We start from the raw sequence: 144,179 nt of genomic DNA, 5'->3' as shown, positions 1-144,179 counted from the left end.
AAAAGACAATACAACACTGCCAAAACCAAAAGAGTGTGTCAGGAGTGGTCAAATTAATTTTTGAAAGCTATTCTTTCATTGGAAATTTCGTGTTGAACGGAGTGCTGAATGAATGTACGTTTAGGCTGAAGTGGCCTAAAAGTCCGAAACAACTAATACATTTTGGCTTTATCTGTTAATTTGCCTGTGATTTCAAAGCCCATGGCAAGATTTTAAAAGTTAACTCAGGTTCTTTCAATTTTTTGCTTGTTGGGCAGTTCAGCCACCATTCCTTTTTGGGGCAAAGCACTGTATACAGCCATATAGGTCAGAAAAAAATGTTTAGAAAACATTGAAAGAACTATATTCCTAAGTATCCTTTCAGCCCTGAAACACAGCCATGCCATCAAAAATTGTCTACATTGTATGGGAATGAAACCCTAACCCTAGCTTCGGGTTTTGCTAGCTAGGGTTAGGGTTCAAATATTTCTCAAAGACAATTTTCTCAACATTCCACTCGTTTGACTGGAAAATTTGCTTTTCTGAATCAAAATATGAGTCTGAGAAGACAATACAACACAGCCAAAACCAAAAGAGTGTGTCAGGAGTGGTCAAATTAATTTTTGAAAGCTATTCTTTCGTTGGAAATGTCGTGTTGAACGGAGTGCTGAATGAATGTACGTTTAGGCTGAAGTGGCCTAAAAGTCCGAAACAACTAATACATTTTGGCTTTATCTGTTAATTTGCCTGTGATTTCAAAGCCCATGGCAAGATTTTAAAAGTTAAATCAGGTTCTTTCGAACTATTGCTTATTGGGCAGTTCAGCCACCATTCCTTTTTGGGGGAAAGCACTGTATACAGCCATATAGGTCAGAAAAAAATGTTTAGAAAACATTGAAAGAACTATATTCCTAAGTATCCTTTCAGCCCTAAAACACAGCCATGCCATCAAAAACTGTCTACATTGTATGGGAATAAAACCCTAACCCTAGCTTCGGGTTTTGCTAGTTAGGGTTAGGGTTCAAATATTTCTCAAAGACAATTTTCTCAACATTCCACTCATTTGACTGGAAAATTTGCTTCTCTGAATCAAAATACGAGTCTGAAAAGACAATACAACACTGCCAAAACCAAAAGAGTGTGTCAGGAGTGGTCAAATTAATTTTTGAAAGCTATTCTTTCATTGGAAATTTCGTGTTGAACGGAGTGCTGAATGAATGTACTTTGAGGCTAAAGTGGCCTAAAAGTCCAAAACAACTAATACATTTTGGCTTTATCTGTTAATTTGCCTGTGATTTCAAAGCCTATGGCAAGATTTTAAAAGTTAAATCAGGTTCTTTCGAACTCTTGCTTGTTGGGCAGTTCAGACCCCATTGCTTTTTGGGGCAAAGCACTGTATACAGCCATATAGGTCAGAAAAAAATGTTTAGAAAACATTGAAAGAACTATATTCCTAAGTATCCTTTCAGCCCTAAAACACAGCCATGCCATCAAAAACTGTCTACATTGTATGGGAATGAAACCCTAACCCTAGCTTCGGGTTTTGCTAGTTAGGGTTCGGTTTCAAATATTTCTCAAAGACAATTATCTCAACATTCCACTCATTTGACTGGAAAATTTGCTTCCCTGAATCAAAATATGAGTCTGAAAAGACAATACAACACTGCCAAAACCAAAAGAGTGTGTCAGGAGTGGTAAAATTAATTTTTGAAAGCTAGTCTTTCATTGGAAATTTCGTGTTGAACGGAGTGCTGAATGAATGTACGTTTAGGCTGAAATGGCCTAAAAGTCCGAAACAACTAATACATTTTGGCTTTATCTGTTAATTTGCCTGTGATTTCAAAGCCTATGGCAGGAGTTTAAAAGTTAAATCAGGTTCTTTCAATTTTTTGCTTGTTGGGCAGTTCAGCCACCATTCCTTTTTGGGGCAAAGCACTGTATACAGCCATATAGGTCAGAAAAAAATGTTTAGAAAACATTGAATGAACTATATTCCTAAGTATCCTTTCAGCCCTAAAACACAGCCATGCCATCAAAAACTGTCTATATTGTATGGGAATAAAACCCTAACCCTAGCTTCGGGTTTTGCTAGTTAGGGTTAGGGTTCAAATATTTCTCAAAGACAATTTTCTCAACATTCCACTTATTTGACAGGAAAATCTGCTTCTCTGAATGAAAATATTAGTTTGAAAAGACAATACAACACTGCCAAAACCAAAAGAGTGTGTCAGGAGTGGTCAAATTAATTTTTGAAAGCTATTCTTTCATTGGAAATTTCGTGTTTAACGGAGTGCTGCATGAATGTACGTTTAGGCTGAAGTGGCCTAAAAGTCCGAAACAACTAATACATTTTGGCTTTATCTGTTAATTTGCCTGTGATTTCAAAGCCCATGGCAAGAGTTTAAAAGTTAAATCAGGTTATTTCAATTTTTTGCTTGTTGGGCACTTCAGCCACCATTCCTTTTTGGGGCAAAGCACTGTATACAGCCATATAGGTCAGAAAAAAATGTTTAGAAAACATTGAAAGAACTATATTCCTAAGTATCCTTTCAGCCCTAAAACACAGCCATGCCATCAAAAACTGTCTACATTGTATGGGAATAAAACCCTAACCCTAGCTTCGGGTTTTGCTAGTTAGGGTTAGGGTTCAAATATTTCTCAAAGACAATTTTCTCAACATTCCACTCATTTGACTGGAAAATTTGCTTCTCTGAATCAAAATATGAGTCTGAAAAGACAATACAACACTGCCAAAACCAAAAGAGTGTGTCAGGAGTGGTCAAATTAATTTTCAAAAGCTATTCTTTCATTGGAAATTTCGTGTTGAACGGAGTGCTGAATGAATGTACGTTTAGGCTGAAGTGGCCTAAAAGTCCGAAACAACTAATACATTTTGGCTTTATCTGTTAATTTGCCTGTGATTTCAGAGCCCATGGCAAGATTTTAAAAGTTAACTCAGGTTCTTTCAATTTTTTGCTTGTTGGGCAGTTCAGCCACCATTCCTTTTTGGGGCAAAGCACTGTATACAGCCATATAGGTCAGAAAAAAATGTTTAGAAAACATTGAAAGAACTATATTCCTAAGTATCCTTTCAGCCCTAAAACACAGCCATGCCATCAAAAACTGTCTACATTGTATGGGAATAAAACCCTAACCCTAGCTTCGGGTTTTGCTAGTTAGGGTTAGGGTTCAAATATTTCTCAAAGACAATTTTCTCAACATTCCACTTATTTGACAGGAAAATCTGCTTCTCTGAATGAAAATATGAGTCTGAAAAGACAACACAACACTGCCAAAACCAAAAGAGTGTGTCAGGAGTGGTCAAATTAATTTTTGAAAGCTATTCTTTCATTGGAAATTTCGTGTTGAACGGAGTGCTGAATGAATGGACGTTTAGGCTGAAGTGGCCTAAAAGTCCGAAACAACTAATACATTTTGGCTTTATCTCTTAATTTGCCTGTGATTTCAAAGCCCATGGCAAGAGTTTAAAAGTTAAATCAGGTTCTTTCAATTTTTTGCTTGTTGGGCACTTCAGCCACCATTCCTTTTTGGGGCAAAGCACTGTATACAGCCATATAGGTCAGAAAAAAATGTTTAGAAAACATTGAAAGAACTATATTCCTAAGTATCCTTTCAGCCCTAAAACACAGCCATGCCATCAAAAACTGTCTACATTGTATGGGAATAAAACCCTAACCCTAGCTTCGGGTTTTGCTAGTTAGGGTTAGGGTTCAAATATTTCTCAAAGACAATTTTCTCAACATTCCACTTATTTGACAGGAAAATCTGCTTCTCTGAATCAAAATATGAGTCTGAAACGACAACACAACACTGCCAAAACCAAAAGAGTGTGTCAGGAGTGGTCAAATTAATTTTTGAAAGCTATTCTTTCATTGGAAATTTCGTGTTGAACGGAGTGCTGAATGAATGGACGTTTAGGCTGAAGTGGCCTAAAAGTCCGAAACAACTAATACATTTTGGCTTTATCTGTTAATTTGCCTGTGATTTCAAAGCCCATGGCAAGATTTTAAAAGTTAAATCAGGTTCTTTCGAACTCTTGCTTGTTGGGCAGTTCAGACACCATTCCTTTTTGGGGCAAAGCACTGTATACAGCCATATAGGTCAGAAAAAAATGTTTAGAAAATATTGAAAGAACTATATTCCTAAGAATCCTTTCAGCCCTAAAACACAGCCATGCCATCAAAAACTGTCTACATTGTATGGGAATAAAACCCTAACCCTAGCTTCGGGTTTTGCTAGTTAGGGTTAGGGTTCAAATATTTCTCAAAGACAATTTTCTCAACATTCCACTTATTTGACAGGAAAATCTGCTTCTCTGAATGAAAATATTAGTTTGAAAAGACAATACAACACTGCCAAAACCAAAAGAGTGTGTCAGGAGTGGTCAAATTAATTTTTGAAAGCTATTCTTTCATTGGAAATTTCGTGTTGAACGGAGTGCTGAATGAATGGACGTTTAGGCTGAAGTGGCCTAAAAGTCCGAAACAACTAATACATTTTGGCTTTATCTGTTAATTTGCCTGTGATTTCAAAGCCCATGGCAAGATTTTAAAAGTTAAATCAGGTTCTTTCGAACTCTTGCTTGTTGGGCAGTTCAGACACCATTCCTTTTTGGGGCAAAGCACTGTATACAGCCATATAGGTCAGAAAAAAATGTTTAGAAAATATTGAAAGAACTATATTCCTAAGAATCCTTTCAGCCCTAAAACACAGCCATGCCATCAAAAACTGTCTACATTGTATGGGAATAAAACCCTAACCCTAGCTTCGGGTTTTGCTAGTTAGGGTTAGGGTTCAAATATTTCTCAAAGACAATTTTCTCAACATTCCACTTATTTGACAGGAAAATCTGCTTCTCTGAATGAAAATATTAGTTTGAAAAGACAATACAACACTACCAAAACCAAAAGAGTGTGTCAGGAGTGGTCAAATTAATTTTTGAAAGCTATTCTTTCATTGGAAATTTCGTGTTGAACGGAGTGCTGAATGAATGGACGTTTAGGCTGAAGTGGCCTAAAAGTCCGAAACAACTAATACATTTTGGCTTTATCTGTTAATTTGCCTGTGATTTCAAAGCCCATGGCAAGATTTTAAAAGTTAAATCAGGTTCTTTCGAACTCTTGCTTGTTGGGCAGTTCAGCCACCATTCCTTTTTGGGGCAAAGCACTGTATACAGCCATATAGGTCAGAAAAAAATGTTTAGAAAACATTGAAAGAACTATATACCTAAGAATCCTTTCAGCCCTAAAACACAGCCATGCCATCAAAAACTGTCTACATTGTATGGGAATAAAACCCTAACCCTAGCTTCGGGTTTTGCTAGTTAGGGTTAGGGTTCAAATATTTCTCAAAGACAATTTTCTCAACATTCCACTTATTTGACAGGAAAATCTGCTTCTCTGAATTAAAATATGAGTCTGAAAAGACAATACAACACTGCCAAAACCAAAAGAGTGTGTCAGGAGTGGTCAAATTAATTTTTGAAAGCTATTCTTTCATTGGAAATTTCGTGTTGAACGGAGTGCTGAATGAATGTACGTTTAGGCTGAAGTGGCCTAAAAGTCCGAAACAACTAATACATTTTGGCTTCATCTGTTAATTTGCCTGTGATTTCAAAGCCCATGGCAAGAGTTTAAAAGTTAAATCAGGTTCTTTCAATTTTTTGCTTGTTGGGCACTTCAGCCACCATTCATTTTTGGGGCAAAGCACTGTATACAGCCATATAGGTCAGAAAAAAATGTTTAGAAAACATTGAAAGAACTATATTCCTAAGTATCCTTTCAGCCCTAAAACACAGCCATGCCATCAAAAACTGTCTACATTGTATGGGAATAAAACCCTAACCCTAGCTTTGGGTTTTGCTAGTTAGGGTTAGGGTTCAAATATTTCTCAAAGACAATTTTCTCAACATTCCACTCATTTGACTGGAAAATTTGCTTCTGTGAATCAAAATATGAGTCTGAAAAGACAATACAACACTGCCAAAACCAAAAGAGTGTGTCAGGAGTGGTCAAATTAATTTTTGAAAGCTATTCTTTCATTGGAAATGTCGTGTTGAACGGAGTGCTGAATGAATGTACGTTTAGGCTGAAGTGGCCTAAAAGTCCGAAACAACTAATACATTTTGGCTTTATCTGTTAATTTGCCTGTGATTTCAAAGCCCATGGCAAGATTTTAAAAGTTAAATCAGGTTCTTTCGAACTCTTGCTTGTTGGGCAGTTCAGACACCATTCCTTTTTGGGGCAAAGCACTGTATACAGCCATATAGGTCAGAAAAAAATGTTTAGAAAACATTGAAAGAACTATATTCCTAAGTATCCTTTCAGCCCTAAAACACAGCCATGCCATCAAAAATTGTCTACATTGTATGGGAATGAAACCCTAACCCTAGCTTCGGGTTTTGCTAGCTAGGGTTAAGGTTCAAATATTTCTCAAAGACAATTTTCTCAACATTCCACTCGTTTGACTGGAAAATTTGCTTTTCTGAATCAAAATATGAGTCTGAGAAGACAATACAACACAGCCAAAACCAAAAGAGTGTGTCAGGAGTGGTCAAATTAATTTTTGAAAGCTATTCTTTCGTTGGAAATTTCGTGTTGAATGGAGTGCTGAATGAATGTACGTTTAGGCTGAAGTGGCCTAAAAGTCCGAAACAACTAATACATTTTGGCTTTATCTGTTAATTTGCCTGTGATTTCAAAGCCCATGGCAAGAGTTTAAAAGTTAAATCAGGTTCTTTCGAACTCTTGTTTGTTGGGCAGTTCAGACACCATTCCTTTTTGGGGCAAAGCACTGTATACAGCCATATAGGTCAGAAAAAAATGTTTAGAAAACATTGAAAGAACTATATTCCTAAGTATCCTTTCAGCCCTAAAACACAGCTATGCCATCAAAAACTGTCTACATTGTATGGGAATAAAACCCTAACCCTAGCTTCGGGTTTTGCTAGTTAGGGTTAGGGTTCAAATATTTCTCAAAGACAATTATCTCAACATTCCACTCATTTGACAGGAAAATCTGCTTCTGTGAATCAAAATATGAGTCTGAAAAGACAATACTACACTGCCAAAACCAAAGGAGTGTGTCAGGAGTGGTCAAATTTATTTTTGAAAGCTATTCTTTCATTGGAAATTTCGTGTTGACCGGAGAGCTGAATGAATGTACATATAGGCTGAAGTGGCCTAAAAGTCCGAAACAACTAATACATTTTGGCTTTATCTGTTAATTTGCCTGTGATTTCAAAGCCTATGGCAAGATTTTAAAAGTTAAATCAGGTTCTTTCGAACTCTTGCTTGTTGGGCAGTTCAGACCCCATTGCTTTTTGGGGCAAAGCACTGTATACAGCCATATAGGTCAGAAAAAAATGTTTAGAAAACATTGAAAGAACTATATTCCTAAGTATCCTTTCAGCCCTAAAACACAGCCATGCCATCAAAAACTGTCTACATTGTATGGGAATGAAACCCTAACCCTAGCTTCGGGTTTTGCTAGTTAGGGTTAGGGTTCAAATATTTCTCAAAGACAATTTTCTCAACATTCCACTCATTTGACTGGAAAATTTGCTTCCCTGAATCAAAATATGAGTCTGAAAAGACAATACAACACTGCCAAAACCAAAAGAGTGTGTCAGGAGTGGTAAAATTAATTTTTGAAAGCTAGTCTTTCATTGGAAATTTCGTGTTGAACGGAGTGCTGAATGACTGTACGTTTAGGCTGAAATGGCCTAAAAGTCCGAAACAACTAATACATTTTGGCTTTATCTGTTAATTTGCCTGTGATTTCAAAGCCTATGGCAGGAGTTTAAAAGTTAAATCAGGTTCTTTCAATTTTTTGCTTGTTGGGCAGTTCAGCCACCATTCCTTTTTGGGGCAAAGCACTGTATACAGCCATATAGGTCAGAAAAAAATGTTTAGAAAACATTGAAAGAACTATATTCCTAAGTATCCTTTCAGCCCTAAAACACAGCCATGCCATCAAAAACTGTCTACATTGTATGGGAATAAAACCCTAACCCTAGCTTCGGGTTTTGCTAGTTAGGGTTAGGGTTCAAATATCTCTCAAAGACAATTTTCTCAACATTCCACTTATTTGACAGGAAAATCTGCTTCTCTGAATGAAAATATTAGTTTGAAAAGACAATACAACACTGCCAAAACCAAAAGAGTGTGTCAGGAGTGGTCAAATTAATTTTTGAAAGCTATTCTTTCATTGGGAATTTCGTGTTGAACGGAGTGCTGAATGAATGTACGTTTAGGCTGAAGTGGCCTAAAAGTCCGAAACAACTAATACATTTTGGCTTTATCTCTTAATTTGCCTGTGATTTCAAAGCCCATGGCAAGAGTTTAAAAGTTAAATCAGGTTCTTTCAATTTTTTGCTTGTTGGGCACTTCAGCCACCATTCCTTTTTGGGGCAAAGCACTGTATACAGCCATATAGGTCAGAAAAAAATGTTTAGAAAACATTGAAAGAACTATATTCCTAAGTATCCTTTCAGCCCTAAAACACAGCTATGCCATCAAAAACTGTCTACATTGTATGGGAATAAAACCCTAACCCTAGCTTCGGGTTTTGCTAGTTAGGGTTAGGGTTCAAATATTTCTCAAAGACAATTTTCTCAACATTCCACTCATTTGACTGGAAAATTTGCTTCTCTGAATCAAAATATGAGTCTGAAAAGACAATACAACACTGCCAAAACCAAAAGAGTGTGTCAGGAAAGGTCAAAATTAATTTTTGAAAGCTATTCTTTCATTGGAACTTTCGTGTTGAACGGAGTGCTGAATGTATGTACGTTTAGGCTGAAGTGGCCTAAAAGTCCGAAACAACTAATACATTTTGGCTTTATCTGTTAATTTGCCTGTGATTTCAAAGCCCATGGCAAGAGTTTAAAAGTGAAATCAGGTTCTTTCAATTTTTTGCTTGTTGGGCACTTCAGCCACCATTCCTTTTTGGGGCAAAGCACTCTATACAGCCATATAGGTCAGAAAAAAATGTTTAGAAAACATTGAAAGAACTATATTCCTAAGAATCCTTTCAGCCCTAAAACACAGCCATGCCATCAAAAACTGTCTACATTGTATGGGAATAAAACCCTAACCCTAGTTTCGGGTTTTGCTAGTTAGGGTTAGGGTTCAAATATTTCTCAAAGACAATTTTCTCAACATTCCACTTATTTGACAGGAAAATCTGCTTCTCTGAATGAAAATATGAGTCTGAAAAGACAATACAACACTTCCAAAACCAAAAGAGTGTGTCAGGAGTGGTCAAATTAATTTTTGAAAGCTATTCTTTCATTGGAAATTTCGTGTTGAACGGAGTGCTGATTGAATGTACGTTTAGGCTGAAGTGGCCTAAAAGTCCGAAACAACTAATACATTTTGGCTTCATCTGTTAATTTGCCTGTGATTTCAAAGCCCATGGCAAGAGTTTAAAAGTGAAATCAGGTTCTTTCAATTTTTTGCTTGTTGGGCACTTCAGCCACCATTCCTTTTTGGGGCAAAGCACTGTATACAGCCATATAGGTCAGAAAAAAATGTTTAGAAAACATTGAAAGAACTATATTCCTAAGTATCCTTTCAGACCTAAAACACAGCCATGCCATCAAAAACTGTCTACATTGTATGGGAATAAAACCCTAACCCTAGCTTCGGGTTTTGCTAGTTAGGGTTAGGGTTCAAATATTTCTCAAAGACAATTTTCTCAACATTCCACTTATTTGACAGGAAAATCTTCTTCTCTGAATGAAAATATGAGTCTGAAAAGACAATACAACACTGCCAAAACCAAAAGAGTGTGTCAGGAGTGGTCAAATTAATTTTTGAAAGTCATTCTTTCATTGGAAATTTCGTGTTGAACGGAGTGCTGAATGAATGTACGTTTAGGCTGAAGTGGCCTAAAAGTCCGAAACAACTAATACATTTTGGCTTCATCTGTTAATTTGCCTGTGATTTCAAAGCCCATGGCAAGAGTTTAAAAGTGAAATCAGGTTCTTTCAATTTTTTGCTTGTTGGGCACTTCAGCCACCATTCCTTTTTGGGGCAAAGCACTGTATACAGCCATATAGGTCAGAAAAAAATGTTTAGAAAACATTGAAAGAACTATATTCCTAAGTATCCTTTCAGCCCTAAAACACAGCTATGCCATCAAAAACTGTCTACATTGTATGGGAATAAAACCCTAACCCTAGCTTCGGGTTTTGCTACAGATGCAGCCATTCAAAATGCGTGCGTTATTTTGCGGCATACCCCGGTGGGCGTGGCGCGGCATCTCGCAGTGTCACGCAGTGTGACGTGTTAATCGCGCGTCATTTGACGCTCTGCCGGAAACTATCCGGCGTCACCTTGTAAAACCGCCAGGGGGAGCTTAACCTCTCATGTACAGCATTTGAGCCTTTAATTTTGAACAGTGTATTACAGCATGTTAATCTTCAGTCATTAAAATGTTGGTATATTTTATGAAAGCAAGATTGCTCAGTTGGACAAAAGTACACAACCTACCTTTATCAGAAATATTTATGCATCAAAGCCTTTACCGGAGATATTACTAATAGTATTAATAATGGATGACTTTGGACAAGCTGTATACTCAAAGTATAATTTCTTTAGCACATTTGTACAAGCACTTGGAATCTGTCCAAGCCATACTTTGTCAGGCATTTTGTTTTACTTCAACGGGCATAAAAACTTCCTTGCTTTTAACAGGGCGTTTCATAATTTCTAACTACGAAAATGATTTAAAATGCGACACCTATCATTCAACTAGAGCTTAAAATATCACAAGGAAAAATACACACCGGTATTCCATTTCTCCCTAAACATTGTAAGCTTCGAAGTCTTTAACTAACGTGATACCGGAGTCAACAAGCATACTTTTAGAATTTGATTAAAAGGGAATATAATATGGAATCGCGTATCTCAAGAATTTAATAACGGTATGATTATATCCATGTACTGCGGCAGGGCTGTGTAGGGCTGTTTCGCCTGCCTGCTCATGCGAGCTGACTGTAGCCGACTGGTCTAGGTGCGTGCCTGCCAACGGGCAGGGTGTGTGCTCGAATCCAGCTGGTGCTGAACCTTCCAGTTTTATTTATTTATTTTTTAATCGCGTAACATATTACCGTATGCAAACTGTACTGTATACAGTATGTATATGTATATTTAATGTCTTAATTGTGCCCGTTTAATTGAATTTTAAAAAATTATTTAACACGAACATTAAGCTGTTTACATCTTCCGCCTGAGAACAGTCACCCGTTGCTACCCAACGCAGAATGGTGATTGGCTGACACCATCTGACACCCCTCTGATTGGAGAAAAAAGACGTGCTAGTTTGCTATACATACTGTAACAGGAAGAGGATTTCTTTCTATTCAAAACGTGTACTTTAAAAGTTTAAGAAGTAAAAACCTTACAGCGTACACAGATTTCTAAACTGATCAGGATCGTTATCTTTGTCTTATGCATAACAATATTCACCGCTCTGTGCAGCAAATTAATAATAAACTTTATTTTATATAGCGTTTTAAACGAATAAGTAATTAGATTGCTCATAAACCTAATCACTTGCTTTTTCTTTTTATTTAGGCTCAGATTTCAACTATAGATCGTATTATTAATACCCTTGGTGATACCCCTTGGTGTTTCTCTCGCTCTCTCTCGGGTCACCTGATCATTAGCTCGAAAGATTTGAGTGCTTTGTGTATATTCTAATGGTAGTGGGGGCAGGGTGTGTGGGAACAGGTTTGGTTGAAATTGCATTGGAGATCTATGTTCTTCACACCTGAAACATTTTCTCTGAAAGCATTTTCTTCGCTGTTTAACCGATCTTGTTACAGCATGTTACAGTTTACTATTATTAACCATATTAATTTTAAGTGCTTAATGTAAAATCTTGTAAAAATATATTTTCATTGTTCAAATATACATTAAGTCTGACTATCATATAATAAGTTAAATACAAAACTAAAGAAAAAATAGGGTTAAATATAATTCAAAATATTTTGCTAACAATGTTAACTGTTTATGAATAATAAAATGTATTAGCTAAGGCGTAGGATGGCACAGTTGTTAGTATGTTTTTTGTTTTGTTTCTTTTTCATAAATACAACAGTAGTACCTGATGTCTCAGTGGCTTTCAAAATTAAATTATGCATGCAAACCTGTGAACTAGAAAGATAACTAAGATATCCATCCATTTATAATGGTGGCAAAGTGGTTAGCATTGCTATCTTGCAGCACTGGGGTCCTAGGTTCAATTCCTGCCATCCTGTGTGTGTGGGGTTTACATGTTCTCTCTGGGTTACATGGTTTTTCTCCATATGTGTGATATGACTCCCTCTCGCACTCCAAAACATACTGGTAAGTTAATTAGTTTATGGGAAACCTGGCCCTGGTCTGTGTGTGTTTGTGTCTGTCTGTCCTGTGATGGACTGGCGCTATGTCCAGGGTGTATTCTGCCTTGTGTCCGTTGCTTACTGGGATAGGCTCCAAATCCTCTGTACTGGATAAAGAGATTAGAAATGGAAGTAAAGGCACTGTGTGGATGGAACTATACACAGTGTTAGAAACCCACTATGAAATGGCAGCATCTCACTGAGAATAAAATATTTTTTACTGCTGGCTTAAGGAAACAGCCTTTCCACCTCTCTTGCACATCAGTATCCATACCTAGTTATTTAAACAAATTGCCTCTAATTATAAACATCTTAATATGCTGGCTCTGTGGATCCGCATCAGCTATGTTTGCCCATTCCTTCAATTCATGTGCATCCAACACACAGTTCAATGCCAGCAACTACACATAATCTAAAATACAATCCTTATTTCAGTATCTATGTAAACATATAGTCTGTTAACTTCATCATCTTCATCAAAAGTATGCCTAACCCCATTAGGAAGTGTTCTTGTTATAAGTGTATTCCTCAGCTTTCCCCAAACTATCTTCTTCTTGCCAACATCTCTAGTCTTTTATCCTGCAATAACTCAGCCAACACTTAAATCTCCAAAAGCTGCTTGTGTTAATTTCTTTAAATCACAAATATCATGTGTAAATACTGGCCATGTAATACTCTGCATTGTGGAATAATAGTTTATTTTAAAGGGAACTAGAGAAACTAAGAACTAGAGAAATCAAGAAAGGCTTTTTTTCTAGAATTAATAAATGCACATCCTGTTCACTGGGGAAATTAAATCCACACTGAGCAATCTTCAATATGTTCAGAATATGACAGCAAGAATCCTATCAGGGATGCATTACACCTGTTTTCAAGTCCTTGCACTGGTTACCTATCAGATTTCGAGTCAACTTCAAAATCCTTATCCTCCTTATATACTGTCCTACAACTGGTATTATTGTTCTCCGAATTATTGTACTTGACATGACTTCATTCAGCCTTTCCTGAACGTCTATGACAGGCAGAGTGAGTGCTGTTTCTGGTGCGATCTTTTACAGCTGACATTTCACTGTTTTAAACGAACAAGAAATTAGATTGCTCATAAATCACTTATTCTATATAAACACAGCGTAATTGCCCTCCGAAAATCTTCTTTTTCTTGTTCGTTTTAGAGACCTTGATCGAAACTGATTTTAGATGTCAGAAAGAATTTATTTTCTCTGTATTTCCTACATTGCTTTGTCAAGATTTTAACTTTATATCTAACTTTATATCTAGGCTCAGATTTCAACTATAAATCGTACAGTAATTAATAGCAGTAAATACTGATGTTTATACATAAAAAAGTCATGCCTTGGAGTCATGCAAAAAGTCATGCCTCAAGAGCACAGCAAAGAGTGTATTAAAAGACACTTGTATTTATCAACGCTTTCTTTTCCGTATACCAGATTTTATGGAACCACTTCAGAGGGGTGTCAGCCAGTCAGATTCCAGGATTCGGCACTTTAAAGGAAAAATACACACCGGTATTCCATTTCTCCCTAACGATTTTAAGCATCGAAGTATTTAACTAGCATGTGAAATAGCGTGTGAAAAAGTGGTAGTTTTAAGCTTTTCTGCTAATATAATATGGAATCGATATTGATTTAAATCGTGTTCTGATTTAAATCGCAAACGCGTGTTTAATTATATGTGTTTTTTAATCATAATCAGGCTAATGCAACATAAATTGATACAGTATCTTTGTCTTCTAAGCATCTTAATAAACTTTCAGCATAGCTTTCTACCCGTCAAGATTTATATTTCTTGGGATTTTGGGATCAAACGTGGAAGGATTAGATTATAATCGTTTTTATTTGTCAAATACGTGATTGTATTTCTGAATGTTATGTGACACCTACAGTAGTTCACTGCTTTAAATACATCGAATTAAGAAAGTTATGTGTAGCACTTTAGATCTTTTTTCTGAACCAGGGAAAATCTGATCATGTTTCTCTATAACAATAATAAAAAAAACTTTATTTTACATATCGCCTTTAAAAGTGGCATCTCAAAGCAATACAGTAGATCGAAAAACAGTTAAAAGGGACCAGATTAAATACCAGACAATCGCAAACGCATTTTCAATAAAATTATTTTATTCATTCAGCAGTTTGTGAGAGGAACATCCAGCAGGGAGAGACACACACACCGGTTTTCATTGACAAAATTGGTTTTTTTCAATTCCTTTTGTCTAACAGGAATGTTTTGTTTGTGGACAAACTGTTAGACAAGAGGAAAAGACCGCCTCCTCCTACGAAGCATTAATCGCGTATCTAAGGAAAATTGCAGTATACCTTTGTTCATGCACATCATTATACAGTACAGTATCTCAATTTGTATTTCGATAAAAAAAATCGTTTGCCCAGCCACTACTGTTGTTATTGTTTTTATCCTGTAAAGCGTTTTCTTTTTCTGCGTTTTCCATTTCCTTTTTCTGATCACTCGCTTTCTGGATACACATCTCACCTGTCCTGTTCTTTGTTTTCCTGGTTTGCTGATTATGCCTGCTGCGGTCCACTCCTACCCTCACACCTAAAGAATACTATTTTAAATTTCTTGGCGCAGTTCATTAACCCTTGTATGTGCTGTCCGCGCCCAAAATGCAATTAAAAAAAAGTAAAAAACCGCGCTCAAAATGCAATTTAGAGCTTAATAAGATACACTCCACAGGCAAAATTAAAGACAAAATTAAAGACGATTAAAATCTGTAATCTTTCCACTTGTACTGTGAGTCATCGGACAGTTTCTGCTTTGTGTAAGGATGGTGAGAAAGCTGTGTTCAATGTATTTAAGGGACTCAGAAGTAAAAGAAGATGCTTCATATTGCGTGACTAATTTTAAAAACCAAGTTATAAATGCAGACGCTCCCTCGGTGCCGCGCCGGGTGTAAATATCAAAGTATACATTCCCAACAAGAATTGTACCCATCTGTCATGCAAATAAAACACCTTGAATTGAATTGAGGGAGAGATGGGGGTAGTGGGACAGAGATACTGTAGACAGACTCAAGGCAAATAAGATACTTATGGGTACGCAGACATTCACGACAGCAACATACGAAACGTTTGCACGTACTGTATAGTTAAGTTATTACTTGGTTTTCAAAGTGCAACGAAATACAATATTGTTGTTGCTGCTGTTCTGGTTGTTTTTATCCCGTAAAGCGTTTTGAGAAGCCACCTTTAAAGGCGATATATACTGTAAAACCACTGATTCTTATGGAATGTGTTCCGCGGGAGATTCAAATTTTTATTTATTTATTTTTTAATCGCGTATCTTAGGAAATCTCAGTATAACTTTGTTCATGAACAGTGGCATGTTACATTATCATTCGTTTTTTTAACAAGGCTCGCCAGCTAATGTGAATCGAAACCTGTCTTGCTAGCTTTTAAAGTCGTGCATGTGTAAACTGTACTAGAGGGCATGCAAGTTACTCTGCCCCTTTCAGCGGCAGGGAGTCCCTCTGCTGCAACACACAGCAGACAGAACGGGAGACTATTGCCTTTCATATCTGACACCAGTGAAGTAAAAGGGGTGTCTAAAGGGGTGATTTTAGACCACATTTTAGTTACTTTATTTTGTTTACTTTTAACATTTCTGTAATTTACAGTAGATGTCACAATAGAAGCCCGAAGCCTATTATACTCAGTCTAGCCTTGGATCCTCTGAGTCCCTTGACTCAGTTATTGCATATTAATTTCTTGAGATACGCGATTCCATATTATATTCCCTTTTAATCAAATTCTAAAAGTATGCTTGTTGACTCCGGTATCGCGTTACTTAAAGACTTCGATGCTTAAAATGTTTAGGGAGAAATGGAATACTGGTGTGTATGTTTTCTTTAAAGTACCGAGACCAGCCATATACTGAACGTTTAAGTTCCAAAATTAATATCGTTTATGGACTTCACACGCGTTGCAGTATGCTCCTATTCTTTTTATGCTCAGGCACTAAAATCTCCCTTCTGCTTTGTGTAAGGATGGTATCAAGAGCAATCTTAAGTGGTGAGAAAGCTGTGTTCAATGTATTTAAGGGACTCAAAAGTAAAAGAAGATGCTTCATATTGCTTGACTAATTTTAAAAACCAAGTTATAAATGCAGACGCTCCCTCGGTGCGCTGCTCTGGTGCGCCGGCTGTTACACAGTGCCTGTCTGCCGTAAGCGTTACAATATACATACCCAACACTGCTTGTACCCATCTGTCATGCAAATAAAACACCTTGAATTGAATTGAATTGAGGGGAGAGGGGGGGAATACTAAAGCCAATACTGGCTCAATACCCTCAATGGGCTTTGACGTGCTAATGCGTTGGTTTAACAGTCCGGGTGTGGCAGGCTTCCAATGTCAACTCGACTCGATTGGAAGACAATGAACGTATTTTAGCCCTAAATGAATTAATAGCAAACATGGTTTACATAAAATACATTTTTCCAAGAAAGTTTATAATAATACGATCTATAGTTGAAATCTGAGCCTACTTTAAAAATAAAGGAAAAGCATTTTCAGAGAGTAATCATGCTGTGTTTATGTAGAAAAAGCGATTAGGTTTACGAGCAATCTAATTACCTATTCGCTTAAAACGCTATTAAAAATTTACTCTGTTGCACACACACACACAATAGAAGCAGGCACCGCTGTCAGAAGGGAAGATATGTTCAAAATATCGCAAATATCGATCATGTTGCGATATTTTGAAATATAAAAGTCAATTGATTGTCCATAATATCGCTATTCTATTTTTTCGAAGAAATGTTTCTTAAAAGAAAAGACCAGCACCAGCTGGATTCGAAAACACAACCTGTCAGCTGGTAGTCACGTCTACAAGACAGCTCACATGAACAGGCAGGCGAAACAGCCCTACACAGCCCTGTCGCAGCACACGAATACCATTATTAAATTCTTTAGATACGCGATTCCATATTATATTCCCTTTTAATCAAATTCTAAAAGTATGCTTGTTGACTCCGGTATCGCGTTAGTTAAAGACTTCGAAGCTTAAAATGTTTAGGGAGAAATGGAATACTGGTGTGTATTTTTTTCTTTAAAGTACCAAGACCAGCTATACACTGTATGTTTATGTTCCAAAATTAATATCGTTTATGACCTTCACACGCGTTACAGTATGCTCCTATTCTTTTTATGCTCAGCTACTAAGATTTCCCTTCAGTGGTAAAATTCAATACCTACAACGGGCACAGCAAAGACGTTTACTGTCTTTCTACGACAGACCAACGGACCACGAGTGCCCCTGTCGGTCAACCAATCACGTACTGCGGTGCCCCGCGTCATCTTGCGTCATACTGAGCGACGTCACCTGCGGTACGTGTCTGTAACGCGCACTTTGAATGGCTGCATCTGTAGTTAGGGTTAGGGTTCAAATATTTCTCAAAGACAATAATCTCAACATTCCACTCATTTGACTGGAAAATTTGCTTCTCTGAATCAAAATATGAGTCTGAAAAGACAATACAACAGTGCCAAAACCAAAAGAGTGTGTCAGGAAAGGTCAAAATTAATTTTTGAAAGCTATTCTTTCATTGGAACTTTCGTGTTGAACGGAGTGCTGAATGAATGTACGTTTAGGCTGAAGTATCCTAAAAGTCCGAAACAACTAATACATTTTGGCTTTATCTGTTAATTTGCCTGTGATTTCAAAGCCCATGGCAAGATTTTAAAAGTTAACTCAGGTTCTTTCAATTTTTTGCTTGTTGGGCAGTTCAGCCACCATTCCTTTTTGGGGCAAAGCACTGTATACAGCCATATAGGTCAGAAAAAAATGTTTAGAAAACATTGAAAGAACTATATTCCTAAGTATCCTTTCAGCCCTAAAACACAGCCATGCCATCAAAAACTGTCTACATTGTATGGGAATAAAACCCTAACCCTAGCTTCGGGTTTTGCTAGTTAGGGTTAGGGTTCAAATATTTCTCAAAGACAATTTTCTCAACATTCCACTTATTTGACAGGAAAATCTGCTTCTCTGAATCAAAATATGAGTCTGAAAAGACAATACAACACTGCCAAAACCAAAAGAGTGTGTCAGGAATGGTCAAAATTAATTTTTGAAAGCTATTCTTTCATTGGAACTTTCGTGTTGAACGGAGTGCTGAATGTATGTACGTTTAGGCTGAAGTGGCCTAAAAGTCCGAAACAACTAATACATTTTGGCTTTATCTGTTAATTTGCCTGTGATTTCAAAGCCCATGGCAAGAGTTTAAAAGTGAAATCAGGTTCTTTCAATTTTTTGCTTGTTGGGCACGTCAGCCACCATTCCTTTTTGGGGCAAAGCACTGTATACAGCCATATAGGTCAGAAAAAAATGTTTAGAAAACATTGAAAGAACTATATTCCTAAGTATCCTTTCAGCCCTAAAACACAGCTATGCCATCAAAAACTGTCTACATTGTATGGGAATAAAACCCTAACCCTAGCTTCGGGTTTTGCTAGTTAGGGTTAGGGTTCAAATATTTCTCAAAGACAATTATCTCAACATTCCACTCATTTGACTGGAAAATTTGCTTCTCTGAATCAAAATATGAGTCTGAAAAGACAATACAACACTGCCAAAACCAAAAGAGTGTGTCAGGAGTGGTCAAATTAATTTTTGAAAGCTATTCTTTCATTGGAAATTTCGTGTTGAACGGAGTGCTGCATGAATGTACGTTTAGGCTGAAGTGGCCTAAAAGTCCGAAACAACTAATACATTTTGGCGTTATCTGTTAATTTGCCTGTGATTTCAAAGCCCATGGCAAGATTTTAAAAGTTAAATCAGGTTCTTTCGAACTCTTGCTTGTTGGGCAGTTCAGACACCATTCCTTTTTGGGGCAAAGCACTGTATACAGCCATATAGGTCAGAAAAAAATGTTTAGAAAACATTGAAAGAACTATATTCCGAAGTATCCTTTCAGCCCTAAAACACAGCCATGCCATCAAAAACTGTCTACATTGTATGGGAATAAAACCCTAACCCTAGCTTCGGGTTTTGCTCGTTAGGGTTAGGGTTCAAATATTTCTCAAAGACAATTTTCTCAACATTCCACTTATTTGACAGGAAAATCTGCTTCTCTGAATGAAAATATGAGTCTGAAAAGACAACACAACACTGCCAAAACCAAAAGAGTGTGTCAGGAGTGGTCAAATTAATTTTTGAAAGCTATTCTTTCATTGGAAATTTCGTGTTGAACGGAGTGCTGAATGAATGGACGTTTAGGCTGAAGTGGCCTAAAAGTCCGAAACAACTAATACATTTTGGCTTTATCTCTTAATTTGCCTGTGATTTCAAAGCCCATGGCAAGAGTTTAAAAGTTAAATCAGGTTCTTTCAATTTTTTGCTTGTTGGGCACTTCAGCCACCATTCCTTTTTGGGGCAAAGCACTGTATACAGCCATATAGGTCAGAAAAAAATGTTTAGAAAACATTGAAAGAACTATATTCCTAAGTATCCTTTCAGCCCTAAAACACAGCCATGCCATCAAAAACTGTCTACATTGTATGGGAATAAAACCCTAACCCTAGCTTCGGGTTTTGCTCGTTAGGGTTAGGGTTCAAATATTTCTCAAAGACAATTTTCTCAACATTCCACTTATTTGACAGGAAAATCTGCTTCTCTGAATGAAAATATGAGTCTGAAAAGACAATACAACACTGCCAAAACCAAAAGAGTGTGTCAGGAGTGGTCAAATTAATTTTTGAAAGCTATTCTTTCATTGGAAATTTCGTGTTGAACGGAGTGCTGAATGAATGTACGTTTAGGCTGAAGTGGCCTAAAAGTCGGAAACAACTAATACATTTTGGCTTTATCTGTTAATTTGCCTGTGATTTCAAAGCCCATGGCAAGATTTTAAAAGTTAACTCAGGTTCTTTCAATTTTTTGCTTGTTGGGCAGTTCAGCCACCATTCCTTTTTGGGGCAAAGCACTGTATACAGCCATATAGGTCAGAAAAAAATGTTTAGAAAACATTGAAAGAACTATATTCCTAAGTATCCTTTCAGCCCTAAAACACAGCCATGCCATCAAAAACTGTCTACATTGTATGGGAATGAAACCCTAACCCTAGCTTCGGGTTTTGCTAGTTAGGGTTAGGGTTCAAATATTTCTCAAAGACAATTTTCTCAACATTCCACTTATTTGACAGGAAAATCTGCTTCTCTGAATCAAAATATGAGTCTGAAACGACAACACAACACTGCCAAAACCAAAAGAGTGTGTCAGGAGTGGTCAAATTAATTTTTGAAAGCTATTCTTTCATTGGAAATTTCGTGTTGAACGGAGTGCTGAATGAATGGACGTTTAGGCTGAAGTGGCCTAAAAGTCCGAAACAACTAATACATTTTGGCTTTATCTGTTAATTTGCCTGTGATTTCAAAGCCCATGGCAAGATTTTAAAAGTTAAATCAGGTTCTTTCGAACTCTTGCTTGTTGGGCAGTTCAGACACCATTCCTTTTTGGGGCAAAGCACTGTATACAGCCATATAGGTCAGAAAAAAATGTTTAGAAAATATTGAAAGAACTATATTCCTAAGAATCCTTTCAGCCCTAAAACACAGTCATGCCATCAAAAACTGTCTACATTGTATGGGAATAAAACCCTAACCCTAGCTTCGGGTTTTGCTAGTTAGGGTTAGGGTTCAAATATTTCTCAAAGACAATTTTCTCAACATTCCACTTATTTGACAGGAAAATCTGCTTCTCTGAATGAAAATATTAGTTTGAAAAGACAATACAACACTGCCAAAACCAAAAGAGTGTGTCAGGAGTGGTCAAATTAATTTTTGAAAGCTATTCTTTCATTGGAAATTTCGTGTTGAACGGAGTGCTGAATGAATGTACGTTTAGGCTGAAGTGGCCTAAAAGTCCGAAACAACTAATACATTTTGGGTTTATCTCTTAATTTGCCTGTGATTTCAAAGCCCATGGTAAGAGTTTAAAAGTTAAATCAGACTCTTTCAATTTTTTGCTTGTTGGGCACTTCAGCCACCATTCCTTTTTGGGGCAAAGCACTGTATACAGCCATATAGGTCAGAAAAAAATGTTTAGAAAACATTGAAAGAACTATATTCCTAAGAATCCTTTCAGCCCTAAAACACAGCCATGCCATCAAAAACTGTCTACATTGTATGGGAATAAAACCCTAACCCTAGCTTCGGGTTTTGCTAGTTAGGGTTAGGGTTCAAATATTTCTCAAAGACAATTTTCTCAACATTCCACTTATTTGACAGGAAAATCTGCTTCTCTGAATGAAAATATGAGTCTGAAAAGACAATACAACACAGCCAAAACCAAAAGAGTTTGTCAGGAGTGGTCAAATTAATTTTTGAAAGCTATTCTTTCATTGGAAATTTCGTGTTGAACGGAGTGCTGAATGAATGTACGTTTAGGCTGAAGTGGCCTAAAAGTCCGAAACAACTAATACATTTTGGCTTCATCTGTTAATTTGCCTGTGATTTCAAAGCCCATGGCAAGAGTTTAAAAGTTAAATCAGGTTCTTTCAATTTTTTGCTTGTTGGGCACTTCAGCCACCATTCCTTTTTGGGGCAAAGCACTGTATACAGCCATATAGGTCAGAAAAAAATGTTTAGAAAACATTGAAAGAACTATATTCCTAAGTATCCTTTCAGCCCTAAAACACAGCTATGCCATCAAAAACTGTCTACATTGTATGGGAATAAAACCCTAACCCTAGCTTCGGGTTTTGCTAGTTAGGGTTAGGGTTCAAATATTTCTCAAAGACAATTATCTCAACATTCCACTCATTTGACTGGAAATTTTCTTCTCTGAATCAAAATATGAGTCTGAAAAGACAATACAACACTGCCAAAACCAAAAGAGTGTGTCAGGAAAGGTCAAAATTAATTTTTGAAAGCTATTCTTTCATTGGAACTTTCGTGTTGAACGGAGTGCTGAATGAATGTACGTTTAGGCTGAAGTGGCCTAAAAGTCCGAAACAACTAATACATTTTGGCTTTATCTGTTAATTTGCCTGTGATTTCAAAGCCCGTGGCAAGATTTTAAAAGTTAACTCAGGTTCTTTCAATTTTTTGCTTGTTGGGCAGTTCAGCCACCATTCCTTTTTGGGGCAAAGCACTGTATACAGCCATATAGGTCAGAAAAAAATGTTTAGAAAACATTGAAAGAACTATATTCCTAAGTATCCTTTCAGCCCTAAAACACAGCCATGCCATCAAAAACTGTCTACATTGTATGGGAATAAAACCCTAACCCTAGCTTCGGGTTTTGCTAGTTAGGGTTAGGGTTCAAATATTTCTCAAAGACAATTTTCTCAACATTCCACTTATTTGACAGGAAAATCTGCTTCTCTGAATCAAAATATGAGTCTGAAAAGACAATACAACACTGCCAAAACCAAAAGAGTGTGTCAGGAATGGTCAAAATTAATTTTTGAAAGCTATTCTTTCATTGGAACTTTCGTGTTGAACGGAGTGCTGAATGTATGTACGTTTAGGCTGAAGTGGCCTAAAAGTCCGAAACAACTAATACATTTTGGCTTTATCTGTTAATTTGCCTGTGATTTCAAAGCCCATGGCAAGAGTTTAAAAGTGAAATCAGGTTCTTTCAATTTTTTGCTTGTTGGGCACTTCAGCCACCATTCCTTTTTGGGGCAAAGCACTGTATACAGCCATATAGGTCAGAAAAAAATGTTTAGAAAACATTGAAAGAACTATATTCCTAAGTATCCTTTCAGCCCTAAAACACAGCTATGCCATCAAAAACTGTCTACATTGTATGGGAATAAAACCCTAACCCTAGCTTCGGGTTTTGCTAGTTAGGGTTAGGGTTCAAATATTTCTCAAAGACAATTATCTCAACATTCCACTCATTTGACTGGAAAATTTGCTTCTCTGAATCAAAATATGAGTCTGAAAAGACAATACAACACTGCCAAAACCAAAAGAGTGTGTCAGGAGTGGTCAAATTAATTTTTGAAAGCAATTCTTTCATTAGAAATTTCGTGTTGAACGGAGTGCTGAATGAATGTACGTTTAGGCTGAAGTGGCCTAAAAGTCCGAAACAACTAATACATTTTGGCGTTATCTGTTAATTTGCCTGTGATTTCAAAGCCCATGGCAAGATTTTAAAAGTTAACTCAGGTTCTTTCAATTTTTTGCTTGTTGGGCAGTTCAGCCACCATTCCTTTTTGGGGCAAAGCACTGTATACAGACATATAGGTCAGAAAAAAATGTTTAGAAAACATTGAAAGAACTATATTCCTAAGTATCCTTTCAGCCCTAAAACACAGCTATGCCATCAAAAACTGTCTACATTGTATGGGAATAAAACCCTAACCCTAGCTTCGGGTTTTGCTAGTTAGGGTTAGGGTTCAAATATTTCTCAAAGACAATTTTCTCAACATTCCACTTATTTGACAGGAAAATCTGCTTCTCTGAATGAAAATATTAGTTTGAAAAGACAATACAACACTGCCAAAACCAAAAGAGTGTGTCAGGAGTGGTCAAATTAATTTTTGAAAGCTATTCTTTCATTGGAAATTTCGTGTTGAACGGAGTGCTGAATGTATGTACGTTTAGGCTGAAGTGGCCTAAAAGTCCGAAACAACTAATACATTTTGGCTTTATCTGTTAATTTGCCTGTGAATTCAAAGCCCATGGCAAGAGTTTAAAAGTGAAATCAGGTTCTTTCAATTTTTTGCTTGTTGGGCACTTCAGCCACCATTCCTTTTTGGGGCAAAGCACTGTATACAGCCATATAGGTCAGAAAAAAATGTTTAGAAAACATTGAAAGAACTATATTCCTAAGTATCCTTTCAGCCCTAAAATGCAGCCATGCCATCAAAAACTGTCTACATTGTATGGGAATAAAACCCTAACCCTAGCTTCGGGTTTTGCTAGTTAGGGTTAGGGTTCAAAGATTTCTCAAAGACAATTTTCTCAACATTCCACTCATTTGACTGGAAAATTTGCTTCTCTGAATCAAAATATGAGTCTGAAAAGACAATACAACACTGCCAAAACCAAAAGAGTGTGTCAGGAGTGGTCAAATTAATTTTTGAAAGCTATTCTTTCATTGGAAATTTCGTGTTGAACGGAGTGCTGCATGAATGTACGTTTAGGCTGAAGTGGCCTAAAAGTCCGAAACAACTAATACATTTTGGCTTTATCTGTTAATTTGCCTGTGATTTCAAAGCCCATGGCAAGAGTTTAAAAGTTAAATCAGGTTCTTTCAATTTTTTGCTTGTTGGGCAGTTCAGCCACCATTCCTTTTTGGGGCAAAGCACTGTATACAGCCATATAGGTCAGAAAAAAATGTTTAGAAAACATTGAAAGAACTATATTCCTAAGTATCCTTTCAGCCCTAAAACACAGCCATGCCATCAAAAACTGTCTACATTGTATGGGAATAAAACCCTAACCCTAGCTTCGGGTTTTGCTAGTTAGGGTTAGGGTTCAAATATTTCTCAAAGACAATTTTCTCAACATTCCACTTATTTGACAGGAAAATCTGCTTCTCTGAATGAAAATATGAGTCTGAAAAGACAATACAACACTGCCAAAACCAAAAGAGTGTGTCAGGAGTGGTCAAATTAATTTTTGAAAGCTATTCTTTCATTGGAAATTTCGTGTTGAACGGAGTGCTGAATGAATGTACGTTTAGGCTGAAGTGGCCTAAAAGTCCGAAACAACTAATACATTTTGGCTTTATCTGTTAATTTGCCTGTGATTTCAAAGCCCATGGCAAGATTTTAAAAGTTAAATCAGGTTCTTTCGAACTCTTGCTTGTTGGGCAGTTCAGACACCATTCCTTTTTGGGGCAAAGCACTGTATACAGCCATATAGGTCAGAAAAAAATGTTTAGAAAACATTGAAAGAACTATATTCCTAAGAATCATTTCAGCCCTAAAACACAGCCATGCCATCAAAAACTGTCTACATTGTATGGGAATAAAACCCTAACCCTAGCTTCGGGTTTTGCTAGTTAGGGTTAGGGTTCAAATATTTCTCAAAGACAATTTTCTCAACATTCCACTTATTTGACAGGAAAATCTGCTTCTCTGAATGAAAATATTAGTTTGAAAAGACAATACAACACTGCCAAAACCAAAAGAGTGTGTCAGGAGTGGTCAAATTAATTTTTGAAAGCTATTCTTTCATTGGAAATTTCGTGTTGAACGGAGTGCTGAATGAATGTACGTTTAGGCTGAAGTGGCCTAAAAGTCCGAAACAACTAATACATTTTGGCGTTATCTGTTAATTTGCCTGTGATTTCAAAGCCCATGGCAAAATTTTAAAAGTTAACTCAGGTTCTTTCAATTTTTTGCTTGTTGGGCAGTTCAGCCACCATTCCTTTTTGGGGCAAAGCACTGTATACAGACATATAGGTCAGAAAAAAATGTTTAGAAAACATTGAAAGAACTATATTCCTAAGTATCCTTTCAGCCCTAAAACACAGCCATGCCATCAAAAACTGTCTACATTGTATGGGAATAAAACCCTAACCCTAGCTTCGGGTTTTGCTAGTTAGGGTTAGGGTTCAAATATATCTCAAAGACAATTTTCTCAACATTCCACTCATTTGACAGGAAAATCTGCTTCTCTGAATGAAAATATTAGTTTGAAAAGACAATACAACACTGCCAAAACCAAAAGAGTGTGTCAGGAGTGGTCAAATTAATTTTTGAAAGCTATTCTTTCATTGGAAATATCGTGTTGAACGGAGTGCTGCATGAATGTACGTTTAGGCTGAAGTGGCCTAAAAGTCCGAAACAACTAATACATTTTGGCTTTATCTGTTAATTTGCCTGTGATTTCAAAGCCCATGGCAAGAGTTTAAAAGTTAAATCAGGTTCTTTCAATTTTTTGCTTGTTGGGCAGTTCAGCCACCATTCCTTTTTGGGGCAAAGCACTGTATACAGCCATATAGGTCAGGAAAAAATGTTTAGAAAACATTGAAAGAACTATATTCCTAAGTATCCTTTCAGCCCTAAAACACAGCCATGCCATCAAAAACTGTCTACATTGTATGGGAATAAAACCCTAACCCTAGCTTCGGGTTTTGCTAGTTAGGGTTAGGGTTCAAATATTTCTCAAAGACAATTTTCTCAACATTCCACTTATTTGACAGGAAAATCTGCTTCTCTGAATGAAAATATGAGTCTGAAAAGACAATACAACACTGCCAAAACCAAAAGAGTGTGTCAGGAGTGGTCAAATTAATTTTTGAAAGTCATTCTTTCATTGGAAATTTCGTGTTGAACGGAGTGCTGAATGAATGTACGTTTAGGCTGAAGTGGCCTAAAAGTCCGAAACAACTAATACATTTTGGCTTTATCTGTTAATTTGCCTGTGATTTCAAAGCCCATGGCAAGAGTTTAAAAGTGAAATCAGGTTCTTTCAATTTTTTGCTTGTTGGGCAGTTCAGCCACCATTCCTTTTTGGGGCAAAGCACTGTATACAGCCATATAGGTCAGAAAAAAATGTTTAGAAAACATTGAAAGAACTATATTCCTAAGTATCCTTTCAGCCCTAAAACACAGCCATGCCATCAAAAACTGTCTACATTGTATGGGAATAAGACCCTAACCCTAGCTTCGGGTTTTGCTAGTTAGGGTTAGGGTTCAAATATTTCTCAAAGACAATTTTCTCAACATTCCACTTATTTGACAGGAAAATCTGCTTCTCTGAATCAAAATATGAGTCTGAAAAGACAATACAACACTGCCAAAACCAAATGAGTGTGTCAGGAGTGGTCAAATTAATTTTTGAAAGCTATTCTTTCATTGGAACTTTCGTGTTGAACGGAGTGCTGAATGAATGTACGTTTAGGCTGAAGTGGCCTAAAAGTCCGAAACAACTAATACATTTTGGCTTTATCTGTTAATTTGCCTGTGATTTCAAAGCCCATGGCAAGAGTTTAAAAGTTAAATCAGGTTCTTTCAATTTTTTGCTTGTTGGGCAGTTCAGCCACCATTCCTTTTTGGGGCAAAGCACTGTATACAGCCATATAGGTCAGAAAAAAATGTTTAGAAAACATTGAAAGAACTATATTCCTAAGTATCCTTTCAGCCCTAAAACACAGCCATGCCATCAAAAACTGTCTACATTGTATGGGAATAAAACCCTAACCCTAGCTTCGGGTTTTGCTAGTTAGGGTTAGGGTTCAAATATTTCTCAAAGACAATTTTCTCAACATTCCACTCATTTGACTGGAAAATTTGCTTCTCTGAATCAAAATATGAGTCTGAAAAGACAATACAACACTGCCAAAACCAAAAGAGTGTGTCAGGAGTGGTCAAATTAATTTTCGAAAGCTATTCTTTCATTGGAAATTTCGTGTTGAACGGAGAGCTGAATGAATGGACGTTTAGGCTGAAGTGGCCTAAAAGTCCGAAACAACTAATACATTTTGGCTTTATCTGTTAATTTGACTGTGATTTCAAAGCCCATGGCAAGAGTTTAAAAGTTAAATCAGGTTCTTTCAATTTTTTGCTTGTTGGGCACTTCAGCCACCATTCCTTTTTGGGGCAAAGCACTGTATACAGCCATATAGGTCAGAAAAAAATGTTTAGAAAACATTGAATTAACTATATTCCTAAGTATCCTTTCAGCCCTAAAACACAGCCATGCCATCAAAAACTGTCTACATTGTATGGGAATAAAACCCTAACCCTAGCTTCGGGTTTTGCTAGTTAGGGTTAGGGTTCAAATATTTCTCAAAGACAATTTTCTCAACATTCCACTTATTTGACAGGAAAATCTGCTTCTCTGAATGAAAATATGAGTCTGAAAAGACAATACAACACTGCCAAAACCAAAAGAGTGTGTCAGGAGTGGTCAAATTAATTTTTGAAAGTCATTCTTTCATTGGAAATTTCGTGTTGAACGGAGTGCTGAATGAATGTACGTTTAGGCTGAAGTGGCCTAAAAGTCCGAAACAACTAATACATTTTGGCTTTATCTGTTAATTTGCCTGTGATTTCAAAGCCCATGGCAAGAGTTTAAAAGTGAAATCAGGTTCTTTCAATTTTTTGCTTGTTGGGCAGTTCAGCCACCATTCCTTTTTGGGGCAAAGCACTGTATACAGCCATATAGGTCAGAAAAAAATGTTTAGAAAACATTGAAAGAACTATATTCCTAAGTATCCTTTCAGCCCTAAAACACAGCCATGCCATCAAAAACTGTCTACATTGTATGGGAATAAGACCCTAACCCTAGCTTCGGGTTTTGCTAGTTAGGGTTAGGGTTCAAATATTTCTCAAAGACAATTTTCTCAACATTCCACTTATTTGACAGGAAAATCTGCTTCTCTGAATCAAAATATGAGTCTGAAAAGACAATACAACACTGCCAAAACCAAATGAGTGTGTCAGGAGTGGTCAAATTAATTTTTGAAAGCTATTCTTTCATTGGAAATTTCGTGTTGAACGGAGTGCTGAATGAATGTACGTTTAGGCTGAAGTGGCCTAAAAGTCCGAAACAACTAATACATTTTGGCTTTATCTGTTAATTTGCCTGTGATTTCAAAGCCCATGGCAAGAGTTTAAAAGTTAAATCAGGTTCTTTCAATTTTTTGCTTGTTGGGCAGTTCAGCCACCATTCCTTTTTGGGGCAAAGCACTGTATACAGCCATATAGGTCAGAAAAAAATGTTTAGAAAACATTGAAAGAACTATATTCCTAAGTATCCTTTCAGCCCTAAAACACAGCCATGCCATCAAAAACTGTCTACATTGTATGGGAATAAAACCCTAACCCTAGCTTCGGGTTTTGCTAGTTAGGGTTAGGGTTCAAATATTTCTCAAAGACAATTTTCTCAACATTCCACTCATTTGACTGGAAAATTTGCTTTTCTGAATCAAAATATGAGTCTGAAAAGACAATACAACACTGCCAAAACCAAAAGAGTGTGTCAGGAGTGGTCAAATTAATTTTCGAAAGCTATTCTTTCATTGGAAATTTCGTGTTGAACGGAGAGCTGAATGAATGGACGTTTAGGCTGAAGTGGCCTAAAAGTCCGAAACAACTAATACATTTTGGCTTTATCTGTTAATTTGACTGTGATTTCAAAGCCCATGGCAAGAGTTTAAAAGTTAAATCAGGTTCTTTCAATTTTTTGCTTGTTGGGCACTTCAGCCACCATTCCTTTTTGGGGCAAAGCACTGTATACAGCCATATAGGTCAGAAAAAAATGTTTAGAAAACATTGAATTAACTATATTCCTAAGTATCCTTTCAGCCCTAAAACACAGCCATGCCATCAAAAACTGTCTACATTGTATGGGAATAAAACCCTAACCCTAGCTTCGGGTTTTGCTAGTTAGGGTTAGGGTTCAAATATTTCTCAAAGACAATTTTCTCAACATTCCACTTATTTGACAGGAAAATCTGCTTCTCTGAATGAAAATATGAGTCTGAAAAGACAATACAACACTGCCAAAACCAAAAGAGTGTGTCAGGAGTGGTCAAATTAATTTTTGAAAGCTATTCTTTCATTGGAAATTTCGTGTTGAACGGAGTGCTGAATGAATGTACGTTTAGGCTGAAGTGGCCTAAAAGTCCGAAACAACTAATACATTTTGGCTTTATCTGTTAATTTGCCTGTGATTTCAAAGCCCATGGCAAGAGTTTAAAAGTTAAATCAGGTTCTTTCAATTTTTTGCTTGTTGGGCAGTTCAGCCACCATTCCTTTTTGGGGCAAAGCACTGTATACAGCCATATAGGTAAAAAAAATGTTTAGAAAACATTGAAAGAACTATATTCCTAAGTATCCTTTCAGCCCTAAAACACAGCCATGCCATCAAAAACTGTCTACATTGTATGGGAATAAAACCCTAACCCTAGCTTCGGGTTTTGCTAGTTAGGGTTAGGGTTCAAATATTTCTCAAAGACAATTTTCTCAACATTCCACTTATTTAACAGGAAAATCTGCTTCTCTGAATCAAAATATGAGTCTGAAAAGACAATACAACACTGCCAAAACCAAAAGAGTGTGTCAGGAGTGGTCAAATTAAGTTTTGAAAGCTATTCTTTCATTGGAAATTTCGTGTTGAACGGAGTGCTGAATGAATGTACGTTTAGGCTGAAGTGGCCTAAAAGTCCGAAACAGCTAATACATTTTAGCTTTATCTGTTAATTTGCCTGTGATTTCAAAGCCCATGGCAAGAGTTTAAAAGTTAAATCAGGTTCTTTCAATTTTTTGCTTGTTGGGCAGTTCAGCCACCATTCCTTTTTGGGGCAAAGCACTGTATACAGCCATATAGGTCAGAAAAAAATGTTTAGAAAACATTGAAAGAACTATATTCCTAAGTATCCTTTCAGCCCTAAAACACAGCTATGCCATCAAAAACTGTCTACATTGTATGGGAATAAAACCCTAACCCTAGCTTCGGGTTGTGCTAGTTAGGGTTAGGGTTCAAATATTTCTCAAAGACAATTATCTCAACATTCCACTCATTTGACTGGAAAATTTGCTTCTCTGAATCAAAATATGAGTCTGAAAAGACAATACAACACTGCCAAAACCAAAAGAGTGTGTCAGGAGTGGTCAAATTAATTTTTGAAAGCTATTCTTTCATTGGAACTTTCGTGTTGAACGGAGTGCTGAATGAATGTACGTTTAGGCTGAAGTGGCCTAAAAGTCCGAAACAACCAATACATTTTGGCTTTATCTGTTAATTTGCCTGTGATTTCAAAGCCCATGGCAAGAGATTAAAAGTGAAATCAGGTTCTTTCAATTTTTTGCTTGTTGGGCAGTTCAGCCACCATTCCTTTTTGGGGCAAAGCACTGTATACAGCCATATAGGTCAGAAAAAAATGTTTAGAAAACATTGAAAGAACTATATTCCTAAGTATCCTTTCAGCCCTAAAACACAGCCATGCCATCAAAAACTGTCTACATTGTATGGGAATAAAACCCTAACCCTAGTTTCGGGTTTTGCTAGTTAGGGTTAGGGTTCAAATATTTCTCAAAGACAATTTTCTCAACATTCCACTTATTTGACAGGAAAATCTGCTTCTCTGAATGAAAATATGAGTCTGAAAAGACAATACAACACTGCCAAAACCAAAAGAGTGTGTCAGGAGTGGTCAAATTAATTTTTGAAAGCTATTCTTTCATTGGAAATTTCGTGTTGAACGGAGTGCTGAATGAATGTACGTTTAGGCTGAAGTGGCCTAAAAGTCCGAAACAACTAATACATTTTGGCTTTATCTGTTAATTTGCCTGTGATTTCAAAGCCCATGGCAAGATTTTAAAAGTTAAATCAGGTTCTTTCGAACTCTTGCTTGTTGGGCAGTTCAGACACCATTCCTTTTTGGGGCAAAGCACTGTATACAGCCATATAGGTCAGAAAAAAATGTTTAGAAAACATTGAAAGAACTATATTCCTAAGAATCCTTTCAGCCCTAAAACACAGCCATGCCATCAAAAACTGTCTACATTGTATGGGAATAAAACCCTAACCCTAGCTTCGGGTTTTGCTAGTTAGGGTTAGGGTTCAAATATTTCTCAAAGACAATTTTCTCAACATTCCACTTATTTGACAGGAAAATCTGCTTCTCTGAATGAAAATATTAGTTTGAAAAGACAATACAACACTGCCAAAACCAAAAGAGTGTGTCAGGAGTGGTCAAATTAATTTTTGAAAGTCATTCTTTCATTGGAAATTTCATGTTGAACGGAGTGCTGAATGTATGTACGTTTAGGCTGAAGTGGCCTAAAAGTCCGAAACAACTAATACATTTTGGCTTTATCTGTTAATTTGCCTGTGATTTCAAAGCCCATGGTAAGAATTTAAAAGTGAAATCAGGTTCTTTCAATTTTTTGCTTGTTGGGCACTTCAGCCACCATTCCTTTTTGGGGCAAAGCACTGTATACAGCCATATAGGTCAGAAAAAAATGTTTAGAAAACATTGAAAGAACTATATTCCTAAGTATCCTTTCAGCCCTAAAACGCAGCCATGCCATCAAAAACTGTCTACATTGTATGGGAATAAAACCTTAACCCTAGCTTCGGGTTTTGCTAGTTAGGGTTAGGGTTCAAAGAATTCTCAAAGACAATTTTCTCAACATTCCACTCATTTGACTGGAAAATTTGCTTCTCTGAATCAAAATATGAGTCTGAAAAGACAATACAACACTGCCAAAACCAAAAGAGTGTGTCAGGAGTGGTCAAATTAATTTTTGAAAGCTATTCTTTCATTGGAAATTTCGTGTTGAACGGAGTGCTGCATGAATGTACGTTTAGGCTGAAGTGGCCTAAAAGTCCGAAACAACTAATACATTTTGGCTTTATCTGTTAATTTGCCTGTGATTTCAAAGCCCATGGCAAGAGTTTAAAAGTTAAATCAGGTTCTTTCAATTTTTTGCTTGTTGGGCAGTTCAGCCACCATTCCTTTTTGGGGCAAAGCACTGTATACAGCCATATAGGTCAGAAAAAAATGTTTAGAAAACATTGAAAGAACTATATTCCTAAGTATCCTTTCAGCCCTAAAACACAGCCATGCCATCAAAAACTGTCTACATTGTATGGGAATAAAACCCTAACCCTAGCTTTGGGTTTTGCTAGTTAGGGTTAGGGTTCAAATATTTCTCAAAGACAATTTTCTCAACATTCCACTTATTTGACAGGAAAATCTGCTTCTCTGAATGAAAATATGAGTCTGAAAAGAGAATACAACACTGCCAAAACCAAAAGAGTGTGTCAGGAGTGGTCAAATTAATTTTTGAAAGCTATTCTTTCATTGGAAATTTCGTGTTGAACAGAGTGCTGAATGAATGTACGTTTAGGCTGAAGTGGCCTAAAAGTCCGAAACAACTAATACATTTTGGCTTTATCTGTTAATTTGCCTGTGATTTCAAAGCCCATGGCAAGATTTTAAAAGTTAAATCAGGTTCTTTCGAACTCTTGCTTGTTGGGCAGTTCAGACACCATTCATTTTTGGGGCAAAGCACTGTATACAGCCATATAGGTCAGAAAAAAATGTTTAGAAAACATTGAAAGAACTATATTCCTAAGAATCCTTTCAGCCCTAAAACACAGCCATGCCATCAAAAACTGTCTACATTGTATGGGAATAAAACCCTAACCCTAGCTTCGGGTTTTGCTAGTTAGGGTTAGGGTTCAAATATTTCTCAAAGACAATTTTCTCAACATTCCACTTATTTGACAGGAAAATCTGCTTCTCTGAATGAAAATATTAGTTTGAAAAGACAATACAACACTGCCAAAACCAAAAGAGTGTGTCAGGAATGGTCAAATTAATTTTTGAAAGCTATTCTTTCATTGGAAATTTCGTGTTGAACGGAGTGCTGAATGAATGTACGTTTAGGCTGAAGTGGCCTAAAAGTCCGAAACAACTAATACATTTTGGCTTTATCTCTTAATTTGCCTGTGATTTCAAAGCCCATGGCAAGTGTTTAAAAGTTAAATCAGGTTCTTTCAATTTTTTGCTTGTTGGGCACTTCAACCACCATTCATTTTTGGGGCAAAGCACTGTATACAGCCATATAGGTCAGAAAAAAATGTTTAGAAAACATTGAAAGAACTATATTCCTAAGTATTCTTTCAGCCCTAAAACACAGCCATGCCATCAAAAACTGTCTACATTGTATGGGAATAAAACCCTAACCCTAGCTTCGGGTTTTGCTAGTTAGGGTTAGGGTTCAAATATTTCTCAAAGACAATTTTCTCAACATTCCACTTATTTGACTGGAAAATCTGCTTCTCTGAATCAAAATATGAGTCTGAAAAGACAATACAACACTGCCAAAACCAAAAGAGTGTGTCAGGAGTGGTCAAATTAATTTTTGAAAGCAATTCTTTCATTGGAAATTTCGTGTTGAACGGAGTGCTGAATGAATGTACGTTTAGGCTGAAGTGGCCTAAAAGTCCGAAACAACTAATACATTTTGGCTTTATCTGTTAATTTGCCTGTGATTTCAAAGCCCATGGCAAGATTTTAAAAGTTAACTCGGGTTCTTTCAATTTTTTGCTTGTTGGGCAGTTCAGCCACCATTCCTTTTTGGGGCAAAGCACTGTATACAGACATATAGGTCAGAAAAAAATGTTTAGAAAACATTGAAAGAACTATATTCCTAAGTATCCTTTCAGCCCTAAAACACAGCTATGCCATCAAAAACTGTCTACATTGTATGGGAATAAAACCCTAACCCTAGCTTCGGGTTTTGCTAGTTAGGGTTAGGGTTCAAATATTTCTCAAAGACAATTTTCTCAACATTCCACTTATTTGACAGGAAAATCTGCTTCTCTGAATGAAAATATTAGTTTGAAAAGACAATACAACACTGCCAAAACCAAAAGAGTGTGTCAGGAGTGGTCAAATTAATTTTTGAAAGCTATTCTTTCATTGGAAATTTCGTGTTGAACGGAGTGCTGAATGTATGTACGTTTAGGCTGAAGTGGCCTAAAAGTCCGAAACAACTAATACATTTTGGCTTTATCTGTTAATTTGCCTGTGATTTCAAAGCCCATGGCAAGAGTTTAAAAGTGAAATCAGGTTCTTTCAATTTTTTGCTTGTTGGGCACTTCAGCCACCATTCCTTTTTGGGGCAAAGCACTGTATACAGCCATATAGGTCAGAAAAAAATGTTTAGAAAACATTGAAAGAACTATATTCCTAAGTATCCTTTCAGCCCTAAAATGCAGCCATGCCATCAAAAACTGTCTACATTGTATGGGAATAAAACCCTAACCCTAGCTTCGGGTTTTGCTAGTTAGGGTTAGGGTTCAAAGATTTCTCAAAGACAATTTTCTCAACATTCCACTCATTTGACTGGAAAATTTGCTTCTCTGAATCAAAATATGAGTCTGAAAAGACAATACAACACTGCCAAAACCAAAAGAGTGTGTCAGGAGTGGTCAAATTAATTTTTGAAAGCTATTCTTTCATTGGAAATTTCGTGTTGAACGGAGTGCTGCATGAATGTACGTTTAGGCTGAAGTGGCCTAAAAGTCCGAAACAACTAATACATTTTGGCTTTATCTGTTAATTTGCCTGTGATTTCAAAGCCCATGGCAAGAGTTTAAAAGTTAAATCAGGTTCTTTCAATTTTTTGCTTGTTGGGCAGTTCAGCCACCATTCCTTTTTGGGGCAAAGCACTGTATACAGCCATATAGGTCAGAAAAAAATGTTTAGAAAACATTGAAAGAACTATATTCCTAAGTATCCTTTCAGCCCTAAAACACAGCCATGCCATCAAAAACTGTCTACATTGTATGGGAATAAAACCCTAACCCTAGCTTCGGGTTTTGCTAGTTAGGGTTAGGGTTCAAATATTTCTCAAAGACAATTTTCTCAACATTCCACTTATTTGACAGGAAAATCTGCTTCTCTGAATGAAAATATGAGTCTGAAAAGACAATACAACACTGCCAAAACCAAAAGAGTGTGTCAGGAGTGGTCAAATTAATTTTTGAAAGCTATTCTTTCATTGGAAATTTCGTGTTGAACGGAGTGCTGAATGAATGTACGTTTAGGCTGAAGTGGCCTAAAAGTCCGAAACAACTAATACATTTTGGCTTTATCTGTTAATTTGCCTGTGATTTCAAAGCCCATGGCAAGATTTTAAAAGTTAAATCAGGTTCTTTCGAACCCTTGCTTGTTGGGCAGTTCAGCCACCATTCCTTTTTGGGGCAAAGCACTGTATACAGCCATATAGGTCAGAAAAAAATGTTTAGAAAACATTGAAAGAACTATATTCCTAAGAATCCTTTCAGCCCTAAAACACAGCCATGCCATCAAAAACTGTCTACATTGTATGGGAATAAAACCCTAACCCTAGCTTCGGGTTTTGCTAGTTAGGGTTAGGGTTCAAATATTTCTCAAAGACAATTTTCTCAACATTCCACTTATTTGACTGGAAAATCTGCTTCTCTGAATCAAAATATGAGTCTGAAAAGACAATACAACACTGCCAAAACCAAAAGAGTGTGTCAGGAGTGGTCAAATTAATTTTTGAAAGCAATTCTTTCATTAGAAATTTCGTGTTTAACGGAGTGCTGAATGAATGTACGTTTAGGCTGAAGTGGCCTAAAAGTCCGAAACAACTAATACATTTTGGCGTTATCTGTTAATTTGCCTGTGATTTCAAAGCCCATGGCAAGATTTTAAAAGTTAACTCAGGTTCTTTCAATTTTTTGCTTGTTGGGCAGTTCAGCCACCATTCCTTTTTGGGGCAAAGCACTGTATACAGACATATAGGTCAGAAAAAAATGTTTAGAAAACATTGAAAGAACTATATTCCTAAGTATCCTTTCAGCCCTAAAACACAGCTATGCCATCAAAAACTGTCTACATTGTATGGGAATAAAACCCTAACCCTAGCTTCGGGTTTTGCTAGTTAGGGTTAGGGTTCAAATATTTCTCAAAGACAATTTTCTCAACATTCCACTTATTTGACAGGAAAATCTGCTTCTCTGAATGAAAATATTATTTTGAAAAGACAATACAACACTGCCAAAACCAAAAGAGTGTGTCAGGAGTGGTCAAATTAATTTTTGAAAGCTATTCTTTCATTGGAAATTTCGTGTTGAACGGAGTGCTGAATGTATGTACGTTTAGGCTGAAGTGGCCTAAAAGTCCGAAACAACTAATACATTTTGGCTTTATCTGTTAATTTGCCTGTGAATTCAAAGCCCATGGCAAGAGTTTAAAAGTGAAATCAGGTTCTTTCAATTTTTTGCTTGTTGGGCACTTCAGCCACCATTCCTTTTTGGGGCAAAGCACTGTATACAGCCATATAGGTCAGAAAAAAATGTTTAGAAAACATTGAAAGAACTATATTCCTAAGTATCCTTTCAGCCCTAAAATGCAGCCATGCCATCAAAAACTGTCTACATTGTATGGGAATAAAACCCTAACCCTAGCTTTGGGTTTTGCTAGTTAGGGTTAGGGTTCAAAGATTTCTCAAAGACAATTTTCTCAACATTCCACTCATTTGACTGGAAAATTTGCTTCTCTGAATCAAAATATGAGTCTGAAAAGACAATACAACACTGCCAAAACCAAAAGAGTGTGTCAGGAGTGGTCAAATTAATTTTTGAAAGCTATTCTTTCATTGGAAATTTCGTGTTGAACGGAGTGCTGCATGAATGTACGTTTAGGCTGAAGTGGCCTAAAAGTCCGAAACAACTAATACATTTTGGCTTTATCTGTTAATTTGCCTGTGATTTCAAAGCCCATGGCAAGAGTTTAAAAGTTAAATCAGGTTCTTTCAATTTTTTGCTTGTTGGGCAGTTCAGCCACCATTCCTTTTTGGGGCAAAGCACTGTATACAGCCATATAGGTCAGAAAAAAATGTTTAGAAAACATTGAAAGAACTATATTCCTAAGTATCCTTTCAGCCCTAAAACACAGCCATGCCATCAAAAACTGTCTACATTGTATGGGAATAAAACCCTAACCCTAGCTTCGGGTTTTGCTAGTTAGGGTTAGGGTTCAAATATTTCTCAAAGACAATTTTCTCAACATTCCACTTATTTGACAGGAAAATCTGCTTCTCTGAATGAAAATATGAGTCTGAAAAGACAATACAACACTGCCAAAACCAAAAGAGTGTGTCAGGAGTGGTCAAATTAATTTTTGAAAGCTATTCTTTCATTGGAAATTTCGTGTTGAACGGAGTGCTGAATGAATGTACGTTTAGGCTGAAGTGGCCTAAAAGTCCGAAACAACTAATACATTTTGGCTTTATCTGTTAATTTGCCTGTGATTTCAAAGCCCATGGCAAGATTTTAAAAGTTAAATCAGGTTCTTTCGAACTCTTGCTTGTTGGGCAGTTCAGACACCATTCCTTTTTGGGGCAAAGCACTGTATACAGCCATATAGGTCAGAAAAAAATGTTTAGAAAACATTGAAAGAACTATATTCCTAAGAATCCTTTCAGCCCTAAAACACAGCCATGCCATCAAAAACTGTCTACATTGTATGGGAATAAAACCCTAACCCTAGCTTCGGGTTTTGCTAGTTAGGGTTAGGGTTCAAATATTTCTCAAAGACAATTTTCTCAACATTCCACTTATTTGACAGGAAAATCTGCTTCTCTGAATGAAAATATTAGTTTGAAAAGACAATACAACACTGCCAAAACCAAAAGAGTGTGTCAGGAGTGGTCAAATTAATTTTTGAAAGCTATTCTTTCATTGGAAATTTCGTGTTGAACGGAGTGCTGAATGAATGTACGTTTAGGCTGAAGTGGCCTAAAAGTCCGAAACAACTAATACATTTTGGCTTTATCTGTTAATTTGCCTGTGATTTCAAAGCCCATGGCAAGAGTTTAAAAGTTAAATCAGGTTCTTTCAATTTTTTGCTTGTTGGGCAGTTCAGCCACCATTCCTTTTTGGGGCAAAGCACTGTATACAGCCATATAGGTCAGGAAAAAATGTTTAGAAAACATTGAAAGAACTATATTCCTAAGTATCCTTTCAGCCCTAAAACACAGCCATGCCATCAAAAACTGTCTACATTGTATGGGAATAAAACCCTAACCCTAGCTTCGGGTTTTGCTAGTTAGGGTTAGGGTTCAAATATTTCTCAAAGACAATTTTCTCAACATTCCACTTATTTGACAGGAAAATCTGCTTCTCTGAATGAAAATATGAGTCTGAAAAGACAATACAACACTGCCAAAACCAAAAGAGTGTGTCAGGAGTGGTCAAATTAATTTTTGAAAGTCATTCTTTCATTGGAAATTTCGTGTTGAACGGAGTGCTGAATGAATGTACGTTTAGGCTGAAGTGGCCTAAAAGTCCGAAACAACTAATACATTTTGGCTTTATCTGTTAATTTGCCTGTGATTTCAAAGCCCATGGCAAGAGTTTAAAAGTGAAATCAGGTTCTTTCAATTTTTTGCTTGTTGGGCAGTTCAGCCACCATTCCTTTTTGGGGCAAAGCACTGTATACAGCCATATAGGTCAGAAAAAAATGTTTAGAAAACATTGAAAGAACTATATTCCTAAGTATCCTTTCAGCCCTAAAACACAGCCATGCCATCAAAAACTGTCTACATTGTATGGGAATAAGACCCTAACCCTAGCTTCGGGTTTTGCTAGTTAGGGTTAGGGTTCAAATATTTCTCAAAGACAATTTTCTCAACATTCCACTTATTTGACAGGAAAATCTGCTTCTCTGAATCAAAATATGAGTCTGAAAAGACAATACAACACTGCCAAAACCAAATGAGTGTGTCAGGAGTGGTCAAATTAATTTTTGAAAGCTATTCTTTCATTGGAAATTTCGTGTTGAACGGAGTGCTGAATGAATGTACCTTTAGGCTGAAGTGGCCTAAAAGTCCGAAACAACTAATACATTTTGGCTTTATCTGTTAATTTGCCTGTGATTTCAAAGCCCATGGCAAGAGTTTAAAAGTTAAATCAGGTTCTTTCAATTTTTTGCTTGTTGGGCAGTTCAGCCACCATTCCTTTTTGGGGCAAAGCACTGTATACAGCCATATAGGTCAGAAAAAAATGTTTAGAAAACATTGAAAGAACTATATTCCTAAGTATCCTTTCAGCCCTAAAACACAGCCATGCCATCAAAAACTGTCTACATTGTATGGGAATAAAACCCTAACCCTAGCTTCGGGTTTTGCTAGTTAGGGTTAGGGTTCAAATATTTCTCAAAGACAATTTTCTCAACATTCCACTCATTTGACTGGAAAATTTGCTTCTCTGAATCAAAATATGAGTCTGAAAAGACAATACAACACTGCCAAAACCAAAAGAGTGTGTCAGGAGTGGTCAAATTAATTTTCGAAAGCTATTCTTTCATTGGAAATTTCGTGTTGAACGGAGAGCTGAATGAATGGACGTTTAGGCTGAAGTGGCCTAAAAGTCCGAAACAACTAATACATTTTGGCTTTATCTGTTAATTTGACTGTGATTTCAAAGCCCATGGCAAGAGTTTAAAAGTTAAATCAGGTTCTTTCAATTTTTTGCTTGTTGGGCACTTCAGCCACCATTCCTTTTTGGGGCAAAGCACTGTATACAGCCATATAGGTCAGAAAAAAATGTTTAGAAAACATTGAATTAACTATATTCCTAAGTATCCTTTCAGCCCTAAAACACAGCCATGCCATCAAAAACTGTCTACATTGTATGGGAATAAAACCCTAACCCTAGCTTCGGGTTTTGCTAGTTAGGGTTAGGGTTCAAATATTTCTCAAAGACAATTTTCTCAACATTCCACTTATTTGACAGGAAAATCTGCTTCTCTGAATGAAAATATGAGTCTGAAAAGACAATACAACACTGCCAAAACCAAAAGAGTGTGTCAGGAGTGGTCAAATTAATTTTTGAAAGCTATTCTTTCATTGGAAATTTCGTGTTGAACGGAGTGCTGAATGAATGTACGTTTAGGCTGAAGTGGCCTAAAAGTCCGAAACAACTAATACATTTTGGCTTTATCTGTTAATTTGCCTGTGATTTCAAAGCCCATGGCAAGAGTTTAAAAGTTAAATCAGGTTCTTTCAATTTTTTGCTTGTTGGGCAGTTCAGCCACCATTCCTTTTTGGGGCAAAGCACTGTATACAGCCATATAGGTCAGAAAAAAATGTTTAGAAAACATTGAAAGAACTATATTCCTAAGTATCCTTTCAGCCCTAAAACACAGCCATGCCATCAAAAACTGTCTACATTGTATGGGAATAAAACCCTAACCCTAGCTTCGGGTTTTGCTAGTTAGGGTTAGGGTTCAAATATTTCTCAAAGACAATTTTCTCAACATTCCACTCATTTGACTGGAAAATTTGCTTCTCTGAATCAAAATATGAGTCTGAAAAGACAATACAACACTGCCAAAACCAAAAGAGTGTGTCAGGAGTGGTCAAATTAATTTTCGAAAGCTATTCTTTCATTGGAAATTTCGTGTTGAACGGAGAGCTGAATGAATGGACGTTTAGGCTGAAGTGGCCTAAAAGTCCGAAACAACTAATACATTTTGGCTTTATCTGTTAATTTGACTGTGATTTCAAAGCCCATGGCAAGAGTTTAAAAGTTAAATCAGGTTCTTTCAATTTTTTGCTTGTTGGGCACTTCAGCCACCATTCCTTTTTGGGGCAAAGCACTGTATACAGCCATATAGGTCAGAAAAAAATGTTTAGAAAACATTGAATTAACTATATTCCTAAGTATCCTTTCAGCCCTAAAACACAGCCATGCCATCAAAAACTGTCTACATTGTATGGGAATAAAACCCTAACCCTAGCTTCGGGTTTTGCTAGTTAGGGTTAGGGTTCAAATATTTCTCAAAGACAATTTTCTCAACATTCCACTTATTTGACAGGAAAATCTGCTTCTCTGAATGAAAATATGAGTCTGAAAAGACAATACAACACTGCCAAAACCAAAAGAGTGTGTCAGGAGTGGTCAAATTAATTTTTGAAAGCTATTCTTTCATTGGAAATTTCGTGTTGAACGGAGTGCTGAATGAATGTACGTTTAGGCTGAAGTGGCCTAAAAGTCCGAAACAACTAATACATTTTGGCTTTATCTGTTAATTTGCCTGTGATTTCAAAGCCCATGGCAAGAGTTTAAAAGTTAAATCAGGTTCTTTCAATTTTTTGCTTGTTGGGCAGTTCAGCCACCATTCCTTTTTGGGGCAAAGCACTGTATACAGCCATATAGGTAAAAAAAATGTTTAGAAAACATTGAAAGAACTATATTCCTAAGTATCCTTTCAGCCCTAAAACACAGCCATGCCATCAAAAACTGTCTACATTGTATGGGAATAAAACCCTAACCCTAGCTTCGGGTTTTGCTAGTTAGGGTTAGGGTTCAAATATTTCTCAAAGACAATTTTCTCAACATTCCACTTATTTAACAGGAAAATCTGCTTCTCTGAATCAAAATATGAGTCTGAAAAGACAATACAACACTGCCAAAACCAAAAGAGTGTGTCAGGAGTGGTCAAATTAATTTTTGAAAGCTATTCTTTCATTGGAAATTTCGTGTTGAACGGAGTGCTGAATGAATGTACGTTTAGGCTGAAGTGGCCTAAAAGTCCGAAACAGCTAATACATTTTAGCTTTATCTGTTAATTTGCCTGTGATTTCAAAGCCCATGGCAAGATTTTAAAAGTTAAATCAGGTTCTTTCGAACTCTTGCTTGTTGGGCAGTTCAGCCACCATTCCTTTTTGGGGCAAAGCACTGTATACAGCCATATAGGTCAGAAAAAAATGTTTAGAAAACATTGAAAGAACTATATTCCTAAGTATCCTTTCAGCCCTAAAACACAGCCATGCCATCAAAAACTGTCTACATTGTATGGGAATAAAACCCTAACCCTAGCTTCGGGTTTTGCTAGTTAGGGTTAGGGTTCAAATATTTCTCAAAGACAATTTTCTCAACATTCCACTCATTTGACTGGAAAATTTGCTTCTCTGAATCAAAATATGAGTCTGAAAAGACAATACAACACTGCCAAAACCAAAAGAGTGTGTCAGGAGTGGTCAAATTAATTTTCGAAAGCTATTCTTTCATTGGAAATTTCGTGTTTAACGGAGTGCTGAATGAATGTACGTTTAGGCTGAAGTGGCCTAAAAGTCCGAAACAGCTAATACATTTTAGCTTTATCTGTTAATTTGCCTGTGATTTCAAAGCCCATGGCAAGATTTTAAAAGTTAAATCAGGTTCTTTCGAACTCTTGCTTGTTGGGCAGTTCAGCCACCATTCCTTTTTGGGGCAAAGCACTGTATACAGCCATATAGGTCAGAAAAAAATGTTTAGAAAACATTGAAAGAACTATATTCCTAAGTATCCTTTCAGCCCTAAAACACAGCCATGCCATCAAAAACTGTCTATATTGTATGGGAATAAAACCCTAACCCTAGCTTCGGGTTTTGCTAGTTAGGGTTAGGGTTCAAATATTTCTCAAAGACAATTTTCTCAACATTCCACTCATTTGACTGGAAAATTTGCTTCTCTGAATCAAAATATGAGTCTGAAAAGACAATACAACACTGCCAAAACCAAAAGAGTGTGTCAGGAGTGGTCAAATTAATTTTTGAAAGCAATTCTTTCATTGGAAATTTCGTGTTTAACGGAGTGCTGAATGAATGTACGTTTAGGCTGAAGTGGCCTAAAAGTCCGAAACAACTATTACATTTTGGCGTTATCTGTTAATTTGCCTGTGATTTCAAAGCCCATGGCAAGATTTTAAAAGTTAACTCAGGTTCTTTCAATTTTTTGCTTGTTGGGCAGTTCAGCCACCATTCCTTTTTGGGGCAAAGCACTGTATACAGACATATAGGTCAGAAAAAAATGTTTAGAAAACATTGAAAGAACTATATTCCTAAGTATCCTTTCAGCCCTAAAACACAGCTATGCCATCAAAAACTGTCTACATTGTATGGGAATAAAACCCTAACCCTAGCTTCGGGTTTTGCTAGTTAGGGTTAGGGTTCAAATATTTCTCAAAGACAATTTTCTCAACATTCCACTTATTTGACAGGAAAATCTGCTTCTCTGAATGAAAATATTAGTTTGAAAAGACAATACAACACTGCCAAAACCAAAAGAGTGTGTCAGGAGTGGTCAAATTAATTTTTGAAAGCTATTCTTTCATTGGAAATTTCGTGTTGAACGGAGTGCTGAATGTATGTACGTTTAGGCTGAAGTGGCCTAAAAGTCCGAAACAACTAATACATTTTGGCTTTATCTGTTAATTTGCCTGTGATTTCAAAGCCCATGGCAAGAGTTTAAAAGTGAAATCAGGTTCTTTCAATTTTTTGCTTGTTGGGCACTTCAGCCACCATTCCTTTTTGGGGCAAAGCACTGTATACAGCCATATAGGTCAGAAAAAAATGTTTAGAAAACATTGAAAGAACTATATTCCTAAGTATCCTTTCAGCCCTAAAATGCAGCCATGCCATCAAAAACTGTCTACATTGTATGGGAATAAAACCCTAACCCTAGCTTCGGGTTTTGCTAGTTAGGGTTAGGGTTCAAAGATTTCTCAAAGACAATTTTCTCAACATTCCACTCATTTGACTGGAAAATTTGCTTCTCTGAATCAAAATATGAGTCTGAAAAGACAATACAACACTGCCAAAACCAAAAGAGTGTGTCAGGAGTGGTCAAATTAATTTTTGAAAGCTATTCTTTCATTGGAAATTTCGTGTTGAACGGAGTGCTGCATGAATGTACGTTTAGGCTGAAGTGGCCTAAAAGTCCAAAACAACTAATACATTTTGGCTTTATCTGTTAATTTGCCTGTGATTTCAAAGCCCATGGCAAGAGTTTAAAAGTTAAATCAGGTTCTTTCAATTTTTTGCTTGTTGGGCAGTTCAGCCAACATTCCTTTTTGGGGCAAAGCACTGTATACAGCCATATAGGTCAGAAAAAAATGTTTAGAAAACATTGAAAGAACTATATTCCTAAGTATCCTTTCAGCCCTAAAACACAGCCATGCCATCAAAAACTGTCTACATTGTATGGGAATAAAACCCTAACCCTAGCTTCGGGTTTTGCTACTTAGGGTTAGGGTTCAAATATTTCTCAAAGACAATTTTCTCAACATTCCACTTATTTGACAGGAAAATCTGCTTCTCTGAATGAAAATATGAGTCTGAAAAGACAATACAACACTGCCAAAACCAAAAGAGTGTGTCAGGAGTGGTCAAATTAATTTTTGAAAGCTATTCTTTCATTGGAAATTTCGTGTTGAACGGAGTGCTGAATGAATGTACGTTTAGGCTGAAGTGGCCTAAAAGTCCGAAACAACTAATACATTTTGGCTTTATCTGTTAATTTGCCTGTGATTTCAAAGCCCATGGCAAGATTTTAAAAGTTAAATCAGGTTCTTTCGAACTCTTGCTTGTTGGGAAGTTCAGACACCATTCCTTTTTGGGGCAAAGCACTGTATACAGCCATATAGGTCAGAAAAAAATGTTTAGAAAACATTGAAAGAACTATATTCCTAAGAATCCTTTCAGCCCTAAAACACAGCCATGCCATCAAAAACTGTCTACATTGTATGGGAATAAAACCCTAACCCTAGCTTCGGGTTTTGCTAGTTAGGGTTAGGGTTCAAATATTTCTCAAAGACAATTTTCTCAACATTCCACTTATTTGACAGGAAAATCTGCTTCTCTGAATGAAAATATTAGTTTGAAAAGACAATACAACACTGCCAAAACCAAAAGAGTGTGTCAGGAGTGGTCAAATTAATTTTTGAAAGCTATTCTTTCATTGGAAATTTCGTGTTGAACGGAGTGCTGAATGAATGTACGTTTAGGCTGAAGTGGCCTAAAAGTCCGAAACAACTAATACATTTTGGCGTTATCTGTTAATTTGCCTGTGATTTCAAAGCCCATGGCAAAATTTTAAAAGTTAACTCAGGTTCTTTCAATTTTTTGCTTGTTGGGCAGTTCAGCCACCATTCCTTTTTGGGGCAAAGCACTGTATACAGACATATAGGTCAGAAAAAAATGTTTAGAAAACATTGAAAGAACTATATTCCTAAGTATCCTTTCAGCCCTAAAACACAGCCATGCCATCAAAAACTGTCTACATTGTATGGGAATAAAACCCTAACCCTAGCTTCGGGTTTTGCTAGTTAGGGTTAGGGTTCAAATATTTCTCAAAGACAATTTTCTCAACATTCCACTCATTTGACAGGAAAATCTGCTTCTCTGAATGAAAATATTAGTTTGAAAAGACAATACAACACTGCCAAAACCAAAAGAGTGTGTCAGGAGTGGTCAAATTAAGTTTTGAAAGCTATTCTTTCATTGGAAATTTCGTGTTGAACGGAGTGCTGAATGTATGTACGTTTAGGCTGAAGTGGCCTAAAAGTCCGAAACAACTAATACATTTTGGCTTTATCTGTTAATTTGCCTGTGAATTCAAAGCCCATGGCAAGAGTTTAAAAGTGAAATCAGGTTCTTTCAATTTTTTGCTTGTTGGGCACTTCAGCCACCATTCCTTTTTGGGGCAAAGCACTGTATACAGCCATATAGGTCAGAAAAAAATGTTTAGAAAACATTGAAAGAACTATATTCCTAAGTATCCTTTCAGCCCTAAAATGCAGCCATGCCATCAAAAACTGTCTACATTGTATGGGAATAAAACCCTAACCCTAGCTTCGGGTTTTGCTAGTTAGGGTTAGGGTTCAAAGATTTCTCAAAGACAATTTTCTCAACATTCCACTCATTTGACTGGAAAATTTGCTTCTCTGAATCAAAATATGAGTCTGAAAAGACAATACAACACTGCCAAAACCAAAAGAGTGTGTCAGGAGTGGTCAAATTAATTTTTGAAAGCTATTCTTTCATTGGAAATATCGTGTTGAACGGAGTGCTGCATGAATGTACGTTTAGGCTGAAGTGGCCTAAAAGTCCGAAACAACTAATACATTTTGGCTTTATCTGTTAATTTGCCTGTGATTTCAAAGCCCATGGCAAGAGTTTAAAAGTTAAATCAGGTTCTTTCAATTTTTTGCTTGTTGGGCAGTTCAGCCACCATTCCTTTTTGGGGCAAAGCACTGTATACAGCCATATAGGTCAGAAAAAAATGTTTAGAAAACATTGATAGAACTATATTCCTAAGTATCCTTTCAGCCCTAAAACACAGCCATGCCATCAAAAACTGTCTACATTGTATGGGAATAAAACCCTAACCCTAGCTTCGGGTTTTGCTAGTTAGGGTTAGGGTTCAAATATTTCTCAAAGACAATTTTCTCAACATTCCACTTATTTGACAGGAAAATCTGCTTCTCTGAATGAAAATATGAGTCTGAAAAGACAATACAACACTGCCAAAACCAAAAGAGTGTGTCAGGAGTGGTCAAATTAATTTTTGAAAGTCATTCTTTCATTGGAAATTTCGTGTTGAACGGAGTGCTGAATGAATGTACGTTTAGGCTGAAGTGGCCTAAAAGTCCGAAACAACTAATACATTTTGGCTTTATCTCTTAATTTGCCTGTGATTTCAAAGCCCATGGCAAGAGTTTAAAAGTTAACTCAGGTTCTTTCAATTTTTTGCTTGTTGGGCAGTTCAGCCACCATTCCTTTTTGGGGCAAAGCACTGTATACAGACATATAGGTCAGAAAAAAATGTTTAGAAAACATTGAAAGAACTATATTCCTAAGTATCCTTTCAGCCCTAAAACACAGCCATGCCATCAAAAACTGTCTACATTGTATGGGAATAAAACCCTAACCCTAGCTTCGGGTTTTGCTAGTTAGGGTTAGGGTTCAAATATTTCTCAAAGACAATTTTCTCAACATTCCACTTATTTGACAGGAAAATCTGCTTCTCTGAATGAAAATATTAGTTTGAAAAGACAATACAACACTGCCAAAACCAAAAGAGTGTGTCAGGAGTGGTCAAATTAATTTTTGAAAGCTATTCTTTCATTGGAAATTTCGTGTTGAACGGAGTGCTGAATGTATGTACGTTTAGGCTGAAGTGGCCTAAAAGTCCGAAACAACTAATACATTTTGGCTTTATCTGTTAATTTGCCTGTGATTTCAAAGCCCATGGCAAGAGTTTAAAAGTGAAATCAGGTTCTTTCAATTTTTTGCTTGTTGGGCACTTCAGCCACCATTCCTTTTTGGGGCAAAGCACTGTATACAGCCATATAGGTCAGAAAAAAATGTTTAGAAAACATTGAAAGAACTATATTCGTAAGTATCCTTTCAGCCCTAAAATGCAGCCATGCCATCAAAAACTGACTACATTGTATGGGAATAAAACCCTAACCCTAGCTTCGGGTTTTGCTAGTTAGGGTAAGGGTTCAAAGATTTCTCAAAGACAATTTTCTCAACATTCCACTCATTTGACTGGAAAATTTGCTTCTCTGAATCAAAATATGAGTCTGAAAAGACAATACAACACTGCCAAAACCAAAAGAGTGTGTCAGGAGTGGCCAAATTAATTTTTGAAAGCTATTCTTTCATTGGAAATTTCGTGTTGAACGGAGTGCTGCATGAATGTACGTTTAGGCTGAAGTGGCCTAAAAGTCCGAAACAACTAATACATTTTGGCTTTATCTGTTAATTTGCCTGTGATTTCAAAGCCCATGGCAAGAGTTTAAAAGTTAAATCAGGTTCTTTCAATTTTTTGCTTGTTGGGAAGTTCAGCCACCATTCCTTTTTGGGGCAAAGCACTGTATACAGCCATATAGGTCAGAAAAAAATGTTTAGAAAACATTGAAAGAACTATATTCCTAAGTATCCTTTCAGCCCTAAAACGCAGCCATGCCATCAAAAACTGTCTACATTGTATGGGAATAAAACCCTAACCCTAGCTTCGGGTTTTGCTAGTTAGGGTTAGGGTTCAAATATTTCTCAAAGACAATTTTCTCAACATTCCACTTATTTGACAGGAAAATCTGCTTCTCTGAATGAAAATATGAGTCTGAAAAGACAATACAACACTGCCAAAACCAAAAGAGTGTGTCAGGAGTGGTCAAATTAATTTTTGAAAGCTATTCTTTCATTGGAAATTTCGTGTTGAACGGAGTGCTGAATGAATGTACGTTTAGGCTGAAGTGGCCTAAAAGTCCGAAACAACTAATACATTTCGGCTTTATCTGTTAATTTGCCTGTGATTTCAAAGCCCATGGCAAGATTTTAAAAGTTAAATCAGGTTCTTTCGAACTCTTGCTTGTTGGGCAGTTCAGACACCATTCCTTTTTGGGGCAAAGCAGTGTATACAGCCATATAGGTCAGAAAAAAATGTTTAGAAAACATTGAAAGAACTATATTCCTAAGAATCCTTTCAGCCCTAAAACACAGCCATGCCATCAAAAACTGTCTACATTGTATGGGAATAAAACCCTAACCCTAGCTTCGGGTTTTGCTAGTTAGGGTTAGGGTCAAATATTTCTCAAAGACAATTTTCTCAACATTCCACTTATTTGACAGGAAAATCTGCTTCTCTGAATGAAAATATGAGTCTGAAAAGACAATACAACACTGCCAAAACCAAAAGAGTGTGTCAGGAGTGGTCAAATTAATTTTTGAAAGCTATTCTTTCATTGGAAATTTCGTGTTGAACGGAGTGCTGAATGAATGTACGTTTAGGCTGAAGTGGCCTAAAAGTCCGAAACAACTAATACATTTTGGCTTTATCTCTTAATTTGCCTGTGATTTCAAAGCCCATGGCAAGAGTTTAAAAGTTAACTCAGGTTCTTTCAATTTTTTGCTTGTTGGGCAGTTCAGCCACCATTCCTTTTTGGGGCAAAGCACTGTATACAGACATATAGGTCAGAAAAAAATGTTTAGAAAACATTGAAAGAACTATATTCCTAAGTATCCTTTCAGCCCTAAAACACAGCCATGCCATCAAAAACTGTCTACATTGTATGGGAATAAAACCCTAACCCTAGCTTCGGGTTTTGCTAGTTAGGGTTAGGGTTCAAATATTTCTCAAAGACAATTTTCTCAACATTCCACTTATTTGACAGGAAAATCTGCTTCTCTGAATGAAAATATGAGTCTGAAAAGACAATACAACACTGCCAAAACCAAAAGAGTGTGTCAGGAGTGGTCAAATTAATTTTTGAAAGCTATTCTTTCATTGGAAATTTCGTGTTGAACGGAGTGCTGAATGAATGTACGTTTAGGCTGAAGTGGCCTAAAAGTCCGAAACAACTAATACATTTTGGCTTTATCTGTTAATTTGCCTGTGATTTCAAAGCCCATGGCAAGATTTTAAAAGTTAAATCAGGTTCTTTCGAACTCTTGCTTGTTGGGAAGTTCAGACACCATTCCTTTTTGGGGCAAAGCACTGTATACAGCCATATAGGTCAGAAAAAAATGTTTAGAAAACATTGAAAGAACTATATTCCTAAGTATCCTTTCAGCCCTAAAACACAGCCATGCCATCAAAAACTGTCTACATTGTATGGGAATAAAACCCTAACCCTAGCTTCGGGTTTTGCTAGTTAGGGTTAGGGTTCAAATATTTCTCAAAGACAATTTTCTCAACATTCCACTTATTTGACAGGAAAATCTGCTTCTCTGAATGAAAATATGAGTCTGAAAAGACAATACAACACTGCCAAAACCAAAAGAGTGTGTCAGGAGTGGTCAAATTAATTTTTGAAAGTCATTCTTTCATTGGAAATTTCGTGTTGAACGGAGTGCTGAATGAATGTACGTTTAGGCTGAAGTGGCCTAAAAGTCCGAAACAACTAATACATTTTGGCTTTATCTGTTAATTTGCCTGTGATTTCAAAGCCCATGGCAAGATTTTAAAAGTTAACTCAGGTTCTTTCAATTTTTTGCTTGTTGGGCAGTTCAGCCACCATTCCTTTTTGGGGCAAAGCACTGTATACAGACATATAGGTCAGAAAAAAATGTTTAGAAAACATTGAAAGAACTATATTCCTAAGTATCCTTTCAGCCCTAAAACACAGCCATGCCATCAAAAACTGTCTACATTGTATGGGAATAAAACCCTAACCCTAGCTTCGGGTTTTGCTAGTTAGGGTTAGGGTTCAAATATTTCTCAAAGACAATTTTCTCAACATTCCACTTATTTGACAGGAAAATCTGCTTCTCTGAATGAAAATATTAGTTTGAAAAGACAATACAACACTGCCAAAACCAAAAGAGTGTGTCAGGAGTGGTCAAATTAATTTTTGAAAGCTATTCTTTCATTGGAAATTTCGTGTTGAACGGAGTGCTGAATGTATGTACGTTTAGGCTGAAGTGGCCTAAAAGTCCGAAACAACTAATACATTTTGGCTTTATCTGTTAATTTGCCTGTGATTTCAAAGCCCATGGCAAGAGTTTAAAAGTGAAATCAGGTTCTTTCAATTTTTTGCTTGTTGGGCACTTCAGCCACCATTCCTTTTTGGGGCAAAGCACTGTATACAGCCATATAGGTCAGAAAAAAATGTTTAGAAAACATTGAAAGAACTATATTCCTAAGTATCCTTTCAGCCCTAAAATGCAGCCATGCCATCAAAAACTGACTACATTGTATGGGAATAAAACCCTAACCCTAGCTTCGGGTTTTGCTAGTTAGGGTAAGGGTTCAAAGATTTCTCAAAGACAATTTTCTCAACATTCCACTCATTTGACTGGAAAATTTGCTTCTCTGAATCAAAATATGAGTCTGAAAAGACAATACAACACTGCCAAAACCAAAAGAGTGTGTCAGGAGTGGCCAAATTAATTTTTGAAAGCTATTCTTTCATTGGAAATTTCGTGTTGAATGGAGTGCTGCATGAATGTACGTTTAGGCTGAAGTGGCCTAAAAGTCCGAAACAACTAATACATTTTGGCTTTATCTGTTAATTTGCCTGTGATTTCAAAGCCCATGGCAAGAGTTTAAAAGTTAAATCAGGTTCTTTCAATTTTTTGCTTGTTGGGCAGTTCAGCCACCATTCCTTTTTGGGGCAAAGCACTGTATACAGCCATATAGGTCAGAAAAAAATGTTTAGAAAACATTGAAAGAACTATATTCCTAAGTATCCTTTCAGCCCTAAAACGCAGCCATGCCATCAAAAACTGTCTACATTGTATGGGAATAAAACCCTAACCCTAGCTTCGGGTTTTGCTAGTTAGGGTTAGGGTTCAAATATTTCTCAAAGACAATTTTCTCAACATTCCACTTATTTGACAGGAAAATCTGCTTCTCTGAATGAAAATATGAGTCTGAAAAGACAATACAACACTGCCAAAACCAAAAGAGTGTGTCAGGAGTGGTCAAATTAATTTTTGAAAGCTATTCTTTCATTGGAAATTTCGTGTTGAACGGAGTGCTGAATGAATGTACGTTTAGGCTGAAGTGGCCTAAAAGTCCGAAACAACTAATACATTTCGGCTCTATCTGTTAATTTGCCTGTGATTTCAAAGCCCATGGCAAGATTTTAAAAGTTAAATCAGGTTCTTTCGAACCCTTGCTTGTTGGGCAGTTCAGACACCATTCCTTTTTGGGGCAAAGCAGTGTATACAGCCATATAGGTCAGAAAAAAATGTTTAGAAAACATTGAAAGAACTATATTCCTAAGAATCCTTTCAGCCCTAAAACACAGCCATGCCATCAAAAACTGTCTACATTGTATGGGAATAAAACCCTAACCCTAGCTTCGGGTTTTGCTAGTTAGGGTTAGGGTCAAATATTTCTCAAAGACAATTTTCTCAACATTCCACTTATTTGACAGGAAAATCTGCTTCTCTGAATGAAAATATGAGTCTGAAAAGACAATACAACACTGCCAAAACCAAAAGAGTGTGTCAGGAGTGGTCAAATTAATTTTTGAAAGCTATTCTTTCATTGGAAATTTCGTGTTGAACGGAGTGCTGAATGAATGTACGTTTAGGCTGAAGTGGCCTAAAAGTCCGAAACAACTAATACATTTTGGCTTTATCTCTTAATTTGCCTGTGATTTCAAAGCCCATGGCAAGAGTTTAAAAGTTAACTCAGGTTCTTTCAATTTTTTGCTTGTTGGGCAGTTCAGCCACCATTCCTTTTTGGGGCAAAGCACTGTATACAGACATATAGGTCAGAAAAAAATGTTTAGAAAACATTGAAAGAACTATATTCCTAAGTATCCTTTCAGCCCTAAAACACAGCCATGCCATCAAAAACTGTCTACATTGTATGGGAATAAAACCCTAACCCTAGCTTCGGGTTTTGCTAGTTAGGGTTAGGGTTCAAATATTTCTCAAAGACAATTTTCTCAACATTCCACTTATTTGACAGGAAAATCTGCTTCTCTGAATGAAAATATTAGTTTGAAAAGACAATACAACACTGCCAAAACCAAAAGAGTGTGTCAGGAGTGGTCAAATTAATTTTTGAAAGCTATTCTTTCATTGGAAATTTCGTGTTGAACGGAGTGCTGAATGTATGTACGTTTAGGCTGAAGTGGCCTAAAAGTCCGAAACAACTAATACATTTTGGCTTTATCTCTTAATTTGCCTGTGATTTCAAAGCCCATGGCAAGAGTTTAAAAGTGAAATCAGGTTCTTTCAATTTTTTGCTTGTTGGGCACTTCAGCCACCATTCCTTTTTGGGGCAAAGCACTGTATACAGCCATATAGGTCAGAAAAAAATGTTTAGAAAACATTGAAAGAACTATATTCCTAAGTATCCTTTCAGCCCTAAAATGCAGCCATGCCATCAAAAACTGACTACATTGTATGGGAATAAAACCCTAACCCTAGCTTCGGGTTTTGCTAGTTAGGGTAAGGGTTCAAAGATTTCTCAAAGACAATTTTCTCAACATTCCACTCATTTGACTGGAAAATTTGCTTCTCTGAATCAAAATATGAGTCTGAAATGACAATACAACACTGCCAAAACCAAAAGAGTGTGTCAGGAGTGGCCAAATTAATTTTTGAAAGCTATTCTTTCATTGGAAATTTCGTGTTGAACGGAGTGCTGCATGAATGTACGTTTAGGCTGAAGTGGCCTAAAAGTCCGAAACAACTAATACATTTTGGCTTTATCTGTTAATTTGCCTGTGATTTCAAAGCCCATGGCAAGAGTTTAAAAGTTAAATCAGGTTCTTTCAATTTTTTGCTTGTTGGGCAGTTCAGCCACCATTCCTTTTTGGGGCAAAGCACTGTATACAGCCATATAGGTCAGAAAAAAATGTTTAGAAAACATTGAAAGAACTATATTCCTAAGTATCCTTTCAGCCCTAAAACACAGCCATGCCATCAAAAACTGTCTACATTGTATGGGAATAAAACCCTAACCCTAGCTTCGGGTTTTGCTAGTTAGGGTTAGGGTTCAAATATTTCTCAAAGACAATTTTCTCAACATTCCACTTATTTGACAGGAAAATCTGCTTCTCTGAATGAAAATATGAGTCTGAAAAGACAATACAACACTGCCAAAACCAAAAGAGTGTGTCAGGAGTGGTCAAATTAATTTTTGAAAGCTATTCTTTCATTGGAAATTTCGTGTTGAACGGAGTGCTGAATGAATGTACGTTTAGGCTGAAGTGGCCTAAAAGTCCGAAACAACTAATACATTTCGGCTTTATCTGTTAATTTGCCTGTGATTTCAAAGCCCATGGCAAGATTTTAAAAGTTAAATCAGGTTCTTTCGAACTCTTGCTTGTTGGGCAGTTCAGACACCATTCCTTTTTGGGGCAAAGCAGTGTATACAGCCATATAGGTCAGAAAAAAATGTTTAGAAAACATTGAAAGAACTATATTCCTAAGAATCCTTTCAGCCCTAAAACACAGCCATGCCATCAAAAACTGTCTACATTGTATGGGAATAAAACCCTAACCCTAGCTTCGGGTTTTGCTAGTTAGGGTTAGGGTCAAATACTTCTCAAAGACAATTTTCTCAACATTCCACTTATTTGACAGGAAAATCTGCTTCTCTGAATGAAAATATTAGTTTGAAAAGACAATACAACACTGCCAAAACCAAAAGAGTGTGTCAGGAGTGGTCAAATTAATTTTTGAAAGCTATTCTTTCATTGGAAATTTCGTGTTGAACGGAGTGCTGAATGAATGTACGTTTAGGCTGAAGTGGCCTAAAAGTCCGAAACAACTAATACATTTTGGCTTTATCTCTTAATTTGCCTGTGATTTCAAAGCCCATGGCAAGAGTTTAAAAGTTAAATCAGGTTCTTTCAATTTTTTGCTTGTTGGGCAGTTCAGCCACCATTCATTTTTGGGGCAAAGCACTGTATACAGCCATATAGGTCAGAAAAAAATGTTTAGAAAACATTGAAAGAACTATATTCCTAAGTATTTTTTCAGCCCTAAAACACAGCCATGCCATCAAAAACTGTCTACATTGTATGGGAATAAAACCCTAACCCTAGCTTCGGGTTTTGCTAGTTAGGGTTAGGGTTCAAATATTTCTCAAAGACAATTTTCTCAACATTCCACTTATTTGACAGGAAAATCTGCTTCTCTGAATCAAAATATGAGTCTGAAAAGACAATACTACACTGCCAAAACCAAAAGAGTGTGTCAGGAGTGGTCAAATTAATTTTTGAAAGCAATTCTTTCATTGGAAATTTCGTGTTTAACGGAGTGCTGAATGAATGTACGTTTAGGCTGAAGTGGCCTAAAAGTCCGAAACAACTAATACATTTTGGCGTTATCTGTTCATTTGCCTGTGATTTCAAAGCCCATGGCAAGATTTTAAAAGTTAACTCAGGTTCTTTCAATTTTTTGCTTGTTGGGCAGTTCAGCCACCATTCCTTTTTGGGGCAAAGCACTGTATACAGACATATAGGTCAGAAAAAAATGTTTAGAAAACATTGAAAGAACTATATTCCTAAGTATCCTTTCAGCCCTAAAACACAGCCATGCCATCAAAAACTGTCTACATTGTATGGGAATAAAACCCTAACCCTAGCTTCGGGTTTTGCTAGTTAGGGTTAGGGTTCAAATATTTCTCAAAGACAATTTTCTCAACATTCCACTTATTTGACAGGAAAATCTGCTTCTCTGAATGAAAATATTAGTTTGAAAAGACAATACAACACTGCCAAAACCAAAAGAGTGTGTCAGGAGTGGTCAAATTAATTTTTGAAAGCTATTCTTTCATTGGAAATTTCGTGTTGAACGGAGTGCTGAATGTATGTACGTTTAGGCTGAAGTGGCCTAAAAGTCCGAAACAACTAATACATTTTGGCTTTATCTGTTAATTTGCCTGTGATTTCAAAGCCCATGGCAAGAGTTTTAAAGTGAAATCAGGTTCTTTCAATTTTTTGCTTGTTGGGCACTTCAGCCACCATTCCTTTTTGGGGCAAAGCACTGTATACAGCCATATAGGTCAGAAAAAAATGTTTAGAAAACATTGAAAGAACTATATTCCTAAGTATCCTTTCAGCCCTAAAACACAGCCATGCCATCAAAAACTGTCTACATTGTATGGGAATAAAACCCTAACCCTAGCTTCGGGTTTTGCTAGTTAGGGTTAGGGTTCAAATATTTCTCAAAGACAATTTTCTCAACATTCCACTTATTTGACAGGAAAATCTGCTTCTCTGAATGAAAATATGAGTCTGAAAAGACAATACAACACTGCCAAAACCAAAAGAGTGTGTCAGGAGTGGTCAAATTAATTTTTGAAAGCTATTCTTTCATTGGAAATTTCGTGTTGAACGGAGTGCTGAATGAATGTACGTTTAGGCTGAAGTGGCCTAAAAGTCCGAAACAACTAATACATTTTGGCTTTATCTGTTAATTTGCCTGTGATTTCAAAGCCCATGGCAAGATTTTAAAAGTTAAATCAGGTTCTTTCGAACTCTTGCTTGTTGGGAAGTTCAGACACCATTCCTTTTTGGGGCAAAGCACTGTATACAGCCATATAGGTCAGAAAAAAATGTTTAGAAAACATTGAAAGAACTATATTCCTAAGAATCCTTTCAGCCCTAAAACACAGCCATGCCATCAAAAACTGTCTACATTGTATGGGAATAAAACCCTAACCCTAGCTTCGGGTTTTGCTAGTTAGGGTTAGGGTTCAAATATTTCTCAAAGACAATTTTCTCAACATTCCACTTATTTGACAGGAAAATCTGCTTCTCTGAATGAAAATATTAGTTTGAAAAGACAATACAACACTGCCAAAACCAAAAGAGTGTGTCAGGAGTGGTCAAATTAATTTTTGAAAGCTATTCTTTCATTGGAAATTTCGTGTTGAACGGAGTGCTGAATGAATGTACGTTTAGGCTGAAGTGGCCTAAAAGTCCGAAACAACTAATACATTTTGGCGTTATCTGTTAATTTGCCTGTGATTTCAAAGCCCATGGCAAAATTTTAAAAGTTAACTCAGGTTCTTTCAATTTTTTGCTTGTTGGGCAGTTCAGCCACCATTCCTTTTTGGGGCAAAGCACTGTATACAGACATATAGGTCAGAAAAAAATGTTTAGAAAACATTGAAAGAACTATATTCCTAAGTATCCTTTCAGCCCTAAAACACAGCCATGCCATCAAAAACTGTCTACATTGTATGGGAATAAAACCCTAACCCTAGCTTCGGGTTTTGCTAGTTAGGGTTAGGGTTCAAATATTTCTCAAAGACAATTTTCTCAACATTCCACTTATTTGACAGGAAAATCTGCTTCTCTGAATGAAAATATGAGTCTGAAAAGACAATACAACACTGCCAAAACCAAAAGAGTGTGTCAGGAGTGGTCAAATTAATTTTTGAAAGTCATTCTTTCATTGGAAATTTCGTGTTGAACGGAGTGCTGAATGAATGTACGTTTAGGCTGAAGTGGCCTAAAAGTCCGAAACAACTAATACATTTTGGCTTTATCTGTTAATTTGCCTGTGATTTCAATGCCCATGGCAAGATTTTAAAAGTTAACTCAGGTTCTTTCAATTTTTTGCTTGTTGGGCAGTTCAGCCACCATTCCTTTTTGGGGCAAAGCACTGTATACAGACATATAGGTCAGAAAAAAATGTTTAGAAAACATTGAAAGAACTATATTCCTAAGTATCCTTTCAGCCCTAAAACACAGCCATGCCATCAAAAACTGTCTACATTGTATGGGAATAAAACCCTAACCCTAGCTTCGGGTTTTGCTAGTTAGGGTTAGGGTTCAAATATTTCTCAAAGACAATTTTCTCAACATTCCACTTATTTGACAGGAAAATCTTCTTCTCTGAATGAAAATATTAGTTTGAAAAGACAATACAACACTGCCAAAACCAAAAGAGTGTGTCAGGAGTGGTCAAATTAATTTTTGAAAGCTATTCTTTCATTGGAAATTTCGTGTTGAACGGAGTGCTGAATGTATGTACGTTTAGGCTGAAGTGGCCTAAAAGTCCGAAACAACTAATACATTTTGGCTTTATCTGTTAATTTGCCTGTGATTTCAAAGCCCATGGCAAGAGTTTAAAAGTGAAATCAGGTTCTTTCAATTTTTTGCTTGTTGGGCACTTCAGCCACCATTCCTTTTTGGGGCAAAGCACTGTATACAGCCATATAGGTCAGAAAAAAATGTTTAGAAAACATTGAAAGAACTATATTCCTAAGTATCCTTTCAGCCCTAAAATGCAGCCATGCCATCAAAAACTGACTACATTGTATGGGAATAAAACCCTAACCCTAGCTTCGGGTTTTGCTAGTTAGGGTAAGGGTTCAAAGATTTCTCAAAGACAATTTTCTCAACATTCCACTCATTTGACTGGAAAATTTGCTTCTCTGAATCAAAATATGAGTCTGAAAAGACAATACAACACTGCCAAAACCAAAAGAGTGTGTCAGGAGTGGCCAAATTAATTTTTGAAAGCTATTCTTTCATTGGAAATTTCGTGTTGAACGGAGTGCTGCATGAATGTACGTTTAGGCTGAAGTGGCCTAAAAGTCCGAAACAACTAATACATTTTGGCTTTATCTGTTAATTTGCCTGTGATTTCAAAGCCCATGGCAAGAGTTTTAAAGTGAAATCAGGTTCTTTCAATTTTTTGCTTGTTGGGCAGTTCAGCCACCATTCCTTTTTGGGGCAAAGCACTGTATACAGCCATATAGGTCAGAAAAAAATGTTTAGAAAACATTGAAAGAACTATATTCCTAAGTATCCTTTCAGCCCTAAAACACAGCCATGCCATCAAAAACTGTCTACATTGTATGGGAATAAAACCCTAACCCTAGCTTCGGGTTTTGCTAGTTAGGGTTAGGGTTCAAATATTTCTCAAAGACTATTTTCTCAACATTCCACTTATTTGACAGGAAAATCTGCTTCTCTGAATGAAAATATGAGTCTGAAAAGACAATACAACACTGCCAAAACCAAAAGAGTGTGTCAGGAGTTGTCAAATTAATTTTTGAAAGCTATTCTTTCATTGGAAATTTCGTGTTGAACGGAGTGCTGAATGAATGTACGTTTAGGCTGAAGTGGCCTAAAAGTCCGAAACAACTAATACATTTCGGCTTTATCTGTTAATTTGCCTGTGATTTCAAAGCCCATGGCAAGATTTTAAAAGTTAAATCAGGTTCTTTCGAACTCTTGCTTGTTGGGCAGTTCAGACACCATTCCTTTTTGGGGCAAAGCAGTGTATACAGCCATATAGGTCAGAAAAAAATGTTTAGAAAACATTGAAAGAACTATATTCCTAAGAATCCTTTCAGCCCTAAAACACAGCCATGCCATGAAAAACTGTCTACATTGTATGGGAATAAAACCCTAACCCTAGCTTCGGGTTTTGCTAGTTAGGGTTAGGGTCAAATATTTCTCAAAGACAATTTTCTCAACATTCCACTTATTTGACAGGAAAATCTGCTTCTCTGAATGAAAATATTAGTTTGAAAAGACAATACAACACTGCCAAAACCAAAAGAGTGTGTCAGGAGTGGTCAAATTAATTTTTGAAAGCTATTCTTTCATTGGAAATTTCGTGTTGAACGGAGTGCTGAATGAATGTACGTTTAGGCTGAAGTGGCCTAAAAGTCCGAAACAACTAATACATTTTGGCTTTATCTCTTAATTTGCCTGTGATTTCAAAGCCCATGGCAAGAGTTTAAAAGTTAAATCAGGTTCTTTCAATTTTTTGCTTGTTGGGCAGTTCAGCCACCATTCATTTTTGGGGCAAAGCACTGTATACAGCCATATAGGTCAGAAAAAAATGTTTAGAAAACATTGAAAGAACTATATTCCTAAGTATTTTTTCAGCCCTAAAACACAGCCATGCCATCAAAAACTGTCTACATTGTATGGGAATAAAACCCTAACCCTAGCTTCGGGTTTTGCTAGTTAGGGTTAGGGTTCAAATATTTCTCAAAGACAATTTTCTCAACATTCCACTTATTTGACAGGAAAATCTGCTTCTCTGAATCAAAATATGAGTCTGAAAAGACAATACAACAGTGCCAAAACCAAAAGAGTGTGTCAGGAGTGGTCAAATTAATTTTTGAAAGCAATTCTTTCATTGGAAATTTCGTGTTTAACGGAGTGCTGAATGAATGTACGTTTAGGCTGAAGTGGCCTAAAAGTCCGAAACAACTAATACATTTTGGCGTTATCTGTTAATTTGCCTGTGATTTCAAAGCCCATGGCAAGATTTTAAAAGTTAACTCAGGTTCTTTCAATTTTTTGCTTGTTGGGCAGTTCAGCCACCATTCCTTTTTGGGGCAAAGCACTGTATACAGACATATAGGTCAGAAAAAAATGTTTAGAAAACATTGAAAGAACTATATTCCTAAGTATTTTTTCAGCCCTAAAACACAGCCATGCCATCAAAAACTGTCTACATTGTATGGGAATAAAACCCTAACCCTAGCTTCGGGTTTTGCTAGTTAGGGTTAGGGTTCAAATATTTCTCAAAGACAATTTTCTCAACATTCCACTTATTTGACAGGAAAATCTGCTTCTCTGAATCAAAATATGAGTCTGAAAAGACAATACAACAGTGCCAAAACCAAAAGAGTGTGTCAGGAGTGGTCAAATTAATTTTTGAAAGCAATTCTTTCATTGGAAATTTCGTGTTTAACGGAGTGCTGAATGAATGTACGTTTAGGCTGAAGTGGCCTAAAAGTCCGAAACAACTAATACATTTTGGCGTTATCTGTTAATTTGCCTGTGATTTCAAAGCCCATGGCAAGATTTTAAAAGTTAACTCAGGTTCTTTCAATTTTTTGCTTGTTGGGCAGTTCAGCCACCATTCCTTTTTGGGGCAAAGCACTGTATACAGACATATAGGTCAGAAAAAAATGTTTAGAAAACATTGAAAGAACTATATTCCTAAGTATCCTTTCAGCCCTAAAACACAGCCATGCCATCAAAAACTGTCTACATTGTATGGGAATAAAACCCTAACCCTAGCTTCGGGTTTTGCTAGTTAGGGTTAGGGTTCAAATATTTCTCAAAGACAATTTTCTCAACATTCCACTTATTTGACAGGAAAATCTGCTTCTCTGAATGAAAATATTAGTTTGAAAAGACAATACAACACTGCCAAAACCAAAAGAGTGTGTCAGGAGTGGTCAAATTAATTTTTGAAAGCTATTCTTTCATTGGAAATTTCGTGTTGAACGGAGTGCTGAATGTATGTACGTTTAGGCTGAAGTGGCCTAAAAGTCCGAAACAACTAATACATTTTGGCTTTATCTGTTAATTTGCCTGTGATTTCAAAGCCCATGGCAAGAGTTTTAAAGTGAAATCAGGTTCTTTCAATTTTTTGCTTGTTGGGCACTTCAGCCACCATTCCTTTTTGGGGCAAAGCACTGTATACAGCCATATAGGTCAGAAAAAAATGTTTAGAAAACATTGAAAGAACTATATTCCTAAGTATCCTTTCAGCCCTAAAACACAGCCATGCCATCAAAAACTGTCTACATTGTATGGGAATAAAACCCTAACCCTAGCTTCGGGTTTTGCTAGTTAGGGGTAGGGTTCAAATATTTCTCAGAGACAATTTTCTCAACATTCCACTCATTTGACTGGAAAATTTGCTTCTCTGAATCAAAATATGAGTCTGAAAAGACAATACAACACTGCCAAAACCAAAAGAGTGTGTCAGGAGTGGTCAAATTAATTTTCGAAAGCTATTCTTTCATTGGAAATTTCGTGTTGAACGGAGTGCTGAATGAATGGACGTTTAGGCTGAAGTGGCCTAAAAGTCCGAAACAACTAATACATTTTGGCTTTATCTGTTAATTTGCCTGTGATTTCAAAGCCCATGGCAAGAGTTTAAAAGTTAAATCAGGTTCTTTCAATTTTTTGCTTGTTGGGCACTTCAGCCACCATTCCTTTTTGGGGCAAAGCACTGTATACAGCCATATAGGTCAGAAAAAAATGTTTAGAAAACATTGAATGAACTATATTCCTAAGTATCCTTTCAGCCCTAAAACACAGCCATGCCATCAAAAACTGTCTACATTGTATGGGAATAAAACCCTAACCCTAGCTTCGGGTTTTGCTAGTTAGGGTTAGGGTCAAATATTTCTCAAAGACAAATTTCTCAACATTCCACTTATTTGACAGGAAAATCTGCTTCTCTGAATGAAAATATTAGTTTGAAAAGACAATACAACACTGCCAAAACCAAAAGAGTGTGTCAGGAGTGGTCAAATTAATTTTTGAAAGCTATTCTTTCATTGGAAATTTCGTGTTGAACGGAGTGCTGAATGTATGTACGTTTAGGCTGAAGTGGCCTAAAAGTCCGAAACAACTAATACATTTTGGCTTTATCTGTTAATTTGCCTGTGATTTCAAAGCCCATGGCAAGAGTTTTAAAGTGAAATCAGGTTCTTTCAATTTTTTGCTTGTTGGGCACTTCAGCCACCATTCCTTTTTGGGGCAAAGCACTGTATACAGCCATATAGGTCAGAAAAAAATGTTTAGAAAACATTGAAAGAACTATATTCCTAAGTATCCTTTCAGCCCTAAAACACAGCCATGCCATCAAAAACTGTCTACATTGCATGGGAATAAAACCCTAACCCTAGCTTCGGGTTTTGCTAGTTAGGGGTAGGGTTCAAATATTTCTCAGAGACAATTTTCTCAACATTCCACTCATTTGACTGGAAAATTTGCTTCTCTGAATCAAAATATGAGTCTGAAAAGACAATACAACACTGCCAAAACCAAAAGAGTGTGTCAGGAGTGGTCAAATTAATTTTCGAAAGCTATTCTTTCATTGGAAATTTCGTGTTGAACGGAGTGCTGAATGAATGGACGTTTAGGCTGAAGTGGCCTAAAAGTCGGAAACAACTAATACATTTTGGCTTTATCTGTTAATTTGCCTGTGATTTCAAAGCCCATGGCAAGAGTTTAAAAGTTAAATCAGGTTCTTTCAATTTTTTGCTTGTTGGGCACTTCAGCCACCATTCCTTTTTGGGGCAAAGCACTGTATACAGCCATATAGGTCAGAAAAAAATGTTTAGAAAACATTGAATGAACTATATTCCTAAGTATCCTTTCAGCCCTAAAACACAGCCATGCCATCAAAAACTGTCTACATTGTATGGGAATAAAACCCTAACCCTAGCTTCGGGTTTTGCTAGTTAGGGTTAGGGTCAAATATTTCTCAAAGACAAATTTCTCAACATTCCACTTATTTGACAGGAAAATCTGCTTCTCTGAATGAAAATATTAGTTTGAAAAGACAATACAACACTGCCAAAACCAAAAGAGTGTGTCAGGAGTGGTCAAATTAATTTTTGAAAGCTATTCTTTCATTGGAAATTTCGTGTTGAACGGAGTGCTGAATGTATGTACGTTTAGGCTGAAGTGGCCTAAAAGTCCGAAACAACTAATACATTTTGGCTTTATCTGTTAATTTGCCTGTGATTTCAAAGCCCATGGCAAGAGTTTTAAAGTGAAATCAGGTTCTTTCAATTTTTTGCTTGTTGGGCACTTCAGCCACCATTCCTTTTTGGGGCAAAGCACTGTATACAGCCATATAGGTCAGAAAAAAATGTTTAGAAAACATTGAAAGAACTATATTCCTAAGTATCCTTTCAGCCCTAAAACACAGCCATGCCATCAAAAACTGTCTACATTGCATGGGAATAAAACCCTAACCCTAGCTTCGGGTTTTGCTAGTTAGGGGTAGGGTTCAAATATTTCTCAGAGACAATTTTCTCAACATTCCACTCATTTGACTGGAAAATTTGCTTCTCTGAATCAAAATATGAGTCTGAAAAGACAATACAACACTGCCAAAACCAAAAGAGTGTGTCAGGAGTGGTCAAATTAATTTTCGAAAGCTATTCTTTCATTGGAAATTTCGTGTTGAACGGAGTGCTGAATGAATGGACGTTTAGGCTGAAGTGGCCTAAAAGTCGGAAACAACTAATACATTTTGGCTTTATCTGTTAATTTGCCTGTGATTTCAAAGCCCATGGCAAGAGTTTAAAAGTTAAATCAGGTTCTTTCAATTTTTTGCTTGTTGGGCACTTCAGCCACCATTCCTTTTTGGGGCAAAGCACTGTATACAGCCATATAGGTCAGAAAAAAATGTTTAGAAAACATTGAATGAACTATATTCCTAAGTATCCTTTCAGCCCTAAAACACAGCCATGCCATCAAAAACTGTCTACATTGTATGGGAATAAAACCCTAACCCTAGCTTCGGGTTTTGCTAGTTAGGGTTAGGGTCAAATATTTCTCAAAGACAATTTTCTCAACATTCCACTTATTTGACAGGAAAATCTGCTTCTCTGAATGAAAATATTAGTTTGAAAAGACAATACAACACTGCCAAAACCAAAAGAGTGTGTCAGGAGTGGTCAAATTAATTTTTGAAAGCTATTCTTTCATTGGAAATTTCGTGTTGAACGGAGTGCTGAATGTATGTACGTTTAGGCTGAAGTGGCCTAAAAGTCCGAAACAACTAATACATTTTGGCTTTATCTGTTAATTTGCCTGTGATTTCAAAGCCCATGGCAAGAGTTTTAAAGTGAAATCAGGTTCTTTCAATTTTTTGCTTGTTGGGCACTTCAGCCACCATTCCTTTTTGGGGCAAAGCACTGTATACAGCCATATAGGTCAGAAAAAAATGTTTAGAAAACATTGAAAGAACTATATTCCTAAGTATCCTTTCAGCCCTAAAACACAGCCATGCCATCAAAAACTGTCTACATTGCATGGGAATAAAACCCTAACCCTAGCTTCGGGTTTTGCTAGTTAGGGGTAGGGTTCAAATATTTCTCAGAGACAATTTTCTCAACATTCCACTCATTTGACTGGAAAATTTGCTTCTCTGAATCAAAATATGAGTCTGAAAAGACAATACAACACTGCCAAAACCAAAAGAGTGTGTCAGGAGTGGTCAAATTAATTTTCGAAAGCTATTCTTTCATTGGAAATTTCGTGTTGAACGGAGTGCTGAATGAATGGACGTTTAGGCTGAAGTGGCCTAAAAGTCCGAAACAACTAATACATTTTGGCTTTATCTGTTAATTTGCCTGTGATTTCAAAGCCCATGGCAAGAGTTTAAAAGTTAAATCAGGTTCTTTCAATTTTTTGCTTGTTGGGCACTTCAGCCACCATTCCTTTTTGGGGCAAAGCACTGTATACAGCCATATAGGTCAGAAAAAAATGTTTAGAAAACATTGAATGAACTATATTCCTAAGTATCCTTTCAGCCCTAAAACACAGCCATGCCATCAAAAACTGTCTACATTGTATGGGAATAAAACCCTAACCCTAGCTTCGGGTTTTGCTAGTTAGGGTTAGGGTTCAAATATTTCTCAAAGACAATTTTCTCAACATTCCACTTATTTGACAGGAAAATCTGCTTCTCTGAATCAAAATATGAGTCTGAAAAGACAATACAACACTGCCAAAACCAAAAGAGTGTGTCAGGAGTGGTCAAATTAATTTTTGAAAGCTATTCTTTCATTGGAAATTTCGTGTTGAACGGAGTGCTAAATGAATGTACGTTTAGGCTGAAGTGGCCTAAAAGTCCGAAACAACTAATACATTTTGGCTTTATCTGTTAATTTGCCTGTGATTTCAAAGCCCATGGCAAGAGTTTAAAAGTTAAATCAGGTTCTTTCGAACTCTTGCTTGTTGGGCAGTTCAGCCACCATTTATTTTTGGGGCAAAGCACTGTATACAGCCATATAGGTCAGAAAAAAATGTTTAGAAAACATTGAAAGAACTATATTCCTAAGAATCCTTTCAGCCCTAAAACACAGCCATGCCATCAAAAACTGTCTACATTGCATGGGAATAAAACCCTAACCCTAGCTTCGGGTTTTGCTAGTTAGGGTTAGGGTTCAAATATTTCTCAAAGACAATTTTCTCAACATTCCACTCATTTGACTGGAAAATTTGCTTCTCTGAATCAAAATATGAGTCTGAAAAGACAATACAACACTGCCAAAACCAAAAGAGTGTGTCAGGAGTGGTCAAATTAATTTTTGAAAGCTATTCTTTCATTGGAAATTTCGTGTTGAACGGAGTGCTGAATGAATGTACGTTTAGGCTGAAGTGGCCTAAAAGTCCGAAACAACTAATACATTTTGGCTTTATCTGTTAATTTGCCTGTGATTTCAAAGCCCATGGCAAGAGTTTTAAAGTGAAATCAGGTTCTTTCAATTTTTTGCTTGTTGGGCACTTCAGCCACCATTCCTTTTTGGGGCAAAGCACTGTATACAGCCATATAGGTCAGAAAAAAATGTTTAGAAAACATTGAAAGAACTATATTCCTAAGTATCCTTTCAGCCCTAAAACACAGCCATGCCATCAAAAACTGTCTACATTGTATGGGAATAAAACCCTAACCCTAGCTTCGGGTTTTGCTAGTTAGGGGTAGGGTTCAAATATTTCTCAGAGACAATTTTCTCAACATTCCACTCATTTGACTGGAAAATTTGCTTCTCTGAATCAAAATATGAGTCTGAAAAGACAATACAACACTGCCAAAACCAAAAGAGTGTGTCAGGAGTGGTCAAATTAATTTTCGAAAGCTATTCTTTCATTGGAAATTTCGTGTTGAACGGAGTGCTGAATGAATGGACGTTTAGGCTGAAGTGGCCTAAAAGTCCGAAACAACTAATACATTTTGGCTTTATCTGTTAATTTGCCTGTGATTTCAAAGCCCATGGCAAGAGTTTAAAAGTTAAATCAGGTTCTTTCAATTTTTTGCTTGTTGGGCACTTCAGCCACCATTCCTTTTTGGGGCAAAGCACTGTATACAGCCATATAGGTCAGAAAAAAATGTTTAGAAAACATTGAATGAACTATATTCCTAAGTATCCTTTCAGCCCTAAAACACAGCCATGCCATCAAAAACTGTCTACATTGTATGGGAATAAAACCCTAACCCTAGCTTCGGGTTTTGCTAGTTAGGGTTAGGGTCAAATATTTCTCAAAGACAAATTTCTCAACATTCCACTTATTTGACAGGAAAATCTGCTTCTCTGAATGAAAATATTAGTTTGAAAAGACAATACAACACTGCCAAAACCAAAAGAGTGTGTCAGGAGTGGTCAAATTAATTTTTGAAAGCTATTCTTTCATTGGAAATTTCGTGTTGAACGGAGTGCTGAATGTATGTACGTTTAGGCTGAAGTGGCCTAAAAGTCCGAAACAACTAATACATTTTGGCTTTATCTGTTAATTTGCCTGTGATTTCAAAGCCCATGGCAAGAGTTTTAAAGTGAAATCAGGTTCTTTCAATTTTTTGCTTGTTGGGCACTTCAGCCACCATTCCTTTTTGGGGCAAAGCACTGTATACAGCCATATAGGTCAGAAAAAAATGTTTAGAAAACATTGAAAGAACTATATTCCTAAGTATCCTTTCAGCCCTAAAACACAGCCATGCCATCAAAAACTGTCTACATTGCATGGGAATAAAACCCTAACCCTAGCTTCGGGTTTTGCTAGTTAGGGGTAGGGTTCAAATATTTCTCAGAGACAATTTTCTCAACATTCCACTCATTTGACTGGAAAATTTGCTTCTCTGAATCAAAATATGAGTCTGAAAAGACAATACAACACTGCCAAAACCAAAAGAGTGTGTCAGGAGTGGTCAAATTAATTTTCGAAAGCTATTCTTTCATTGGAAATTTCGTGTTGAACGGAGTGCTGAATGAATGGACGTTTAGGCTGAAGTGGCCTAAAAGTCGGAAACAACTAATACATTTTGGCTTTATCTGTTAATTTGCCTGTGATTTCAAAGCCCATGGCAAGAGTTTAAAAGTTAAATCAGGTTCTTTCAATTTTTTGCTTGTTGGGCACTTCAGCCACCATTCCTTTTTGGGGCAAAGCACTGTATACAGCCATATAGGTCAGAAAAAAATGTTTAGAAAACATTGAATGAACTATATTCCTAAGTATCCTTTCAGCCCTAAAACACAGCCATGCCATCAAAAACTGTCTACATTGTATGGGAATAAAACCCTAACCCTAGCTTCGGGTTTTGCTAGTTAGGGTTAGGGTCAAATATTTCTCAAAGACAATTTTCTCAACATTCCACTTATTTGACAGGAAAATCTGCTTCTCTGAATGAAAATATTAGTTTGAAAAGACAATACAACACTGCCAAAACCAAAAGAGTGTGTCAGGAGTGGTCAAATTAATTTTTGAAAGCTATTCTTTCATTGGAAATTTCGTGTTGAACGGAGTGCTGAATGTATGTACGTTTAGGCTGAAGTGGCCTAAAAGTCCGAAACAACTAATACATTTTGGCTTTATCTGTTAATTTGCCTGTGATTTCAAAGCCCATGGCAAGAGTTTTAAAGTGAAATCAGGTTCTTTCAATTTTTTGCTTGTTGGGCACTTCAGCCACCATTCCTTTTTGGGGCAAAGCACTGTATACAGCCATATAGGTCAGAAAAAAATGTTTAGAAAACATTGAAAGAACTATATTCCTAAGTATCCTTTCAGCCCTAAAACACAGCCATGCCATCAAAAACTGTCTACATTGCATGGGAATAAAACCCTAACCCTAGCTTCGGGTTTTGCTAGTTAGGGGTAGGGTTCAAATATTTCTCAGAGACAATTTTCTCAACATTCCACTCATTTGACTGGAAAATTTGCTTCTCTGAATCAAAATATGAGTCTGAAAAGACAATACAACACTGCCAAAACCAAAAGAGTGTGTCAGGAGTGGTCAAATTAATTTTCGAAAGCTATTCTTTCATTGGAAATTTCGTGTTGAACGGAGTGCTGAATGAATGGACGTTTAGGCTGAAGTGGCCTAAAAGTCCGAAACAACTAATACATTTTGGCTTTATCTGTTAATTTGCCTGTGATTTCAAAGCCCATGGCAAGAGTTTAAAAGTTAAATCAGGTTCTTTCAATTTTTTGCTTGTTGGGCACTTCAGCCACCATTCCTTTTTGGGGCAAAGCACTGTATACAGCCATATAGGTCAGAAAAAAATGTTTAGAAAACATTGAATGAACTATATTCCTAAGTATCCTTTCAGCCCTAAAACACAGCCATGCCATCAAAAACTGTCTACATTGTATGGGAATAAAACCCTAACCCTAGCTTCGGGTTTTGCTAGTTAGGGTTAGGGTCAAATATTTCTCAAAGACAATTTTCTCAACATTCCACTTATTTGACAGGAAAATCTGCTTCTCTGAATGAAAATATTAGTTTGAAAAGACAATACAACACTGCCAAAACCAAAAGAGTGTGTCAGGAGTGGTCAAATTAATTTTTGAAAGCTATTCTTTCATTGGAAATTTCGTGTTGAACGGAGTGCTGAATGTATGTACGTTTAGGCTGAAGTGGCCTAAAAGTCCGAAACAACTAATACATTTTGGCTTTATCTGTTAATTTGCCTGTGATTTCAAAGCCCATGGCAAGAGTTTTAAAGTGAAATCAGGTTCTTTCAATTTTTTGCTTGTTGGGCACTTCAGCCACCATTCCTTTTTGGGGCAAAGCACTGTATACAGCCATATAGGTCAGAAAAAAATGTTTAGAAAACATTGAAAGAACTATATTCCTAAGTATCCTTTCAGCCCTAAAACACAGCCATGCCATCAAAAACTGTCTACATTGCATGGGAATAAAACCCTAACCCTAGCTTCGGGTTTTGCTAGTTAGGGGTAGGGTTCAAATATTTCTCAGAGACAATTTTCTCAACATTCCACTCATTTGACTGGAAAATTTGCTTCTCTGAATCAAAATATGAGTCTGAAAAGACAATACAACACTGCCAAAACCAAAAGAGTGTGTCAGGAGTGGTCAAATTAATTTTCGAAAGCTATTCTTTCATTGGAAATTTCGTGTTGAACGGAGTGCTGAATGAATGGACGTTTAGGCTGAAGTGGCCTAAAAGTCCGAAACAACTAATACATTTTGGCTTTATCTGTTAATTTGCCTGTGATTTCAAAGCCCATGGCAAGAGTTTAAAAGTTAAATCAGGTTCTTTCAATTTTTTGCTTGTTGGGCACTTCAGCCACCATTCCTTTTTGGGGCAAAGCACTGTATACAGCCATATAGGTCAGAAAAAAATGTTTAGAAAACATTGAATGAACTATATTCCTAAGTATCCTTTCAGCCCTAAAACACAGCCATGCCATCAAAAACTGTCTACATTGTATGGGAATAAAACCCTAACCCTAGCTTCGGGTTTTGCTAGTTAGGGTTAGGGTTCAAATATTTCTCAAAGACAATTTTCTCAACATTCCACTTATTTGACAGGAAAATCTGCTTCTCTGAATCAAAATATGAGTCTGAAAAGACAATACAACACTGCCAAAACCAAAAGAGTGTGTCAGGAGTGGTCAAATTAATTTTTGAAAGCTATTCTTTCATTGGAAATTTCGTGTTGAACGGAGTGCTAAATGAATGTACGTTTAGGCTGAAGTGGCCTAAAAGTCCGAAACAACTAATACATTTTGGCTTTATCTGTTAATTTGCCTGTGATTTCAAAGCCCATGGCAAGAGTTTAAAAGTTAAATCAGGTTCTTTCGAACTCTTGCTTGTTGGGCAGTTCAGCCACCATTTATTTTTGGGGCAAAGCACTGTATACAGCCATATAGGTCAGAAAAAAATGTTTAGAAAACATTGAAAGAACTATATTCCTAAGAATCCTTTCAGCCCTAAAACACAGCCATGCCATCAAAAACTGTCTACATTGCATGGGAATAAAACCCTAACCCTAGCTTCGGGTTTTGCTAGTTAGGGTTAGGGTTCAAATATTTCTCAAAGACAATTTTCTCAACATTCCACTCATTTGACTGGAAAATTTGCTTCTCTGAATCAAAATATGAGTCTGAAAAGACAATACAACACTGCCAAAACCAAAAGAGTGTGTCAGGAGTGGTCAAATTAATTTTTGAAAGCTATTCTTTCATTGGAAATTTCGTGTTGAACGGAGTGCTGAATGAATGTACGTTTAGGCTGAAGTGGCCTAAAAGTCCGAAACAACTAATACATTTTGGCTTTATCTGTTAATTTGCCTGTGATTTCAAAGCCCATGGTAAGAGTTTAAAAGTTAAATCAGGTTCTTTCAATTTTTTGCTTGTTGGGCACTTCAGCCACCATTCCTTTTTGGGGCAAAGCACTGTATACAGCCATATAGGTCAGAAAAAAATGTTTATAAAACATTGAAAGAACTATATTCCTAAGTATCCTTTCAGCCCTAAAACACAGCCATGCCATCAAAAACTGTCTACATTGTATGGGAATAAAACCCTAACCCTAGCTTCGGGTTTTGCTAGTTAGGGTTAGGGTTCAAATATTTCTCAAAGACAATTTTCTCAACATTCCACTCATTTGACTGGAAAATTTGCTTCTCTGAATCAAAATATGAGTCTGAAAAGACAATACAACACTGCCAAAACCAAAAGAGTGTGTCAGGAGTGGTCAAATTAATTTTTGAAAGCTATTCTTTCATTGGAAATTTCGTGTTGAACGGAGTGCTGAATGAATGTACGTTTAGGCTGAAGTGGCCTAAAAGTCCGAAACAACTAATACATTTTGGCTTTATCTGTTAATTTGCCTGTGATTTCAAAGCCCATGGCAAGAGTTTAAAAGTTAAATCAGGTTCTTTCAATTTTTTGCTTGTTGGGCACTTCAGCCACCATTCCTTTTTGGGGCAAAGCACTGTATACAGCCATATAGGTCAGAAAAAAATGTTTAGAAAACATTGAAAGAACTATATTCCTAAGTATCCTTTCAGCCCTAAAACACAGCCATGCCATCAAAAACTGTCTACATTGTATGGGAATAAAACCCTAACCCTAGCTTCGGGTTGTGCTAGTTAGGGTTAGGGTTCAAATATTTCTCAAAGACAATTATCTCAACATTCCACTCATTTGACTGGAAAATTTGCTTCTCTGAATCAAAATATGAGTCTGAAAAGACAATACAACACTGCCAAAACCAAAAGAGTGTGTCAGGAGTGGTCAAATTAATTTTTGAAAGCTATTCTTTCATTGGAACTTTCGTGTTGAACGGAGTGCTGAATGAATGTACGTTTAGGCTGAAGTGGCCTAAAAGTCCGAAACAACTAATACATTTTGGCTTTATCTGTTAATTTGCCTGTGATTTCAAAGCCCATGGCAAGAGTTTAAAAGTGAAATCAGGTTCTTTCAATTTTTTGCTTGTTGGGCACTTCAGCCACCATTCCTTTTTGGGGCAAAGCACTGTATACAGCCATATAGGTCAGAAAAAAATGTTTAGAAAACATTGAAAGAACTATATTCCTAAGAATCCTTTCAGCCCTAAAACACAGCCATGCCATCAAAAACTGTCTACATTGCATGGGAATAAAACCCTAACCCTAGCTTCGGGTTTTGCTAGTTAGGGTTAGGGTTCAAATATTTCTCAAAGACAATTTTCTCAACATTCCACTCATTTGACTGGAAAATTTGCTTCTCTGAATCAAAATATGAGTCTGAAAAGACAATACAACACTGCCAAAACCAAAAGAGTGTGTCAGGAGTGGTCAAATTAATTTTTGAAAGCTATTCTTTCATTGGAAATTTCGTGTTGAACGGAGTGCTGAATGAATGTACGTTTAGGCTGAAGTGGCCTAAAAGTCCGAAACAACTAATACATTTTGGCTTTATCTGTTAATTTGCCTGTGATTTCAAAGCCCATGGCAAGAGTTTAAAAGTTAAATCAGGTTCTTTCAATTTTTTGCTTGTTGGGCACTTCAGCCACCATTCCTTTTTGGGGCAAAGCACTGTATACAGCCATATAGGTCAGAAAAAAATGTTTAGAAAACATTGAAAGAACTATATTCCTAAGTATCCTTTCAGCCCTAAAACACAGCCATGCCATCAAAAACTGTCTAAATTGTATGGGAATAAAACCCTAACCCTAGCTTCGGGTTTTGCTAGTTAGGGTTAGGGTTCAAATATTTCTCAAAGACAATTTTCTCAACATTCCACTCATTTGACTGGAAAATTTGCTTCTCTGAATCAAAATATGAGTCTGAAAAGACAATACAACACTGCCAAAACCAAAAGAGTGTGTCAGGAGTGGTCAAATTAATTTTCGAAAGCTATTCTTTCATTGGAAATTTCGTGTTGAACGGAGTGCTGAATGAATGTACGTTTAGGCTGAAGTGGCCTAAAAGTCCGAAACAACTAATACATTTTGGCTTTATCTGTTAATTTGCCTGTGATTTCAAAGCCCATGGCAAGATTTTAAAAGTTAACTCAGGGTCTTTCAATTTTTTGCTTGTTGGGCAGTTCAGCCACCATTCCTTTTTGGGGCAAAGCACTGTATACAGCCATATAGGTCAGAAAAAAATGTTTAGAAAACATTGAAAGAACTATATTCCTAAGTATCCTTTCAGCCCTAAAACACAGCCATGCCATCAAAAACTGTCTACATTGTATGGGAATAAAACCCTAACCCTAGCTTCGGGTTTTGCTAGTTATGGTTAGGGTTCAAAGATTTCTCAAAGACAATTTTCTCAACATTCCACTCATTTGACTGGAAAATTTGCTTCTCTGAATCAAAATATGAGTCTGAAAAGACAATACAACACTGCCAAAACCAAAAGAGTGTGTCAGGAGTGGTCAAATTAATTTTTGAAAGCTATTCTTTCATTGGAAATTTCGTGTGAACGGAGTGCTGCATGAATGTTCGTTTAGGCTGAAGTGGCCTAAAAGTCCGAAACAACTAATACATTTTGGCTTCATCTGTTAATTTGCCTGTGATTTCAAAGCCCATGGCAAGATTTTAAAAGTTAAATCAGGTTCTTTCGAACTCTTGCTTGTTGGGCAGTTCAGACACCATTCCTTTTTGGGGCAAAGCACTGTATACAGCCATATAGGTCAGAAAAAAATGTTTAGAAAACATTGAAAGAACTATATTCCTAAGAATCCTTTCAGCCCTAAAACACAGCTATGCCATCAAAAACTGTCTACATTGTATGGGAATAAAACCCTAACCCTAGCTTCGGGTTTTGCTAGTTAGGGTTAGGGTTCAAATATTTCTCAAAGACAATTTTCTCAACATTCCACTTATTTGACAGGAAAATCTGCTTCTCTGAATGAAAATATTAGTTTGAAAAGACTATACAACACTGCCAAAACCAAAAGAGTGTGTCAGGAGTGGTCAAATTAATTTTTGAAAGCTATTCTTTCATTGGAAATTTCGTGTTGAACGGAGTGCTGAATGAATGTACGTTTAGGCTGAAGTGGCCTAAAAGTCCGAAACAACTAATACATTTTGGCTTTATCTGTTAATTTGCCTGTGATTTCAAAGCCCATGGCAAGATTTTAAAAGTTAACTCAGGTTCTTTCAATTTTTTGCTTGTTGGGCAGTTCAGCCACCATTCCTTTTCGGGGCAAAGCACTGTATACAGCCATATAGGTCAGAAAAAAATGTTTAGAAAACATTGAAAGAACTATATTCCTAAGTATCCTTTCAGCCCTAAAACACAGCCATGCCATCAAAAACTGTCTACATTGTATGGGAATAAAACCCTAACCCTAGCTTCGGGTTTTGCTAGTTAGGGTTAGGGTTCAAATATTTCTCAAAGACAATTTTCTCAACATTCCACTTATTTGACAGGAAAATCTGCTTCTCTGAATCAAAATATGAGTCTGAAAAGACAATACAACACTGCCAAAACCAAAAGAGTGTGTCAGGAGTGGTCAAATTAATTTTCGAAAGCTATTCTTTCATTGGAAATTTCGTGTTGAACGGAGTGCTGAATGAATGTACGTTTAGGCTGAAGTGGCCTAAAAGTCCGAAACAACTAATACATTTTGGCTTTATCTGTTAATTTGCCTGTGATTTCAAAGCCCATGGCAAGATTTTAAAAGTTAACTCAGGGTCTTTCAATTTTTTGCTTGTTGGGCAGTTCAGCCACCATTCCTTTTTGGGGCAAAGCACTGTATACAGCCATATAGGTCAGAAAAAAATGTTTAGAAAACATTGAAAGAACTATATTCCTAAGTATCCTTTCAGCCCTAAAACACAGCCATGCCATCAAAAACTGTCTACATTGTATGGGAATAAAACCCTAACCCTAGCTTCGGGTTTTGCTAGTTATGGTTAGGGTTCAAAGATTTCTCAAAGACAATTTTCTCAACATTCCACTCATTTGACTGGAAAATTTGCTTCTCTGAATCAAAATATGAGTCTGAAAAGACAATACAACACTGCCAAAACCAAAAGAGTGTGTCAGGAGTGGTCAAATTAATTTTTGAAAGCTATTCTTTCATTGGAAATTTCGTGTGAACGGAGTGCTGCATGAATGTTCGTTTAGGCTGAAGTGGCCTAAAAGTCCGAAACAACTAATACATTTTGGCTTCATCTGTTAATTTGCCTGTGATTTCAAAGCCCATGGCAAGATTTTAAAAGTTAAATCAGGTTCTTTCGAACTCTTGCTTGTTGGGCAGTTCAGACACCATTCCTTTTTGGGGCAAAGCACTGTATACAGCCATATAGGTCAGAAAAAAATGTTTAGAAAACATTGAAAGAACTATATTCCTAAGAATCCTTTCAGCCCTAAAACACAGCTATGCCATCAAAAACTGTCTACATTGTATGGGAATAAAACCCTAACCCTAGCTTCGGGTTTTGCTAGTTAGGGTTAGGGTTCAAATATTTCTCAAAGACAATTTTCTCAACATTCCACTTATTTGACAGGAAAATCTGCTTCTCTGAATGAAAATATTAGTTTGAAAAGACTATACAACACTGCCAAAACCAAAAGAGTGTGTCAGGAGTGGTCAAATTAATTTTTGAAAGCTATTCTTTCATTGGAAATTTCGTGTTGAACGGAGTGCTGAATGAATGTACGTTTAGGCTGAAGTGGCCTAAAAGTCCGAAACAACTAATACATTTTGGCGTTATCTGTTAATTTGCCTGTGATTTCAAAGCCCATGGCAAGATTTTAAAAGTTAACTTAGGTTCTTTCAATTTTTTGCTTGTTGGGCAGTTCAGCCACCATTCCTTTTTGGGGCAAAGCACTGTATACAGCCATATAGGTCAGAAAAAAATGTTTAGAAAACATTGAAAGAACTATATTCCTAAGTATCCTTTCAGCCCTATAACACAGCCATGCCATCAAAAACTGTCTATATTGTATGGGAATAAAACCCTAACCCTAGCTTCGGGTTTTGCTAGTTAGGGTTAGGGTTCAAAGATTTCTCAAAGACAATTTTCTCAACATTCCACTCATTTGACTGGAAAATTTGCTTCTCTGAATCAAAATATGAGTCTGAAAAGACAATACAACACTGCCAAAACCAAAAGAGTGTGTCAGGAGTGGTCAAATTAATTTTTGAAAGCTATTCTTTCATTGGAAATTTCGTGTTGAACGGAGTGCTGAATGAATGGACGTTTAGGCTGAAGTGGCCTAAAAGTCCGAAACAACTAATACATTTTGGCTTTATCTGTTAATTTGCCTGTGATTTCAAAGCCCATGGCAAGATTTTAAAAGTTAAATCAGGTTCTTTCGAACTCTTGCTTGTTGGGCAGTTCAGACACCATTCCTTTTTGGGGCAAAGCACTGTATACAGCCATATAGGTCAGAAAAAAATGTTTAGAAAACATTGAAAGAACTATATTCCTAAGAATCCTTTCAGCCCTAAAACACAGCCATGCCATCAAAAACTGTCTACATTGTATGGGAATAAAACCCTAAACCTAGCTTCGGTTTTTGCTAGTTAGGGTTAGGGTTCAAATATTTCTCAAAGACAATTATCTCAACATTCCACTCATTTGACAGGAAAATCTGCTTCTCTGAATGAAAATATGAGTCTGAAAAGAAAATACAACACTGCCAAAACCAAAAGAGTGTGTCAGGAGTGGTCAAATTAATTTTTGAAAGCTATTCTTTCATTGGAAATTTCGTGTTGAACGGAGTGCTGAATGAATGTACGTTTAGGCTGAAGTGGCCTAACAGTCCGAAACAACTAATACATTTTGGCTTCATCTGTTAATTTGCCTGTGATTTCAAAGCCCATGGCAAGATTTTAAAAGTTAAATCAGGTTCTTTCGAACTCTTGCTTGTTGGGCAGTTCAGCCACCATTCCCTTTTGGGGCAAAGCACTGTATACAGCCATATAGGTCAGAAAAAAATGTTTAGAAAACATTGAAAGAACTATATTCCTAAGTATCCTTTCAGCCCTAAAACACAGCCATGCCATCAAAAACTGTCTACATTGTATGGGAATAAAACCCTAACCATAGCTTCGGGTTTTGCTAGTTAGGGTTAGGGTTCAAATATTTCTCAAAGACAATTATCTCAACATTCAACTCATTTGACTGGAAAATTTGCTTCTCTGAATCAAAATATGAGTCTGAAAAGACAATACAACACTGCCAAAACCAAAAGAGTGTGTCAGGAGTGGTCAAATTAATTTTTGAAAGCTATTCTTTCATTGGAAATTTCGTGTTGAACGGCGTGCTGAATGAATGTACGTTTAGGCTGAAGTGGCCTAAAAGTCCGAAACAACTAATACATTTTGGCTTTATCTGTTAATTTGCCTGTGATTTCAAAGCCCATGGCAAGAGTTTAAAAGTTAAATCAGGTTCTTTCAATTTCTTGCTTGTTGGGCACTTCAGCCACCATTCCTTTTTGGGGCAAAGCACTGTGTACAGCCATATAGGTCAGAAAAAAATGTTTAGAAAACATTGAAAGAACTATATTCCTAAGTATCCTTTCAGCCCTAAAACACAGCCATGCCATCAAAAACTGTCTACATTGTATGGGAATAAAACCCTAACCCTAGCTTCGGGTTTGCTATTTAGGTTTAGGGTTCAAATATTTCTCAAAGACAATTTTCTCAACATTCCACTCATTTGACTGGAAAATTTGCTTCTCTGAATCAAAATATGAGTCTGAAAAGACAATACAACACTGCCAAAACCAAAAGAGTGTGTTAGGAGTGGTCAAATTAATTTTTGAAAGCTATTCTTTCATTGGAAATTTCGTGTTGAACGGTGTGCTGAATGAATGGACGTTTAGGCTGAAGTGGCCTTAAAGTCCGAAACAACTAATAGATTTAGGCTTTATCTGTTAATTTGCCTGTGATTTCAAAGCCCATGGCAAGATTTTAAAAGTTAAATCAGGTTCTATCGAACTCTTGCTTGTTGGGCAGTTCAGACACCATTCCTTTTTGGGGCAAAGCACTGTATACAGCCATATAGGTCAGAAAAAAATGTTTAGAAAACATTGAAAGAACTATATTCCTAAGAATCCTTTCAGCCCTAAAACACAGCCATGCCATCAAAAACTGTCTACATTGTATGGGAATAAAACCCTAAACCTAGCTTCGGTTTTTGCTAGTTAGGGTTAGGGTTCAAATATTTCTCAAAGACAATTATCTCAACATTCCACTCATTTGACAGGAAAATCTGCTTCTCTGAATGAAAATATGAGTCTGAAAAGAAAATACAACACTGCCAAAACCAAAAGAGTGTGTCAGGAGTGGTCAAATTAATTTTTGAAAGCTATTCTTTCATTGGAAATTTCGTGTTGAACGGAGTGCTGAATGAATGTACGTTTAGGCTGAAGTGGCCTAAAAGTCCGAAACAACTAATACATTTTGGCTTCATCTGTTAATTTGCCTGTGATTTCAAAGCCCATGGCAAGATTTTAAAAGTTAAATCAGGTTCTTTCGAACTCTTGCTTGTTGGGCAGTTCAGCCACCATTCCCTTTTGGGGCAAAGCACTGTATACAGCCATATAGGTCAGAAAAAAATGTTTAGAAAACATTGAAAGAACTATATTCCTAAGTATCCTTTCAGCCCTAAAACACAGCCATGCCATCAAAAACTGTCTACATTGTATGGGAATAAAACCCTAACCATAGCTTCGGGTTTTGCTAGTTAGGGTTAGGGTTCAAATATTTCTCAAAGACAATTATCTCAACATTCAACTCATTTGACTGGAAAATTTGCTTCTCTGAATCAAAATATGAGTCTGAAAAGACAATACAACACTGCCAAAACCAAAAGAGTGTGTCAGGAGTGGTCAAATTAATTTTTGAAAGCTATTCTTTCATTGGAAATTTCGTGTTGAACGGCGTGCTGAATGAATGTACGTTTAGGCTGAAGTGGCCTAAAAGTCCGAAACAACTAATACATTTTGGCTTTATCTGTTAATTTGCCTGTGATTTCAAAGCCCATGGCAAGAGTTTAAAAGTTAAATCAGGTTCTTTCAATTTCTTGCTTGTTGGGCACTTCAGCCACCATTCCTTTTTGGGGCAAAGCACTGTGTACAGCCATATAGGTCAGAAAAAAATGTTTAGAAAACATTGAAAGAACTATATTCCTAAGTATCCTTTCAGCCCTAAAACACAGCCATGCCATCAAAAACTGTCTACATTGTATGGGAATAAAACCCTAACCCTAGCTTCGGGTTTGCTATTTAGGTTTAGGGTTCAAATATTTCTCAAAGACAATTTTCTCAACATTCCACTCATTTGACTGGAAAATTTGCTTCTCTGAATCAAAATATGAGTCTGAAAAGACAATACAACACTGCCAAAACCAAAAGAGTGTGTTAGGAGTGGTCAAATTAATTTTTGAAAGCTATTCTTTCATTGGAAATTTCGTGTTGAACGGTGTGCTGAATGAATGGACGTTTAGGCTGAAGTGGCCTAAAAGTCCGAAACAACTAATAGATTTAGGCTTTATCTGTTAATTTGCCTGTGATTTCAAAGCCCATGGCAAGATTTTAAAAGTTAAATCAGGTTCTTTCGAACTCTTGCTTGTTGGGCAGTTCAGACACCATTCCTTTTTGGGGCAAAGCACTGTATACAGCCATATAGGTCAGAAAAAAATGTTTAGAAAACATTGAAAGAACTATATTCCTAAGAATCCTTTCAGCCCTAAAACACAGCCATGCCATCAAAAACTGTCTACATTGTATGGGAATAAAACCCTAACCCTAGCTTCGGGTTTTGCTAGTTAGGGTTATGGTTCAAATATTTCTCAAAGACAATTTTCTCAACATTCCACTTATTTGACAGGAAAATCTGCTTCTCTGAATCAAAATATGAGTCTGAAAAGACAATACAACACTGCCAAAACCAAAAGAGTGTGTCAGGAGTGGTCAAATTAATTTTTGAAAGCTATTCTTTCATTGGAAATTTCGTGTTGAACGGAGTGCTGAATGAATGTACGTTTAGGCTGAAGTGGCCTAAAAGTCCGAAACAGCTAATACATTTTGGCTTTATCTGTTAATTTGCCTGTGATTTCAAAGCCCATGGCAAGAGTTTAAAAGTTAAATCAGGTTCTTTCAATTTTTTGCTTGTTGGGCAGTTCAGCCACCATTCCTTTTTGGGGCAAAGCACTGTATACAGCCATATAGGTCAGAAAAAAATGTTTAGAAAACATTGAAAGAACTATATTCCTAAGTATCCTTTCAGCCCTAAAACACAGCCATGCCATCAAAAACTGTCTACATTGTATGGGAATAAAACCCTAACCCTAGCTTCGGGTTTGCTATTTAGGTTTAGGGTTCAAAGATTTCTCAAAGACAATTTTCACAACATTCCACTCATTTGACTGGAAAATTTGCTTCTCTGAATCAAAATATGAGTCTGAAAAGACAATACAACACTGCCAAAACCAAAAGAGTGTGTTAGGAGTGGTCAAATTAATTTTTGAAAGCTATTCTTTCATTGGAAATTTCGTGATGAACGGAGTGCTGAATGAATGGACGTTATGGCTGAAGTGGCCTAAAAGTCCGAAACAACTAATACATTTTGGCTTTATCTGTTAATTTGCCTGTGATTTCAAAGCCCATGGCAAGAGTTTAAAAGTTAAATCAGGTTCTTTCAATTTTTTGCTTGTTGGGCAGTTCAGGCACCATTCATTTTTGGGGCAAAGCACTGTATACAGCCATATAGGTCAGAAAAAAATGTTTAGAAAACATAGAAAGAACTATATTCCTAAGTATCCTTTCAGCCCTAAAACACAGCCATGCTATCAAAAACTGTCTACACTGTATGGGAATAAAACCCTAACCCTAGCTTCGGGTTTTGCTAGTTAGGGTTAGGGTTCAAATATTTCTCAAAGACAATTTTCTCAACATTCCACTTATTTGACAGGAAAATCTGCTTCTCTGAATCAAAATATGAGTCTGAAAAGACAATACAACACTGCCAAAACCAAAAGAGTGTGTCAGGAGTGGTCAAATTAATTTTTGAAAGCTATTCTTTCATTGGAAATTTCGTGTTGAACGGAGTGCTGAATGAATGGACGTTTAGGCTGAAGTGGCCTAAAAGTCCGAAACAACTAATACATTTTGGCTTTATCTGTTAATTTGCCTGTGATTTCAAAGCCCATGGCAAGATTTTAAAAGTTAAATCAGGTTCTTTCGAACTCTTGCTTGTTGGGCAGTTCAGACACCATTCCTTTTTGGGGCAAAGCACTGTATACAGCCATATAGGTCAGAAAAAAATGTTTAGAAAACATTGAAAGAACTATATTCCTAAGAATCCTTTCAGCCCTAAAACACAGCCATGCCATCAAAAACTGTCTACATTGTATGGGAATAAAACCCTAACCCTAGCTTCGGGTTTTGCTAGTTAGGGTTAGGGTTCAAATATTTCTCAAAGACAATTATCTCAACATTCCACTTATTTGACAGGAAAATCTGCTTCTCTGAATCAAAATATGAGTCTGAAAAGACAATACAACACTGCCAAAACCAAAAGAGTGTGTCAGGAGTGGTCGAATTAATTTTTGAAAGCTATTCTTTCATTGGAAATTTCGTGTTGAACGGAGTGATGAATGAATGTACGTTTAGGCTGAAGTGGCCTAAAAGTCCGAAACAGCTAATACATTTTGGCTTTATCTGTTAATTTGCCTGTGATTTCAAAGCCCATGGCAAGATTTTTAAAGTTAAATCAGGTTCTTTCAATTTTTTGCTTGTTGGGCAGTTCAGCCACCATTCCTTTTTGGGGCAAAGCACTGTATACAGCCATATAGGTCAGAAAAAAATGTTTAGAAAACATTGAAAGAACTATATTCCTAAGTATCCTTTCAGCCCTAAAACACAGCCATGCCATCAAAAACTGTCTACATTGTATGGGAATAAAACCCTAACCCTAGCTTCGGGTTTTGCTAGTTAGGGTTAGGGTTCAAATATTTCTCAAAGACAATTTTCTCAACATTCCACTTATTTGACAGGAAAATCTGCTTCTCTGAATCAAAATATGAGTCTGAAAAGACAATACAACACTGCCAAAACCAAAAGAGTGTGTCAGGAGTGGTCGAATTAATTTTTGAAAGCTATTCTTTCATTGGAAATTTCGTGTTGAACGGAGTGCTGAATGAATGTACGTTTAGGCTGAAGTGGCCTAAAAGTCCGAAACAACTAATACATTTTGGCTTTATCTGTTAATTTGCCTGTGATTTCAAAGCCCATGGCAAGATTTTAAAAGTTAAATCAGGTTCTTTCGAACTCTTGCTTGTTGGGCAGTTCAGACACCATTCCTTTTTGGGGCAAAGCACTGTATACAGCCATATAGGTCAGAAAAAAATGTTTAGAAAACATTGAAAGAACTATATTCCTAAGAATCCTTTCAGCCCTAAAAGACAGCCATGCCATCAAAAACTGTCTACATTGTATGGGAATAAAACCCTAACCCTAGCTTCGGGTTTTGCTAGTTAGGGTTAGGGTTCAAAGATTTCTCAAAGACAATTTTCTCAACATTCCACTCATTTGACTGGAAAATTTGCTTCTCTGAATCAAAATATGAGTCTGAAAAGACAATACAACACTGCCAAAACCAAAAGAGTGTGTCAGGAGTAGTCAAATTAATTTTTGAAAGCTATTCTTTCATTGGAAATTTCGTGTTGAACGGAGTGCTGAATGAATGTACGTTTAGGCTGAAGTGGCCTAAAAGTCCGAAACAACTAATACATTTTGGCTTTATCTGTTAATTTGCCTGTGATTTCAAAGCCCATGGCAAGAGTTTAAAAGTTAAATCAGGTTCTTTCAATTTTTTGCTTGTTGGGCAGTTTAGCCACCATTCCTTTTTGGGGCAAAGCACTCTATACAGACATATAGGTCAGAAAAAAATGTTTAGAAAACATTGAAAGAATTATATTCCTAAGTATCCTTTCAGTCCTAAAACACAGCCATGACATCAAAAACTGTCTACATTGTATGGGAATAAAACCCTAACCCTAGCTTCGGGTTTTGCTAGTTAGGGTTAGGGTTCAAATATTTCTCAAAGACAATTTTCTCAACATTCCACTTATTTGACAGGAAAATCTGCTTCTCTGAATCAAAATATGAGTCTGAAAAGACAATACAACACTGCCAAAACCAAAAGAGTGTGTCAGGAGTGGTCAAATTAATTTTTGAAAGCTATTCTTTCATTGGAAATTTCGTGTTGAACGGAGTGCTGAATGAATGTACGTTTAGGCTGAAGTGGCCTAAAAGTCCGAAACAACTAATACATTTTGGCTTTATCTCTTAATTTGCCTGTGATTTCAAAGCCCATGGCAAGAGTTTAAAAGTTAAATCAGGTTCTTTCAATTTTTTGCTTGTTGGGCAGTTCAGCCACCATTCATTTTTGGGGCAAAGCACTGTATACAGCCATATAGGTCAGAAAAAAATGTTTAGAAAACATTGAAAGAACTATATTCCTAAGTATCCTTTCAGCCCTAAAACACAGCCATGCCATCAAAAACTGTCTACATTGTATGGGAATAAAACCCTAACCCTAGCTTCGGGTTTTGCTAGTTAGGGTTAGGGTTCAAATATTTCTCAAAGACAATTATCTCAACATTCCACTTATTTGACAGGAAAATCTGCTTCTCTGAATCAAAATATGAGTCTGAAAAGACAATACAACACTGCCAAAACCAAAAGAGTGTGTCAGGAGTGGTCAAATTAATTTTTGAAAGCTATTCTTTCATTGGAAATTTCGTGTTGAACGGAGTGCTGAATGAATGTACGTTTAGGCTGAAGTGGCCTAAAAGTCCGAAACAACTAATACATTTTGGCTTTATCTGTTAATTTGCCTGTGATTTCAAAGCCCATGGCAAGATTTTAAAAGTTAAATCAGGTTCTTTCAATTTTTTGCTTGTTGGGCAGTTCAGCCACCATTCCTTTTTGGGGCAAAGCACTGTATACAGCCATATAGGTCAGAAAAAAATGTTTAGAAAACATTGAAAGAACTATATTCCTAAGTATCCTTTCAGCCCTAAAACACAGCCATGCCATCAAAAACTGTCTACATTGTATGGGAATAAAACCCTAACCCTAGCTTCGGGTTTTGCTAGTTAGGGTTAGGGTTCAAATATTTCTCAAAGACAATTTTCTCAACATTCCACTTAATTGACAGGAAAATCTGCTTCTCTGAATCAAAATATCAGTCTGAAAAGACAATACAACACTGCCAAAACCAAAAGAGTGTGTCAGGAGTGGTCGAATTAATTTTTGAAAGCTATTCTTTCATTGGAAATTTCGTGTTGAACGGAGTGATGAATGAATGTACGTTTAGGCTGAAGTGGCCTAAAAGTCCGAAACAGCTAATACATTTTGGCTTTATCTGTTAATTTGCCTGTGATTTCAAAGCCCATGGCAAGATTTTTAAAGTTAAATCAGGTTCTTTCAATTTTTTGCTTGTTGGGCAGTTTAGCCACCATTCCTTTTTGGGGCAAAGCACTCTATACAGCCATATAGGTCAGAAAAAAATGTTTAGAAAACATTGAAAGAATTATATTCCTAAGTATCCTTTCAGTCCTAAAACACAGCCATGCCATCAAAAACTGTCTACATTGTATGGGAATAAAACCCTAACCCTAGCTTCGGGTTTTGCTAGTTAGGGTTAGGGTTCAAATATTTCTCAAAGACAATATTCTCAACATTCCACTTATTTGACAGGAAAATCTGCTTCTCTGAATCAAAATATGAGTCTGAAAATACAATACAACACTGCCAAAACCAAAAGAGTGTGTCAGGAGTGGTCGAATTAATTTTTGAAAGCTATTCTTTCATTGGAAATTTCGTGTTGAACGGAGTGCTGAATGAATGTACGTTTAGGCTGAAGTGGCCTAAAAGTCCGAAACAACTAATACATTTTGGCTTTATCTGTTAATTTGCCTGTGATTTCAAAGCCCATGGCAAGAGTTTAAAAGTTAAATCAGGTTCTTTCAATTTTTTGCTTGTTGGGCAGTTCAGCCACCATTCCTTTTTGGGGCAAAGCACTGTATACAGCCATATAGGTCAGAAAAAATGTTTAGAAAACATTGAAAGAACTATATTCCTAAGTATCCTTTCAGCCCTAAAACACAGCCATGCCATCAAAAACTGCCTACATTGTATGTGAATAAAACCCTAACCCTAGCTTCGGGTTTTACTAGTTAGGGTTAGGGTTAAAATATTTCTCAAAGACAATTTTCTCAACATTCCACTTATTTGACAGGAAAATCTGCTTCTCTGAATCAAAATATGAGTCTGAAAAGACAATACAACACTGCCAAAACCAAAAGAGTTTGTCAGGAGTGGTCGAATTAATTTTTGAAAGCTATTCTTTCATTGGAAATTTCGTGTTGAACGGAGTGCTGAATGAATGTACGTTTAGGCTGAAGTGGCCTAAAAGTCCGAAACAACTAATACATTTTGGCTTTATCTGTTAATTTGCCTGTGATTTCAAAGCCCATGGCAAGATTTTAAAAGTTAAATCAGGTTCTTTCGAACTCTTGCTTGTTGGGCAGTTCAGACACCATTCCTTTTTGGGGCAAAGCACTGTATACAGCCATATAGGTCAGAAAAAAATGTTTAGAAAACATTGAAAGAACTATATTCCTAAGAATCCTTTCAGCCCTAAAAGACAGCCATGCCATCAAAAACTGTCTACATTGTATGGGAATAAAACCCTAACCCTAGCTTCGGGTTTTGCTAGTTAGGGTTAGGGTTCAAAGATTTCTCAAAGACAATTTTCTCAACATTCCACTCATTTGACTGGAAAATTTGCTTCTCTGAATCAAAATATGAGTCTGAAAAGACAATACAACACTGCCAAAACCAAAAGAGTGTGTCAGGAGTAGTCAAATTAATTTTTGAAAGCTATTCTTTCATTGGAAATTTCGTGTTGAACGGAGTGCTGAATGAATGTACGTTTAGGCTGAAGTGGCCTAAAAGTCCGAAACAACTAATACATTTTGGCTTAACCTGTTAATTTGCCTGTGAATTCAAAGCCCATGGCAAGATTTTAAAAGTTAAATAAGGTTCTTTCGAACTCTTGCTTGTTGGGCAGTTCAGACACCATTCCTTTTTGGGGAAAAGCACTGTATACAGCCATATAGGTCAGAAAAAAATGTTTAGAAAACATTGAAAGAACTATATTCCTAAGTATCCTTTCAGCCCTAAAACATAGCCATGCCATCAAAAACTTTCTACATTGTATGGGAATAAAACCCTAACCCTAGCTTTGGGTTTTGCTAGTTAGGGTTAGGGTTCAAATATTTCTCAAAGACAATTTTCTAAACATTCCACTTATTTGACAGGAAAATCTGCTTCCCTGAATCAAAATATGAGTCTGAAAAGACAATACAACACTGCCAAAACCAAAAGAGTGTGTCAGGAGTGGTCGAATTAATTTTTGAAAGCTATTCTTTCATTGGAAATTTCGTGTTGAACGGAGTGCTGAATAAATGTACGTTTAGGCTGAAGTGGCCTAAAAGTCCGAAACAACTAATACATTTTGGCTTTATCTGTTAATTTGCCTGTGATTTCAAAGCCCATGGCAAGAGTTTAAAAGTTAAATCAGGTTCTTTCAATGTTTTGCTTGTTGGGCAGTTCAGCCACCATTCCTTTTTGGGGCAAAGCACTGTATACAGCCATATAGGTCAGAAAAAATGTTTAGAAAACATTGAAAGAACTATATTCCTAAGTATCCTTTCAGCCCTAAAACACAGCCATGCCATCAAAAACTGTCTACATTGTATGGGAATAAAACCCTAACCCTAGCTTCGGGTTTTGCTAGTTAGGGTTAGGGTTCAAAGATTTCTCAAAGACAATTTTCTCAACATTCCACTCATTTGACTGGAAAATTTGCTTCTCTGAATCAAAATATGAGTCTGAAAAGACAATACAACACTGCCAAAACCAAAAGAGTGTGTCAGGAGTGGTCAAATTAATTTTTGAAAGCTATTCTTTCATTGGAACATTCGTGTTGAACGGAGTGCTGAATGAATGTACGTTTAGGCTGAAGTGGCCTAAAAGTCCGAAACAACTAATACATTTTGGCTTTATCTGTTAATTTGCCTGTGATTTCAAAGCCCATGGCAAGATTTTTAAAGTTAAATCAGGTTCTTTCGAACTCTTGCTTGTTGGGCAGTTCAGCCACCATTCCTTTTTGGGGCAAAGCACTGTATACAGCCATATAGGTCAGAAAAAAATGTTTAGAAAACATTGAAAGAACTATATTCCTAAGAATCCTTTCAGCCCTAAAACACAGCCATGCCATCAAAAACTGTCTACATTGTATGGGAATAAAACCCTAACCCTAGCTTCGGGTTTTGCTAGTTAGGGTTAGGGTTCAAATATTTCTCAAAGACAATATTCTCAACATTCCACTTATTTGACAGGAAAATCTGCTTCTCTGAATCAAAATATGAGTCTGAAAAGACAATACAACACTGCCAAAACCAAAAGAGTGTGTCAGGAGTGGTCGAATTAATTTTTGAAAGCTATTCTTTCATTGGAAATTTCGTGTTGAACGGAGTGATGAATGAATGTACGTTTAGGCTGAAGTGGCCTAAAAGTCCGAAACAACTAATACATTTTGGCTTTATCTGTTAATTTGCCTGTGATTTCAAAGCCCATGGCAAGAGTTTAAAAGTTAAATCAGGTTCCTTCAATTTTTTGCTTGTTGGGCAGTTCAGCCACCATTCCTTTTTGGGGCAAAGCACTGTATACAGCCATATAGGTCAGAAAAAATGTTTAGAAAACATTGAAAGAACTATATTCCTAAGTATCCTTTCAGCCCTAAAACACAGCCATGCCATCAAAAACTGTCTACATTGTATGGGAATAAAACCCTAACCCTAGCTTCGGGTTTTGCTAGTTAGGGTTAGGGTTCAAATATTTCTCAAAGACAATTTTCTCAACATTCCACTTATTTGACAGGAAAATCTGCTTCTCTGAATCAAAATATGAGTCTGAAAAGACAATACAACACTGCCAAAACCAAAAGAGTGTGTCAGGAGTGGTCGAATTAATTTTTGAAAGCTATTCTTTCATTGGAAATTTCGTGTTGAACGGAGTGCTGAATGAATGTACGTTTAGGCTGAAGTGGCCTAAAAGTCCGAAACAACTAATACATTTTGGCTTTATCTGTTAATTTGCCTGTGATTTCAAAGCCCATGGCAAGAGTTTAAAAGTTAAATCAGGTTCTTTCAATTTTTTGCTTGTTGGGCAGTTTAGCCACCATTCCTTTTTGGGGCAAAGCACTCTATACAGCCATATAGGTCAGAAAAAAATGTTTAGAAAACATTGAAAGAATTATATTCCTAAGTATCCTTTCAGTCCTAAAACACAGCCATGCCATCAAAAACTGTCTACATTGTATGGGAATAAAACCCTAACCCTAGCTTCGGGTTTTGCTAGTTAGGGTTAGGGTTCAAATATTTCTCAAAGACAATTTTCTCAACATTCCACTTATTTGACAGGAAAATCTGCTTCTCTGAATCAAAATATGAGTCTGAAAAGACAATACAACACTGCCAAAACCAAAAGAGTGTGTCAGGAGTGGTCAAATTAATTTTTGAAAGCTATTCTTTCATTGGAAATTTCGTGTTGAACGGAGTGCTGAATGAATGTACGTTTAGGCTGAAGTGGCCTAAAAGTCCGAAACAACTAATACATTTTGGCTTTATCTCTTAATTTGCCTGTGATTTCAAAGCCCATGGCAAGAGTTTAAAAGTTAAATCAGGTTCTTTCAATTTTTTGCTTGTTGGGCAGTTCAGCCACCATTCATTTTTGGGGCAAAGCACTGTATACAGCCATATAGGTCAGAAAAAAATGTTTAGAAAACATTGAAAGAACTATATTCCTAAGTATCCTTTCAGCCCTAAAACACAGCCATGCCATCAAAAACTGTCTACATTGTATGGGAATAAAACCCTAACCCTAGCTTCGGGTTTTGCTAGTTAGGGTTAGGGTTCAAATATTTCTCAAAGACAATTATCTCAACATTCCACTTATTTGACAGGAAAATCTGCTTCTCTGAATCAAAATATGAGTCTGAAAAGACAATACAACACTGCCAAAACCAAAAGAGTGTGTCAGGAGTGGTCAAATTAATTTTTGAAAGCTATTCTTTCATTGGAAATTTCGTGTTGAACGGAGTGCTGAATGAATGTACGTTTAGGCTGAAGTGGCCTAAAAGTCCGAAACAACTAATACATTTTGGCTTTATCTGTTAATTTGCCTGTGATTTCAAAGCCCATGGCAAGATTTTAAAAGTTAAATCAGGTTCTTTCAATTTTTTGCTTGTTGGGCAGTTCAGCCACCATTCCTTTTTGGGGCAAAGCACTGTATACAGCCATATAGGTCAGAAAAAAATGTTTAGAAAACATTGAAAGAACTATATTCCTAAGTATCCTTTCAGCCCTAAAACACAGCCATGCCATCAAAAACTGTCTACATTGTATGGGAATAAAACCCTAACCCTAGCTTCGGGTTTTGCTAGTTAGGGTTAGGGTTCAAATATTTCTCAAAGACAATTTTCTCAACATTCCACTTATTTGACAGGAAAATCTGCTTCTCTGAATCAAAATATGAGTCTGAAAAGACAATACAACACTGCCAAAACCAAAAGAGTGTGTCAGGAGTGGTCGAATTAATTTTTGAAAGCTATTCTTTCATTGGAAATTTCGTGTTGAACGGAGTGATGAATGAATGTACGTTTAGGCTGAAGTGGCCTAAAAGTCCGAAACAGCTAATACATTTTGGCTTTATCTGTTAATTTGCCTGTGATTTCAAAGCCCATGGCAAGATTTTTAAAGTTAAATCAGGTTCTTTCAATTTTTTGCTTGTTGGGCAGTTTAGCCACCATTCCTTTTTGGGGCAAAGCACTCTATACAGCCATATAGGTCAGAAAAAAATGTTTAGAAAACATTGAAAGAATTATATTCCTAAGTATCCTTTCAGTCCTAAAACACAGCCATGCCATCAAAAACTGTCTACATTGTATGGGAATAAAACCCTAACCCTAGCTTCGGGTTTTGCTAGTTAGGGTTAGGGTTCAAATATTTCTCAAAGACAATATTCTCAACATTCCACTTATTTGACAGGAAAATCTGCTTCTCTGAATCAAAATATGAGTCTGAAAAGACAATACAACACTGCCAAAACCAAAAGAGTGTGTCAGGAGTGGTCGAATTAATTTTTGAAAGCTATTCTTTCATTGGAAATTTCGTGTTGAACGGAGTGCTGAATGAATGTACGTTTAGGCTGAAGTGGCCTAAAAGTCCGAAACAACTAATACATTTTGGCTTTATCTGTTAATTTGCCTGTGATTTCAAAGCCCATGGGAAGAGTTTAAAAGTTAAATCAGGTTCTTTCAATTTTTTGCTTGTTGGGCAGTTCAGCCACCATTCCTTTTTGGGGCAAAGCACTGTATACAGCCATATAGGTCAGAAAAAAATGTTTAGAAAACATTGAAAGAACTATATTCCTAAGAATCCTTTCAGCCCTAAAACACAGCCATGGCATCAAAAACTGTCTACATTGTATGGGAATAAAACCCTAACCCTAGCTTCGGGTTTTGCTAGTTAGGGTTAGGGTTCAAAGATTTCTCAAAGACAATTATCTCAACATTCCACTTATTTGACAGGAAAATCTGCTTCTCTGAATCAAAATATGAGTCTGAAAAGACAATACAACACTGCCAAAACCAAAAGAGTGTGTCAGGAGTGGTCAAATTAATTTTTGAAAGCTATTCTTTCATTGGAAATTTCGTGTTGAACGGAGTGCTGAATGAATGTACGTTTAGGCTGAAGTGGCCTAAAAGTCCGAAACAACTAATACATTTTGGCTTTATCTGTTAATTTGCCTGTGATTTCAAAGCCCATGGCAAGATTTTAAAAGTTAAATCAGCTTCTTTCGAACTCTTGCTTGTTGGGCAGTTCAGACACCATTCCTTTTTGGGGCAAAGCACTGTATACAGCCATATAGGTCAGAAAAAAATGTTTAGAAAACATTGAAAGAACTATATTCCTAAGAATCCTTTCAGCCCTAAAACACAGCCATGCCATCAAAAACTGTCTACATTGTATGGGAATAAAACCCTAACCCTAGCTTCGGGTTTTGCTAGTTAGGGTTAGGGTTCAAATATTTCTCAAAGACAATTATCTCAACATTCCACTTATTTGACAGGAAAATCTGCTTCTCTGAATCAAAATATGAGTCTGAAAAGACAATACAACACTGCCAAAACCAAAAGAGTGTGTCAGGAGTGGTCAAATTAATTTTTGAAAGCTATTCTTTCATGGGAAATTTCGTGTTGAACGGAGTGATGAATGAATGTACGTTTAGGCTGAAGTGGCCTAAAAGTCCGAAACAGCTAATACATTTTGGCTTTATCTGTTAATTTGCCTGTGATTTCAAAGCCCATGGCAAGATTTTTAAAGTTAAATCAGGTTCTTTCAATTTTTTGCTTGTTGGGCAGTTTAGCCACCATTCCTTTTTGGGGCAAAGCACTCTATACAGCCATATAGGTCAGAAAAAAATGTTTAGAAAACATTGAAAGAATTATATTCCTAAGTATCCTTTCAGTCCTAAAACACAGCCATGCCATCAAAAACTGTCTACATTGTATGGGAATAAAACCCTAACCCTAGCTTCGGGTTTTGCTAGTTAGGGTTAGGGTTCAAATATTTCTCAAAGACAATATTCTCAACATTCCACTTATTTGACAGGAAAATCTGCTTCTCTGAATCAAAATATGAGTCTGAAAAGACAATACAACACTGCCAAAACCAAAAGAGTGTGTCAGGAGTGGTCGAATTAATTTTTGAAAGCTATTCTTTCATTGGAAATTTCGTGTTGAACGGAGTGCTGAATGAATGTACGTTTAGGCTGAAGTGGCCTAAAAGTCCGAAACAACTAATACATTTTGGCTTTATCTGTTAATTTGCCTGTGATTTCAAAGCCCATGGGAAGAGTTTAAAAGTTAAATCAGGTTCTTTCAATTTTTTGCTTGTTGGGCAGTTCAGCCACCATTCCTTTTTGGGGCAAAGCACTGTATACAGCCATATAGGTCAGAAAAAATGTTTAGAAAACATTGAAAGAACTATATTCCTAAGTATCCTTTCAGCCCTAAAACACAGCCATGCCATCAAAAACTGTCTACATTGTATGGGAATAAAACCCTAACCCTAGCTTCGGGTTTTGCTAGTTAGGGTTAGGGTTCAAATATTTCTCAAAGACAATTTTCTCAACATTCCACTTATTTGACAGGAAAATCTGCTTCTCTGAATCAAAATATGAGTCTGAAAAGACAATACAACACTGCCAAAACCAAAAGAGTTTGTCAGGAGTGGTCGAATTAATTTTTGAAAGCTATTCTTTCATTGGAAATTTCGTGTTGAACGGAGTGCTGAATGAATGTACGTTTAGGCTGAAGTGGCCTAAAAGTCCGAAACAACTAATACATTTTGGCTTTATCTGTTAATTTGCCTGTGATTTCAAAGCCCATGGCAAGAGTTTAAAAGTTAAATCAGGTTCTTTCAATTTTTTGCTTGTTGGGCAGTTTAGCCACCATTCCTTTTTGGGGCAAAGCACTCTATACAGCCATATAGGTCAGAAAAAAATGTTTAGAAAACATTGAAAGAATTATATTCCTAAGTATCCTTTCAGTCCTAAAACACAGCCATGCCATCAAAAACTGTCTACATTGTATGGGAATAAAACCCTAACCCTAGCTTCGGGTTTTGCTAGTTAGGGTTAGGGTTCAAATATTTCTCAAAGACAATTTTCTCAACATTCCACTTATTTGACAGGAAAATCTGCTTCTCTGAATCAAAATATGAGTCTGAAAAGACAATACAACACTGCCAAAACCAAAAGAGTGTGTCAGGAGTGGTCAAATTAATTTTTGAAAGCTATTCTTTCATTGGAAATTTCGTGTTGAACGGAGTGCTGAATGAATGTACGTTTAGGCTGAAGTGGCCTAAAAGTCCGAAACAACTAATACATTTTGGCTTTATCTCTTAATTTGCCTGTGATTTCAAAGCCCATGGCAAGAGTTTAAAAGTTAAATCAGGTTCTTTCAATTTTTTGCTTGTTGGGCAGTTCAGCCACCATTCATTTTTGGGGCAAAGCACTGTATACAGCCATATAGGTCAGAAAAAAATGTTTAGAAAACATTGAAAGAACTATATTCCTAAGTATCCTTTCAGCCCTAAAACACAGCCATGCCATCAAAAACTGTCTACATTGTATGGGAATAAAACCCTAACCCTAGCTTCGGGTTTTGCTAGTTAGGGTTAGGGTTCAAATATTTCTCAAAAACAATTATCTCAACATTCCACTTATTTGACAGGAAAATCTGCTTCTCTGAATCAAAATATGAGTCTGAAAAGACAATACAACACTGCCAAAACCAAAAGAGTGTGTCAGGAGTGGTCAAATTAATTTTTGAAAGCTATTCTTTCATTGGAAATTTCGTGTTGAACGGAGTGCTGAATGAATATACGTTTAGGCTGAAGTGGCCTAAAAGTCCGAAACAACTAATACATTTTGGCTTTATCTGTTAATTTGCCTGTGATTTCAAAGCCCATGGCAAGATTTTAAAAGTTAAATCAGGTTCTTTCGAACTCTTGCTTGTTGGGCAGTTCAGACACCATTCCTTTTTGGGGCAAAGCACTGTATACAGCCATATAGGTCAGAAAAAATGTTTAGAAAACATTGAAAGAACTATATTCCTAAGTATCTTTTCAGCCCTAAAACACAGCCATGCCATCAAAAACTGTCTACATTGTATGGGAATAAAACCCTAACCCTAGCTTCGGGTTTTGCTAGTTAGGGTTAGGGTTCAAATATTTCTCAAAGACAATTTTCTCAACATTCCACTTATTTGACAGGAAAATCTGCTTCTCTGAATCAAAATATGAGTCTGAAAAGACAATACAACACTGCCAAAACCAAAAGAGTGTGTCAGGAGTGGTCGAATTAATTTTTGAAAGCTATTCTTTCATTGGAAATTTCGTGTTGAACGGAGTGCTGAATGAATGTACGTTTAGGCTGAAGTGGCCTAAAAGTCCGAAACAACTAATACATTTTGGCTTTATCTGTTAATTTGCCTGTGATTTCAAAGCCCATGGCAAGAGTTTAAAAGTTAAATCAGGTTCTTTCAATTTTTTGATTGTTGGGCAGTTTAGCCACCATTCCTTTTTGGGGCAAAGCACTCTATACAGCCATATAGGTCAGAAAAAAATGTTTAGAAAACATTGAAAGAATTATATTCCTAAGTATCTTTCAGTCCTAAAGCACAGCCATGCCATCAAAAACTGTCTACATTGTATGGGAATAAAACCCTAACCCTAGCTTCGGGTTTTGCTAGTTAGGGTTAGGGTTCAAATATTTCTCAAAGACAATTTTCTCAACATTCCACTTATTTGACAGGAAAATCTGCTTCTCTGAATCAAAATATGAGAATGAAAAGACAATACAACAATGCCAAAACCAAAAGAGTGTGTCAGGAGTGGTCAAATTAATTTTTGAAAGCTATTCTTTCATTGGAAATTTCGTGTTGAACGGAGTGCTGAATGAATGTACGTTTAGGCTGAAGTGGCCTAAAAGTCCGAAACAACTAATACATTTTGGCTTTATCTCTTAATTTGCCTGTGATTTCAAAGCCCATGGCAAGAGTTTAAAAGTTAAATCAGGTTCTTTCAATTTTTTGCTTGTTGGGCAGTTCAGCCACCATTCATTTTTGGGGCAAAGCACTGTATACAGCCATATAGGTCAGAAAAAAATGTTTAGAAAACATTGAAAGAACTATATTCCTAAGTATCCTTTCAGCCCTAAAACACAGCCATGCCATCAAAAACTGTCTACATTGTATGGGAATAAAACAATAACCCTAGCTTCGGGTTTTGCTAGTTAGGGTTTGGGTTCAAATATTTCTCAAAGACAATTATCTCAACATTCCACTTATTTGACAGGAAAATCTGCTTCTCTGAATCAAAATATGAGTCTGAAAAGACAATACAACACTGCCAAAACCAAAAGAGTGTGTCAGGAGTGGTCAAATTAATTTTTGAAAGCTATTCTTTCATTGGAAATTTCGTGTTGAACGGAGTGCTGAATGAATGTACGTTTAGGCTGAAGTGGCCTAAAAGTCCGAAACAACTAATACATTTTGGCTTTATCTGTTAATTTGCCTGTGATTTCAAAGCCCATGGCAAGAGTTTAAAAGTTAAATCAGGTTCTTTCGAACTCTTGCTTGTTGGGCAGTTCAGACACCATTCCTTTTTGGGGCAAAGCACTGTATACAGCCATATAGGTCAGAAAAAAATGTTTAGAAAACATTGAAAGAACTATATTCCTAAGAATCCTTTCAGCCCTAAAACACAGCCATGCCATCAAAAACTGTCTACATTGTATGGGAATAAAACCCTAACCCTAGCTTCGGGTTTTGCTAGTTAGGGTTAGGGTTCAAATATTTCTCAAAGACAATTATCTCAACATTCCACTTATTTGACAGGAAAATCTGCTTCTCTGAATCAAAATATGAGTCTGAAAAGACAATACAACACTGCCAAAACCAAAAGAGTGTGTCAGGAGTGGTCGAATTAATTTTTGAAAGCTATTCTTTCATTGGAACATTCGTGTTGAACGGAGTGCTGAATGAATGTACGTTTAGGCTGAAGTGGCCTAAAAGTCCGAAACAACTAATACATTTTGGCTTTATCTGTTAATTTGCCTGTGATTTCAAAGCCCATGGCAAGATTTTTAAAGTTAAATCAGGTTCTTTCAATTTTTTGCTTGTTGGGCAGTTCAGCCACCATTCCTTTTTGGAGCAAAGCACTGTATACAGCCATATAGGTCAGAAAAAAATGTTTAGAAAACATTGAAAGAACTATATTCCTAAGTATCCTTTCAGCCCTAAAACACAGCTATGCCATCAAAAACTGTCTACATTGTATGGGAATAAAACCCTAACCCTAGCTTCGGGTTTTGCTAGTTAGGGTTAGGGTTCAAATATTTCTCAAAGACAATTTTCTCAACATTCCACTTATTTGACAGGAAAATCTGCTTCTCTGAATTAAAATATGAGTCTGAAAAGACAATACAACACTGCCAAAACCAAAAGAGTGTGTCAGGAGTGGTCGAATTAATTTTTGAAAGCTATTCTTTCATTGGAAATTTCGTGTTGAACGGAGTGCTGAATGAATGTACGTTTAGGCTGAAGTGGCCTAAAAGTCCGAAACAACTAATACATTTTGGCTTTATCTGTTAATTTGCCAGTGATTTCAAAGCCCATGGCAAGATTTTTGAAGTTATATCAGGTTCTTTCGAACTCTTGCTTGTTGGGCAGTTCAGACACCATTCCTTTTTGGGGCAAAGCACTGTATACAGCCATATAGGTCAGAAAAAAATGTTTAGAAAACATTGAAAGAACTATATTCCTAAGTATCCTTTCAGCCCTAAAACACAGCCATGCCATCAAAAGCTGTCTACATTGTATGGGAATAAAACCCTAACCCTAGCTTCGGGTTTTGCTAGTTAGGGTTAGGGTTGAAATATTTCTCAAAGACAATTATCTCAACATTCCACTTATTTGACAGGAAAATCTGCTTCTCTGAATCAAAATATGAGTCTGAAAAGACAATACAACACTGCCAAAACCAAAAGAGTGTGTCAGGAGTGGTCAAATTAATTTTTGAAAGCTATTCTTTCATTGGAAATTTCGTGTTGAACGGAGTGCTGAATGAATGTACGTTTAGGCTGAAGTGGCCTAAAAGTCCGAAACAACTAATACATTTTGGCTTTATTTGTTAATTTGCCTGTGATTTCAAAGCCCATGGCAAGATGTTAAAAGTTAAATCAGGTTCTTTCGAACTCTTGCTTGTTGGGCAGTTCAGACACCATTCCTTTTTGGGGCAAAGCACTGTATACAGCCATATAGGTCAGAAAAAAATGTTTAGAAAACATTGAAAGAACTATATTCCTAAGTATCCTTTCAGCCCTAAAACACAGCCATGCCATCAAAAACTGTCTACATTGTATGGGAATAAAACCCTAACCCTAGCTTCGGGTTTTGCTAGTTAGGGTTAGGGTTCAAATATTTCTCAAAGACAATTATCTCAACATTCCACTCATTTGACTGGAAAATTTGTTTCTCTGAATCAAAATATGAGTCTGAAAAGACAATACAACACTGCCAAAACCAAAAGAGTGTGTCAGGAGTGGTCAAATTAATTTTTGAAAGCTATTCTTTCATTGGAAATTTCGTGTTGAACGGAGTGCTGAATGAATGTACGTTTAGGCTGAAGTGGCCTAAAAGTCCGAAACAACTAATACATTTTGGCTTTATCTGTTAATTTGCCTGTGATTTCAAAGTCCATGGCAAGATTTTTAAAGTTAAATCAGGTTCTTTCAATTTTTTGCTTGTTGGGCAGTTTAGCCACCATTCCTTTTTGGGGCAAAGCACTGTATACAGCCATATAGGTCAGAAAAAAATGTTTAGAAAACATTGAAAGAACTATATTCCTAAGTATCCTTTCAGCCCTAAAACACAGCCATGCCATCAAAAACTGTCTACATTGTATGGGAATAAAACCCTAACCCTAGCTTCGGGTTTTGCTAGTTAGGGTTAGGGTTCAAATATTTCTCAAAGACAATTATCTCAACATTCCACTCATTTGACTGGAAAATTTGCTTCTCCGAATCAAAATATGAGTCTGAAAAGACAATACAACACTGCCAAAAGCAAAAGAGTGTGTCAGGAGTGGTCAAATTAATTTTTGAAAGCTATTCTTTCATTGGAAATTTCGTGTTGAACGGAGTGCTGAATGAATGTACGTTTAGGCTGAAGTGGCCTAAAAGTCCGAAACAACTAATACATTTTGGCTTTATCTGTTAATTTGCCTGTGATTTCAAAGCCCATGGCAAGATTTTAAAAGTTAAATCAGGTTCTTTCGAACTCTTGCTTGTTGGGCAGTTCAGACACCATTCCTTTTTGGGGCAAAGCACTGTATACAGCCATATAGGTCAGAAAAAAATGTTTAGAAAACATTGAAAGAACTATATTCCTAAGTATCCTTTCAGCCCTAAAACACAGCCATGCCATCAAAAACTGTCTACATTGTATGGGAATAAAACCCTAACCCTAGCTTCGGATTTTGCTAGTTAGGGTTAGGGTTCAAATATTTCTCAAAGACAATTTTCTCAACATTCCACTTATTTGACAGGAACATCTGCTTCTCTGAATGAAAATATTAGTTTGAAAAGACAATACAACACTGCCAAAACCAAAAGAGTGTGTCAGGAGTGGTCAAATTAATTTTTGAAAGCTATTCTTTCATTGGAAATTTCGTGTTGAACGGAGTGCTGAATGAATGTACGTTTAGGCTGAAGTGGCCTAAAAGTCCGAAACAACTAATACATTTTGGCTCTATCTGTTAATTTGCCTGTGATTTCAAAGCCCATGGCAAGATTTTAAAAGTTAACTCAGGTTCTTTCAATTTTTTGCTTGTTGGGCAGGTCAGCCACCATTCCTTTTTGGGGCAAAGCACTGTATACAGCCATACAGGTCAGAAAAAAATGTTTAGAAAACATTGAAAGAACTATATTCCTAAGTATCCTTTCACCCCTAAAACACAGCCATGCCATCAAAAACTGTCTACATTGTATGGGAATAAAACCCTAACCCTAGCTTCGGGTTTTGCTAGTTAGGGTTAGGGTTCAAATATATCTCAAAGACAATTTTCTCAACATTCCACTCATTTGACTGGAAAATTTGCTTCTCTGAATCAAAATATGATTCTGAAAAGACAATACAACACTGCCAAAACCAAAAGAGTGTGTCAGGAGTGGTCGAATTAATTTTTGAAAGCTATTCTTTCACTGGAAATTTCGTGTTGAACGGAGTGCTGAATGAATGTACGTTTAGGTTGAAGTGGCCTAAAAGTCTGAAACAACTAATACATTTTGGCTTTATCTGTTAATTTGCCTGTGATTTCAAAGCCCATGGCAAGATTTTAAAAGTTAAATCAGGTTCTTTCGAACTCTTGCTTGTTGGGCAGTTCAGCCACCATTCCCTTTTGGGGCAAAGCACTGTATACAGCCATATAGGTCAGAAAAAAATGTTTAGAAAACATTGAAAGAACTATATTCCTAAGTATCCTTTCAGCCCTAAAACACAGCCATGCCATCAAAAACTGTCTACATTGTATGGGAATAAAACCCTAACCCTAGCTTCGGGTTTTGCTAGTTAGGGTTAGGGTTCAAATATTTCTCAAAGACAATTATCTCAACATTCCACTCATTTGACTGGAAAATTTGCTTCTCTGAATCAAAATATGAGTCTGAAAAGACAATACAACACTGCCAAAACCAAAAGAGTGTGTCAGGAGTGGTCAAATTAATTTTTGAAAGCTATTCTTTCATTGGAGCTTTCGTGCTGAACGGAGTGCTGAATGAATGTACGTTTAGGCTGATGTGGCCTAAAAGTCCGCAACAACTAATACATTTTGGCTTCATCTATTAATTTGCCTGTGATTTCAAAGCCCATGGCAAGATTTTAAAAGTTAAATCAGGTTCTTTCGAACTCTTGCTTGTTGGGCAGTTCAGCCACCATTCCCTTTTGGGGCAAAGCACTGTATACAGCCATATAGGTCAGAAAAAAATGTTTAGAAAACATTGAAAGAACTATATTCCTAAGAATCCTTTCAGCCCTAAAACACAGCCATGCCATCAAAAACTGTCTACATTGTATGGGAATAAAACCCTAACCCTAGCTTCGGGTTTTGCTAGTTAGGGTTAGGGTTCAAATATTTCTCAAAGACAATTATCTCAACATTCCACTAATTTGACTGGAAAATTTGCTTCTCTGAATCAAAATATGAGTCTGAAAAGACAATACAACACTGCCAAAACCAAAAGAGTGTGTCAGGAGTGGTCAAATTAATTTTTGAAAGCTATTCTTTCATTGGAACTTTAGTGCTGAACGGAGTGCTGAATGAATGTACGTTTAGGCTGATGTGGCCTAAAAGTCCGCAACAACTAATACATTTTGGCTTCATCTGTTAATTTGCCTGTGATTTCAAAGCCCATGGCAAGATTTTAAAAGTTAAATCAGGTTCTTTCGAACTCTTGCTTGTTGGGCAGTTCAGACACCATTCCTTTTTGGGGCAAAGCACTGTATACAGCCATATAGGTCAGAAAAAAATGTTTAGAAAACATTGAAAGAACTATATTCCTAAGTATCCTTTCAGCCCTAAAACACAGCCATGCCATCAAAAGCTGTCTACATTGTATGGGAATAAAACCCTAACCCTAGCTTCGGGTTTTGCTAGTTAGGGTTAGGGTTGAAATATTTCTCAAAGACAATTATCTCAACATTCCACTTATTTGACAGGAAAATCTGCTTCTCTGAATCAAAATATGAGTCTGAAAAGACAATACAACACTGCCAAAACCAAAAGAGTGTGTCAGGAGTGGTCAAATTAATTTTTGAAAGCTATTCTTTCATTGGAAATTTCGTGTTGAACGGAGTGCTGAATGAATGTACGTTTAGGCTGAAGTGGCCTAAAAGTCCGAAACAACTAATACATTTTGGCTTTATTTGTTAATTTGCCTGTGATTTCAAAGCCCATGGCAAGATGTTAAAAGTTAAATCAGGTTCTTTCGAACTCTTGCTTGTTGGGCAGTTCAGACACCATTCCTTTTTGGGGCAAAGCACTGTATACAGCCATATAGGTCAGAAAAAAATGTTTAGAAAACATTGAAAGAACTATATTCCTAAGTATCCTTTCAGCCCTAAAACACAGCCATGCCATCAAAAGCTGTCTACATTGTATGGGAATAAAACCCTAACCCTAGCTTCGGGTTGTGCTAGTTAGGGTTAGGGTTCAAATATTTCTCAAAGACAATTATCTCAACATTCCACTCATTTGACTGGAAAATTTGCTTCTCCGAATCAAAATATGAGTCTGAAAAGACAATACAACACTGCCAAAAACAAAAGAGTGTGTCAGGAGTGGTCAAATTAATTTTTGAAAGCTATTCTTTCATTGGAAATTTCGTGTTGAACGGAGTGCTGAATGAATGTACGTTTAGGCTGAAGTGGCCTAAAAGTCCGAAACAACTAATACATTTTGGCTTTATCTGTTAATTTGCCTGTGATTTCAAAGCCCATGGCAAGATTTTAAAAGTTAAATCAGGTTCTTTCGAACTCCTGCTTGTTGGGCAGTTCAGACACCATTCCTTTTTGGGGCAAAGCACTGTATACAGCCATATAGGTCAGAAAAAAATGTTTAGAAAACATTGAAAGAACTATATTCCTAAGAATCCTTTCAGCCCTAAAACACAGCCATGCCATCAAAAACTGTCTACATTGTATGGGAATAAAACCCTAACCCTAGCTTCGGGTTTTGCTAGTTAGGGTTAGGGTTCAAATATTTCTCAAAGACAATTATCTCAACATTCCACTTATTTGACAGGAACATCTGCTTCTCTGAATCAAAATATGAGTCTGAAAAGACAATACAACACTGCCAAAACCAAAAGAGTGTGTCAGGAGTGGTCGAATTAATTTTTGAAAGCTATTCTTTCATTGGAAATTTCGTGTTGAACGGAGTGCTGAATGAATGTACGTTTAGGCTGAAGTGGCCTAAAAGTCCGAAACAACTAATACATTTTGGCTCTATCTGTTAATTTGCCTGTGATTTCAAAGCCCATGGCAAGATTTTAAAAGTTAACTCAGGTTCTTTCAATTTTTTGCTTGTTGGGCAGTTCAGCCACCATTCCTTTTTGGGGCAAAGCACTGTATACAGCCATATAGGTCAAAAAAAATGTTTAGAAAACATTGAAAGAACTATATTCCTAAGTATCCTTTCACCCCTAAAACACAGCCATGCCATCAAAAACTGTCTACATTGTATGGGAATAAAACCCTAACCCTAGCTTCGGGTTTTGCTAGTTAGGGTTAGGGTTCAAATATTTCTCAAAGACAATTTTCTGAACATTCCACTCATTTGACTGGAAAATTTGCTTCTCTGAATAAAAATATGATTCTGAAAAGACAATACAACACTGCCAAAACCAAAAGAGTGTGTCAGGAGTGGTCGAATTAATTTTTGAAAGCTATTCTTTCACTGGAAATTTCGTGTTGAACGGAGTGCTGAATGAATGTACGTTTAGGCTGAAGTGGCCTTAAAGTCTGAAACAACTAATACATTTTGGCTTTATCTGTTAATTTGCCTGTGATTTCAAAGCCCATGGCAAGATTTTAAAAGTTAAATCAGGTTCTTTCCATTTTTTGCTTGTTGGGCAGTTCAGCCACCATTCCTTTTTGGGGCAAAGCACTGTATACAGCCATATAGGTCAGAAAAAAATGTTTAGAAAACATTGAAAGAACTATATTCCTAAGTATCCTTTCAGCCCTAAAACACAGCCATGCCATCAAGAGCTGTCTACATTGTATGGGAATAAAACCCTAACCCTAGCTTCGGGTTTTGCTAGTTAGGGTTAGGGTTCAAATATTTCTCAAAGACAATTATCTCAACATTCCACTTATTTGACAGGAAAATCTGCTTCTCTGAATCAAAATATGAGTCTGAAAAGACAATACAACACTGCCAAAACCAAAAGAGTGTGTCAGGAGTGGTCGAATTAATTTTTGAAAGCTATTCTTTCATTGGAAATTTCGTGTTGAACGGAGTGCTGAATGAATGTACGTTTAGGCTGAAGTGGCCTAAAAGTCCGAAACAACTAATACATTTTGGCTTCATCTGTTAATTTGCCTGTGATTTCAAAGCCCATGGCAAGAGTTTAAAAGTTAAATCAGGTTCTTTAAATTTTTTGCTTGTTGGGCAGTTCAGCCACCATTCCTTTTTGGGGCAAAGCACTGTATACAGCCATATAGGTCAGAAAAAAATGTTTAGAAAACATTGAAAGAACTATATTCCTAAGTATCCTTTCAGCCCTAAAACACAGCCATGCCATCAAAAACTGTCTACATTGTATGGGAATAAAACCCTAACCCTAGCTTCGGATTTTGCTAGTTAGGGTTAGGGTTCAAAGATTTCTCAAAGACAATTTTCTCAACATTCCACTCATTTGACTGGAAAATTTACTTCTCTGAATCAAAATATGAGTCTGAAAAGACAATACAACACTGCCAAAACCAAAAGAGTGTGTCAGGAGTGGTCAAATTAATTTTTGAAAGCTATTCTTTCATTGGAAATTTCGTGTTGAACGCAGTGCTGAATGAATGTACGTTTAGGCTGAAGTGGTCTAAAAGTCCGAAACAACTAATACATTTTGGCTTCATCTGTTAATTTGCCTGTGATTTCAAAGCCCATGGCAAGAGTTTAAAAGTTAAATCAGGTTCTTTCAATTTTTTGCTTGTTGGGCAGTTCAGCCACCATTCCTTTTTGGGGCAAAGCACTGTATACAGCCATATAGGTCAGAAAAAAATGTTTAGAAAACATTGAAAGAACTATATTCCTAAGTATCCTTTCAGCCCTAAAACACAGCCATGCCATCAAAAACTGTCTACATTGTATGGGAATAAAACCCTAACCCTAGCTTCGGGTTTTGCTAGTTAGGGTTAGGGTTCAAAGATTTCTCAAAGACAATTTTCTCAACATTCCACTCATTTGACTGGAAAATTTACTTCTCTGAATCAAAATATGAGTCTGAAAAGACAATACAACACTGCCAAAACCAAAAGAGTGTGTCAGGAGTGGTCAAATGAATTTTTGAAAGCTATTCTTTCATTGGAAATTTCGTGTTGAACGGAGTGCTGAATGAATGGACGTTTAGGCTGAAGTGGTCTAAAAGTCCGAAACAACTAATACATTTTGGCTTTATCTGTTAATTTGCCTGTGATTTCAAAGTCCATGGCAAGATTTTAAAAGTTAAATCAGTTTCTTTCGAACTCTTGCTTGTTGGGCAGTTCAGCCACCATTCCTTTTTGGGGCAAAGCACTGTATACAGCCATATAGGTCAGAAAAAAATGTTTCGAAAACATTGAAATAACTATATTCCTAAGTATCCTTTCAGCCCTAAAACACAGCCATGCCATCAAAAACTGTCTACATTGTATGGGAATAAAACCCTAACCCTAGCTTCGGGTTTTGCTAGTTAGGGTTAGGGTTCAAATATTTCTCAAAGACAATTATCTCAACATTCCACTCATTTGACTGGAAAATTTGTTTCTCTGAATCAAAATATGAGTCTGAAAAGACAATACAACACTGCCAAAACCAAAAGAGTGTGTCAGGAGTGGTCAAATTAATTTTTGAAAGCTATTCTTTCATTGGAAATTTCGTGTTGAACGGAGTGCTGAATGAATGTACGTTTAGGCTGAAGTGGCCTAAAAGTCCGAAACAACTAATACATTTTGGCTTTATCTGTTAATTTGCCTGTGATTTCAAAGTCCATGGCAAGATTTTCCAAGTTAAATCAGGTTCTTTCGAACTCTTGCTTGTTGAGCACTTCAGCCACCATTCCTTTTTGGGGCAAAGCACTGTATACAGCCATATAGGTCAGAAAAAAATGTTTAGAAAACATTGAAAGAACTATATTCCTAAGTATCCTTTCAGCCCTAAAACACAGCCATGCCATCAAAAACTGTCTACATTGTATGGGAATAAAACCCTAACCCTAGCTTCGGGTTTTGCTAGTTAGGGTTAGGGTTCAAATATTTCTCAAAGACAATTATCTCAACATTCCACTCATTTGACTGGAAAATTTGCTTCTCCGAATCAAAATATGAGTCTGAAAAGACAATACAACACTGCCAAAAGCAAAAGAGTGTGTCAGGAGTGGTCAAATTAATTTTTGAAAGCTATTCTTTCATTGGAAATTTCGTGTTGAACGGAGTGCTGAATGAATGTACGTTTAGGCTGAAGTGGCCTAAAAGTCCGAAACAACTAATACATTTTGGCTTTATCTGTTAATTTGCCTGTGATTTCAAAGCCCATGGCAAGATTTTAAAAGTTAAATCAGGTTCTTTCGAACTCTTGCTTGTTGGGCAGTTCAGACACCATTCCTTTTTGGGGCAAAGCACTGTATACAGCCATATAGGTCAGAAAAAAATGTTTAGAAAACATTGAAAGAACTATATTCCTAAGTATCCTTTCAGCCCTAAAACACAGCCATTCCATCAAAAACTGTCTACATTGTATGGGAATAAAACCCTAACCCTAGCTTCGGATTTTGCTAGTTAGGGTTAGGGTTCAAATATTTCTCAAAGACAATTTTCTCAACATTCCACTTATTTGACAGGAACATCTGCTTCTCTGAATGAAAATATTAGTTTGAAAAGACAATACAACACTGCCAAAACCAAAAGAGTGTGTCAGGAGTGGTCAAATTAATTTTTGAAAGCTATTCTTTCATTGGAAATTTCGTGTTGAACGGAGTGCTGAATGAATGTACGTTTAGGCTGAAGTGGCCTAAAAGTCCGAAACAACTAATACATTTTGGCTCTATCTGTTGATTTGCCTGTGATTTCAAAGCCCATGGCAAGATTTTAAAAGTTAACTCAGGTTCTTTCAATTTTTTGCTTGTTGGGCAGTTCAGCCACCATTCCTTTTTGGGGCAAAGCACTGTATACAGCCATACAGGTCAGAAAAAAATGTTTAGAAAACATTGAAAGAACTATATTCCTAAGTATCCTTTCACCCCTAAAACACAGCCATGCCATCAAAAACTGTCTACATTGTATGGGAATAAAACCCTAACCCTAGCTTCGGGTTTTGCTAGTTAGGGTTAGGGTTCAAATATATCTCAAAGACAATTTTCTCAACATTCAACTCATTTGACTGGAAAATTTGCTTCTCTGAATCAAAATATGATTCTGAAAAGACAATACAACACTGCCAAAACCAAAAGAGTGTGTCAGGAGTGGTCGAATTAATTTTTGAAAGCTATTCTTTCACTGGAAATTTCGTGTTGAACGGAGTGCTGAATGAATGTACGTTTAGGTTGAAGTGGCCTAAAAGTCTGAAACAACTAATACATTTTGGCTTTATCTGTTAATTTGCCTGTGATTTCAAAGCCCATGGCAAGATTTTAAAAGTTAAATCAGGTTCTTTCGAACTCTTGCTTGTTGGGCAGTTCAGCCACCATTCCCTTTTGGGGCAAAGCACTGTATACAGCCATATAGGTCAGAAAAAAATGTTTAGAAAACATTGAAAGAACTATATTCCTAAGAATCCTTTCAGCCCTAAAACACAGCCATGCCATCAAAAACTGTCTACATTGTATGGGAATAAAACCCTAACCCTAGCTTCGGGTTTTGCTAGTTAGGGTTAGGGTTCAAATATTTCTCAAAGACAATTATCTCAACATTCCACTAATTTGACTGGAAAATTTGCTTCTCTGAATCAAAATATGAGTCTGAAAAGACAATACAACACTGCCAAAACCAAAAGAGTGTGTCAGGAGTGGTCAAATTAATTTTTGAAAGCTATTCTTTCATTGGAACTTTCGTGCTGAACGGAGTGCTGAATGAATGTACGTTTAGGCTGATGTGGCCTAAAAGTCCGCAACAACTAATACATTTTGGCTTCATCTGTTAATTTGCCTGTGATTTCAAAGCCCATGGCAAGATTTTAAAAGTTAAATCAGGTTCTTTCGAACTCTTGCTTGTTGGGCAGTTCAGCCACCATTCCCTTTTGGGGCAAAGCACTGTATACAGCCATATAGGTCAGAAAAAAATGTTTAGAAAACACTGAAAGAACTATATTCCTAAGTATCCTTTCAGCCCTAAAACACAGCCATGCCATCAAAAACTGTCTACATTGTATGGGAATAAAACCCTAACCCTAGCTTCGGGTTTTGCTAGTTAGGGTTAGGGTTCAAATATTTCTCAAAGACAATTTTCTCAACATTCCACTTCTTTGACAGGAAAATCTGCTTCTCTGAATGAAAATATGAGTCTGAAAAGACAATACAACACTGCCAAAACCAAAAGAGTGTGTCAGGAGTGGTCGAATTAATTTTTGAAAGCTATTCTTTCATTGGAAATTTCGTGTTGAACAGAGTGCTGAATGAATGTACGTTTAGTCTGAAGTGGCCTAAAAGTCCGAAACAACTAATACATTTTGGCTTCATCTGTTAATTTGCCTGTGATTTCAAAGCCCATGGCAAGATTTTAAAAGTTAAATCAGGTTCTTTCGAACTCTTGCTTGTTGGGCAGTTCAGCCACCATTCCCTTTTGGGGCAAAGCAGTGTATACAGCCATATAGGTCAGAAAAAAATGTTTAGAAAACATTGAAAGAACTATATTCCTAAGTATCCTTTCAGCCCTAAAACACAGCTATGCCATCAAAAACTGTCTACATTGTATGGGAATAAAACCCTAACCCTAGCTTCGGGTTTTGCTAGTTAGGGTTAGGGTTCAAATATTTCTCAAAGACAATTATCTCAACATTCCACTCATTTGACTGGAAAATTTGCTTCTCTGAATCAAAATATGAGTCTGAAAAGACAATACAACACTGCCAAAACCAAAAGAGTGTGTCAGGAGTGGTCAAGTTAATTTTTGAAAGCTATTCTTTCATTGGAACTTTCGTGCTGAACGGAGTGCTGAATGAATGTACGTTTAGGCTGATGTGGCCTAAAAGTCCGCAACAACTAATACATTTTGGCTTCATCTGTTAATTTGCCTGTGATTTCAAAGCCCATGGCAAGATTTTAAAAGTTAAATCAGGTTCTTTCGAACTCTTGCTTGTTGGGCAGTTCAGCCACCATTCCCTTTTGGGGCAAAGCACTGTATACAGCCATATAGGTCAGAAAAAAATGTTTAGAAAACATTGAAAGAACTATATTCCTAAGTATCCTTTCAGCCCTAAAACACAGCCATGCCATCAAAAACTGTCTACATTGTATGGGAATAAAACCCTAACCCTAGCTTCGGGTTTTGCTAGTTAGGGTTAGGGTTCAAATATTTCTCAAAGACAATTTTCTCAACATTCCACTCATTTGACTGGAAAATTTGCTTCTCTGAATCAAAATATGAGTCTGAAAAGACAATACAACACTGCCAAAACCAAAAGAGTGTGTCAGGAGTGGTCAAATTAATTTTTGAAAGCTATTCTTTCATTGGAAATTTCGTGTTGAACGGAGTGCTGAATGAATGTACGTTTAGGCTGAAGTGGCCTAAAAGTCCGAAACAACTAATACATTTTGGCTCTATCTGTTAATTTGCCTGTGATTTCAAAGCCCATGGCAAGATTTTAAAAGTTAACTCAGGTTCTTTCAATTTTTTGCTTGTTGGGCAGTTCAGCCACCATTCCTTTTTGGGGCAAAGCACTGTATACAGCCATACAGGTCAGAAAAAAATGTTTAGAAAACATTGAAAGAACTATATTCCTAAGTATCCTTTCACCCCTAAAACACAGCCATGCCATCAAAAACTGTCTACATTGTATGGGAATAAAACCCTAAACCTAGCTTCGGGTTTTGCTAGTTAGGGTTAGGGTTCAAATATATCTCAAAGACAATTTTCTCAACATTCCACTCATTTGACTGGAAAATTTGCTTCTCTGAATCAAAATATGATTCTGAAAAGACAATACAACACTGCCAAAACCAAAAGAGTGTGTCAGGAGTGGTCGAATTAATTTTTGAAAGCTATTCTTTCACTGGAAATTTCGTGTTGAACGGAGTGCTGAATGAATGTACGTTTAGGTTGAAGTGGCCTAAAAGTCTGAAACAACTAATACATTTTGGCTTTATCTGTTAATTTGCCTGTGATTTCAAAGCCCATGGCAAGATTTTAAAAGTTAAATCAGGTTCTTTCGAACTCTTGCTTGTTGGGCAGTTCAGCCACCATTCCCTTTTGGGGCAAAGCACTGTATACAGCCATATAGGTCAGAAAAAAATGTTTAGAAAACATTGAAAGAACTATATTCCTAAGTATCCTTTCAGCCCTAAAACACAGCCATGCCATCAAAAACTGTCTACATTGTATGGGAATAAAACCCTAACCCTAGCTTGGGGTTTTGCTAGTTAGGGTTAGGGTTCAAATATTTCTCAAAGACAATTATCTCAACATTCCACTCATTTGAGTGGAAAATTTGCTTCTCTGAATCAAAATATGAGTCTGAAAAGACAATACAACACTGCCAAAACCAAAAGAGTGTGTCAGGAGTGGTCAAATTAATTTTTGAAAGCTATTCTTTCATTGGAGCTTTCGTGCTGAACGGAGTGCTGAATGAATGTACGTTTAGGCTGATGTGGCCTAAAAGTCCGCAACAACTAATACATTTTGGCTTCATCTATTAATTTGCCTGTGATTTCAAAGCCCATGGCAAGATTTTAAAAGTTAAATCAGGTTCTTTCGAACTCTTGCTTGTTGGGCAGTTCAGCCACCATTCCCTTTTGGGGCAAAGCACTGTATACAGCCATATAGGTCAGAAAAAAATGTTTAGAAAACATTGAAAGAACTATATTCCTAAGAATCCTTTCAGCCCTAAAACACAGCCATGCCATCAAAAACTGTCTACATTGTATGGGAATAAAACCCTAACCCTAGCTTCGGGTTTTGCTAGTTAGGGTTAGGGTTCAAATATTTCTCAAAGACAATTATCTCAACATTCCACTCATTTGACTGGAAAATTTGCTTCTCTGAATCAAAATATGAGTCTGAAAAGACAATACAACACTGCCAAAACCAAAAGAGTGTGTCAGGAGTGGTCAAATTAATTTTTGAAAGCTATTCTTTCATTGGAACTTTCGTGCTGAACGGAGTGCTGAATGAATGTACGTTTAGGCTGATGTGGCCTAAAAGTCCGCAACAACTAATACATTTTGGCTTCATCTGTTAATTTGCCTGTGATTTCAAAGCCCATGGCAAGATTTTAATAGTTAAATCAGGTTCTTTCGAACTCTTGCTTGTTGGGCAGTTCAGCCACCATTCCCTTTTGGGGCAAAGCACTGTATACAGCCATATAGGTCAGAAAAAAATGTTTAGAAAACACTGAAAGAATTATATTCCTAAGAATCCTTTCAGCCCTAAAACACAGCCATGCCATCAAAAACTGTCTACATTGTATGGGAATAAAACCCTAACCCTAGCTTCGGGTTTTGCTAGTTAGGGTTAGGGTTCAAATATTTCTCAAGACAATTTTCTCAACATTCCACTTCTTTGACAGGAAAATCTGCTTCTCTGAATGAAAATATGAGTCTGAAAAGACAATACAACACTGCCAAAACCAAAAGAGTGTGTCAGGAGTGGTCAAATTAATTTTTGAAAGCTATTCTTTCATTGGAAATTTCGTGTTGAACGGAGTGCTGAATGAATGTACGTTTAGGCTGAAGTGGCCTAAAAGTCCGAAACAACTAATACATTTTGGCTTTATCTGTTAATTTGCCTGTGATTTCAAAGCCCATGGCAAGATTTTAAAAGTTAAATCAGGTTCTTTCGAACTCCTGCTTGTTGGGCAGTTCAGACACCATTCCTTTTTGGGGCAAAGCACTGTATACAGCCATATAGGTCAGAAAAAAATGTTTAGAAAACATTGAAAGAACTATATTCCTAAGTATCCTTTCACCCCTAAAACACAGCCATGCCATCAAAAACTGTCTACATTGTATGGGAATAAAACCCTAACCCTAGCTTCGGGTTTTGCTAGTTAGGGTTAGGGTTCAAATATTTCTCAAAGACAATTTTCTGAACATTCCACTCATTTGACTGGAAAATTTGCTTCTCTGAATAAAAATATGATTCTGAAAAGACAATACAACACTGCCAAAACCAAAAGAGTGTGTCAGGAGTGGTCGAATTAATTTTTGAAAGCTATTCTTTCACTGGAAATTTCGTGTTGAACGGAGTGCTGAATGAATGTACGTTTAGGCTGAAGTGGCCTTAAAGTCTGAAACAACTAATACATTTTGGCTTTATCTGTTAATTTGCCTGTGATTTCAAAGCCCATGGCAAGATTTTAAAAGTTAAATCAGGTTCTTTCAATTTTTTGCTTGTTGGGCAGTTCAGCCACCATTCCTTTTTGGGGCAAAGCACTGTATACAGCCATATAGGTCAGAAAAAAATGTTTAGAAAACATTGAAAGAACTATATTCCTAAGTATCCTTTCAGCCCTAAAACACAGCCATGCCATCAAGAGCTGTCTACATTGTATGGGAATAAAACCCTAACCCTAGCTTCGGGTTTTGCTAGTTAGGGTTAGGGTTCAAATATTTCTCAAAGACAATTATCTCAACATTCCACTTACTTGACAGGAAAATCTGCTTCTCTGAATCAAAATATGAGTCTGAAAAGACAATACAACACTGCCAAAACCAAAAGAGTGTGTCAGGAGTGGTCGAATTAATTTTTGAAAGCTATTCTTTCATTGGAAATTTCGTGTTGAACGGAGTGCTGAATGAATGTACGTTTAGGTTGAAGTGGCCTAAAAGTCTGAAACAACTAATACATTTTGGCTTTATCTGTTATTTTGCCTGTGATTTCAAAGCCCATGGCAAGATTTTAAAAGTTAAATCAGGTTCTTTCGAACTCTTGCTTGTTGGGCAGTTCAGCCACCATTCCCTTTTGGGGCAAAGCACTGTATACAGCCATATAGGTCAGAAAAAAATGTTTAGAAAACATTGAAAGAACTATATTCCTAAGAATCCTTTCAGCCCTAAAACACAGCCATGCCATCAAAAACTGTCTACATTGTATGGGAATAAAACCCTAACCCTAGCTTTGGGTTTTGCTAGTTAGGGTTAGGGTTCAAATATTTCTCAAAGACAATTATCTCAACATTCCACTAATTTGACTGGAAAATTTGCTTCTCTGAATCAAAATATGAGTCTGAAAAGACAATACAACACTGCCAAAACCAAAAGAGTGTGTCAGGAGTGGTCAAATTAATTTTTGAAAGCTATTCTTTCATTGGAACTTTCGTGCTGAACGGAGTGCTGAATGAATGTACGTTTAGGCTGATGTGGCCTAAAAGTCCGCAACAACTAATACATTTTGGCTTCATCTGTTAATTTGCCTGTGATTTCAAAGCCCATGGCAAGATTTTAAAAGTTAAATCAGGTTCTTTCGAACTCTTGCTTGTTGGGCAGTTCAGCCACCATTCCCTTTTGGGGCAAAGCACTGTATACAGCCATATAGGTCAGAAAAAAATGTTTAGAAAACACTGAAAGAACTATATTCCTAAGTATCCTTTCAGCCCTAAAACACAGCCATGCCATCAAAAACTGTCTACATTGTATGGGAATAAAACCCTAACCCTAGCTTCGGGTTTTGCTAGTTAGGGTTAGGGTTCAAATATTTCTCAAAGACAATTTTCTCAACATTCCACTTCTTTGACAGGAAAATCTGCTTCTCTGAATGAAAATATGAGTCTGAAAAGACAATACAACACTGCCAAAACCAAAAGAGTGTGTCAGGAGTGGTCGAATTAATTTTTGAAAGCTATTCTTTCATTGGAAATTTCGTGTTGAACAGAGTGCTGAATGAATGTACGTTTAGTCTGAAGTGGCCTAAAAGTCCGAAACAACTAATACATTTTGGCTTCATCTGTTAATTTGCCTGTGATTTCAAAGCCCATGGCAAGATTTTAAAAGTTAAATCAGGTTCTTTCGAACTCTTGCTTGTTGGGCAGTTCAGCCACCATTCCCTTTTGGGGCAAAGCACTGTATATAGCCATATAGGTCAGAAAAAAATGTTTAGAAAACATTGAAAGAACTATATTCCTAAGTATCCTTTCAGCCCTAAAACACAGCTATGCCATCAAAAACTGTCTACATTGTATGGGAATAAAACCCTAACCCTAGCTTCGGGTTTTGCTAGTTAGGGTTAGGGTTCAAATATTTCTCAAAGACAATTATCTCAACATTCCACTCATTTGACTGGAAAATTTGCTTCTCTGAATCAAAATATGAGTCTGAAAAGACAATACAACACTGCCAAAACCAAAAGAGTGTGTCAGGAGTGGTCAAATTAATTTTTGAAAGCTATTCTTTCATTGGAAATTTCGTGTTGAACGGAGTGCTGAATGAATGTACGTTTAGGCTGAAGTGGCCTAAAAGTCCGAAACAACTAATACATTTTGGCTCTATCTGTTAATTTGCCTGTGATTTCAAAGCCCATGGCAAGATTTTAAAAGTTAACTCAGGTTCTTTCAATTTTTTGCTTGTTGGGCAGTTCAGCCACCATTCCTTTTTGGGGCAAAGCACTGTATACAGCCATACAGGTCAGAAAAAAATGTTTAGAAAACATTGAAAGAACTATATTCCTAAGTATCCTTTCACCCCTAAAACACAGCCATGCCATCAAAAACTGTCTACATTGTATGGGAATAAAACCCTAAACCTAGCTTCGGGTTTTGCTAGTTAGGGTTAGGGTTCAAATATATCTCAAAGACAATTTTCTCAACATTCCACTCATTTGACTGGAAAATTTGCTTCTCTGAATCAAAATATGATTCTGAAAAGACAATACAACACTGCCAAAACCAAAAGAGTGTGTCAGGAGTGGTCGAATTAATTTTTGAAAGCTATTCTTTCACTGGAAATTTCGTGTTGAACGGAGTGCTGAATGAATGTACGTTTAGGTTGAAGTGGCCTAAAAGTCTGAAACAACTAATACATTTTGGCTTTATCTGTTAATTTGCCTGTGATTTCAAAGCCCATGGCAAGATTTTAAAAGTTAAATCAGGTTCTTTCGAACTCTTGCTTGTTGGGCAGTTCAGCCACCATTCCCTTTTGGGGCAAAGCACTGTATACAGCCATATAGGTCAGAAAAAAATGTTTAGAAAACATTGAAAGAACTATATTCCTAAGTATCCTTTCAGCCCTAAAACACAGCCATGCCATCAAAAACTGTCTACATTGTATGGGAATAAAACCCTAACCCTAGCTTCGGGTTTTGCTAGTTAGGGTTAGGGTTCAAATATTTCTCAAAGACAATTATCTCAACATTCCACTCATTTGAGTGGAAAATTTGCTTCTCTGAATCAAAATATGAGTCTGAAAAGACAATACAACACTGCCAAAACCAAAAGAGTGTGTCAGGAGTGGTCAAATTAATTTTTGAAAGCTATTCTTTCATTGGAGCTTTCGTGCTGAACGGAGTGCTGAATGAATGTACGTTTAGGCTGATGTGGCCTAAAAGTCCGCAACAACTAATACATTTTGGCTTCATCTATTAATTTGCCTGTGATTTCAAAGCCCATGGCAAGATTTTAAAAGTTAAATCAGGTTCTTTCGAACTCTTGCTTGTTGGGCAGTTCAGCCACCATTCCCTTTTGGGGCAAAGCACTGTATACAGCCATATAGGTCAGAAAAAAATGTTTAGAAAATATTGAAAGAACTATATTCCTAAGAATCCTTTCAGCCCTAAAACACAGCCATGCCATCAAAAACTGTCTACATTGTATGGGAATAAAACCCTAACCCTAGCTTCGGGTTTTGCTAGTTAGGGTTAGGGTTCAAATATTTCTCAAAGACAATTATCTCAACATTCCACTCATTTGACTGGAAAATTTGCTTCTCTGAATCAAAATATGAGTCTGAAAAGACAATACAACACTGCCAAAACCAAAAGAGTGTGTCAGGAGTGGTCAAATTAATTTTTGAAAGCTATTCTTTCATTGGAACTTTCGTGCTGAACGGAGTGCTGAATGAATGTACGTTTAGGCTGATGTGGCCTAAAAGTCCGCAACAACTAATACATTTTGGCTTCATCTGTTAATTTGCCTGTGATTTCAAAGCCCATGGCAAGATTTTAAAAGTTAAATCAGGTTCTTTCGAACTCTTGCTTGTTGGGCAGTTCAGCCACCATTCCCTTTTGGGGCAAAGCACTGTATACAGCCATATAGGTCAGAAAAAAATGTTTAGAAAACACTGAAAGAATTATATTCCTAAGAATCCTTTCAGCCCTAAAACACAGCCATGCCATCAAAAACTGTCTACATTGTATGGGAATAAAACCCTAACCCTAGCTTCGGGTTTTGCTAGTTAGGGTTAGGGTTCAAATATTTCTCAAGACAATTTTCTCAACATTCCACTTCTTTGACAGGAAAATCTGCTTCTCTGAATGAAAATATGAGTCTGAAAAGACAATACAACACTGCCAAAACCAAAAGAGTGTGTCAGGAGTGGTCAAATTAATTTTTGAAAGCTATTCTTTCATTGGAAATTTCGTGTTGAACAGAGTGCTGAATGAATGTACGTTTAGGCTGAAGTGGCCTAAAAGTCCGAAACAACTAATACATTTTGGCTTCATCTGTTAATTTGCCTGTGATTTCAAAGCCCATGGCAAGATTTTAAAAGTTAAATCAGGTTCTTTCGAACTCTTGCTTGTTGGGCAGTTCAGCCACCATTCCCTTTTGGGGCAAAGCAGTGTATACAGCCATATAGGTCAGAAAAAAATGTTTAGAAAACATTGAAAGAACTATATTCCTAAGTATCCTTTCAGCCCTAAAACACAGCCATGCCATCAAAAACTGTCTACATTGTATGGGAATAAAACCCTAACCCTAGCTTCGGGTTTTGCTAGTTAGGGTTAGGGTTCAAATATTTCTCAAAGACAATTATCTCAACATTCCACTCATTTGACTGGAAAATTTGCTTCTCTGAATCAAAATATGAGTCTGAAAAGACAATACAACACTGCCAAAACCAAAAGAGTGTGTCAGGAGTGGTCAAATTAATTTTTGAAAGCTATTCTTTCATTGGAACTTTCGTGCTGAACGGAGTGCTGAATGAATGTACGTTTAGGCTGATGTGGCCTAAAAGTCCGCAACAACTAATACATTTTGGCTTCATCTGTTAATTTGCCTGTGATTTCAAAGCCCATGGCAAGATTTTAAAAGTTAAATCAGGTTCTTTCGAACTCTTGCTTGTTGGGCAGTTCAGCCACCATTCCCTTTTGGGGCAAAGCACTGTATACAGCCATATAGGTCAGAAAAAAATGTTTAGAAAACACTGAAAGAATTATATTCCTAAGAATCCTTTCAGCCCTAAAACACAGCCATGCCATCAAAAACTGTCTACATTGTATGGGAATAAAACCCTAACCCTAGCTTCGGGTTTTGCTAGTTAGGGTTAGGGTTCAAATATTTCTCAAGACAATTTTCTCAACATTCCACTTCTTTGACAGGAAAATCTGCTTCTCTGAATGAAAATATGAGTCTGAAAAGACAATACAACACTGCCAAAACCAAAAGAGTGTGTCAGGAGTGGTCAAATTAATTTTTGAAAGCTATTCTTTCATTGGAAATTTCGTGTTGAACGGAGTGCTGAATGAATGTACGTTTAGGCTGAAGTGGCCTAAAAGTCCGAAACAACTAATACATTTTGGCTTTATCTGTTAATTTGCCTGTGATTTCAAAGCCCATGGCAAGATTTTAAAAGTTAAATCAGGTTCTTTCGAACTCCTGCTTGTTGGGCAGTTCAGACACCATTCCTTTTTGGGGCAAAGCACTGTATACAGCCATATAGGTCAGAAAAAAATGTTTAGAAAACATTGAAAGAACTATATTCCTAAGAATCCTTTCAGCCCTAAAACACAGCCATGCCATCAAAAACTGTCTACATTGTATGGGAATAAAACCCTAACCCTAGCTTCGGGTTTTGCTAGTTAGGGTTAGGGTTCAAATATTTCTCAAAGACAATTATCTCAACATTCCACTTATTTGACAGGAACATCTGCTTCTCTGAATCAAAATATGAGTCTGAAAAGACAATACAACACTGCCAAAACCAAAAGAGTGTGTCAGGAGTGGTCGAATTAATTTTTGAAAGCTATTCTTTCATTGGAAATTTCGTGTTGAACGGAGTGCTGAATGAATGTACGTTTAGGCTGAAGTGGCCTAAAAGTCCGAAACAACTAATACATTTTGGCTCTATCTGTTAATTTGCCTGTGATTTCAAAGCCCATGGCAAGATTTTAAAAGTTAACTCAGGTTCTTTCAATTTTTTGCTTGTTGGGCAGTTCAGCCACCATTCCTTATTGGGGCAAAGCACTGTATACAGCCATATAGGTCAGAAAAAAATGTTTAGAAAACATTGAAAGAACTATATTCCTAAGTATCCTTTCACCCCTAAAACACAGCCATGCCATCAAAAACTGTCTACATTGTATGGGAATAAAACCCTAACCCTAGCTTCGGGTTTTGCTAGTTAGGGTTAGGGTTCAAATATTTCTCAAAGACAATTTTCTGAACATTCCACTCATTTGACTGGAAAATTTGCTTCTCTGAATAAAAATATGATTCTGAAAAGACAATACAACACTGCCAAAACCAAAAGAGTGTGTCAGGAGTGGTCGAATTAATTTTTGAAAGCTATTCTTTCACTGGAAATTTCGTGTTGAACGGAGTGCTGAATGAATGTACGTTTAGGCTGAAGTGGCCTTAAAGTCTGAAACAACTAATACATTTTGGCTTTATCTGTTAATTTGCCTGTGATTTCAAAGCCCATGGCAAGATTTTAAAAGTTAAATCAGGTTCTTTCAATTTTTTGCTTGTTGGGCAGTTCAGCCACCATTCCTTTTTGGGGCAAAGCACTGTATACAGCCATATAGGTCAGAAAAAAATGTTTAGAAAACATTGAAAGAACTATATTCCTAAGTATCCTTTCAGCCCTAAAACACAGCCATGCCATCAAGAGCTGTCTACATTGTATGGGAATAAAACCCTAACCCTAGCTTCGGGTTTTGCTAGTTAGGGTTAGGGTTCAAATATTTCTCAAAGACAATTATCTCAACATTCCACTTATTTGACAGGAAAATCTGCTTCTCTGAATCAAAATATGAGTCTGAAAAGACAATACAACACTGCCAAAACCAAAAGAGTGTGTCAGGAGTGGTCAAATTAATTTTTGAAAGCTATTCTTTCATTTGAAATTTCGTGTTGAACGCAGTGCTGAATGAATGTACGTTTAGGCTGAAGTGGTCTAAAAGTCCGAAACAACTAATACATTTTGGCTTCATCTGTTAATTTGCCTGTGATTTCAAAGCCCATGGCAAGAGTTTAAAAGTTAAATCAGGTTCTTTCAATTTTTTGCTTGTTGGGCAGTTCAGCCACCATTCCTTTTTGGGGCAAAGCACTGTATACAGCCATATAGGTCAGAAAAAAATGTTTAGAAAACATTGAAAGAACTATATTCCTAAGTATCCTTTCAGCCCTAAAACACAGCCATGCCATCAAAAACTGTCTACATTGTATGGGAATAAAACCCTAACCCTAGCTTCGGGTTTTGCTAGTTAGGGTTAGGGTTCAAAGATTTCTCAAAGACAATTTTCTCAACATTCCACTCATTTGACTGGAAAATTTACTTCTCTGAATCAAAATATGAGTCTGAAAAGACAATACAACACTGCCAAAACCAAAAGAGTGTGTCAGGAGTGGTCAAATGAATTTTTGAAAGCTATTCTTTCATTGGAAATTTCGTGTTGAACGGAGTGCTGAATGAATGGACGTTTAGGCTGAAGTGGTCTAAAAGTCCGAAACAACTAATACATTTTGGCTTTATCTGTTAATTTGCCTGTGATTTCAAAGTCCATGGCAAGATTTTAAAAGTTAAATCAGTTTCTTTCGAACTCTTGCTTGTTGGGCAGTTCAGCCACCATTCCTTTTTGGGGCAAAGCACTGTATACAGCCATATAGGTCAGAAAAAAATGTTTCGAAAACATTGAAATAACTATATTCCTAAGTATCCTTTCAGCCCTAAAACACAGCCATGCCATCAAAAACTGTCTACATTGTATGGGAATAAAACCCTAACCCTAGCTTCGGGTTTTGCTAGTTAGGGTTAGGGTTCAAATATTTCTCAAAGACAATTATCTCAACATTCCACTCATTTGACTGGAAAATTTGCTTCTCCGAATCAAAATATGAGTCTGAAAAGACAATACAACACTGCCAAAACCAAAAGAGTGTGTCAGGAGTGGTCAAATTAATTTTTGAAAGCTATTCTTTCATTGGAAATTTCGTGTTGAACGGAGTGCTGAATGAATGTACGTTTAGGCTGAAGTGGCCTAAAAGTCCGAAACAACTAATACATTTTGGCTTTATCTGTTAATTTGCCTGTGATTTCAAAGCCCATGGCAAGATTTTAAAAGTTAAATCAGGTTCTTTCGAACTCTTGCTTGTTGGGCAGTTCAGACACCATTCCTTTTTGGGGCAAAGCACTGTATACAGCCATATAGGTCAGAAAAAAATGTTTAGAAAACATTGAAAGAACTATATTCCTAAGGATCCTTTCAGCCCTAAAACACAGCCATTCCATCAAAAACTGTCTACATTGTATGGGAATAAAACCCTAACCCTAGCTTCGGATTTTGCTAGTTAGGGTTAGGGTTCAAATATTTCTCAAAGACAATTTTCTCAACATTCCACTTATTTGACAGGAACATCTGCTTCTCTGAATGAAAATATTAGTTTGAAAAGACAATACAACACTGCCAAAACCAAAAGAGTGTGTCAGGAGTGGTCAAATTAATTTTTGAAAGCTATTCTTTCATTGGAAATTTCGTGTTGAACGGAGTGCTGAATGAATGTACGTTTAGGCTGAAGTGGCCTAAAAGTCCGAAACAACTAATACATTTTGGCTCTATCTGTTGATTTGCCTGTGATTTCAAAGCCCATGGCAAGATTTTAAAAGTTAACTCAGGTTCTTTCAATTTTTTGCTTGTTGGGCAGTTCAGCCACCATTCCTTTTTGGGGCAAAGCACTGTATACAGCCATACAGGTCAGAAAAAAATGTTTAGAAAACATTGAAAGAACTATATTCCTAAGTATCCTTTCACCCCTAAAACACAGCCATGCCATCAAAAACTGTCTACATTGTATGGGAATAAAACCCTAACCCTAGCTTCGGGTTTTGCTAGTTAGGGTTAGGGTTCAAATATATCTCAAAGACAATTTTCTCAACATTCAACTCATTTGACTGGAAAATTTGCTTCTCTGAATCAAAATATGATTCTGAAAAGACAATACAACACTGCCAAAACCAAAAGAGTGTGTCAGGAGTGGTCGAATTAATTTTTGAAAGCTATTCTTTCACTGGAAATTTCGTGTTGAACGGAGTGCTGAATGAATGTACGTTTAGGTTGAAGTGGCCTAAAAGTCTGAAACAACTAATACATTTTGGCTTTATCTGTTAATTTGCCTGTGATTTCAAAGCCCATGGCAAGATTTTAAAAGTTAAATCAGGTTCTTTCGAACTCTTGCTTGTTGGGCAGTTCAGCCACCATTCCCTTTTGGGGCAAAGCACTGTATACAGCCATATAGGTCAGAAAAAAATGTTTAGAAAACATTGAAAGAACTATATTCCTAAGAATCCTTTCAGCCCTAAAACACAGCCATGCCATCAAAAACTGTCTACATTGTATGGGAATAAAACCCTAACCCTAGCTTCGGGTTTTGCTAGTTAGGGTTAGGGTTCAAATATTTCTCAAAGACAATTATCTCAACATTCCACTAATTTGACTGGAAAATTTGCTTCTCTGAATCAAAATATGAGTCTGAAAAGACAATACAACACTGCCAAAACCAAAAGAGTGTGTCAGGAGTGGTCAAATTAATTTTTGAAAGCTATTCTTTCATTGGAACTTTCGTGCTGAACGGAGTGCTGAATGAATGTACGTTTAGGCTGATGTGGCCTAAAAGTCCGCAACAACTAATACATTTTGGCTTCATCTGTTAATTTGCCTGTGATTTCAAAGCCCATGGCAAGATTTTAAAAGTTAAATCAGGTTCTTTCGAACTCTTGCTTGTTGGGCAGTTCAGCCACCATTCCCTTTTGGGGCAAAGCACTGTATACAGCCATATAGGTCAGAAAAAAATGTTTAGAAAACACTGAAAGAACTATATTCCTAAGTATCCTTTCAGCCCTAAAACACAGCCATGCCATCAAAAACTGTCTACATTGTATGGGAATAAAACCCTAACCCTAGCTTCGGGTTTTGCTAGTTAGGGTTAGGGTTCAAATATTTCTCAAAGACAATTTTCTCAACATTCCACTTCTTTGACAGGAAAATCTGCTTCTCTGAATGAAAATATGAGTCTGAAAAGACAATACAACACTGCCAAAACCAAAAGAGTGTGTCAGGAGTGGTCGAATTAATTTTTGAAAGCTATTCTTTCATTGGAAATTTCGTGTTGAACAGAGTGCTGAATGAATGTACGTTTAGTCTGAAGTAGCCTAAAAGTCCGAAACAACTAATACATTTTGGCTTCATCTGTTAATTTGCCTGTGATTTCAAAGCCCATGGCAAGATTTTAAAAGTTAAATCAGGTTCTTTCGAACTCTTGCTTGTTGGGCAGTTCAGCCACCATTCCCTTTTGGGGCAAAGCAGTGTATACAGCCATATAGGTCAGAAAAAAATGTTTAGAAAACATTGAAAGAACTATATTCCTAAGTATCCTTTCAGCCCTAAAACACAGCTATGCCATCAAAAACTGTCTACATTGTATGGGAATAAAACCCTAACCCTAGCTTCGGGTTTTGCTAGTTAGGGTTAGGGTTCAAATATTTCTCAAAGACAATTTTCTCAACATTCCACTCATTTGACTGGAAAATTTGCTTCTCTGAATGAAAATATGAGTCTGAAAAGACAATACAACACTGCCAAAACCAAAAGAGTGTGTCAGGAGTGGTCAAATTAATTTTTGAAAGCTATTCTTTCATTGGAAATTTCGTGTTGAACGGAGTGCTGAATGAATGTACGTTTAGGCTGAAGTGGCCTAAAAGTCCGAAACAACTAATACATTTTGGCTTCATCTGTTAATTTGCCTGTGATTTCAAAGCCCATGGCAAGATTTTAAAAGTTAAATCAGGTTCTTTCGAACTCTTGCTTGTTGGGCAGTTCAGCCACCATTCCCTTTTGGGGCAAAGCAGTGTATACAGCCATATAGGTCAGAAAAAATGTTTAGAAAACATTGAAAGAACTATATTCCTAAGTATCCTTTCAGCCCTAAAACACAGCCATGCCATCAAAAACTGTCTACATTGTATGGGAATAAAACCCTAACCCTAGCTTCGGGTTTTGCTAGTTAGGGTTAGGGTTCAAATATTTCTCAAAGACAATTATCTCAACATTCCACTCATTTGACTGGAAAATTTGCTTCTCTGAATCAAAATATGAGTCTGAAAAGACAATACAACACTGCCAAAACCAAAAGAGTGTGTCAGGAGTGGTCAAATTAATTTTTGAAAGCTATTCTTTCATTGGAACTTTCGTGCTGAACGGAGTGCTGAATGAATGTACGTTTAGGCTGATGTGGCCTAAAAGTCCGCAACAACTAATACATTTTGGCTTCATCTGTTAATTTGCCTGTGATTTCAAAGCCCATGGCAAGATTTTAAAAGTTAAATCAGGTTCTTTCAATTTTTTGCTTGTTGGGCAGTTCAGCCACCATTCCTTTTTGGGGCAAAGCACTGTATACAGTCATATAGGTCAGAAAAAAATGTTTAGAAAACATTGAAAGAACTCTAATCCTAAGTATCCTTTCAGCCCTAAAACACAGCCATGCCATCAAAAACTGTCTACATTGTATGGGAATAAAACCCTAACCCTAGCTTCGGGTTTTGCTAGTTAGGGTTAGGGTTCAAAGATTTCTCAAAGACAATTTTCTCAACATTCCACTTATTTGACTGGAAAATCTGCTTCTCTGAATGAAAATATGAGTCTGAAAAGACAATACAACACTGCCAAAACCAAAAGAGTGTGTCAGGAGTGGTCAAATTAATTTTTGAAAGCTATTCTTTCATTGGAAATTTCGTGTTGAACGGAGTGCTGAATGAATATACGTATAGGCTGAAGTGGCCTAAAAGTCCGAAACAACTAATACATTTTGGCTTTATCTGTTAATTTGCCTGTGATTTCAAAGTCCATGGCAAGATTTTAAAAGTTAAATCAGGTTCTTTCGAACTCTTCCTTGTTGGGCAGTTCAGCCACCATTCCTTTTTGGGGCAAAGCACTGTATACAGCCATATAGGTCAGAAAAAAATGTTTAGAAAACATTGAAAGAACTATATTCCTAAGTATCCTTTCAGCCTTAAAACACAGCCATGCCATCAAAAACTGTCTACATTGTATGGGAATAAAACCCTAACCCTAGCTTCGGGTTTTGCTAGTTAGGGTTAGGGTTCAAATATTTCTCAAACACAATTTTCTCAACATTCCACTTATTTGACAGGAAAATCTGCTTCTCTGAATCAAAATATGAGTCTGAAAAGACAATACAACACTGCCAAAACCAAAAGAGTGTGTCAGGAGTGGTCGAATTAATTTTTGAAAGCTATTCTTTCATTGGAAATTTCGTGTTGAACGGAGTGCTGAATGAATGGACGTTTAGGCTGAAGTGGCCTAAAAGTCCGAAACAACTAATACATTTTGGCTTCATCTGTTAATTTGCCTGTGATTTCAAAGCCCATGGCAAGATTTTAAAAGTTAAATCAGGTTCTTTCGAACTCTTGCTTGTTGGGCAGTTCAGCCACCATTCCCTTTTGGGGCAAAGCACTGTATACAGCCATATAGGTCAGAAAAAAATGTTTAGAAAACATTGAAAGAACTATATTCCTAAGTATCCTTTCAGCCCTAAAACACAGCCATGCCATCAAAAACTGTCTACATTGTATGGGAATAAAACCCTAACCCTAGCTTCGGGTTTTGCTAGTTAGGGTTAGGGTTCAACTATTTCTCAAAGACAATTATCTCAACATTCCACTCATTTGACTGGAAAATTTGCTTCTCTGAATCAAAATATGAGTCTGAAAAGACAATACAACACTGCCAAAACCAAAAGAGTGTGTCAGGAGTGGTCAAATTAATTTCTGAAAGCTATTCTTTCATTGGAACTTTCGTGTTGAACGGAGTGCTGAATGAATGTACGTTTAGGCTGAAGTAGCCTAAAAGTCCGAAACAACTAATACATTTTGGCTTCATCTGTTAATTTGCCTGTGATTTCAAAGCCCATGGCAAGATTTTAAAAGTTAAATCAGGTTCTTTCGAACTCTTGCTTGTTGGGCAGTTCAGCCACCATTCCCTTTTGGGGCAAAGCACTGTATACAGCCATATAGGTCAGAAAAAAAAGTTTAGAAAACATTGAAAGAACTATATTCCTACAGATGCAGCCATTCAAAATGCGCGGGCGATACCGCATTATTTTCCGGTACGCTGTACGCAGTCTACCGCAAGCTACCGGTAAATACCGCGAGTTACCGGTAAATACCGCTAGCAAAATAATAGTATCCGGAATTTCCGCAAGGTGGAGCTAATAAAGCTCAACCTCTCATGTTTGAGCTGTAGCCATCAAAGTCTTTAACGAAGATATTAATAATAGTATTAATAATAAATGACCTTGGACAAGCTGTAAACTCAAAGTATTGCCCTGGTCCACATTCTTTTTTTCATTGACCGTCTTTGTAAAAGTAACGCCACAGCATTTCGCAATCACGCATTTTTTTCCAATCATGCAAAGTACAGTGATTCACCATGCCTTTCACATGCTCATAAAAGAGATTGATTTAGGGACATAAACATATTACCGTATGCAAACTGTACTGTATACAGTATGTATATGTATATTTAATGTCTTAACTGTGCCCGTTTAAGTATTGAATATTCATATCTAATTTTACCACTGAAGGGAAATCTTAGTAGCTGAGCATAAAAACAATAGGAGCATACTGCAACGCGTGTGAAGGCCATAAACGATATTAATTTTGGAACATAAACATACAGTATATGGCTGGTCTCGGTACTTTAAAGAAAACATACACGAAACATGGTTTCATTATGACCAGAATCTTGAGATATTTTTAACTTGATTTACAGTATTTGAGAGGTATGTCTTAACACCGATACTACAGTGCTTAAGTACTACTCACGTATATGTTTCTAGGTTTATATTATGCATTTCATACGGTCAAATTACTTTTGAGCAACTAATAAGAAGCGCGAAACGGTATGCGTTTTACTTTCGTTTCGTGCTGGGACCCGTGGATTGATTAGAGATATCAAGTACATACAAGTCATTTTTTAAATGTTGTAGTTCGTCTTGAAAAAATGTTACGAGTACATCATCTATCAACAATTACACAGGTTCTGTTTCCATATTGCGGATTTTGGTTACGTAATATTATTTTCTAGATTTCACGTTGTGAATATATGATTTGGGCAAACAGAGCCGCAAAGAAGTACATTATGGGTTGTTGTTTTTTTTTGCAGTTTTATCTAGAACAAGCGATGCTTAAACCTTTGTCTGATTCTTGTGAAACTATCCACACGACAGTTACAGTACCTAGGAGTTGACTTCAGTGATGTCACTGATGGGATGTTTCTAAAAATCCATCCTCTGTAAAACGTCTTCTCTAGTTATCCTCCATATGTATTCGCTAATGAAGCTGTGTGTTCTGAGCCTGGATCTCTACATTTCTGTATGAACCACCTTAGAGGGCTAAAGACAGCTTGTGTTTAAATTGAGTGTAAGGCAATTTATGCTTCTAAAGTCATGGTCAGCATTTTTGTACTGTGCTGTAAACTTGTTCTGTGCCTAGTCACATTATTTTATAGCGTTTTCATAGCGTTATCAAATCTGGTGGCGCTGTGTTAGTTTCCTGACTCCCATGTCACATGGTCTGTGATTGTAACCTGTAATACCGGTTTAATTCGTCACAGCCAGCACTCCGGTTGTAAAGTAGAAGCAGGCGAGATTTCCAGCGAAAAACACCTCCCCCTTCTTCAGGTGTGAGGGTCTTCTGCTCAGAATGAAACGCTAAAATGTAATGTAGGCTCTGAATGGGTTCTGACTTGCTTTAACAAAATATGTTTACAAATCCTTTCACCTGGCATTTTCGTAGTTAGAAATTATGGAACGCTCTGTTAAAAGCAAGGGAGTTTTTATGTCCGTTGCAGTTCTTTTGCAACATGAATATAATTATATCGTTATTAATTTCTTGAGATACGCGATTCCATATTATATTCCCTTTTAATCAAATTCTAAAAGTATGCTTGTTGACTCCGGTATCGCGTTAGTTAAAGACTTCGATGCTTAAAATGTTTAGGAGAAATGGAATACTGGTGTGTATGTTTTCTTTAAAGTACCGAGACCAGCCATATACTGTATGTTTAAGTTCCAAAATTAATATCGTTTATGGACTTCACACGCGTTGCAGTATGCTCCTATTCTTTTTATGCTCAGGCACTAAGTAAAAGGAGATGCTTCATATTGCTTGACTAATTTTAAAAACTAAGTTAGAAATGCAGACGCTCCCTCGGTGCGCTGCTCTGGTGCGCCGGCTCTTACACAGTGCCTGTCTGCCGTAAGCGTTACAATATACATACCCAACACTGCTTGTACCCATCTGTCATGCAAATAAAACACCTTGAATTGAATTGAATTGAGGGGAGAGGGGGGAATACTAAAGGCAATACTGGCTCAATACCCTCGATGGGCTTTGACGTGCTAATGCGTTGGTTTAACAGTCCGGGTGTGGCAGGCTTCCAATGTCAACTCGACTCGATTGGAAGACAATGAACGTATTTTGTGATATTTAGAAATATAAATTTGTTTGGTGCGAGTGAGGTTTTATTTAATCTCTGACCAAGGGAAACGTTTCATTTTTTCAAAGAAATGTTTGTTAAAAAATAAAGTCATAGTTCTATGGGATTCAATCACAGACCATGTGACAAGGGAGTCAGGAAACTACTCTAACACACAGCGCCACCGGATTTAATAACGCAATAAAAACGCTATAAAATAATGTGACTAGGCACAGAAAAAGTTTACAGCACAGTACAATAATAAATGCTGACCATGACTTTAGAAGCATAAATTACCTTACACTCAATTTAAACACAAGCTGTCTTTCTGTATGAACCTCTAAGCTGGTTCATACAGAAAATGTAGAAATGCATTAGCCTGATTATGATTAAAAAACACATAATTAAACACGCGTTTGCGATTTAAATCAGAACACGATTTAAATCAATATAAATGTTTATATTGTAACGCATACTGTCCAGCCTCCATTTCTCTATAAAAATTTACTCTGTTGCACACACACACACAATAGAAGGAGGAACCGCTGTCAGAAGGGAAGATATGTTCAAAATATCGCAAATATCGTTCATGTTGCGATATTTTGAAATATAAAAGTCAATTTATTGTCCATAATATCGCTATTCTATTTTTTCGAAGAAATGTTTGTTAAAAGAAAAGTCCGGCACCAGCTGGATTCGATCACACAACCTCCCAGTTGCTAGTCACGCACCTAGACCAGTCGGCTAGAAGACAGCTCGCATGAACAGGCAGGCGAAAAAGCCCTACACAGCCCTGTCGCAGCACACGAATACCGTTATTAAATTCTTTAGATACGCGATTCCATATTATATTCCCTTTTAATCAAATTCTAAAAGTATGCTTGTTGACTCCGGTATCATGTTAGTTAAAGACTTCAAAGCTTAAAATGTTTAGGGAGAAATGGAATACTGGTGTGTATTTTTTTCTTTAAAGTACCAAGACCAGCTACAGTATATACTGTATGTTTATGTTCCAAAATTAATATCGTTTATGGCCTTCACACACGTTACAGTATGCTCCTATTCTTTTTATGCTCAGCTACTAAGATTTCCCTTCAGTGGTAAAATTCAATATCTACAACGGGCACAGCAAAGACGTTTTTACTGTAAGTCTTTCTACGACAGACCAACGGACCACGAGTGCCCCTGTCGGTCAACCAATCACGTACTGCGGTGCCACGCGTCATCTTGCGTCATACTGAGCGACGTCACCTGCGGTACGTGTCTGTGACGCGCACTTTGAATGGCTGCATCTGTAAGTATCCTTTCAGCCCCAAAACACAGCCATGCCATCAAAAACTGTCTACATTGTATGGGAATAAAACCCTAACCCTAGCTTCGGGTTTTGCTAGTTAGGGTTAGGGTTCAAATATTTCTCAGACAATTATCTCAACATTCCACTCATTTGACTGGAAAATTTGCTTCTCTGAATCAAAATATGAGTCTGAAAAGACAATACAACACTGCCAAAACCAAAAGAGTGTGTCAGGAGTGGTCAAATTAATTTTTGAAAGCTATTCTTTCATTGGAACTTTCGTGTTGAACGGAGTGCTGAATGAATGTACGTTTAGGCTGAAGTGGCCTAAAAGTCCGAAACAACTAATACATTTTGGCTTTATCTGTTAATTTGCCTGTGATTTCAAAGCCCATGGCAAGATTTTAAAAGTTAAATCAGGTTCTTTCAATTTTTTGCTTATTGGGCAGTTCAGCCACCATTCCTTTTTGGGGCAAAGCACTGTATACAGCCATATAGGTCAGTAAAAATGTTTAGGAAACATTGAAAGAACTCTATTCCTAAGTATCCTTTCAGCCCTAAAACACAGCCATGCCATCAAAAACTGTCTACATTGTATGGGACTAAAACCCTAACCCTAGCTTCGGGTTTTGCTAGTTAGGGTTAGGGTTCAAAGATTTCTCAAAGACAATTTTCTCAACATTCCACTCATTTGACTGGAAAATTTGCTTCTCTGAATCAAAATATGAGTCTGAAAAGACAATACAACACTGCCAAAACCAAAAGAGTGTGTCAGGAGTGGTCAAATTAATTTTTGAATGCTATTCTTTCATTGGAAATTTCGTGTTGAACGGAGTGCTGAATGAATGGACGTTTAGGCTGAAGTGGCCTAAAAGTCCGAAACAAGTAATACATTTTGGCTTCATCTGTTAATTTGCCTGTGATTTCAAAGCCCTTGGCAAGATTTTAAAAGTTAAATCAGGTTCTTTCGAACTCTTGCTTGTTGGGCAGTTCAGCCACCATTCCCTTTTGGGGCAAAGCACTGTATACAGCCATATAGGTCAGAAAAAAATGTTTAGAAAACATTGAAAGAACTATATTCCTAAGTATCCTTTCAGCCCTAAAACACAGCCATGCCATCAAAAACTGTCTACATTGTATGGGAATAAAACCCTAACCCTAGCTTCGGGTTTTGCTAGTTAGGGTTAGGGTTCAACTATTTCTCAAAGACAATTATCTCAACATTACACTCATTTGACTGGAAAATTTGCTTCTCTGAATCAAAATATGAGTCTGAAAAGACAATACAACACTGCCAAAACCAAAAGAGTGTGTCAGGAGTGGTCAAATTAATTTTTGAAAGCTATTCTTTCATTGGAACTTTCGTGTTGAACGGAGTGCTGAATGAATGTACGTTTAGGCTGAAGTGGCCTAAAAGTCCGAAACAACTAATACATTTTGGCTTCATCTGTTAATTTGCCTGTGATTTCAAAGCCCATGGCAAGATTTTAAAAGTTAAATCAGGTTCTTTCGAACTCTTGCTTGTTGGGCAGTTCAGCCACCATTCCCTTTTGGGACAAAGCAGTGTATACAGCCATATAGGTCAGAAAAAAATGTTTAGAAAACATTGAACGAACTATATTCCTAAGTATCCTTTCAGCCCTAAAACACAGCCATGCCATCAAAAACTGTCTACATTGTATGGGAATAAAACCCTAACCCTAGCTTCGGGTTTTGCTAGTAAGGGTTAGGGTTCAAATATTTCTCAAAGACAATTATCTCAACATTCCATTTATTTGACAGGAAAATCTGCTTCTCTGAATGAAAATATGAGTCTGAAAAGACAATACAACACTGCCAAAACCAAAAGAGTGTGTCAGGAGTGGTCGATTTAATTTTTGAAAGCTATTCTTTCATTGGAAATTTCGTGTTGAACGGAGTGCTGAATGAATGTACGTTTAGGCTGAAGTGGCCTAAAAGTCCAAAACAACTAATACATTTTGGCTTTATCTGTTAATTTGCCTGTGATTTCAAAGCCCATGGCAAGAGTTTAAAAGTGAAATCAGGTTCTTTCAATTTTTTGCTTGTTGGGCACTTCAGCCACCATTCCTTTTTGGGGCAAAGCACTGTATACAGCCATATAGGTCAGAAAAAAATGTTTAGAAAACATTGAAAGAACTCTATTCCTAAGTATCCTTTCAGCCCTAAAACACAGCCATGCCATCAAAAACTGTCTACATTGTATGGGAATAAAACCCTAACCCTAGCTTCGGGTTTTGCTAGTTAGGGTTAGGGTTCAAAGATTTCTCAAAGACAATTTTCTCAACATTCCACTTATTTGACTGGAAAATCTGCTTCTCTGAATGAAAATATGAGTCTGAAAAGACAATACAACACTGCCAAAACCAAAAGAGTGTGTCAGGAGTGGTCAAATTAATTTTTGAAAGCTATTCTTTCATTGGAAATTTCGTGTTGAACGGAGTGCTGAATGAATATACGTATAGGCTGAAGTGGCCTAAAAGTCCGAAACAACTAATACATTTTGGCTTTATCTGTTAATTTGCCTGTGATTTCAAAGTCCATGGCAAGATTTTAAAAGTTAAATCAGGTTCTTTCGAACTCTTCCTTGTTGGGCAGTTCAGCCACCATTCCTTTTTGGGGCAAAGCACTGTATACAGCCATATAGGTCAGAAAAAAATGTTTAGAAAACATTGAAAGAACTATATTCCTAAGTATCCTTTCAGCCTTAAAACACAGCCATGCCATCAAAAACTGTCTACATTGTATGGGAATAAAACCCTAACCCTAGCTTCGGGTTTTGCTAGTTAGGGTTAGGGTTCAAATATTTCTCAAACACAATTTTCTCAACATTCCACTTATTTGACAGGAAAATCTGCTTCTCTGAATCAAAATATGAGTCTGAAAAGACAATACAACACTGCCAAAACCAAAAGAGTGTGTCAGGAGTGGTCGAATTAATTTTTGAAAGCTATTCTTTCATTGGAAATTTCGTGTTGAACGGAGTGCTGAATGAATGGACGTTTAGGCTGAAGTGGCCTAAAAGTCCGAAACAACTAATACATTTTGGCTTCATCTGTTAATTTGCCTGTGATTTCAAAGCCCATGGCAAGATTTTAAAAGTTAAATCAGGTTCTTTCGAACTCTTGCTTGTTGGGCAGTTCAGCCACCATTCCCTTTTGGGGCAAAGCACTGTATACAGCCATATAGGTCAGAAAAAAATGTTTAGAAAACATTGAAAGAACTATATTCCTAAGTATCCTTTCAGCCCCAAAACACAGCCATGCCATCAAAAACTGTCTACATTGTATGGGAATAAAACCCTAACCCTAGCTTCGGGTTTTGCTAGTTAGGGTTAGGGTTCAACTATTTCTCAAAGACAATTATCTCAACATTCCACTCATTTGACTGGAAAATTTGCTTCTCTGAATCAAAATATGAGTCTGAAAAGACAATACAACACTGCCAAAACCAAAAGAGTGTGTCAGGAGTGGTCAAATTAATTTCTGAAAGCTATTCTTTCATTGGAACTTTCGTGTTGAACGGAGTGCTGAATGAATGTACGTTTAGGCTGAAGTGGCCTAAAAGTCCGAAACAACTAATACATTTTGGCTTCATCTGTTAATTTGCCTGTGATTTCAAAGCCCATGGCAAGATTTTAAAAGTTAAATCAGGTTCTTTCGAACTCTTGCTTGTTGGGCAGTTCAGCCACCATTCCCTTTTGGGGCAAAGCACTGTATACAGCCATATAGGTCAGAAAAAAAAGTTTAGAAAACATTGAAAGAACTATATTCCTAAGTATCCTTTCAGCCCCAAAACACAGCCATGCCATCAAAAACTGTCTACATTGTATGGGAATAAAACCCTAACCCTAGCTTCGGGTTTTGCTAGTTAGGGTTAGGGTTCAAATATTTCTCAGACAATTATCTCAACATTCCACTCATTTGACTGGAAAATTTGCTTCTCTGAATCAAAATATGAGTCTGAAAAGACAATACAACACTGCCAAAACCAAAAGAGTGTGTCAGGAGTGGTCAAATTAATTTTTGAAAGCTATTCTTTCATTGGAACTTTCGTGTTGAACGGAGTGCTGAATGAATGTACGTTTAGGCTGAAGTGGCCTAAAAGTCCGAAACAACTAATACATTTTGGTTTTATCTGTTAATTTGCCTGTGATTTCAAAGCCCATGGCAAGATTTTAAAAGTTAAATCAGGTTCTTTCAATTTTTTGCTTATTGGGCAGTTCAGCCACCATTCCTTTTTGGGGCAAAGCACTGTATACAGCCATATAGGTCAGTAAAAATGTTTAGGAAACATTGAAAGAACTCTATTCCTAAGTATCCTTTCAGCCCTAAAACACAGCCATGCCATCAAAAACTGTCTACATTGTATGGGACTAAAACCCTAACCCTAGCTTCGGGTTTTGCTAGTTAGGGTTAGGGTTCAAAGATTTCTCAAAGACAATTTTCTCAACATTCCACTCATTTGACTGGAAAATTTGCTTCTCTGAATCAAAATATGAGTCTGAAAAGACAATACAACACTGCCAAAACCAAAAGAGTGTGTCAGGAGTGGTCAAATTAATTTTTGAATGCTATTCTTTCATTGGAAATTTCGTGTTGAACGGAGTGCTGAATGAATGGACGTTTAGGCTGAAGTGGCCTAAAAGTCCGAAACAAGTAATACATTTTGGCTTCATCTGTTAATTTGCCTGTGATTTCAAAGCCCTTGGCAAGATTTTAAAAGTTAAATCAGGTTCTTTCGAACTCTTGCTTGTTGGGCAGTTCAGCCACCATTCCCTTTTGGGGCAAAGCACTGTATACAGCCATATAGGTCAGAAAAAAATGTTTAGAAAACATTGAAAGAACTATATTCCTAAGTATCCTTTCAGCCCTAAAACACAGCCATGCCATCAAAAACTGTCTACATTGTATGGGAATAAAACCCTAACCCTAGCTTCGGGTTTTGCTAGTTAGGGTTAGGGTTCAACTATTTCTCAAAGACAATTATCTCAACATTACACTCATTTGACTGGAAAATTTGCTTCTCTGAATCAAAATATGAGTCTGAAAAGACAATACAACACTGCCAAAACCAAAAGAGTGTGTCAGGAGTGGTCAAATTAATTTTTGAAAGCTATTCTTTCATTGGAACTTTCGTGTTGAACGGAGTGCTGAATGAATGTACGTTTAGGCTGAAGTGGCCTAAAAGTCCGAAACAACTAATACATTTTGGCTTCATCTGTTAATTTGCCTGTGATTTCAAAGCCCATGGCAAGATTTTAAAAGTTAAATCAGGTTCTTTCGAACTCTTGCTTGTTGGGCAGTTCAGCCACCATTCCCTTTTGGGGCAAAGCACTGTATACAGCCATATAGGTCAGAAAAAAATGTTTAGAAAACATTGAAAGAACTATATTCCTAAGTATCCTTTCAGCCCCAAAACACAGCCATGCCATCAAAAACTGTCTACATTGTATGGGAATAAAACCCTAACCCTAGCTTCGGGTTTTGCTAGTTAGGGTTAGGGTTCAAATATTTCTCAGACAATTATCTCAACATTCCACTCATTTGACTGGAAAATTTGCTTCTCTGAATCAAAATATGAGTCTGAAAAGACAATACAACACTGCCAAAACCAAAAGAGTGTGTCAGGAGTGGTCAAATTAATTTTTGAAAGCTATTCTTTCATTGGAACTTTCGTGTTGAACGGAGTGCTGAATGAATGTACGTTTAGGCTGAAGTGGCCTAAAAGTCCGAAACAACTAATACATTTTGGCTTTATCTGTTAATTTGCCTGTGATTTCAAAGCCCATGGCAAGATTTTAAAAGTTAAATCAGGTTCTTTCAATTTTTTGCTTGTTGGGCAGTTCAGCCACCATTCCTTTTTGGGGCAAAGCACTGTATACAGCCATATAGGTCAGAAAAAATGTTTAGAAAACATTGAAAGAACTCTATTCCTAAGTATCCTTTCAGCCCTAAAACACAGCCATGCCATCAAAAACTGTCTACATTGTATGGGAATAAAACCCTAACCCTAGCTTCGGGTTTTGCTAGTTAGGGTTAGGGTTCAAAGATTTCTCAAAGACAATTTTCTCAACATTCCACTTATTTGACTGGAAAATCTGCTTCTCTGAATGAAAATATGAGTCTGAAAAGACAATACAACACTGCCAAAACCAAAAGAGTGTGTCAGGAGTGGTCAAATTAATTTTTGAAAGCTATTCTTTCATTGGAAATTTCGTGTTGAACGGAGTGCTGAATGAATGGACGTTTAGGCTGAAGTGGCCTAAAAGTCCGAAACAACTAATACATTTTGGCTTCATCTGTTAATTTGCCTGTGATTTCAAAGCCCATGGCAAGATTTTAAAAGTTAAATCAGGTTCTTTCGAACTCTTGCTTGTTGGGCAGTTCAGCCACCATTCCCTTTTGGGGCAAAGCACTGTATACAGCCATATAGGTCAGAAAAAAATGTTTAGAAAACATTGAAAGAACTATATTCCTAAGTATCCTTTCAGCCCTAAAACACAGCCATGCCATCAAAAACTGTCTACATTGTATGGGAATAAAACCCTAACCCTAGCTTCGGGTTTTGCTAGTTAGGGTTAGGGTTCAACTATTTCTCAAAGACAATTATCTCAACATTCCACTCATTTGACTGGAAAATTTGCTTCTCTGAATCAAAATATGAGTCTGAAAAGACAATACAACACTGCCAAAACCAAAAGAGTGTGTCAGGAGTGGTCAAATTAATTTTTGAAAGCTATTCTTTCATTGGAACTTTCGTGTTGAACGGAGTGCTGAATGAATGTACGTTTAGGCTGAAGTAGCCTAAAAGTCCGAAACAACTAATACATTTTGGCTTCATCTGTTAATTTGCCTGTGATTTCAAAGCCCATGGCAAGATTTTAAAAGTTAAATCAGGTTCTTTCGAACTCTTGCTTGTTGGGCAGTTCAGCCACCATTCCCTTTTGGGGCAAAGCACTGTATACAGCCATATAGGTCAGAAAAAAAAGTTTAGAAAACATTGAAAGAACTATATTCCTAAGTATCCTTTCAGCCCCAAAACACAGCCATGCCATCAAAAACTGTCTACATTGTATGGGAATAAAACCCTAACCCTAGCTTCGGGTTTTGCTAGTTAGGGTTAGGGTTCAAATATTTCTCAGACAATTATCTCAACATTCCACTCATTTGACTGGAAAATTTGCTTCTCTGAATCAAAATATGAGTCTGAAAAGACAATACAACACTGCCAAAACCAAAAGAGTGTGTCAGGAGTGGTCAAATTAATTTTTGAAAGCTATTCTTTCATTGGAACTTTCGTGTTGAACGGAGTGCTGAATGAATGTACGTTTAGGCTGAAGTGGCCTAAAAGTCCGAAACAACTAATACATTTTGGCTTTATCTGTTAATTTGCCTGTGATTTCAAAGCCCATGGCAAGATTTTAAAAGTTAAATCAGGTTCTTTCAATTTTTTGCTTATTGGGCAGTTCAGCCACCATTCCTTTTTGGGGCAAAGCACTGTATACAGCCATATAGGTCAGTAAAAATGTTTAGGAAACATTGAAAGAACTCTATTCCTAAGTATCCTTTCAGCCCTAAAACACAGCCATGCCATCAAAAACTGTCTACATTGTATGGGACTAAAACCCTAACCCTAGCTTCGGGTTTTGCTAGTTAGGGTTAGGGTTCAAAGATTTCTCAAAGACAATTTTCTCAACATTCCACTCATTTGACTGGAAAATTTGCTTCTCTGAATCAAAATATGAGTCTGAAAAGACAATACAACACTGCCAAAACCAAAAGAGTGTGTCAGGAGTGGTCAAATTAATTTTTGAATGCTATTCTTTCATTGGAAATTTCGTGTTGAACGGAGTGCTGAATGAATGGACGTTTAGGCTGAAGTGGCCTAAAAGTCCGAAACAAGTAATACATTTTGGCTTCATCTGTTAATTTGCCTGTGATTTCAAAGCCCTTGGCAAGATTTTAAAAGTTAAATCAGGTTCTTTCGAACTCTTGCTTGTTGGGCAGTTCAGCCACCATTCCCTTTTGGGGCAAAGCACTGTATACAGCCATATAGGTCAGAAAAAAATGTTTAGAAAACATTGAAAGAACTATATTCCTAAGTATCCTTTCAGCCCTAAAACACAGCCATGCCATCAAAAACTGTCTACATTGTATGGGAATAAAACCCTAACCCTAGCTTCGGGTTTTGCTAGTTAGGGTTAGGGTTCAACTATTTCTCAAAGACAATTATCTCAACATTACACTCATTTGACTGGAAAATTTGCTTCTCTGAATCAAAATATGAGTCTGAAAAGACAATACAACACTGCCAAAACCAAAAGAGTGTGTCAGGAGTGGTCAAATTAATTTTTGAAAGCTATTCTTTCATTGGAACTTTCGTGTTGAACGGAGTGCTGAATGAATGTACGTTTAGGCTGAAGTGGCCTAAAAGTCCGAAACAACTAATACATTTTGGCTTCATCTGTTAATTTGCCTGTGATTTCAAAGCCCATGGCAAGATTTTAAAAGTTAAATCAGGTTCTTTCGAACTCTTGCTTGTTGGGCAGTTCAGCCACCATTCCCTTTTGGGGCAAAGCACTGTATACAGCCATATAGGTCAGAAAAAAATGTTTAGAAAACATTGAAAGAACTATATTCCTAAGTATCCTTTCAGCCCCAAAACACAGCCATGCCATCAAAAACTGTCTACATTGTATGGGAATAAAACCCTAACCCTAGCTTCGGGTTTTGCTAGTTAGGGTTAGGGTTCAAATATTTCTCAGACAATTATCTCAACATTCCACTCATTTGACTGGAAAATTTGCTTCTCTGAATCAAAATATGAGTCTGAAAAGACAATACAACACTGCCAAAACCAAAAGAGTGTGTCAGGAGTGGTCAAATTAATTTTTGAAAGCTATTCTTTCATTGGAACTTTCGTGTTGAACGGAGTGCTGAATGAATGTACGTTTAGGCTGAAGTGGCCTAAAAGTCCGAAACAACTAATACATTTTGGCTTTATCTGTTAATTTGCCTGTGATTTCAAAGCCCATGGCAAGATTTTAAAAGTTAAATCAGGTTCTTTCAATTTTTTGCTTGTTGGGCAGTTCAGCCACCATTCCTTTTTGGGGCAAAGCACTGTATACAGCCATATAGGTCAGAAAAAATGTTTAGAAAACATTGAAAGAACTCTATTCCTAAGTATCCTTTCAGCCCTAAAACACAGCCATGCCATCAAAAACTGTCTACATTGTATGGGAATAAAACCCTAACCCTAGCTTCGGGTTTTGCTAGTTAGGGTTAGGGTTCAAAGATTTCTCAAAGACAATTTTCTCAACATTCCACTTATTTGACTGGAAAATCTGCTTCTCTGAATGAAAATATGAGTCTGAAAAGACAATACAACACTGCCAAAACCAAAAGAGTGTGTCAGGAGTGGTCAAATTAATTTTTGAAAGCTATTCTTTCATTGGAAATTTCGTGTTGAACGGAGTGCTGAATGAATGGACGTTTAGGCTGAAGTGGCCTAAAAGTCCGAAACAACTAATACATTTTGGCTTCATCTGTTAATTTGCCTGTGATTTCAAAGCCCATGGCAAGATTTTAAAAGTTAAATCAGGTTCTTTCGAACTCTTGCTTGTTGGGCAGTTCAGCCACCATTCCCTTTTGGGGCAAAGCACTGTATACAGCCATATAGGTCAGAAAAAAATGTTTAGAAAACATTGAAAGAACTATATTCCTAAGTATCCTTTCAGCCCTAAAACACAGCCATGCCATCAAAAACTGTCTACATTGTATGGGAATAAAACCCTAACCCTAGCTTCGGGTTTTGCTAGTTAGGGTTAGGGTTCAACTATTTCTCAAAGACAATTATCTCAACATTCCACTCATTTGACTGGAAAATTTGCTTCTCTGAATCAAAATATGAGTCTGAAAAGACAATACAACACTGCCAAAACCAAAAGAGTGTGTCAGGAGTGGTCAAATTAATTTTTGAAAGCTATTCTTTCATTGGAACTTTCGTGTTGAACGGAGTGCTGAATGAATGTACGTTTAGGCTGAAGTAGCCTAAAAGTCCGAAACAACTAATACATTTTGGCTTCATCTGTTAATTTGCCTGTGATTTCAAAGCCCATGGCAAGATTTTAAAAGTTAAATCAGGTTCTTTCGAACTCTTGCTTGTTGGGCAGTTCAGCCACCATTCCCTTTTGGGGCAAAGCACTGTATACAGCCATATAGGTCAGAAAAAAATGTTTAGAAAACATTGAAAGAACTATATTCCTAAGTATCCTTTCAGCCCCAAAACACAGCCATGCCATCAAAAACTGTCTACATTGTATGGGAATAAAACCCTAACCCTAGCTTCGGGTTTTGCTAGTTAGGGTTAGGGTTCAAATATTTCTCAGACAATTATCTCAACATTCCACTCATTTGACTGGAAAATTTGCTTCTCTGAATCAAAATATGAGTCTGAAAAGACAATACAACACTGCCAAAACCAAAAGAGTGTGTCAGGAGTGGTCAAATTAATTTTTGAAAGCTATTCTTTCATTGGAACTTTCGTGTTGAACGGAGTGCTGAATGAATGTACGTTTAGGCTGAAGTGGCCTAAAAGTCCGAAACAACTAATACATTTTGGCTTCATCTGTTAATTTGCCTGTGATTTCAAAGCCCATGGCAAGATTTTAAAAGTTAAATCAGGTTCTTTCAATTTTTTGCTCGTTGGGCAGTTCAGCCACCATTCCTTTTTGGGGCAAAGCACTGTATACAGCCATATAGGTCAGAAAAAAATGTTTAGAAAACATTGCAAGAACTATATTCCTAAGTATCCTTTCAGCCCCAAATCACAGCCATGCCATCAAAAACTGTCTACATTGTATGGGAATGAAATCCTAACCCTAGCTTCGGGTTTTGCTAGTTAGGGTTAGGGTTCAAATATTTCTCAGACAATTATCTCAACATTCCACTCATTTGACTGGAAAATTTGCTTCTCTGAATCAAAATATGAGTCTGAAAAGACAATACAACACTGCCAAAACCAAAAGAGTGTGTCAGGAGTGGTCAAATTAATTTTTGAAAGCTATTCTTTCATTGGAACTTTCGTGTTGAACGGAGTGCTGAATGAATGTACGTTTAGGCTGAAGTGGCCTAAAAGTCCGAAACAACTAATACATTTTGGCTTTATCTGTTAATTTGCCTGTGATTTCAAAGCCCATGGCAAGATTTTAAAAGTTAAATCAGGTTCTTTCAATTTTTTGCTTGTTGGGCAGTTCAGCCACCATTCCTTTTTGGGGCAAAGCACTGTATACAGCCATATAGGTCAGAAAAAATGTTTAGAAAACATTGAAAGAACTCTATTCCTAAGTATCCTTTCAGCCCTAAAACACAGCCATGCCATCAAAAACTGTCTACATTGTATGGGAATAAAACCCTAACCCTAGCTTCGGGTTTTGCTAGTTAGGGTTAGGGTTCAAATATTTCTCAAAGACAATTTTCTCAACATTCCACTTATTTGACTGGAAAATCTGCTTCTCTGAATGAAAATATTAGTTTCAAAAGACAATACAACACTGCCAAAACCCAAAGAGTGTGTCAGGAGTGGTCAAATTAATTTTTGAAAGCTATTCTTTCATTGGAAATTTCGTGTTGAACGGATTGCTGAATGAATGGACGTTTAGGCTGAAGTGGCCTAAAAGTCCGAAACAACTAATACATTTTGGCTTCATCTGTTAATTTGCCTGTGATTTCAAAGCCCTTGGCAAGATTTTAAAAGTTAAATCAGGTTCTTTCGAACTCTTGCTTGTTGGGCAGTTCAGCCACCATTCCCTTTTGGGGCAAAGCAGTGTATACAGCCATATAGGTCGGAAAAAAATGTTTAGAAAACATTGAAAGAACTATATTCCTAAGTATCCTTTCAGCCCTAAAACACAGCCATGCCATCAAAAACTGTCTACATTGTATGGGAATAATACCCTAACCCTAGCTTCGGGTTTTGCTAGTTAGGGTTAGGGTTCAAATATTTCTCAAAGACAATTTTCTCAACATTCCACTTATTTGAGAGGAAAATCTGCTTCTCTGAATCAAAATATGAGTCTGAAAAGACAATACAACACTGCCAAAACCAAAAGAATGTGTCAGGAGTGGTCGAATTAATTTTTGAAAGCTATTCTTTCATTGGAAATTTCGTGTTGAACGGAGTGCTGAATGAATATACGTTTAGGCTAAAGTGGCCTAAAAGTCCGAAACAACTAATACATTTTGGCTTCATCTGTTAATTTGCCTGTGATTTCAAAGCCCATGGCAAGATTTTAAAAGTTAAATCAGGTTCTTTCGAACTCTTGCTTGTTGGGCAGTTCAGCCACCATTCCCTTTTGGGGCAAAGCACTGTATACAGCCATATAGGTCAGAAAAAAATGTTTAGAAAACATTGAAAGAACTATATTCCTAAGTATCCTTTCAGCCCTAAAACACAGCCATGCCATCAAAAACTGTCTACATTGTATGGGAATAAAACCCTAACCCTAGCTTCGGGTTTTGCTAGTTAGGGTTAGGGTTCAACTATTTCTCAAAGACAATTATCTCAACATTCCACTCATTTGACTGGAAAATTTGCTTCTCTGAATCAAAATATGAGTCTGAAAAGACAATACAACACTGCCAAAACCAAAAGAGTGTGTCAGGAGTGGTCAAATTAATTTCTGAAAGCTATTCTTTCATTGGAACTTTCGTGTTGAACGGAGTGCTGAATGAATGTACGTTTAGGCTGAAGTAGCCTAAAAGTCCGAAACAACTAATACATTTTGGCTTCATCTGTTAATTTGCCTGTGATTTCAAAGCCCATGGCAAGATTTTAAAAGTTAAATCAGGTTCTTTCGAACTCTTGCTTGTTGGGCAGTTCAGCCACCATTCCCTTTTGGGGCAAAGCACTGTATACAGCCATATACAGATGCAGCCATTCAAAGTGCGCGTTACAGACACGTACCGCAGGTGACGTCGCTCAGTATGACGCAAGATGACGCGGGGCACCGCAGTACGTGATTGGTTGACCGACAGGGGCACTCGTGGTCCGTTGGTCTGTCGTGGAAAGACAGTAAACGTCTTTGCTGTGCCCGTTGTAGGTATTGAATTTTACCACTGAAGGGAAATCTTAGTAGCTGAGCATAAAAAGAATAGGAGCATACTGCAACGCGTGTGAAGGCCATAAACGATATTAATTTTGGAACATAAACATACAGTGTATAGCTGGTCTTGGTACTTTAAAGAAAAAAATACACACCAGTATTCCATTTCTCCCTAAACATTTTAAGCTTCGAAGTCTTTAACTAACGCGATACCGGAGTCAACAAGCATACTTTTAGAATTTGATTAAAAGGGAATATAATATGGAATCGCGTATCTAAAGAATTTAATAACGGTATTCGTGTGCTGCGACAGGGCTGTGTAGGGCTGTTTCGCCTGCCTGTTCATGTGAGCTGTCTTGTAGACGTGACTACCAGCTGACAGGTTGTGTTTTCGAATCCAGCTGGTGCTGCACTTTTCTTTTAACAAACATTTCTTCGAAAAAATAGAATAGCGATATTATGGACAATCAATTGACTTTTATATTTCAAAATATCGCAACATGATCGATATTTGCGATATTTTGAACATATCTTCCCTTCTGACAGCGGTGCCTGCTTCTATTGTGTGTGTGTGTGCAACAGAGTAAATTTTTAATAGCGTTTTAAGCGAATAGGTAATTAGATTGCTCGTAAACCTAATCGCTTTTTCTACATAAACACAGCATGATTACTCTCTGAAAATGCTTTTCCTTTATTTTTAAAGTAGGCTCAGATTTCAACTATAGATCGTATTATTATAAACTTTCTTGGAAAAATGTATTTTATGTAAACCATGTTTGCTATTAATTCATTTAGGGCTAAAATACGTTCATTGTCTTCCAATCGAGTCGAGTTGACATTGGAAGCCTGCCACACCCGGACTGTTAAACCAACGCATTAGCACGTCAAAGCCCATTGAGGGTATTGAGCCAGTATTGGCTTTAGTATTCCCCCCCTCTCCCCTCAATTCAATTCAATTCAAGGTGTTTTATTTGCATGACAGATGGGTACAAGCAGTGTTGGGTATGTATATTGTAACGCTTACGGCAGACAGGCACTGTGTAACAGCCGGCGCACCAGAGCAGCGCACCGAGGGAGCGTCTGCATTTATAACTTGGTTTTTAAAATTAGTCAAGCAATATGAAGCATCTTCTTTTACTTTTGAGTCCCTTAAATACATTGAACACAGCTTTCTCACCACTTAAGATTGCTCTTGATACCATCCTTACACAAAGCAGAAGGGAGATTTTAGTGCCTGAGCATAAAAAGAATAGGAGCATACTGCAACGCGTGTGAAGTCCATAAACGATATTAATTTTGGAACTTAAACATTCAGTATATGGCTGGTCTCGGTACTTTAACGAAAACATACACACCAGTATTCCATTTCTCCCTAAACATTTTAAGCATCGAAGTCTTTAACTAACGCGATACCGGAGTCAACAAGCATACTTTTAGAATTTGATTAAAAGGGAATATAATATGGAATCGCGTATCTCAAGAAATTAATATGCAATAACTGAGTCAAGGGACTCAGAGGATCCAAGGCTAGACTGAGTATAATAGGCTTCGGGCTTCTATTGTGACATCTACTGTAAATTACAGAAATGTTAAAAGTAAACAAAATAAAGTAACTAAAATGTGGTCTGAAGTCACCCCTTTAGACACCCCTTTTACTTCACTGGTGTCAGATATGAAAGGCAATAGTCTCCCGTTCTGTCTGCTGTGTGTTGCAGCAGAGGGACTCCCTGCAGCCGAAAGGGGCAGAGTAACTTGCATGCCCTCTAGTACAGTTTACACATGCACGACTTTAAAAGCTAGCAAGACAGGTTTCGATTCACATTAGCTGGCGAGCCTTGTTAAAAAAACGAATGATAATGTAACATGCCACTGTTCATGAACAAAGTTATACTGAGATTTCCTAAGATACGCGATTAAAAAATAAATAAATAAAAATTTGAATCTCCTGCGGAACACATTCCATAAGAATCATTGGTTTTACAGTATATATCGCCTTTAAAGGTGGCTTCTCAAAACGCTTTACGGGATAAAAACAACCAGAACAGCAGCAACAACAATATTGTATTTCGTTGCACTTTGAAAACCAAGTAATAACTTAACTATACAGTACGTGCAAACGTTTCGTATGTTGCTGTCGTGAATGCCTGCGTACCCATAAGTATCTTATTTGCCTTGAGTCTGTCTACAGTATCTCTGTCCCACTACCCCCATCTCTCCCTCAATTCAATTCAAGGTGTTTTATTTGCATGACAGATGGGTACAATTCTTGTTGGGAATGTATACTTTGATATTTACACCCGGTGCGGCACCGAGGGAGCGTCTGCATTTATAACTTGGTTTTTAAAATTAGTCAAGCAATATGAAGCATCTTCTTTTACTTTTGAGTCCCTTAAATACATTGAACACAGCTTTCTCACCATCCTTACACAAAGCAGAAACTGTCCGATGACTCACAGTACAAGTGGAAAGATTACAGATTATAATCGTCTTTAATTTTGCCTGTGGAGTGTATCTTATTAAGCTCTAAATTGCATTTTGAGCGCGGTTTTTTACTTTTTTTTTAAATGCATTTTGGGCGCGGACAGCACATACAAGGGTTAATGAACTGCGCCAAGAAATTTAAAATAGTATTCTTTAGGTGTGAGGGTAGGAGTGGACCGCAGCAGGCATAATCAGCAAACCAGGAAAACAAAGAACAGGACAGGTGAGATGTGTATCCAGAAAGCGAGTGATCAGAAAAAGGAAATGGAAAACGCAGAAAAAGAAAACGCTTTACAGGATAAAAACAATAACAACAGTAGTGGCTGGGCAAACGATTTTTTTTATCGAAATACAAATTGAGATACTGTACTGTATATTGATGTGCATGAACAAAGGTATACTGCAATTTTCCTT

This window comes from Atractosteus spatula, chromosome 5 (genome assembly GCF_055471065.1).
Source record: "Atractosteus spatula isolate fAtrSpa1 chromosome 5, fAtrSpa1.hap1, whole genome shotgun sequence".
NCBI classification, from domain to species: Eukaryota; Metazoa; Chordata; class Actinopteri; order Semionotiformes; family Lepisosteidae; genus Atractosteus; species Atractosteus spatula.
The sequence above is the reverse complement of the archived record's forward strand: the minus strand, read 5'-3'. Positions refer to the sequence as shown.